This window comes from Anomaloglossus baeobatrachus, chromosome 3 (assembly GCF_048569485.1).
Source record: "Anomaloglossus baeobatrachus isolate aAnoBae1 chromosome 3, aAnoBae1.hap1, whole genome shotgun sequence".
Taxonomy (NCBI): domain Eukaryota; kingdom Metazoa; phylum Chordata; class Amphibia; order Anura; family Aromobatidae; genus Anomaloglossus; species Anomaloglossus baeobatrachus.
Window position 1 is genome coordinate 378,778,075 of NC_134355.1, and position 144,179 is coordinate 378,922,253.

The 144,179-nt window shown below is 46.9% G+C and overlaps 1 protein-coding gene across 1 annotated transcript; it reads right to left on the minus strand.

The window, feature by feature from the left end:
- Window positions 1–20,673: 20,673 nt before the first annotated feature.
- IRAK1BP1 (interleukin 1 receptor associated kinase 1 binding protein 1) lies at window positions 20,674–56,728 on the minus strand. The gene is made up of 4 exons (XM_075338431.1): window positions 56,343–56,728; window positions 48,853–48,918; window positions 33,878–34,008; window positions 20,674–21,029 (listed from the first exon to the last, which is right to left on the minus strand). Exons 1-4 carry the CDS (start codon window positions 56,625–56,627, stop codon window positions 20,780–20,782), a joined length of 732 nt encoding a protein of 243 aa, XP_075194546.1. The 5' UTR covers window positions 56,628–56,728; the 3' UTR covers window positions 20,674–20,779.
- Window positions 56,729–144,179: the final 87,451 nt, after the last annotated feature.

Consider the following 144,179-nt stretch of genomic DNA (forward strand, 5'->3'; position numbering starts at 1 on the left):
ATTCATTTTCTTGGGCATCTGCCTACGGCTTCCCATGATCTCGAGCTTCTCAAGAGGGACCAAGGCAGAGGGTGGCTATGGAGGGGCCCAGGCGAGCATAGTTCACAGAAGTCACTCAATCCACTCGCAGAGGCCCTGTGGCGCTTTCCAGACCGTCCAGTTCTTCCGTGTCGAGCCCTCTCTGCCACCAGGACTTAGAAGCCCTAAGTTTCCCGACCTTAAGAGCGGATCCCGGGTTCTTGCTCGCACAGGCCGGTTGGCAAGAAGGATGCAGACAATGTTGGAGACCGGGGAGCTGGTTCCCTCGAAAATGTATTACCACACGTGTGGAGTTCCTCCGGGGTGTAAAGAGCACATCTTCTTTCCTCTCTCTCTCGCTCCTTTCCTGCACTACTGCCATGCTGACAGTCAGATCTGGATGCGGCTTTCTAGCGCGTCCCTCTAGGGGCCTGGTGTCGACGCGGTCATTTCAGTTCAGAGGCTTATCACTTCTCGTCCCACGACCAAGGTGTTTCACGCAGAGAAGCGTCCATCTGGCTCGGCGGCATCGCCGTCCACTAGTAACGTGGGACCTTAATCTAGCGATGGGTTCACCTCACGGCTCTCGGTTTGAGCTTTTCCGAGGGCTTCTTACTCCCACATGTTTGGATAGGTGGGCTCCTCGTGGCCGTCTCCTTGTCTCAAGGGGCATCAGGGCGGACAGCTCTCTCTTGTTGCCTTTGTTCCCCCCCCTCTTTTCCAGGTCCTCCAGTAGGGCAAGGGGGGTGCTCCGGCCACTACCCTCCCTTCGGTCCAAGGCAGCCCGCCTTCCTTCCAGATAAGGTGTTGGGGTTTCGGGTTCGGTTCTAGTACCTTCTCTCAGCCTGAAAAGAGCCTAGTTCGTTCCTGAACGGGTACGAGCCCTCAGTAGGTTGTGCCCTCAGGACCGCACTTTTCGGTCTACTCCGACAGTCAGTTCATCTTTTCAGGACAGTTCATCTTTTCATCCGGTCCCAGGAGGCGCATGCCGGCGCCCAGGGCTAAGATTTCCATAGGGATCCTTCCGTCATAGGTGAAGCCTATCGCATGGAAAACGGACCTCCGCCGTTTTTTCTACCGTCCAAGGAGAGTCTCTTGGATGATTGGACTACAGACGTTGACGGACCGAGGTCTGCCGGGCCTCCTCCTGGTCTAGTAGGCAGACCTTTACTAGTTCCTATCAGGTCACACCCAAGCTTTGGCAGTGGCCAGTCTTGCCATTATCTTTGCGGGCGGCAGTAGCACACCTGTAACAAGGTAGGTAATTGTAGGTCTGGGTCAAGCCCGACAGGAGGTAGCGGTTTCCTACCGATCTCCGGTGATGGTTCTCTTCCCACCCAGGGACTGCTTTTGGACATCCCATGGTCCTGTGTCCTCCAATGAAACGATGGAGAAAGATAGATTTTTGTGTACTCACCGTAAAATCTCTTTCTCTGAGTCTTCATTGGGGGACACAGCACCCACCCTGCTTGTGTTTTTTGGGTTACATTTTACCGGTCTGTTGCCTCAGTGGCCATATTCCCAGGCCATTGGTCGCACGTCTATTTGGTTATAGTTTTTTCCTTGTCTTATTCAGGATTGTTTGGTTCTCCTCCTACTGCTTGTGCACTAAACTGATTGAGTCCGCCTCTGGCTCAGGGGTTATACTGCTGGGGAGGAGCTAACTTTTTCTGTTTACTTAGTGTCAGCCTCCTAGTGACAGCAGCATAACCCATGGTCCTGTGTCCCCCAATGAAGACTCAGAGAAAGAGATTTTACGGTGAGTACACAAAAATCTATCTATATATATATATATATATATATAAATTAGTGCCTACAAGTAGTATTCAACCCCCTGCAGATTTAGCAGGTTTGATAAGATGCAAATAAGTCAGAACCTGCAAGCTTCAAACAAGAGCAGGATTTATTAACAGATGCATAAATCTTACAAACCAACAAGTTATGTTGCTCAGTTAAATTTTAATAAATTTTCAACATAAAGGTGTGGGTCAATTATTATTCAACCCCTAGGTTTAATATTTTGTGGAATAACCCTTGTTTGCAATTACAGCTAATAATTGTCTTTTATAAGACCTGATCAGGCCGGCACAGGTCTCTGGAGTTATCTTGGCCCACTCCTCCATGCAGCTCTTCTCCAAGTTATTTAGGTTCTTTGGGTGTCTCATGTGGACTTTAATCTTGAGCTCCTTCCACAAGTTTTCAATTGGGTTAAGGTCAGGAGACTGACTAGGCCACTGCAACACCTTGATTATTTCCCTCTTGAACCAGGCCTTGGTTTTCTTGGCTGTGTGCTTTGGGTCGTTGTCTTGTTGGAAGATGAAATGACGACCCATCTTAAGATCCTTGATAGAGGAGCGGAGGTTCTTGGCTAAAATCTCCAGGTAGGCCGTGCTATCCATCTTCCCATGGATGCGGACCAGATAACCAGGCCCCTTGGCTGAGAAACAGCCCCACAGCATGATGCTGCCACCACCATGCTTGACTGTAGGGATGGCATTCTTGGGGTCGTATGCAGTGCCATCCAGTCTCCAAACGTCACGTGTGTGGTTGGCACCAAAGATCTCAATCTTGGTCTCATCAGACCAGAGAACCTTGAACCAGTCTGTCTCAGAGTCCTCCAAGTGATCATGAGCAAACTGTAGACTAGCCTTGACATGACGCTTTGAAAGTAAAGGTACCTTACGGGCTCGTCTGGAACGGAGACCATTGCGGTGGAGTACGTTACTTATGGTATTGACTGAAACCAATGTCCCCACTGCCATGAGATCTTCCCGGAGCTCCTTCCTTGTTGTCCTTGGGTTAGCCTTGATTCTTCGGACAAGCCTGGCCTCGACACGGGTGGAAACTTTCAAAGGCTGTCCAGGCCGTGGAAGGCTAACAGTAGTTCCATAAGCCTTCCACTTCTGGATGATGCTCCCAACAGTGGAGACAGGTAGGCCTAACTCCTTGGAAAGGGTTTTGTACCCCTTGCCAGCCTTGTGACCCTCCACAATCTTGTCTCTGATGGCCTTGGAATGCTCCTTTTGTCTTTCCCATGTTGACCAAGTATGAGTGCTGTTCACAAGTTTGGAGAGGGTCTTAATTAGTCAGAAAAGGCTGGAAAAAGAGATAATTAATCCAAACATGTGAAGCTCATTGTTCTTTGTGCCTGAAATACTTCTTAATACTTTAGGGGAACCAAACAGAATTCTTGTGGTTTGAGGGGTTGAATAATAAATGACCCTCTGAATAAACTTTTCACAATTTAAAAAAAAAAATAAAAAAAAGAAATAACATTTTTTTTTTTGCTGCAGTGCATTTCACACATCCAGGCTGATCTACAGTCCAAATGTCACAATGCCAAGTTAATTCCGAATGTGTAAACCTGCTAAATCTGCAGGGGGTTGAATACTACTTGTAGGCACTAATATATATATATATATATATATATATATATATATATATATATATATATATATATACTGACAAAAAAAAGCACAGGCAGAACATACAATGTCATTGCATATTCTGTCCCTAGTGGGATTTGAACCCAGGACCCCAGCGCTGTAAACAAACAGTGCTAACTACTGAGCCAACATGCCACCTATATAATACATTTTTTGTAATATTTCTTCCTATAGATCAATGACTTCAGTTATGAGTTGCCTCTCCACGACCTCGGCTAACCTGATCAATAGTAAAACTGAGGGATCAGCTCGCGTGTGGCCCATATTGGTCTATGGACTGGTGAGGGGAGATGTGGAGGGAACTACTGGAGTAAGAGAGGGTTAGTTTTTGACTTTGTGGTTTTGCTCCAGCGTTCAGGCACATAAGTTTGCTCCTGGATCCCAACAGATTCACTGCTTACATGTGGCAGCGAATAGTGAGGTGGATGTGCTGTTCAATGGGTTTTCATGACCGCCATGGTTCTGCCATATGCAGAAGCCTATTATGCCCTTACATATTCAAGGTCTCATAGGTTTCCTGCTACTTTAACCCCTTAGTGACCAAGCCACTTTTGACCTTCCTGACTAGACCACATTCTTTTCAAATCTGACCAGTGTCACTATAAGTGGTAATTGTGGAATGCTTCAATGGATCTCAGTGGTTCTGATCATTGCTTTTTTTTTCGTGATAAATTGTACTTTGTTAGTGGTAAAGTTAGGTTGATTTTTTTTTTTTGCTTTGTAAAAATATGGGAATTTTGACAAACATTTTGAAGGTTTCAAAATTTAATTTTCAAACTCAAGTTTTATATCCTTAACCCTTTTAGGACCTAGGACGTATATATATGTCCTAGGTCGCCTTCCTCCCTTTAATGCAGGCTTGTGCGGAGAATCCTCATTATTTCCCGCATATGTCTGCTGATCTGATCAGCAGACATGCAACTAACAGGTGCAGGTGAATCTCTGATCCACCCGTGCCTCTTAATCCCTTAGATTCCGCTGTCAAACTTTAACAGCGCAATCTCACACACTCAGGTGGGAATTGCGCTGTTCCCTGACGCAATTCGTGGCTCCGTGATGCAATCACAGGGCGCCAATGGCTTGTCATGATAGCACAGGGTCAGCTGATGACCCCTGTCGCTGTTATGATTCACTTCCTGTGAATACGCTCGTGAGACGCTCGCAGGAGATCAGCATTTCTACTGTTCAGAGCGATGCATGCCAAGCAAAGCATTTTTTGCCTATACTATTTAGTAATGGTCTTTATCATGCTGATGGTGCTGTAATAATTGGCTGTCTTAACATGTGTAAATAATTTTTAAGAGCCCTTATTGATTGAAATAACTTATTCAAATGCCCATCTTTTTGCATGTCTGCTATTAGATATAGTAATTATCATTATTATAAATGGTTCTATTCTCATTGGCTAATATGCGGTTGGAGCATATGTCAGAGCGAAATGACACCCGCACCAGTCCCAGCCGCCGCTCACATATTATTTAGATGGCGTCTCAGTGTGATGTGCCGGAAGTGACGTCCTGGAATGCACTAAGCAAGCTGTTTGGAATGCACTCGGCACATTTAGAATGACGTGCCAAAAGGAACATTGTGGAACATGTGTGGCACTCTGCCTAAATCACCGGATAGGACGTGCCAGTAATGACGTTCCTTATTTGAGGAGCTTTTAAACCTCTCGGTATGCTGTTTAGGATGCTTTTTCTGATTGCTGTATTATCAATCACCAATTAAGGCAGTTTATAAGAAATTCTTGGGACAGCCTTCACTGAGTGGTGGCTCCACTATAGTTATCTATTAGGGTGCAAACCTCCACAGTTGGTGTCATATCTATTAAGATCTTGATGGGGTCTTCTATTTAACAATTGTTTAGGTCTTATTCTTTTTCCCTATACTGTTTTTATTGGATGTTAATTCTTGTTCCTTTCTTAAGCTCATTTTGTGTGGGTATTGGTGATGAGTAAACGTGCTCGCCCCTGCTTGTTACTTGATTGAGCATCGGGGAGCTGGGCCGAGTATCTTGTGTGCTCCGATATTTCGTCCATGAAACAATGACCCCAACGTACAGGCTTACTTCACTGCATGATGTATGCAGGAACCCGAGTGAGAGGCATTCGCAGTCAGTGAATGGCTCTCCCGGGGAATAAAACGTTCTCTGACAGTGTGACGAGAAATAAAAACCTGCCCCCCTCCCACTGGAAATGCTCTTTTTATGGCTGACTGTATGTGGGTGGAGTCCCAAACGGGCCAATCATTGACTTTCTATAATGCTCATTACTCGCATTGAGCTCATACAAGTGTCTGACCAGCTTGAATAGAGTACTGAGCATTTGAGCATTTTAGTTCTTGCCCAGCAATACTGATCATATTATATCAGCACATACAGTTGAAACCAGACATTTACATACACTATCTAAAGAGACACACCTGCCTGTTTTTCTCACTATGACATGAAATAATAATAAACCTTTCCCGTCTTATGTAAATTAGGAACCAAAATTATTTATGTTATCCAAATGTCAGAATAATGAGAGAGAGAATGTTTTTTAAGCCATTTTTAATATTTTCTGCAAAGTCAACAGTCTACATACATTTCATTATTATTTGGTACCATTGCCCTTAAACTGTATGACATGGGTCAAAAATTTTGGATATCCTTCCAGAAGCTTCTCACAATAGTTGGTAGGAATTTGGGCCCATTCCTTGTGACAGAACTAGTATAACTGAGCCATGTGTAGGTCAACTTGTTCGCACGTGCCTTTTCAGCTTCGCCCATAAATTTTCAATAGGATGGAGGTCAGGGTTTTGTGATGGCCACTCAAAAGTATTGACTTTGTTATCCTTAAGGTACTCTGCAACCAGTTTGGCAGTATGCTTCGGGTTATTGTCCAGTTGGAAGACCAATTTCCACCCAAGCTTTAAGTTCCTGGTTAATATCTTGAGATGTTGCTTTTGTTCTTGGGTTGATATGCACATCTGACCAAAGCATTTTCATCTCTGGTACACAGAACACGTCTCCTTCCTGAGCAGTATGATGGATGGACATTCCTATCTTGTTTGTACTTGTGTATAATTGTTTGTATAGATGAACGAGGCACCTACAGGTATCTGGAAATTGCACCAAAAACATGACATCATATGTGCTGTACCATACTGTTTAAAGGCATAGTACTCTTAGTGTATAAACTTTTGACTTTGCAGAAAGTACTAAAAAAAAAAAAACCCTTACATTCTTTCTCTCATCATTCTGGCATATAAACGGATTTTTGTGTTCTCACCGTAAAATCGTTTTCTCTTAGCCATCATTGGGGGACACAGGACCATGGGTGTTATGCTGCCTATCCATAGGAGGACACTAAGTAGATGCAAAAAGCATTAGCTCCTCCTCTGCAGTATACACCCCCTGGCCGGGCCAGGCAACCGCAGTTTTAGTACACAAGCAGTAGGAGAAAAAAAAACAGTAAAAACTTATCTCAACGTAGGAACCTGAGAAAAAACGTTATAACCAAATAAGGTACTGAGCGAACCAAGGCCCAACAGGGTGGGTGCTGTGTCCCCCAATGATGGCTAAGAGAAAACGATTTTACGGTGAGTACACAAAAATCTGTTTTTCTCTGATGCCTCATTGGGGGACACAGGACCATGGGACGTCCTAAAGCAGTCCATGGGTGGGAAAATTAAAAGAAGACAACACAACCCAAGGACTAAGAACCAGTCCAGATAGCCTGGAGCACCTACTGAGAGAGGTGCTCTACTGCCGTTTGCAGAATTTTCCTACCCAGATTTGCCTCAGCTGAAACCTGGGTATGGACTCTGTAATGCTTTGAAAACGTATGTAGGCTAGACCAGGTTGCATCCTTACACACCTGTTCCACTGAAGCCTGATGCCGAATGGCCCACGAAGCACCAACTGCTCCCGTGGAATGAGCCGGCACCCCACTAGGAAAGGGCTTGAGTTGCAAGCGGTAGACTTCCTGGATCACAGAGCAAATCCAGCGAGCCAGAGTTGCCTTTGAATCTGCCTGTCCCTTCTTAGGCCCCTCAGGAATGACGAACAAAGAGTCCGTTTTCCTAAAGGGAGCTGTCATGGATATGTAATATCTGAGAGCTCTGATGAGGTCTAACGAATGCAGAGACCTTTCCACCCTATGAACTGGGTGTGGACAAAAGGAAGGCAGAACAATGTCCTTGTTCAAATGAAACTGGGTAGGAACCTTTGGAAGAAAATCCGGAAGGGGGCGCAGAACCACCTTGTCCTGGTGAAAGATCAGAAAAATCTTGCGGCAAGAAAATGCTGCCAGTTCCGAAACCTGTCTGGTGGACGTAATTGCCACCAGGAATGTTACCTTCCCGGACAGAAGAGCAAGGGAGGATTCCTGGAGACCGTCCAGAACGAGATTGAGGTCCCATGGGTCCAGCGGCCGTTTGTACGGGGGAACTAGATGGGAAATGCCCTGGAGGAAGGTCTTGACTTGCGGTTTTTGAGCCAGGCGGCATTGGTAGAAGATTGAGAGCGCTGAGACCTGCCCTTTAAGGGAACTGAGAGCCAACCCCGCTTGCAAGCCAGACTGCAGAAAGTTGAGAATTTTGGGGATGGCCAGAGGCATAGGCTGGACGTTAGTTTCCCTGCACCATGAAAGGAAGATTTTCCACGTACAGTGGTAAATGCGGGATGAAGCAGGCTTTCGGGCGCTGATCATGGTGGAGATAACCGCGGGGGATAATCCCGCTCTTGTTAATAACCAGGTCTCAATGGCCATGCCGTCAGCTTCAGGGCTTTGGAGTTCTGATGGGAAATGGGCCCTTGGGTCAGCAAGTCTGGGATGTCTGGAAGGCGCCACGGTACATCTGTGAGCATTTGTACTAATTCGGCGTACCAAGCGCGCCTGGGCCAGTCCGGTGCTATCAGTATCACCGGGACTCCCTCTGCCTTGATCTTGCTGATTATCAGCGGCAGCAGGGGTACAGGTGGAAATATGTAAGGCAGGTGGAAGTGGTGCCAGGAGCAGACTAGAGCATCCGCGCCGATGGACTGCGGGTCGCGTGACCTGGCTATGACCGCGGGTACCTTTGCGTTCAACCTTGAGGCCATTAGATCCACGTCTGGTGTGCCCCAGCGAGTGCACATGTGTAGGAACACTTCTGGGTGGAGAGACCACTCTCCGGCGGCCAGGCCTTGGCGACTTAAAAAGTATGCTGCCCAGTTCTCTACTCCCGGTATGTGTACCGCTGATATCACTGACCCCGTCGATTCGGCCCAGCTGAGGATCTTGTGGGCCTCGAGATAAGCAGCTTTGCTGCGGGTGCCCCCCTGCCGATTGATATAGGCTACAGCTGTCGCATTGTCCGATTGGACTTGACTCTGATGACCCGCTAGCAGAGGGCAGAACGCCCTGAGCGCGAGGAAGGTGGCGCGGATTTCCAGGTTGTTTATGGGTAGGGAAGACTCCTGGGGCGTCCAACGTCCTTGAGCAGTGTGGTGCCGTTACACTGCTCCCCAGCCTAGGAGGCTGGCATCCATGGTCAGGACCAGCCAGTTCACTGGGAGAAAAATCTCCCCTTCGATAGGGATGAGGGCCGAAGCCACCAGCGGAGTGCATACCTGACTGAAGGCGTCAGGTGAAGGTCTGTCCAGGAAGAAGGGGCTCTTGTCCCAGGCAGCTAGAAGGGCTAGCTGCAATGGTCGGAGGTGCAGTTGAGCAAAAGGTACTGCCTCCATAGCCGCCACCATCCTGCCGAGCACCTTCATGCTGAATCGAATGGAGCGAGACTGAGGACATAGAAGGCAGCGTACCGCTTGTCGAAGAGCGATCGCCTTGTCCTGAAGGAGATAGATCAAGCCCCGACGGGTGTCCAGGGACATGCCCAGAAAGATGATGGTTCGTGCTGGGACCGGGGATGATTTGTCTAGATTCAGTAGCCACCCTAAGCGGGATAGGGTGTCCACGGTGATCTGTACGCTGGTTGAGCAGTCGCGGAAGGAGGGGGCCTTGATGAGGAGGTCGTCCAAGAAAGAGAGAATGACTACTCCCCTGGCGTGAAGGACGCTCACGGCGGCCGCCATGACTTTGGTGAAGACCCTTGGTGCGGTGGCAAGGCCGAAGGGTAAGGCCACGAATTGAAAATGGGAGTCCTGATCTGCGAAGCGGAGGAACTTTTGGTGATCTGGAGCGATGGGTATGTGCAGGTACATGTCCTTCATATCTATGGAGGCGAGGAATTCCCCTTCGACCAAGGATGCAATGGACTCCATTCTGAATCTCCGTACGTGCACGTTTGTTCAGGTGTTTGAGGTCCAGGATGGGTCGAACTGACCCATCCTTTTTGGGGACCACAAAGACGTTGGAATAAAAACCCCTGAACTTCTCATCGTCCGGGACGGGTATTATCACTCCTGCTGTTTGGAGCGAGTGGATTGCTGAGAAAAAGGCAACGCGTCGTTTTCGAGTCTTTGGAGGGGTTTGAGAGAAGGAACCGGTTCGGGGGTCGAGTCCAAAATTCTATGTGGTAACCGGAAGACACAAGGTCTTGTACCCATTTGTCGTCTGAGGCGGCAGCCCAGATGTGTTGAAAGAGCCGCAGTCGACCGCCTACAATGAGTGTGTCTTCCGGGCCGCCGAAGGAGTCATGAGGGGGGAAAACGTGGTGGACGAGTCTCCCTAGTCCTGGACTGTTTCGGTCTAGGCTGCCATGACGAAGTGGGTTTCGGGGAGAGCTGAGGTCGGTCCCTGCGTAGTCCGCGGCTAGGGGCGGGGACAGCGCGGGATGTCGACCAACCAAATGAGTTCCGAAAGGAGCGGAACGAGGACTGTGAACGTCTGGTGAAGGTCGTCCTGGGCTTCAGCTGGGGAAGGGAGGTACTTTTTCCTCCCGTGGCGTCAGAAATGAGCTTGTCCAGACATTCGCCAAACAATTGGTCTGGAAAAAAGGGAAGGCCCGTGAGAGACTTCTTGGAGGCAGAGTCTGCTCGCCATTGTCGGAGCCAGAGAGCTCTACGGATGGCTACGGTATTTGAGGCGGCAAAAGCTGCGCAGGTAGCATCAATGGAGGCCTGCATGAGTTACTCTGCCGCAGCGGCAATCTGAGCTGTTACCTCTGTGACGGTATAAGGGAACTGGGATTCCTCAAGCGAAGTGTTAAGGGATTCTGCCCAGACCATGATCGCCTTTGCGACCCACACAGAGGCAAAGGAGGGTGAGCGGGAGGAACCTGCAGCCTCAAAGGCAGAGCAGGCGAGGTGCTCCACCTGTCTGTCGGGTCCTTGATGGAGGAACCATCGGGTAAAGACAGGACCGTTTTTGTGGCAAGGCGGGAGACCGGGGGGGTCGACCGAGGGCGGATCGGCTCAGCCCTTAGGGGCAGGTGAGGCAAAAGGGTACCCGGACTCCATGAGTTTACGGTTACCGAAGGGCCTGTCAGGCTTCTCCCTTTGCTTTGTCAGGATATCCTGAAACTCTGGGTGATCAGCGAAAACCTTTTGGGGTTTCCTTGCCCTCTTAAAGGAGACCACATGGTCAGTGGTAGTGGATGGGGGATCCTCCACATGCAGTTTAGTTGATTGCTGCTATAAGGGAGTCTATTGCAGTTTGATCATCTGGGGAGGGTGAAACCAAGGAATCATCCTGGTACAAACAGCATTCTCCCTCCTCCAGCTCTTCAGAAGCCATGGAGCGTGTGCTCCCGAGGGAGCGCCATGGGGGCCATGAGAGAGTGCTGGAGACACCCAGCCGTGAGCTTTTTTCTGATCCCTGCAACCAGTGAAGCATGGGCCCGGATTATCTCAGAAGAATCCTCCATAGGGGTAACCTCAGGCTGCGTTCCGTCCAGGGGCCCAGAAGGGTGTGGAGGACGACATTGCATAGCCAGCACCAGGTTCTGTGAGTTTTTCCGTGTATTGGGACAGAAACTGTGCCCATTCCGGTGGGCTGGGAGCCCTAGGCTCTGGGCTGACGGTTGCGGCGGTGGTGGCGGGGGGAGTCGTGGGGGGGCTATAGGGGCACAGGACTCAGAGAGAAGAGGTGTGTTTACGTGGTAGCTCAGCGTGGCAGGCAGTGCAGGCTGAATAATAGACTATGTGAGCCTTAGCACTCTTAGTACCCTTAGAGTTCCGCATGTTCCTAATAGGAGTATGCCAGGAGGGGGAGCAATGATATGCAGAGCTACAAGTGAAGCAGTGGAAAGCAAGAATTGTATTTGCTTCGGTGTACCTCACCAGAATCAGTCGATGGCCCTGCGTCCTCAGGAAGGAGTCTCTGTGGAGATCTTCGCACGGTTCCTAGGGGGCGGGGCTTATCGCGGCCCGCGGGGGCGGGGATTAGCGCTAAAAGAGCACCAAGAAGAATTCAGTGTGCCCCCCTGCTGTCGGTAGTAAAAAATGGCGGGAAGGGAGCTTCTGAGTCAGCACACAGCTACCAGTAGATTATCTCTGCAGGAGTCCCTGCAATCAGCAAGGGACTCCTCCTCCTCCAGCCAGCACGCAGCTAGAGGGAATAAACACTGAGTTTATGATCCCTGGGAGCCCTCCCACCGCCACCGTTAGATTATCTCTGCAGGATTCCCTGCAATCAGCAAGGGACTTTCCCCTCCTCCAGCCAGCCAGCACGCAGCTATGGTGGGAATAAAAGACTGTAAATTCAGTAGTCCTGGGAGCCTTCCCTGCCCTGTCTTTCTCCCTTTGTCTGGGAACCCAGTCAGGGGGGATCTCTCCTTAACACTGCCTCAGTCCAGGTAGTGGAAATAGCAGTCAGCCTGCTGTGTCCGGCCACACAGGTGCCTGCAAAGAGTGGCTGAGGAATTGTGCCTCTGCCCTGGGCTCTGGAAAATCTGTGTCTGTGGGACCCATCGTCCAGTAAAAGGCAGCCCAGGATCCAGCGTCGCAGGAGGGGGTACTCCGCGTTCTCGCCCCTTGATGGTATTGGGAGATCGGTCCTTAAAGGAAACAGTCGCCCTCAAAAAATAACAAAACCTTGAAAGGATGTGCCTCCTACAGACACTAAGCTAAAACTGCAGAGGAGAAGCTAATGCTTTTTGCATCTACTTAGTGTCCTCCTATGGATAGGCAGCATAACACCCATGGACCTGTGTCCCCCAATGAGGCATCAGAGAAAAATAATTTTTGTAATCCTAACTGACCAAAAATTGGAAAGGTTTATTCTGATTTCTTGTCAGATACTGAGAAAAACATGCATGTGTCTTTTTTAGATAGTGTGTGTAAACATCTGGTTTCAACAGTATATGCAACTGACTGCAATGTACGAAATATTATACACACAGAGCTGGGTACGATCACTGCCAACCCCACAATAACAAAAGGAACTACTAGCTGTCACCAATAATCGTTTACACAGGCCCATTGGACACCCATTACAGGTAGCATACAGCTTCAGGGGTGCAGTTTATAGAGAAAAAGGAACAAAGCTATTAACTTTTATATTTTTAATCTTAAGGGTAGGCAGTGTTTATAAAAAAAAATCTACAAAATGTTACAAAAAGGGATGCCAGTATAATATATACAATATAAAAAAGGAATAATGAAAGAAAATTACTAAACCTGTGCCACAGAAATGGCTCAGATTTATGGAGGGAGGAACTCCAAGGAAACCTAAAACAACCATACACAGCAATGTATCTTGCTGGTGTTAAACAAGAATCATAATTTGGCATTTGCTTTTAACATAAGTTAAACCCACATGGTGACTCATAACAGGGCTGCTTATGGGAAGTGGCCTATCATGATTTTACTTTTCCATAGAAAGGAAATAATATAGATGTATTATCCTCCATCTGCCCAATATTAATTTGGGACCGATGCTTAGTCCACACAATTATAAATAAATAAAAATGAATCCTCTCGTGATCATCATGCTGTAAATGTACCACCCATATATATCGGATCAATACAACCTCAAATATTCACCACTGACCACCTGTGCCCAAAAATTCCACATGATCAGTGTGGGGGATGGATATGTCCCCTATCCGGAGATGATTTTATTTATTTTAATTTCTCTCTATGACATACTTGCACAAGCTGTTTCATACTTCCTAGTCCAACCTCGCCCCCAGCACTGATTAGCAGCTGTCAACAATGTACACAGGAAGCTGCCAATGAGCGGTGTATGCAAGGTTAAGGCTAGTTTCACACTTGCGTTGTTTTCCTTCAGTCGCAATCCGCCATTTTGGAAACAGCGGAATCCATTAACGGATTCCGTTGCTTCCCATAGACTTACTTGTATGGACGACGGATTGCGACTGATGGACCTGCGTTGCTTCTGAGCGGAAGGAACGCAGCATGTAACTTTTTTGAGCGGCGGAATCCTTTTTTTTTTTTTTCACTGCGCATGCTCATCTTTTTTTTAAAATCACAGAAACTTTGTTTTGTCTCTCGGTGGCTGAGTGCTCAGCTGATCGCCTGGCAGCCGGCTTTTGAGAACGCTTAGCTGATCGCCCGGCAGCCGGCTTTTGAGAACGCTCAGCTGATCGCCCGGCAGCCGGCTTTTGAGAGCGCTAAGCTGATCGCCTGGCAGCCGGCTTTTGAGAACGCTTAGCTGATCGTCCGGCAGCCGGCTTTTGAGAGCGCTAAGCTGATCGCCCGGCAGCCGGCTTTTGAGAGCGCTAAGCTGATCGCCCGGCAGCCGGCTTTTGAGAGCGCTAAGCTGATCGCCCGGCAGCCGGCTTTTGAGAGCGCTAAGATGATCGCCCGGCAGCCGGCTTTCGAGAGGGCTCAGCTGATCACCCGGCAGCCGGCTTTCGAGAGGGTTTAGCTGATCGCCCGGCAGCCGGCTTTTGAGAGCGATCAGCTGATCGCCCGGCAGCCGGGTGATCAGCTGATCGTTCACAATAGTCTGCCGCCGGTAAAACTGTAAAAAAAAAAAAAAACAAACAAAAAAAAAAACAACAGATTTTGTTGTTTTGTACGATCTGTTGTACCACTATATGCAACGCATCCGTAACACAACGCAATGCAACGGATGCCGTTCAACGCAAGTGTGAAACTAGCCTAACAGGGCTCAGCATTGTGAGCTTTTCTACATCTGCAGGAGAGAAATCTGTGATTCTTTCCCAACTGCTGCACCCATTAAACATAGTTTCTTGAATGAGATCTATGTAGAAGTTTTTTTTAACTCGCTTTTGTTATCCGTTTATGCAAAGTATACTGAAACAAAACTTACTATTAAGTGAATTTGTCAACAGGGTTTGGTTATGGTATCCGATAACTGCATGATTTATTACTTAGGATCACGTCACACGTAGCGACAATCCAGCGATCCGACCTGGCAGGGATCGATGGAGCGTCGCTGGTAAGCTGTCAATCAGGCAGATCTCCACAGCGATCAGAGACCAGCCACCAGTGTAACGACGCTGTGCTTGGTAGCCAGGGTACACATCGGGTAACTTTGCAAAGCGCTTTGCATAGTTACCCGATGTGTACCTTGGCTACGTGTGCAGGGAGCCAGCGTCTGGTAGACTGTAACCGGCGGTACGCTGGTAACCATGGTACACATCGGGTAACTAAGCAAAGCGCTTGCATAGTTACCCGGTGGGTAGCATGGTTACCAGCGTACCGCCGGTTACCTGCACATTCAGATCGTTGCTCTGCCGCCGTCAAACACGCCGATGCGTGCTGCACAGCGGGAGACCAACGAGCAAAAAATGGTCCTGATCGTTTTGTAACGATCAGTGACCTCGCAGCAGGGGCCCGCTCGCTGCTGGTTGTCACACACGGCGATCTCGCTGTGTGTGACAGGGGCGTTACTGGATTGCTTGGTGCAGTTTTGATAAAATCTCTGTTGTAGATGTAGCCGTGCTATGAATGCTGAACTGTGTATAATTCTGCCCACACCACCGAGTACACTGTGCATTGTCAGCAACTGGGTTACCCAGATTAGCTAGACTGTTTTGCACACGATATCTTATCCTCTTCTGATTAAACACTGATTGTATTAAAACTACAGCACAATGGTCTAATAAGAGACATATCACTGAAATCAGGGTCATTGCTACTAAATTATGCTGCTTTCAGATTAAATAGCAAATTAAGGTACCGTCACACATAACGAGATCGCTAGCGAGATCGCAGCTGAGTCACGGTTTCCGTGACGCAGTAGCGATCCCGTTAGTGATCTCGTTATGTGTGACACCTACCAGCGATCAGGCCCCTGCTGTGAGATCTCAGTCGTTGCAGAATGGTCCAGGCCATTTTCTTCAAAGGCGATGTCCTGCTGGGCAGCACACATCACTGTGTTTGACACTGTGTGACAGGGTCACAGTGATTGCTGAGATCGTTATACAGGTCGCTACTGCGACCTGTATTGTTCCTGCATCGCTGGTAAGATCTGACTGTGTGACATCTCACCTGCGACCTCCCAGCGACTTACCTGCGATCCCTATCAGGTCACATCGTTTTCGGGATTGCTGGTAAGTCGTTGTGTGTGACTGGGCCTTTACTGTTAGAATCTAATGACTGACACCACTCTATTCCCTTGGAAGTCCCTACATTTATTATTTACCTTTATCTAAACCAGACAAGCCCTTTAACCCCTTAGTGACGGAGCTAATTTTCACCTTAATGACCAGACCAAATTTTGCAATTCTGACCAGTGTCACTTCATGAGGTTATAACTCTGGAACGCTTCAACGGATCCCGGTGATTCTGAGATTGTTTTTTCGTCACATATTGGACTTCATGTTAGTACCAAATTTAGGACAATATTTTTTGCGTTTATTGAAGAAAAAAATTTAATATTGGCAAAAATTTTGAAAATTTAGCAATTTTCAACTTTTGAATTTTTATACCGTTAAACCAGAGATTTCTGTGACACAAAATAGTTAATAAATAACATTTCCCACATGTCTACTTTACATCAGCACAATTTTGGAAACAAAATTTTTTTTTGTTAGGAAGTTAGAGGGGTTCAAAGTTTATCAGCGATTTCTCATTTTTACATCAAAATTTACAAAACCATTTTTTTAGGGACCACATCACATTTGAAGTGACTTCAATAGGCCTAGATGACAGAAAATACCCAAAAGTGACACCATTATAAAAACTGCACCCCCCAAAGTACTCAAAACCACATTCAAGAAGTTTATTAACCCTTCAGGTGCTTCACATGAACAAAAGCAATGTGGAATGAAAAAAAGCAAAAATTAAATTTTACCTAAAAATGTTGCTCTAACCCAAATTTATTCACTTTTAGAAGACCTAACACAACAAAATGGACCCCAAAACTTGTTCCCCACTTTCTTATGAGTGCGCCGATACCCCACATGTGGTCAGAAACCTCTGTTTGGACAAATGGGAGGGCTCGGAACAGAAGGAGCAATATTTGAATTTTGGAAAGCAAATTTGGCTGAAATAGATTGCGGGCACCATGTTGCATTTACAGGTCCGCTAAGGTACCTAAACAGAAGAAACCCCTCACAAGTGACACCATTTTGGAAACTAGACCCCTCAAGGCTTCTATCTAGGGGTATAGTGAGCATTTTAGATCCACAGGTACTTCACAGATTTTGTTAACGTTACGTTGTCATATTGAAAATTTTAATAATTTTCTCAAAAATGTTGCTTTAGCATCAATTTTCTCACTTTTTCAAGAGGTAATTCCAAAAATGTGACCTCAAGGTTTGTTAACCACTTTTTTATGAGCGCGGTGATACCTCACATGTGGTCTGAAACCTTTGTTTGGACAAATGGGAGGGCTTGGAACGAAAGGAGCAATATTTGAATTTTGGAAAGGAAATTTGGCTGAAAAAGATTGCGGGCACCATGTCACATTTGGAGGACCCCTAAGGTACCTAAACAGCAGAAACCCCACACAAGTGACCCCATTTTGGAAACTAGGCCCCTCAAGGAATTTATCTAGATGTTTGGTGAGTACCCTGAACCCCCAGGTGCTTCACAGAATTTTATAACGTTGAGCCATGAAAAAAAAAAAAAAAATTTTTACCACAAAATGGTTATTTCAACCAGGTAGCTTTTTTTTTTTACAAGAGTAAAAGGAAAAAAATCAGCATAACATTTATTGTGCAATTTCTCCTGAGTTTGGCGATACCTTATATGTGGTGGAAATCAACTGTTTGGGCGCATGGCAGGGCTCGGAAGGGAAGGAGTGCCATTTGACTGCAAAATTGGCTGGAATCAATAGCGGACGCCAGGTTGCATTTGGAGAGCCCCTGAGGTGCCTAAACAGTGGCGGTCCCCCACAAGTGACTCCATTCTGGAAACAAGACACCTCAAGGCTTTTATCTAGGTGTATAGTGAGCAGTATGAATCCACGAATACTTCACAGAATTTGATAAGCTTAGGTTGCCATATTGAAAATTTTCATTTTTTTCACAAAAATGTTGCTTCAGCATCAAATTTCTCACTTTTTCAAGAGACAACAACAAACCGTGGACTTAACAGGTTGTTATCCAATGTCTTATGAGCACAGGGATACCCCACATGTGGCCAAAAACCTCTGTTTGGATAAATGGGAGGGCTTGGAATGGAAGCAGCACCATTTGAATTCTGGAAAAGTTGAAATAAATTGCGGGCACCATGTCACATTTGCAGGGCCCCTTGGGTACCTATACATTAGAAACCCCCACAAGTGACCCCATTTTGGAAACTGGATTTTATTCAGGAGTATAATAAGCATTTTGAATCCACAGGTACTTCACAAAAATGTTGCTGTAGCAACCAATGTCTCACTTTTAGGCTATGTGGCCATGAGCCAGTGACACGGCGTCTAGTACACAGTGTCAGCCTCCTGCAGAGATGTGAGTGTTGTCCACGGGAGAACGCAGCTGCCCATGCCCACGATTTGGGTTCAGGCCGCTGTGGAGCTCTATGCTACCTGCAGAGAACACTCATCTCCGCAGCATAAATTGACATGCTGAGGCTCGGGAAGCTGCGCCACAGGTCAGTTTATGTGGCGGAGAAAAGAAGCACATTGGGCAAGCACATTGGGCATGGGATTTCTAAAAATCCTTCCACTGTGCTTCTACTGCACAATGCAGCGTTATGGACACAGGGAAAACACTCTGCGCCCAAAACGCTGCAAATCCCGATTGTGGGCGCACAGCCTAAAATGCTACAATGGATGAATGGATACATGTCAAACATATATAACGTCCCACCCCCTGCATATTCTAAGCTGGCGCCCTTTAGCGCCTTTCATGTGGCACTAAAGGGTGCCTAGCCTTGTATTTAGACCCCCAAAAAAATAATAATTAAAATAAACGACGTGGGGTCCCCCCCATTTTTGATAGCCAGCTAGGGTAAAGCAGACAGCTGTAGCCTGCAAACCACAGCTGACAGCTTCACCTTGGCTGGTGATCAATTTGGAGGGCTCCCCAAGCGTTTTTTTTAAAAAAAAAAAAACGTGGGGTCCCCCCCAAATTAGATCACCAGCCAAGGTGAAGCGGACAGCTGGGGTCTGGTATTCTCAGGGTGGGAAGAGCCATGGTTATTGGACTCTTCCCAGCCTAAAAATAGCAGGCCGCAGCCGCCCCAGAAGTGGCGCATCCATTAGATGCGCCAATCCTGGCGCTTCGCCCCAGCTCATCCCGCGCCCTGGTGCGGTGGCAGACGGGGTAATATATGGGGTTGATACCAGCTGTAATGTCACCTGGCATCAAGCCCTGGGGTTAGTGATGACACGGCATCTAAACAGATACCCGACATCACTAACCCAGTCAAGTAATAGACAAAAAAAAAAAGACAAAAAAAAAATTTATTTGAAAAAAAAACTCCCCGAAACATTCCTCTTTCCCCAATTTATTGAAAATAAAGAAATTACGGTCGCTGTAATCCGCTGTAATCCGTGAGGTCCCACGCCGACTCTGGATCTTCTAGAATATGGGGGGCACGTTCAGGGAACGTATCCCCCATTTTCTGGAAGAGCAAGCTCTCCATGAGCAGTGTGGGTGCAGTAATCTGAGAATACTGCACTCACACTGCCCCGGTCCAACTTAGGGCAGAGTGACCTGCAGTAACCTCATTCCAGAATGAGGGGCACGCTCACAGAACGTACCCCCCATTTTCTGGAACAGCAGTCTCTCCATGTGAGGACCACACTCCTCACATGGAGAGACTGCTGATTACTGCACTCACTCTCCCCCGGTCCACAGTGGAGCAGCCTGTGCATCAGCGACGTCAGCGTCCCTGCAAGACTGACGTCGCTGATGCACAGGCTGCTCCACTGTGGACCGGGGGAGGAATCCAGCTGACAGCCGCTGTCTGCGCATGCGCCGTCAGCATTCAAGAAGGAGGCGGCGTGATCACGGGATGGATCACCAGACAGGTAACGTATGACCGGGGGCTGGGGGGGGGGTGATGGGGGGTGACCTAGTGGGACCTGGGGGGACCTGGGGACACCTTTCTGCCGCATGTGACGCGGGGGAGGGGGGGTGGCTCTGGAGACCCGGAGGGGGCTCCGGTGACCAGAGGACTCCGGTGGACCGGAGGAGGGGTCAGGGGGAGGACATTTCCCTCCGATCTGAAATGTTTGATCATTTCAGATCGGAGGGAAATGAATGCAGAGCCGGCGGCGGCAGTTTTCAGCGCGCGTCGGCGCCATCTTGCACGCTCCGGAGGGGGGCTCTGAAGAACTGGAGGGGGCTCCAGGGACCAAAGAGCTCCGGTGTACCGGAGGAGAGGTCAGGAGGGGGACATTTCCCTCCGATCTGAAATGTTTGATCATTTCAGATCGGAGGGAAATGAATGCAGAGCCGGCGGCGGCGGGAGTTTTCAGCGCGCGTCGGCGCCATCTTGGATTTTCCGGGGGGGGGGGGGGGGGGGGTTGGATGGATTTCTCCGGTACCGGGGGCTTTGGGGGCACTAAGGGCTCACATTTATTTCTCATCTGACATGTTTGATCACGTCAGATGAGAAATAAATAGATTTTACCAGCCATTTTTTTTTTTTTTATGTTGTCGCCGGTATACGGTGTATACCGGCGATCGCATTAACGGGGTGCATAAAAAACACCCCGATTCATAATCTGGGGGGTCTCAGCTACCCCCGGTAGCTGAAACCCCCGAGATTTTTCGTCACTGGGGGGCGCTACAGGGTTTTTCCGGCCTGACGTCTCAAGACGTCGGAACAGAATAAGTACCCTGTTTTTCCGACGTCTTGAGACGTTAGGCCGTCGCTATGTGGTTAAGCAAAAACTGTTTATACAACCTTGAATTTGGACGCTTCGAAAACTTGTCAAGTATGAAAGATAAAAAAAGTTATACATTTTATTATAGAAAATTTGAGAATAAATTAAAAATAGAGTAATGATAGATTTAAATAAGAAAAAGTGTTAGTGTACTCTTATAATGTGAAGTATTCAGCAGCTCTTTTTATTTCGTTCTTTTCCCTTAATTTCAAACGTTGCAGATACTTTTGATGTTGTGTAAACTGTAGCACTTTTCATTTTATGTTGAATGAAAGAAGATGCACAGTCTGCTGGATCCTCCCATTCTTTCATTTCCTCTTCTTTGATAAGGATTGCTTTTCCAAGTGATTGGCCAACAAGTCGACAAACGTCCTGGGCTTTGCGTCGTGCATTACTTACTGCATTGAGACATACTTGCCTCCTGGAATATATAATTTGACAGCTTTAATTGAACTGCTTATTGCATTTTTGCACTAGTAACAATTGACAAGCCATAAGGTGCAGTATAGAAGAGATTAGACCGTTTCACACCGCGGCGTTCTTGTCCCCATTCAATGGTCCTGCTGGGGCTTCCATCTGAACCGAGTTATGCGCCACTGACTATAATGGTGTAGACTGATTTGCAGTGTGCTCTGTTGGCCATTTTCAGAAGTATACGCTTACTAGAGGCGGACACCCAGACATAGTACACTGTGTCTGGGTGTCTGCCTCCAATAGGCGTATACTCTCGAATATGGTGCACGACAGACCACACAGTGACTCCGTTGGCGCATACGTCCTAAACCCATTTTCTTTATCACTTCATTGGGGGACACAGAGACCATGACCATGGGTTGTATGCTGCTGCCACTAGGAGGCGACACTAAGCAAAACAAGGAAAACTCATCCTATGCAGTATACACCCACCAACTGGCAATCATTCCTCAGTTTATAGGAGGTGGACACACTTGGGACTGCTCCCAGCCCCTTAGGTTTGTATTTTTAATTTTTTCTCTTTTTTCGTTCCAGACACAGATCGTCGGGCGACAGGGTGTAACAGCTCACCCTGCTCTCCCCCCTAGAGACCGGTCGCACAGAAGTGGGGTCCGTCCGCCACTTCCGTTGTCCTCCGTGTCTGTCTGGCAGGACCCTACCCCCCCTAACACTCAAGACTGGGGGGCATCCGCACAGAGGGACAGGCGGATGGTCCTTGCCCCCCTCCCCTGCACGCTCGCCCTCCACAGCCGGCCTGATCAGGGAGGGGAGACGAAGGATTACCTGAAGATACCAGTCTCCCTACGTTGTTCCCAGGAGACCAGGATCAAGCAGGATCAAGGAGGACTTTCAGCCGTCGGGACAGGTACCCATCCCTTGTCCCGGGTCATGGGGGGCTCCGTTTAGCTAAATTCAAAAAAAAAAAAAAAAAAAAGGAGGGGAAAAGAGGGAATTAGGATCCACTACATAGCTTACCCCTGGTCGGCACCCCTTCAGACAGGCTCTGCCCCCGCTCTCGTCCCCGGCGCCGTTCTCCGGCTTCCCCTGCGGCCTCATCCCAAAATTTAGCCCCCGGCTTCTCTCCAGGCCTAACTCCCGTCCGGCCACGCCCCCTCCCGGCCGGCCTATCGCGCGGGTCCTTTCTTTCCCAGCAGGCCCGCCCCAGGAACCAATCCCAGCAGGCCTCTGCGCGCCATTTTCTGCCCACTCACGGCCCTCGTTTCATCTAGCCAATGCCTGCTCCCTGCAGCGCGCCGTTTTTTCGCGCTTCTGTCCTGCTCCTCCCCCAGCCTGGACACCCTCAGCAGCGCCATTACAGCCTGCGATTTCCCTGGGCAGCGGCAGCGTTCCGGTGCAGCTTTCACAGAGTAACCTGCAGCTCTCCGGAGCCCCCACCTCTGCTCCTCCAGCCTGCAGCCTCAGACAGGACACTTGGGGCACCAGCGCCAGCACAGAACGCCAGAATCTGGGTAAGCTCTGCCACTGGGAGACAGATCCTTCCCCAGTCCCCATCCACCTGGCACCCTCTGCTCTATTCTCTCTCTCTCTCCCCCTCTCTGCTGTCCCATGTCCAGCACAAGAGCGACCCGCTCTCAGCCGCAGGCCATAGTACTTCACTTCGCCTGCACCGCTTGTCTAAAAAAGTTTCCCTCAGGGCAGTCCTCCCCCATCTGCCTAGCCTGTAGCACCCCTAGCATGACTACTATGGAGCCCCCCACCGCCCGTAACGAGGACTCGGCCCCAATGCCTAGGTGGGCCTCAGCTCTCTCTGTCCGTGGATAACTTAACTAAGAGGTCTCAAACCTTAGCCTCGGCCATAGAGCGTCTGCCTGCCTCCTGCTCTGGAGTCCCCCCGGTGACCCAGAGCGAGTCTGAGCCTGCAGCGTCACCAGCCCGGCAGGGCAGAACACGCAGGAGGTCTAGGAAGCGCCCCTTATCCGGGTCATCCTCCAGCTCCCCTAGCCCCTCTATGGTCTCCAGGGCAATACGCTCTCTATCTCCGCCTCATCTGCGGCAGCCCCAGATTCGGACCAGGACCCTGATTCTGACTCCGATCTGGATTCTGAGCGTATCTCCAAGCTGACCGGTATGATGGACAGTCTGGTCATTGCTGTCAATCAGACCCTAGAGGTGAAGGATGTAGATCCGGCTCCTACCAGTCAATCGGTCCCTTTCAAAAGGGCCAAGAAACTGCCAAGAAGCTTCGGCAACCACAGGGAATTTGAGGACGTTTTTTCCAGACAGTGGGAACATCCTGACAAACGTTTCCAGAAACGCAAGCGGGCACAGGTCCTTTATCCCTTTCCTCCGGAACTCCTTCAGAAGTGGTCAGTGGCCCCTTCAGTGGATCCTCCGATCTCCCGACTTTCGTCCAGCACCACCTTGCCGCTGTCTGATGGCTCCTCCCTTAAGGATCCCTTGGACAGGACCATTGAATCCTTAGCCAGGTCGGCCTTTGAAGCCTCCGGCTCCGCCATCACTCCAGCCTTTGCATCCACCTGGGTCTCCAAGGCTGTCTCCGCCTGGGCAAAGCTCCTTCGGTGTGGCATCCTGGCTGAAGCTCCCACCCTCGAGCTGGAAGATCTGGCAGACCAGATCGCACATGCCGGAAAGTACCTAGTTGCTGCGTCACTCGACTCTGCTGCTTCCGCAGCCCTGGCAGTCGGCAACGTTACTGCAATCCGCAGAGCCTTGTGGCTTAAAGCGTGGAACGCGGACTCAGCATCCAAAAAGTCCCTCACCAGTCTTCCCTTTTTTGGTGCCAGACTCTTCGGAGAAAAGCTGGACAAGATCATCTCTGAGGCTACGGGGGGCAAGAGTACCTTCCTTCCCCAACGGACAATCCCCCGTGCCCCTCCCAAACGACGGGCTTTTCCCTTTCGCCCCTTTCGTCAATTCTCCGCTGGCACCAATACACGTCGAGAGCGGTCCCCTGCACGTCAGGAGAGACGGAAACCCTCTTTTAAGGCAACACCCCACTGGCGTTCCTGGCGTTCCCGGCGTTCCCGTGGCCAGCAGTCCAAGCCCTCCAGCTCCAGATCCAACAGATTCTCCTCCGCATGACTGGGCCCCCGTCCCCGGATCCTCATCCAGGGTCGGCGGTCGTCTCCGCATGTTCAGAAGCGCGTGGCTTTCAGTGATAGACGACGCCTGGGTCCGAGACTTCGTCTCTCACGGCTACAAGATAGAGTTTTCTTCCCTCCCATGCTCGCGCTTCGTCAAGTCCAAACCCCCCAAGGATCCCTCTCTCACCAAGGGATTCTTCGCAGCCATCCAGTCCATGCGAGACTCTGGGGTCATCACCCCCGTCCCCCCTCAAGAGCGATTTCGAGGTTTTTATTCAAACCTATTTGTTGTCCCGAAGAAGAATGGCACATTCCGTCCCATTCTGGACCTGAAACGCCTCAACAGGCGGGTCCGTCTCCGGCGATTCCGCATGGAGTCGCTGCGCTCAGTGATAGCATCCATGGAACCCAGGGAGTTCCTTTGTTCGGTGGACATCCAGGACCCATATCTCCACATCCCGATCTTTCCAGCTCATCAGAGATTCTTACGCTTTGCGGTTCAGGAGCTACACTTTCAATTCACAGCCCTCCCATTCGGGCTCTCGACAGCGCCCAGAGTCTTCACCAAGGTGATGGCAACTGTCCTGGCTATTCTTCGGACCCGGGGAATTCTAGCCATTCCGTACCTGGACGACATTTTGATCAAGGCTCCCTCGGCGTCGGAATGCTGCGACAGTCTCAACATCACTCTGGATACTCTAACCCGTCTCGGCTGGTTGATCAACAGACAAAAGTCATCTCTGATCCCGGCTCAACGCATCTCATTCCTCGGCATGATCTTCGACACCACGCAGGCGAGGGTTCTTCTGCCCAAGGACAATATTTCAGCCATTCTCAGGGGGATCTGGAAGCTCCAACGCGCACCCCGTTGCTCTCTTCGGTACTGCATGAGCATTCTCGGGAAAATGGTGGCGTCAATGGAAGCGGTGCCCTACAGTCAATTCCATACTCGCCCTCTTCAGGGTCTCCTGCTAGCAACATGGGACAGGTCTCTTCTCTCCCTGGATTGGCCAATTGCGCTCCCTCCTCGAGTCAGAGAGTCATTGGAATGGTGGAAACGCTCTCCCCTCACCCTCCAAGGGAGATCTTTTCTTCCCCTTCGATGGAAGGTCATCACGACAGACGCCAGCCTGCTAGGCTGGGGAGCCACGTTCCAGGACCTTACAGTTCAGGGTCGCTGGACCGAGCCGTAGACCAAGCTTCCCATCAACATCTTGGAACTCAGGTCAGTTCGCCTGGCTCTATTTCATTGGAAGTCCCTGCTTCGCGGACACCCAGTTCGGGTACAGTCCGACAATGCGACCACTGTGGCCTACATAAACCATCAGGGCAGAACACGCAGCCGAGCGGCGATGAGGGAGGTATCTCAAATCCTCGACTGGGCCGAACAAAACATCCCAGCAATCTCAGCAGTCCACATTCCGGGAGTGGACAATTGGGCCGCCGACTTCCTCAGCCGAGAAGGACTCGACGCGGGAGAGTGGTCCCTCAATCCCAGAATCTTCCAGCAGATCTGCTCCAGGTGGGGGACCCCCGACGTGGATCTCCTGGCCTCCAGGTGGAATCACAAGGTGCCCCAGTTCGTCTCCAGAGCAAGAGACCCACTGGCGCTCGCAACGGACGCCCTAGTGATTCCCTGGTCGCAGTTCTCCCTGCCGTACCTTTTTCCTCCGCTTCCGCTTATTCGCAAGCTAGTCAAGAAGATCAAGGCGGAAGGAGTACCGGTGATTCTCGTGGCCCCAGATTGGCCCCGTCGCCCGTGGTACGCAGAGCTCGTGCACCTTCTCGCCGACGTTCCGTGGAGACTTCCAGACGTCCCGGACCTTCTCACTCAGGGACCTTTTCTTCACCAGAATTCACAGTCGCTCAATTTAACGGCATGACTGTTGAGGCCGCAGTACTAACTTCCTCTTCCCGCATCTATCACCGTACGTGGAAGGCCTATTTCCGCTGGTGCGAAGCTAACCAGTCACAGCCATGACCTTCTCCTTGCCAGTTCTGTTGTCCTTCCTGCATTCTGGTCTGGATGCAGGGTTAGCACTCACCTCTCTAAAGGGGCAAGTGTCTGCTCTTTCCATTCTCTTTCAAAGGAGGATTGCCTCTCGCTCTCAGGTTCGCACATTCATTCAGGGGGCTGCTCATTCGGTGCCCCCTGTTCAGCCTCCGGTGGAGCCCTGGGACCTCAACCTGGTTCTGTCTGTTCTCCAGCATTTCCCGTTCGAACCTATGCAGGAGGTGTCTCTAACGTTCCTCTCTTGGAAGATCGCCTTCTTAGTTGCCATCACGTCAATCAGGCGGGTATCTGAACTAGCAGCGCTTTCCTGCCGCTCTCCATATCTTGTCTTCCACCAGGATAAGGTAGTCCTCCGTCCGGTACCGTCCTTTCTGCCCAAGGTGGTCTCCTCTTTCCATCTCAACGAGGACATTGTTCTGCCCTCCTTTTGTCCGAAACCTTCGCACCCTCGTGAGGTTCTTCTCCACAAGCTGGACTTGGTCAGAGCTCTCCGCCTGTACATTTCCAGGACGTCTCAATTCAGACAGTCGGATTCCCTCTTTGTCCTTCCGTCCGGCCCGCGCAGAGGCCTACCTGCCTCCAAGTCCTCCATTGCGCGATGGATTCGCTCTGCCGTACTGGAAGCCTACCAGGTAAGAGGGAGAACGTGCCCACTCAGGATTACGGCCCATTCCACCAGGGCGGTGGGAGCCTCGTGGGCGGTCCGTCACCACGCTCCAGCGTCGCAGCTTTGCAAATCGGCCACCTGGTCTTCACTCCACACTTTCACAAAGTTCTACAGGGTCCACACTTTCGCATCCTCCGATGCGAGCCTCGGTAGACTAGTTCTGCAGGCTGCAGTGGACCGAGGTCAGCCCTGAGAGTAACATTAGACCCACCCGTGGGACTGCTTTAGGACATCCCATGGTCTCTGTGTCCCCCAATGAAGCGATAAAGAAAAGTAGATTTTGGGTAGTCACCGTAAAATCTCTTTCTTGGAGCCTTCATTGGGGGACACAGCACCCGCCCTTGTGTTGGACATATGTTACTGTTGAATGTTGAGTTTAATGTTCACTTCTGTAAGATTGTTCGTTCTTTACTGTTGTCTCCTATTGCTTTCTCACTAACTGAGGAATGATTGCCAGTTGGTGGGTGTATACTGCATAGGAGGAGTTTTCCTTGTTTTGCTTAGTGTCGCCTCCTAGTGGCAGCAGCATACAACCCATGGTTATGGTCTATGTGTCCCCCAATGAAGGCTCCAAGAAAGAGATTTTACGGTGAGTACCCAAAATCTACTTTTGCAAGGGGGGTTCGGACTGTACTACTGAATGGGGACAGGAACATAATGCGAATGCAGCCTTAGGGCTGAGGAGTCGGTAACCCAAGGCTCCAACACCTACTTTTCTAAAACCAACACCTTCATAAATGGTAATAATTAGTGATAACAAATAGATAGATCTATCATAGTTAGTCTAACACACACACACACACACACAGTGCCTTGAACAAGTACTTCTACTCCGTGAACTTTTCCACATTTTTTCCACGTTTCACCTGTAAACTTTAATGTATTTTATTGGGATTTTAATTGACATACCAACATAAAGTAGTAAGTATTTGTGAAGGTTAAAGGAAATGTTACTTGGTTTTCAAACTATATTTTAAAAATATAAATCTGAAAATGAATGTGACATGCATTTGTATTTAACCCCATGAGTCAATGAATTCTCATTTGGAATTTAGCGACTGAGATATTCAAACACAAATCTGCTTTGATCTAAACCATCCATTGTAGCCCTGGCAGTATGTTTGGGCCTATTGTCTGGAAGGTAAACATACGCCCCAGTCTCAAGTCTTTCTTCGGCGCTCCATTGGGAGACCCAGACGATTGGGGTGTATAGCACTGCCCTCCGGAGGCCACACAAAGCAATTACACTAAAAAGTGTAAGGCCCCTCCCCTTCTGGCTATACACCCCCAGTGGGATCACTGGCTCACCAGTTTTCAAGCTTTGTGCGAAGGAGGCACACATCCATGCATAAGCTCCACTGTTTAGTCAGCAGTAGCTGCTGACTATATCGGATGGAAGAAAAGAGGGCCCATACTAGGGCCCCCAGCATGCTCCCTTCTCACCCCACTTGCGGTTTGTAAGGTTGAGGTACCTATTGCTGGTACGGAGGCTGGAGCCCACATGCTGTTTTCCTTCCCCATCCCCCTGAGGGGCTCTGAGGAAGGGGGATCTTTCCGGCCACCAAGCCCTGAGGCCGGGCTCCATCCACAGACCCATAGAACCTGCTGGATGTGGAGCGGGAGTGCCGTTCAGGGACAAGGCCCTGCAACTTTCAGGTACTCTGTGTCCCCGTATGGCAGGCCACGCACACTCCAGGCTTGCTGGGTGTGCTAGTGCGCCGGGGACTGTAGCGCTGTGCGCTGGGCTTATAGTCCCTGCAGATTACTGGGGGACTTTACGTGTGGGGACCGCCGCGCCGACCGCCCCTGGAGCGGCGGCGCAGCTGCGACTTGTAGTGCGCCGGGGACGCGCCGACCGCGCTTTTACGGCGGCGGCGCTTCTAACTTTAGTCCCCGGCTTTTGCGGCCTAGCGCCGCTTCGTTCCCGCCCCCACCCTGTCACTCAGGGACAGGGAGAGACGCTGTTCTATAGCAGCGCCGAGGGCTGGAGCCTTATTTGCATTCTCCAGCCCCCTTCACTAGACACAGTGGGCGCCGGGTTCCCGCTCTTGTCTCGGGCACGCCCTCGGCCCGCCCCTCCCCTCTGGACGCCGGCAGCCATTCCGGCACGCAGAGCGGGAAAACGGAGACAAGCGCTGAGCTACCAGCACAGGATTCCGGCGCCACACACCCGCTTTTGTGCGGGCGGTAAGCGGCAACTAAAGTGCTGACCCACTAATGCCGAAGTGTCCTGTTGTACTTTTGTACGGTCGCTATTCAGGATGCAGACCTAGAAACAGCAGCAAAAGATCAGGGGTGCTAAAGCACAGACTCTATATGCTGCTTGTCTTGCATGTGCTGCAGTGTCATGTGTCCTTTATGCTTGTATGCTTTACATTGCACTGTAAGGGCTATTCTTGGCTGTCTACCCGCCTAGATGGCTAGACAGCGGCAGCAAACAGCAATGGTGCTAAGGCACAAGCTTTCAATGCTGCTTGGATTGCATGTACTGCAGAGTTTGTTTTCATGCTTGTACATTCACTGCATGTCGCTATTCTTGGCTAATGCTCCTTGATGACTAGACAACAGCAGCAGAAAAGCAAGGGTGCTAAGGCACAAGCTTTCAATGCTGCTTGGATTGCATGTGCTGCAGTGGTTATTTTCATGCTTGTATGCTATACATTCACTGTATGTCGCTTTTCTTGGCTAATGCTCCTGAATAACTAGACAACGGCAGCAGAAAAGCAAAGGTGCCAAGGCACAGGCTTTCTATGCTCCTTGTACTGCATGTGCTGAAGTGTTTATTGTACTTCATGCTTGTATGCCATACATTGCACTGTACGGTCGCTATTCTTGGCTAATGCTCCTAGATGGCTAGACAGCAACAGCAAAAAAAAAAAAAAAAAAAAACAGCATGGGTGCCAAGGCACAGGCTTTCTATGCTGCTTGTACTGCATGCGATACTGTTCCAGGACCCCCAGTGTGTGCAATTACTCAACGGGGTCTCTGCTACAGGTGGCCAAAAGAACCACCTGTGATCCCTGTCCAGGGACAGGGACGGAGTTGCAGTTTCCGCTGATATATTGTCTGTGACTATGACTAACATCTTACAGACTTTGCAGTCCAGACAGACCTTGGGCAATGTTGATTCAATGCCCCTGGCCACCCTGATTTCGAAACAAATCATGGCTCCAGGAGGGTCCCATGCATCCCAGGGTGCAGGCTCTGACACGGACGACAGTCCCAGACGGCCTAAGCGAGCTCCCTAAGAACGGCCCTCGACTTCATCACAGTACTCTCTGTATGATGATGCAGACGTAGCTGTTCAGGACTCTGATCCTGAGACCGCTCTCAATCCGGATACACCGGATGGTGACGCTATAGTGAATAATCTTATAGCGTCCATCAATGGAAGGTTGGGTATTTCTCCCTCAACTCCTCCAGTGGAGGGGTCAGCTTCACAGCAGAAGAAATCCCTATTTCGGTATCTCAAGCGTATATTGAGTACTTTTCTGGTCACTCTGACTCCAGAGAAGCAGTCCAGGAACACCACGCTTATCCCGATAAGCGTTTTCTCCAACCGTATTGAGGATACGCGTTGTCTCTTCCCCCCTGACGTGCTCAAGCGCTCCAAGGGTGGATCCCCCAATCTCCAGGCTTGCGGCTAGATCTATAGTTGCAGTGGAAGATGGGACTTCACTTAAAGATGCCATTGACAGACAGATAGCCCTCTGGTTGCAATCTGTCTATGAAGCTATCGGCGGGTCGGTTGCCCCGGCATTCGCAGCCATAGAGGCACTCCAAGCTATTTCAGCTAGTATTGCGCAGAGGGACGCGGTCACATGTACATCTGAATTCTACGGCCCTGAACCTACTGTGTGGCCATTGCGTCCTAGATCCTAGTGTCCTCAGGATTATCCCAAGGGGTCGTTGCCACCATGAGACAGGCTATGAAGCCCACGTCTGCTAAGATCTACCACGGAAGTGGAAGATTTTCTTTTACTGGTGCTCTGTACAAGGAGTGTCCCCCTGGCCATTGGCATTGCCTACTTTTCTTTCCTTCCTGCAATCTGGGTTGGAAAAGGGCTTGTCGCTCGGCTCCCTTAAAGGGCAAGTCTCGGCGCTATTGGTGTTTTTTCAGAAGCGTCTAGCACGACGTCCGCAGGTACGCACGTTCCTGCAGGGGGTTTGTCATATCGTCCCCCCGTACGAGCGGCCGTTAGATCCATGGGATCTGAACAGGGTACTAGTTGCTCTCCAGAAGCCGCCTTTCGAGTCTCTGACGGATGTTTCACTCTCTCGACTATCACAGAAAGTGGCCTTTCTGGTAGCGATCACGTCTCTTCGGAGAGTGTCTGAGCTAGCAGCGCTGTCATCCAAGGCTCCCTTCCTGGTGGTCCACCAGGACAAGGTAGTGCTGCGCCCCATTCAGGAGTTTCTCCCTAAGGTAGTATCCTCGTTTCATATTAATCAGGATATCTCCTTACCTTCCTTTTGTCCTCATCCGGTTCACCGGTATGAAAAGGATTTACATTTGTTAGATCCGGTGAGAGCACTCAGAATCTACATTTCCCGCACGGCGCCCCTGCGCCGCTCTGATGCACTCTTTGTCCTTGTCGCTGGTAAGCGCAAAGGGTCACAGGCTTCCAAAGCCACCCTGGCTCGATGGATCAAAGAACCAATTCTTGAAGCCTACCGTTCTGCTGGGCTTCCGGTTCCATCAGGGCTGAAGGCCCATTCTACCAGAGCCGTGGGTGCGTCCTGGGCATTACGACACCAGGCTACGGCTCAACAGGTGTGCCAGGCAGCCACCTGGTCGAGTCTGCACACTTTCACCAAACATTATCAGGTGCATACCTATGCTTCGGCGGACGCCAGCCTAGGTAGAAGAGTCCTGCAGGCGGCAGTTGCCTCCCCGTAGGGGAGGGCTGTCTTTGCAGCTCTAACATGAGGTATTTCTTTACCCACCCAGGGACAGCTTTTGGACGTCCCAATCGTCTGGGTCTCCCAATGGAGCGCCGAAGAAGAAGGGAATTTTGTTACTTACCGTAAATTCCTTTTCTTCTAGCTCCTATTGGGAGACCCAGCACCCGCCCTGTTGTCCTTCGGGATTTTTGGTTGTTTTTCGGGTACACATGTTGTTCATGTTGAATGGTTTTCAGTTCTCCGACGTATCTTCGGAGTGAATTTGTTTAAACCAGTTATTGGCTTTCCTCCTTCTTGCTTTTGCACTAAAACTGGTGAGCCAGTGATCCCACTGGGGGTGTATAGCCAGAAGGGGAGGGGCCTTACACTTTTTAGTGTAATTGCTTTGTGTGGCCTCCGGAGGGCAGTGCTATACACCCCAATCGTCTGGGTCTCCCAATAGGAGCTAGAAGAAAAGGAATTTACGGTAAGTAACAAAATTCCCTTCTTTGCAGCATCTAACATATTCTCCTCCAGGACTGCACTGTAATTAAACTCCATCCATCTTCCCATCAACTCTGACCAGTTTCCGTGTCCCTGCTGAAGAAAAGCATCGCAACAACACAACGTTACTTCCACTATATTTGACGTGGGGATGGAGTTTTCAGGGTGATGTGCAGTGTTAGTTTTCCACTATGCATAGCGTTTTGTAGAGTATACAACTAATAGTTGTTCTGTGGACAAATTCTTACACTTGAGCTGTGGATCTGTGCAGCTCCTCCACAGTAACCATGGGCTTCTTGGCTGCTTTTCTCACTAGTGCTCTCCTTGCTTGGGTTATCAATTTAGGTGAATAGCAATGTCAGGGTAGGTTTACAGTTGTGCCATACTACTTCTAGAAAAATTGAACAGTGCTTCGTAATATGTTCAGAGCTTGGGCTATTTTTTTTAAACCTAACCCTGCTTTACTTTTCTCCACAACTTTTATCCCTCACCTGTTAAGTGTGTTCCTTGGGTTTCTGGATTCTATTTGATTCTTAATGTCCTCAAAGAAACCTCTGAAGCCATCACAGAACAGCTGTAGTTCTACTGTGAACAGATTACACACAGCTCACTCAATTTACTAATTGTGACTTTTGGAGGCAATTGGTAACACAGGATTTTATTTAGAGTTATCAGACTATAGGGGACGGAACAAAATTGCACATCACAATTTTCAGATTTGTATTTTGTAAACCTTTCGAAACACATGTATAATTTCCTTTACACTTCAAATATTTGCCAATTTGTGTTGGTATATCACATAAGATCCCAATAAAATACATTTATTTGTGGGTATAATGTGAAAAAAATTGGAAAAGTACCTTGGATAGATAATACTAACTATACATATGTTTTAAGTTCTGACATTTCTAAACTTGGATAAATTCCTAAGAATGGTAAAAGGTGTTTTCTGGTTTCGAAAAACCCCTGAGGGCTGCCGATTGTTTACTTTTCAGACAAACTGTGCTTTACTTCTCCTCCCCAAGTCCAGAGCTGAGCCTCCACCAGTGGCTTGTGTCATCAACTCGGGCAGTGCCATTGAGATCTGGGATTGGTTGCAGCGCTCTCACAGGAACAAAATTCCAAGTGTGTTGAAATTGCATAGAAAGTGCTATTCCCCAACTGATTTTTGTTGTTCTTTTATTTACCATGTTTACTATATGGTAAAACTATATGGAGAGAAGGTATGCACACCAGTGACTATGTAAGGGGAATATATGAAAAGCAGAAACTGCTGTGTGAATACTGACATGAAAAATTCAATAGTTATATGTAAGAATGAAAGTATGAAAAATGGAATCTGCATTACTGCCATGAACATATGGCAGTAATGCAGATTCCATTTTTCATACTTTCATTCTTACATATAGCTATTGGATTTTTCATGTCAGTATTCACACAGCAGTTTCTGCTTTTCATATATTCCCCTTACATAGTCATGCGAGCCCGCATCAAGGGCAGGGACAGGACTTTTGACATACACTTAAGTCAAAAATCGTGAAGGGGTTAAAAAAAAATTCAATAATAAAACTGTTTTATTTTTTTTAGCTTTTTCTGCGGACTACAACCCTGGAAGACAATTTAGGGTACCTCTATATTCAGTCATTATAGTAATGAAATACCTTAATATTTCCATGTTCTCAGGAGAGTGATAGAAGTGGGGCGGAGAAATGCAAACCGAACTGGACAGCTTTTCTATAAGCAGGTTACAAATGTTCTGCAGCTTTTCAAAATCCTGGAATTCTACACAAACCTAAAAACAAAACAAGTTGATAGCTCCACAACTTTAGTTCTAGTGACTGTATACAAGAATGGAACGATAGAAATATAGTAGATATGCCTGTTTTGGGATTTAGGCTAGCCTAAATAAGTTACGTTCATCTGCTATTTTTTGTCTTTATGAAAAGTAGAAACTGTTACTAAGATCTTTTCCGACTTTGATGACCTAAAGGTAAACAGAATCCCATAATTTACATTATCCTCTGTGGAATGGCAAAATGAGCAATTATGGAGGTCTCACAATATACATCTAAGGCCCTGTGCGCACACTGCGTTTTTACCCGCGGTTTTGCTGCAGAAATTTCTTGAGAAATGTTTGTAACCTTTCTGCAGACATTTTCCAGCAAAACCTATGGGAAAAAAAAAAAATAGCTGTGCGCACACTGCGTTTTTTTCTTAAGAAAATTCTTTCTGCAGAATTTCTTGAGAAAATTTCTTGAGAAAATGTGCATGTCACTTCTTTTCCGCAGGTACCTGCGGTATTTCACTCCATTCACTGTAATGTAATCGCGAAATACCGCAGGTAGCAAATGATGTGCGGTATACCCTCGGTATAGCCACAGTTTACCTGCGGTAATGTTCATCACTACCCTGCATTTTGCAGGGAAGTGATGTCATTATGACAGGAAGAGGAAGCGGAGCAGAGTAAACACACATATCACACTCCCTGGACGCTGCACGGAAGCACTTCCGTGTGACCTCCATCGGGTGCCCGTGCAGTCAGTGTCCTGCTCCAGCCCCGCGGCTGCCTGCACTGCAGGGTCAGTGTCTGCCCGCACTGCAGTATCAGCAGCTTCTCACACTGCAGTGCTGGCAGCCGCGGGGATGATGAGCGCTGCTGTCAGGAGGTTAGATGAGATCATTACCTGCTGTGACGATCTCCTGCTCTCCTGACGTCACCGCTGTCACTGCCTTCTATGCCCGTCTCGCGGGCGGCCCGAGACTGTTACTAGCGGTGACGTCACGGGCTCTCGCGATACTGCTGAGAACGTGGTGGGCATAGAAGTCAGTGACAGTGCCGACGGCAGGAGATCGTCACTGCAGGTAATGATCTCCTCTAACCTCCTGACAGCAGCGCTCGTCATCCCCTGCAGTGACCTGGGCTGACATGATGTTAGCTCAGGTCACTGCACTACTCTCCCAGCCAATGGGGAACATTTTGTTCTTAATTGACTAGGACAGTGACTATGGTATGGATCGTCGTGGGACCCCCTTATTGGATTACGCCGGATCTGGAATTGATTGTTCTTTTCAATAAATTGGTGAAAGAGGGAATGTTTTGGGGAGTGTTTTTTCAAATAAAACTTTTGTCAATTTTTTTTTTTTTTATTACTGACTGGGTTCGTGATGTCAGGTATCTGATAGACGCGTGACATCACTAACCCCAGGGCTTGATGCCAGGTGACATTACATATCTGGTATTAACCCCATATATTACCCAGTTTGCCACCACACCAGGGCAATGGGATGAGTTGGGGCAAAGCGCCAGGATTGGCACGTCTAATGGATGCGCCACTTCTGGGGCAGCTGTGGCCTGCTATTTTTAAGCTGGGGAGTGTCCAATAACTGTGGCCCTCCCTCGTCTGAGAATACCAGACCCCACAGCTGTCAGCTTTACCTTGGCTGGTGATCCAATTTTGGGGACACCCCACGTTTTTTGTTTTAAATTATTATTTAATGTAAAATAACAGCGTGGGGCGCCCTCTGTTTTGGATTACCAGCCAAGGTAAAGCTGCCAGCTGTGGTCTGCAGGCTGCAGCTGTCTGCTTTACCCCAGCTGGCTACAAAAGATAGGGGGGACCCCACGTCATTTTTTTTTAAATGATTTATTTTTTGGCTAAATACAAGGCTAAGCACCCTTTAGTGCCACATGAAAGTCACTAAAGGGTGCCAGCTTAGAATATGCAGGGGGGTGGGACATTATATAGGTCTTTCTCATCTATTAGCTATCTATCTATTCATCTATCCATTATGTCTATTATCTATGTATCTATTTCTCTCTCTATCTATTCATCTATCCATCTTTCCCTCTATCCATTATCTGTCTATCAATTATCTATTATCTATATTATTTATTGCAGCTACAGCATAAAAAAAACGCAGGGACCAACCTGCGGCAAAAACGCATGCGTTTTTCCCGCGGTTTTGGTGCGTTTTTTACCACAGGTCCGGTAATCTTCAACTCCCAGAAGTTTCTCAAGAAATTTTCTTGAGAAAAATCACTTTTCTAGTGGGCACATAGCCTTAGACAGCTGTCTGCGACTCCTATAGACTTAATGGTGCTACAGGATGCTTGCTTCAACCACTGTTACCTTCAAAGTCATTCTCTCTGTCATATGGGAGAAAAGGATGCTTGGGACCCTTATTTTATTCATTAGTGTGACCCAGTTATCCAGCTGATAGGTGGTTGATGTATCCGTTTAAGGTAACACTGTGAGGTCATTGCTCCTAGGGTGAATCTGAGAAGCAGCAGTAAACTTAAAGAGCTTGTCTTAAAGGTCAAGACATTTTAATCCAAATCCCAATCCATTTATTCTCCCAATCTAAATTCATTTCTAATACGGCTGTATTAAAAATTCCATACCCCTCCCTGATTACACTCTCTAACTACTATTGTTTTTTTTTTCCCCCTCACTTCCTGTCTGATAACTGAGTATCCCAGCATGCACTGCGATTCTCAAACGAAGCGTCAGCAGAGGCTGTGGTCACTGATACAGCCTCTTCCCCCTCCCTGACACAAAACGTCATCAGTGACACTGTTTCAGGGGCTGACACTGTACGTTTTGCACAGTAACAACGAGGTCTGTTTTGACAGCTCAAAGCAGTAGAGCCAGCAACACAGAGCAGCGCGCACATGCGGGGGGGGCAGCATGGTCTCTGGACTCCGTTAGGTACTCTGAGCTGTGCACTGACAGTGTATGCTGCTCTGCATTGCTGGCTCTACCGATGTGAGCCAGCAAGATAGACCTCCTTATCACTGTACAAATCGCACAATGACAACGTGCAGGTACTCATCAGGGACCAAACCAGCCCTTGAAACAAGCGTGACTGATCAATTCATTTCCAGTCACTGCAGTCTCTGCCCCATGATGACGCTTTGTTTGAGTATCCCAGCATGTACTGGGATTCTCAAACAAAGCATCATCAGACAGGAAGTAGGGAAGAAAAAAAAAATAAAAAAAATCAATAGTTGTTAGATTGTGTAGTCTGGGAAGGGTAGGGAATTTTTAATACAAGTATACTAGAAATTAGTTTAGATTGGGACAATAAATAGGGATTTAGATTGAAATTTCTTCAGCCTTTGGACCACCTTTTTAACAGGTGAGGACTGTTTTTTTTTTTTTTTTTTCCTGTTTACTGATACTATATTTTATGTTACTCTGAAAAAAGGACATTTTTGTGTACTCACCGTAAAATGTCTTTCTTGGAGCCTTTCATTGGGGGACACAGACAGTGGGTATTATGGTGTCTCCAGGGGAGGTGTGACACTAGGTTTGAAAAAAGTGTTAGCTCCTCCTCCCACAGCATATAACCCCAGCTAGGCGGGAACTAGCTCAGTTTGTTGTAAAAGCAGTAGGAGAAGGACAACCAAAACCACAAGGGCGGGAGCTGTGTCCCCCAATGAAAGGCTTCAAGAAAGACATTTTACGGTGAGTACACAAAAATGTCCTTTCCTTTCTCGCCTTTTCATTGGGAGACACAGACAGTGGGACGTCCCAAAGCAGTCCCTGGGTGGGAACTGAACTATTAACAATGTAGAACATCAGCCTAAGAGCTGACTAACAACTGCAACTGCAGTGAACACATAACAAACACTGTCAAAAAACCGAGCATTGGCCACTTATAAATGGGCCACTGCCGCCTGAAGGACTTGTCTTCCAAGAGCAGCATCTGCGGACGCTTGCATATGCACTCTCTAGAATTTTGTAAACGTGTGGACACTGGAGCAGGTAGCGGCCTTGCAAAGTTGGGCCGCCGAAGCCTGATGGCGGATAGCCCAGGAGGCACCCACTGCTCGTGTAGAGTGGGCCTGCACAGATTGAGGAGGAACAACACCTCGTGTTTTGTAAGTTTCACACATGGCAGTCCTGATCCATCGAGAAATCGTGGATTTGGAAGCCCGGTCGCCCTTTTTGTGTCCTTCTGAGAGGACGAAAAGGGCATCGGACTTGCGCAACGGCGCTGTTCTGGAGATGTAGATCCACAGAGCCTTGACAAGATCGAGAGTGTGAAGGGCTCTCTCAAAGCAGTGGACCGGGGCCGGGCAGAATGACGGCAACACAATGTCCTCGTTCAGGTGGAAAGAGGATACGACCTTCGGAAGGAAGGCGGGGGGAAGGCCGAAGGACCACCTTATCATGATGGAATATCAGGTAAGGTGAGCGACAGGACAGTGCTGCCAGTTCGGACACTCGCCTGATAGAGGTAATAGCGACTAAAAAACTAAAAAAGCAACTTTCCAAGACAGCCGTTGAAGAGCGATTTCTCTCAAGGGTTTGAAAGGAGGAAGCTGAAGTGCTCCGAGAACCAAATTCAGATCCCAGGGATCTAAGGGGTGACGATAAGGAGGGACCAAATGCGCCACCCCTTGAAGAAAGGTACGTACCTGAGGGCGAGAAGCCAGCTGCTTCTGGAAAAAAATTGACAAGGCAGAAACTTGTCCTTTAAGGGTATCGAGAGCAAGACCCGAGTCCATACCGTCTTGCAAAAAGGCAAGAACATTAGGGATTGAAAAGGTCAGGGGCGACCGATTATGACGGTCACACCAGGACAGATAGGTCTTCCAGGTCCTGTGATAAATGATGGCGGAGGAAGGCTTGCGAGCATTAAGCATGGTATGAACTACCCTGGAAGAAGATGAGACTTGGCTAGAATCAAGGATTCAAGGGCCACGCGATCAAAAATGCAGCTGTGCTGTATTCTGGTGGAATATTGGACCTTGCGACAGAAGATCCGGGCGGTCGGGAAGATGCCAGGGAGTGTCGCCGAGAAGGTGGAGGAGCTCTGGAAACCAGGCTCTTCTGGGCCAGTCTGGGGCCACGAGGATCACCGGGATTCCCTCCGCTTTGATTTTCTTGATTACTCTCTGAATGAGAGGGAACGGAAAGAAAACGTATGGCAGGCGAAACTGCGACCACGGGAGGACTAGAGCGTCTGAGCCGAGCGCTAGCGGGTCTCTCAACCGAGATACGAAAGGATGTACTTTTGGCGTTTAGCCGAGACGCCATGAGGTCCACATCTGGGAGCCCCCAACGAAGAGTGATCTGATGGAACACCTAGTTGTGGAGGGACCATTCCCCTGCCGCTAGACCTTGCCTGCTGAGAAAGTCTGCGGCCCAGTTGTCTATCCCCGGAATATGGATAGCTGAAATAATGGGAATGTGCATCTCTGCCCAAAGAAGAATCCTGGAGACTTCTTTCATCGCTGCCCTGCTGCGAGTTCCTCTCTGACGGTTGACGTAAGCCACAGCCGTGGCATTGTCTGACTGGATCTGAACCGGGAGGCCCAGAAGCAAGAGTTGAAAGGTCTGAAGGGCCAGAAATATGGCCCTGATCTCCAAAACGTTGATATGAAGGGATCGCTCGGGGTGAGACCAGCGTCCGTGAGCAATGTGGTGGAGAAACACCGCCCCCCAGCCTAACAGGCTGGCATCTGTCATGACTACGTGTCAGTGGACAGGGCGGAAGGACTTCCCCTGAGATAGGGATGAGACCTGAGTCCACCAGACGAGAGAGCTGAGGGCAGTCCGAGATAAGCGGACTGACCGGTCTAGAGAGGCTGGATTCTTGTCCCAAGAGGACAGAAGATCCAACTGCAGAGGGCGCAAATGGAATTGGGCAAACGACACGGCTTCCATGACTGCTACCATCTTGCCTAACACTCTCATCCCACTCCGGAGGGATGGGTAACGGCGGGAGCGGAGGGATTGGGCGGCCCGGATCAGGGAAGACCTCTTGTCTTCTGGAAGAAAAACCCCGGGCCTGAACCGTGTTTATCAGCATACCTAAAAAGGTGATGCGCTGATGAGGAATGAGGGATGACTTGTTGAAGTTGAGAAGCCACCCTAGCCTTGAGAGCGTGTCGGGGCAAATTTGCACGCTTTCTGAGCAAACTTGAGAAGAGCTCCCCTTGACAAGTAGGTCGTCCAAATAGGGAACGACCAGAACGCCTCTGGGGTGCAAAATGAACATGACAGCCGCCATGACCTTTGTGAAGACCCGAGACGCAGTAGCCAGTCCAAAGGGAAGGGCCCTGAATTGGAAATGATGGTATCCTACGGCAAAACGAAGGAACCGTTGATGCGATACACATATGGGAATGTGTAAATAAGCATCTTGAATGTCCATGGAAGCTAGGAATTCTCCCGGTTCCATAGCAGCTAGTACGGCTCGCAATGATTCCATTCGGAAGGTCCGAATCCGTACGGACCTGTTTAGCCTTTTGAGGTCCAGGATAGGACGGACAGAGCTATCTTTTTTTGGGGACAACAGATGTTTGAATAGAAACCTTTGCCGCGCTGATCCAGGGACACTGGAATGATAACGTTTGCTTTCTGTAAAGAGGCTATGGCCTGAAATAAGGCCTGGCTTTGCGTTGTGGACTTTGGAAGCAGAGAACGCAGAAACCTGTTGGCCAGTAGGGAATGAAAATCGATCTTGTAACCTGAAGTGACGATTTCAAAAAACCCAAGCATCGTGAGTATGGTCTAGCCAGATATCCCGCAAAAGCAGAAGCCGCCCTCCAACAGGAGTCTGCTCTGAGGGGTACCCGGCGTCATGCTGAAGGGGCCTTCGCGGGGCGAGGTCCCTTGGGTTTAGATTGCCTGGAGTGAGAACGCCAAGAGGAGTCCCTTAAGGGACCGGATCCCCGATCTGAGCGTTGCGACGACCCCTGTGATGGTTTTTGGGGGGCGGGCCGAAAGGACTGCCTGCGCCAAGAAGACTTTAAAATTTTTGGATACAGGCCGCTTTGTGGTAGAATGGTACTTTTACCACCCGTCGTCTCAGATATAAGCTTGTCCAGGGATTCTCCAAATAGACGAAGACCCTGGAAGGGGAGTGTGGACAGGGACTTCTCGGAGGCACTGTCCGCGTTCCATATCTTTAGCCACAGGACTCTGCGGGCAAAAACAGCGTTGGCTGCCATTAAAGCTGACAAACTAGCTGCATCTAACGAGCCGTGAAGCAAGTAATTAGAGGCTAGAGAGAACAAATCAAGGATCTCAAGAGCCTCTGAAGGAATATTGCAAGAGCAAAGCAACTTGCGCAAGTTCCTACTCCACACACTCATAGCTCTCGCCACCCATGTCAAGGCAAACAGGGGACGCAGAGAGGAACTGGAAGCCTGGAAAATAGATTTGACCGCAGCATCAATTGCGCGGTCAGACGAGTCCTTGAGAGACGCGGTGTCTGAGACAGACATAACCGTGTGTTTAGCCAGCCTGGATACTGGCGGATCCACAACGGGGGGTACTGACCAGAGCTTAACCAGTTCCAATGGAAAGGGATAAGCGAATGAAGAGGAGGATTTTTTATTAAACCTCCTATCAGGGTGATCCCACCGTTTTAGATATGATTTGATGAAAAATCGGATCCTGGGCAAAGGACTTAGGAGGCTTCTTGGCCCGCTTGATTGCCGACTGAGAAGTCGGGTCCGAAGGCTGATCAGAAATCGACAGAGTGATTGACAGCCAAAATTAATGTGTCTTCCATATGTCTAGACTCAGAAGGGACATCTGAATCAGAGTCAGAGTCTTGGGAATCGTGACTACTAAAGGTCACGGAGCCTGAGTCAGACTGATCATCGTCCGAGTCGGACGAGATTGTAACGGTCGCAATGGCGCCTTTTGGAGACAGCCTTTTTACGTACTGGGAACGAGACACCAGACGAAGGCGGGCTCCCCTGGGGGAGCTGAGCCGGGGGGAGGCTGGGATATCTGAGCGGCCAGGTCATCTAACCTCTTAGACATTAGAAGAGCCCAGGCAGGAATAACGTCATCAGACTGGGGCACTGCCTGGATAGTGGCCGCAGCCAAATCCACAGACTGCACGACCTCCTGGTCCGGTAGCGGAGACTGTTGTGACACGGTAGTAGGGGCATCGCAGCCCCAGCAGAGTGGATAGCTTCGGCCATTACAAAAACGAGCGTCCATAGGTGGTACAAGCATAGTACAGGTCCATAGAGGACGCCTGGAAAGCTTTATCACCCTTGCGGTTACGCATGTCAGCAACAGTTCCACAATAAGTACAGTGAGCCTCTAGCAGTATTATAAATGACTGCTATGCAGAGCCGGTATATACCGAGTAAAGTAGCACACCCTGTCAAACAGTCGGTATATTCCTACAGGCAGTTAGTATATACTGCTAAAAGCTGATATACACCGCCAGCTAGCAGACACACACCGCTAGAAAGACAGCGATATACCACTGAGCAGAGCGGTATATAGTGCTGCAGAATCGCAGAGCCAAGGAGGCGATCTCACCCGTGTCTGCTCCCCACATGTAATGGCATCCAGTGTTCTCTGGCAGCATGGAGGGGAGAGACGGCCCACTAGAGGGAGCGGCTTCCAGAGCAGTGAGAGGGGGCGTTGCTAGAATGCAGGCAGACGCCGGGAGCTAAATTTATGATGCTTTCCCGGGATCACAACCTGCATCGCCCCACCGGCGTCTTTCCAGGCGGCGGTTTGGATGCAGGGGACTGACTCGTCGCCTCCCTACCTGCTCCTGGCTCCGTCTGAAGACGCGTCGGTCCTGGGATGCATCTTCGGCTCAAGGCTGAAGCAGGTGCTCGGCTCTGCTAGCCCTCTGGAGCTACCTCTGTGAGGTGCTTCCAGGGAGCCTGGAGGGGTACGCAGACCCGACCACTTGGGCGCGAGGGAAGACTGACTGTGCACGCCAGGTTTCCTCTGCCCGTACACGGGGGGAACGGGGGTGGCAAGGCACCCTGGTATTGCCCCTATCAAAAATAGAATGAATAAGAAAAGAAAAACAAAATAAAAAGTAAAAATAAGCTGGCCTGAGGCACCTCTGGTGGAGCTCAGTCCAGACATGTCAGCCTCCCTGCTGACACTAGGAAAAAACTGAGCTAGTTCCCGCCTAGCTGGGGTTATATGCTGTGGGAGGAGGAGCTAACACTTTTTTCAAACCTAGTGTCACGCCTCCCCTGGAGACACCATAATACCCACTGTCTGTGTCCCCCAATGAAAAGGCGAGAAAGGAAACGGATTTTTGTGTATTCACCGTAAAATCGTTTTCTCTTAGCCATCATTGGGGGACACAGGACCATGGGTGTTATGCTGCTTATCCATAGGAGGACACTAAGTAGATGCAAAGATATTAGCTCCTCCCCTGCAGTATACACCCCCTGGCCCAGCCAGGCTACTTCAGTTTTAGTACACAAGCAGTAGGAGAAGAAGTAACAAAAAAATGTGAGTGAATACTCATAACAAAAAAGTACTGAGACAGAAAAAAGCTAAGGCCCAACAGGGCAAAAGGGAGGGTGCTGTGTCCCCCAATGATGGCTAAGAGAAAACGATTTTACGGTGAGTACACAAAAATCCGGTTTTCTCTGATGCCTCATTGGGGGACACAGAACCATGGAACGTCCTAAAGCAGTCCATGGGTGGGTAAACAATAAACAACACAACCCAAGGACTAGGAACCAGTCCCAGATAGTGGAGTACCTATCTCAGTAGGCGCTCCTGGCTATCGTTTGCAGAATTTTCCTACCTAGGTACGCCTCAGCCTGGGTATGGACTCGGTAATGCTTTGAAACAATATGTAGGCAAGACCAGGTCGCAGCCTTACACCTCTGTTCCACTGAAGCCTGATGCCTAATGGCCCAAGAGGCGCCAACTGCTCGCGTGGAATGAGTCCGCAGCCCACTAGGAATGGGCTTGAGTTGCAAGCGGTAGACCTCCTGAATCGCAGAACGAATCCAGCGAGCCGTCATTGCCTATGAAGCTGCCTCTCTTTTCTTAGGCCTTTCAGGAATGACGAACAGGGAGTCTATGTTCCTAAAGGGGCTGTCCTGAGTACGTAATATCTGAGAGCCCTCACAAGGTCTAGCAAATATAGAAACCTTCCCACCCTATGGACTGTGTGTGGACAAAAGGAAGGCAGAATAATGTCCTCGTTCATATGAAACGGGGAAGTAACCTTCGGAAGGAAATCCGGAAGGGGGCGTAGAACCACCTTGTCCTGATGAAAGATCAGAAAGGGTTCGCGGCAAGAGAGTGCTGCCAGTTGCGAAACTTGTCTGATGGACGTAATCGTCACTAAGAATGATACCTTCCATGAGAGAAGAGCAAGAGAAGATTCCTTAATTGGTTCAAAAGGGTACCTCTGGATACCGTCCAAAACGAGATTGAGGTCCCATGGGTCAAGCGACCGTTTATACAGGTAAACTAGATGGGAAACACCCTTGAGGAAAGTCTTGACTTGCGGATTGCAAGCTAGGCGGTATTATAGAATATTGAGAGAGATGAAACCTACCCCTTAAGAGAGCTGTGGGCCAACCCCTTTTGACCTGACTGCAAAAAAATAAAGAATTCTGGATATCGCCAGAGGTATAGGTTGGACATTAGATTCCCTACACTGGGAAAGGAAAGTTTTCCACGTACGGTGGTAAATACGGGATGAAGGCCGGCTTTTGGGCACTGTACATGGTGGAGATGACCACGGGAGAGAATCTCGCTCTTGTTAAAGTCCAGGTCTCAATGGCCAGGCCGTCAGCTTCAGGGCTCTGGAGTTCTGATGGGAAACGGGCCCTTGGGTCAGCAGGTCTGGGATGCTTACGAGGCGCCATGAGCAATTGTACTAATTCGGCATACCAGGCGCACCTGGGCTAGTCCGGTGCTATTAGTATCACCGGGACTCCTTCTGCCTTTATCTTCCGGATTACTTGCGGCAGCAGGGGCAGATGCGAAAAACATGTAAGGTAGACGGAAGCGACTTCAGGAGACTAGAGCATCCACGCCAATGGACTGTGGATCACGTGACCTGGCTAAGAACGCGGGTACTTTTGCGTTCAACCTTGAGGCCATTAGATCCACGTCTGGTGAACCCCAGCGAATGCAGATGTGTGGGAACACTTCTGGGTGGAGAAACCACTCTTCGGTGGCCAGGCCTTGGCGACTTAGAAGGTCCGCTGCCCAGTTCTCTACTCCCAGTATGTGTAACGCTGAAAACACAGACCCCCGCCGATTCGGCCCAGGCGAGGATCCTGAGGACCTCGAGATAAGCTGTCTTGCTGCTGGTACCTCCCTACCGATTGACATAGGCCACAGCTGTTGCATTGTCCAATTGGACCCGAATCAAATGACCTGCTAGCAGAAGGGGGGAATGACCTGAGCGCGAGAAAGATCGCGCTCATTTTCAGGATAATTTCTGGGAAGGGAAGACTCCTGGGGCGTCCAACGTCCCCAAGGAATGTGGAGCCAGTATGCTGCTCCCCAGACTAAGAAGCTGGCATCCGTGGTCAGGAGTAGCCAGTCCACTTGGGGGAGAAAAAACTCCCTCTCGATATGGAAGAGGACTGAATACACCAGCAAAGCGCATACCTGACTGAAGGTGTCAGGTGAAAAGTTCGTCCAAGGAAAAAGGAGCTCTTGTCCCAGGCAGCTAGAAGCGAAAGCTGCAGTGGGCGGTGGTGTAGCTAAGCGAGCAGCACTGCCTCTACAGCCGCCGCTATCCTACCTAGCACTCTCATACTGAATCGTATGGAGCGAAAGGAGTATATAGAAGGCAGTGTACCGCTTGTTGTAGAGCGGTCGCCTTGTCTTGAGGGGGAAATATCAAGCCCCGAAGGGTGTCCAGGGACATGCCCAGGGAGGTGACGGATTTTCACGGGACCGGGGATGATTTGACTGAAGTCAGAAGCCACCCTAAGCGGGATAGGGTGCCCACAGAGATATGTACGCTGGTTGAGCCCTTGATGAGGAGGTCATCCAAGCAAGGCATAACAGCCACTCTCATGGCGTGAAGGGCACTCATGGCGGCCGCCATGACCTTTGTTAAGACCCTTGGTGCTGTGGCAGAGCCGAGGGTAGGGCCACAAATGAAAAAAAAAAAGGCAGAAGTCCTGAACAGCGAAGCGGAGGAATTTTTGGTGAGCTGGAGCGATGGGTATGTGCATGTACGCATCCTTGATAGCTAGGTAGGCAAGGAATTCTCCTTCGACCATAAAGGTAATAATGGACCCTAGGAATTCCATTCTTAATCTCCTTACGTGCACATGTTTGCTCAGATGTTAGAGGTCCAGGATGGGTCGAAGTGACCCGTCCTTTTTTGGGGACCACGAGAGGTTGGAATAGAAGGCCTTGAACCTCTCGCCGTCCGGAACAGGTACCATCACCCCCGCCATTTGGAGGGAGTGGATCGCTGAGGAGAAGGCCTCGCGGTGTTTTGGAGCCTTTGGGGGGGTTTGAGTCCGGAATTCAATGTGGTAACCAGAAGACACAAGGTATCGCACCCATTTGTGGTCTGAGGCAGCAGCCCAGATGGAGGAGGACAAGACTCCTCGGTTTTTGTCTAGACTGCCAGGACGAGGTGGACTCTGGGAGGGCTGAGAAGGTCGGGCCCTGCGTTTCTAGTAAAAAACATCCTGGGCTAGAGTTGTGGGAGGGAGGTACTCCTTTCCTCCCGTGGCGTCAGACAAAAAAAAAAAAAAAAAAAAAAGAGCCTGTCCAGACGATCGGCAAACCATCGGTCTGGAAAGGAGTACTGTGAGAGGCTTCTTAGAGACAGAGTTCGCTCTCCATTATCGGAACCAGAGGGCCTTACGGATGGCTATGGTATTTGAGGCGGCAATAACTGCGCAGGTAGCAGCGTCGAGGGAGGCCTGCATGAGGTACTCTGTCGCCGCAGCAATGTGAACTGTTACATCTGTGAGGGTCTGAGGGAAACTGGTAGTCCAGGTGCCTGTGTGACCCACACGGAAGGGAAGAGGGACCCGCAGCCTCAAGGCGGAGCGATCGAGCTGCTCCACTTCTCTGTCTGTCGGGTCCTTGAAGGAGGATCCATCAAGACAGGAGGGTCCTTCAGGCAGGCGGAAGCCGGGTGAGGGTCCACCGAGGCCGGATCGGCCGAGCCCTTAGAGACAGCTAAGCCAAAGGGGTACCGGGACTCCATGAGTTTATGGATACCGAAGCGGTGTCAAAAACTTTTTTTTTTGAGGTTTCTTCACTTTTTTAAAGGAGACCGCAAGGTCAGTAGTAGTGGATGGGAGATCTTCCACATGCAGAGTTTTGGTTGATTACTGCAATAAGGGAGTCCATCGCAGCTTGATCGCTCGGGGAGGTTGAAACCAAGGAATCATCCCGGTACAAACATCATTCCCCTTCCTCCGGCTCCTCAGAGACCACGGAACATGTGGGAGAACCCCATCTGTGTACCCCAGAGGTAGAACCATGGGGGTCATGCCCTTTTTCTGATCTGCAACCGGTGAAGCAGAGGGCTGATTCTTATCAGAAGGACCCTCTATAGAGGTGTCATCAGGTTGCGTTCTGTCCAGGGGCCCCAAGGGGTGTGAGGACGATGTTGCATAGCCAGCACCAGGTTCTGGGAACGGTGCCAATTCTGGGGGACTGGGAGCCGTAGGTTCTGGGCTGGCTGTGGTGGTGGCGGAGGGTGGGGTTGGGGGGGAGGGGGAGGGGGTGTAAGCTATAGGGGCACCGGACTTACAGAAGGAAGAGGTGCTATCATCCCCTAGTAGCTCAGTGTGGCAGGATACATTAAAAGTCTTATAGTTGTTGCTGTAGTTGTGCAGAGCATAAAACGTGACTGCAGCCTCTGGCTGATGAGCCACAAACTCCGACTGTAACGAGGGAGCAATGCTCTGCAGAGCTAATGTGAGAAAACAAGTGAGGATATAACTCACCCAGACCCCTGATGGCCTCTCCTCCCTGCTCCTGTGTCCCAGTTCCTGTGGGAAGGAGGAAGCCAGCTCTGAGAGACGCCCACAGGCTCTGATCACAACAAGAGGGAGCAATGCTCTGCAGATCCTGTGTGAGGAGAGTTATGCGCGCTTTCGTGAGGGGGCGGGGCTTATAGTGTCGGATGGGGCGGGAAAGTATGACAAAATATAATAAACAAGAAAAATGGTGGGAAGGGACTCCCCTTCCCCCTCCAGCCCTGCACAACAATTGTGGACAGAAAAAACTCTAAGTGTACCGCAGCTGCGGCTGCACTGAGTCCTGGGGGCTCTCCCCTCCCCCCGCCACAGGTGAAATGCTGTGCAAGTCTGCAATCAGCCCATGTGCATCCAGTCAGTGTGACCTTTGCTCCAATTTGGAGATTCTGACGCCTGCTGTGCCCGGTCACAGAGCGTGTATCAACTCAGACCCTGCCAGAGGGAGTGAGGAAGTTTGTCATCTGCTCTGGAAAATCGGTTGAGACCCGTCGTCCAGTGAGTAACAGCCCAGTATCCAGCGTCGCAGGAGGTGTTACAGGGAGGCGACACTCCGCGTTCCCGCCTGTTGATGGTTTTGGGAAATCGGTCCCCGAAGGAAACAGTCGCCCTCTAAAAACAAAAAATTCTTGCTGCAGTAGTCTGAAGAGATGTGCCTCCTATAGACACTAAGCTAAAACTGAAGTAGCCTGGCTGGGCCAGGGGGTGTATACTGCAGGGGAGGAGCTAACATCTTTGCATATACTTAGTGTCCTCCTATGGATAAGCAGCATAACACCCATGGTCCTGTGTCCCACAATGACGCGTCAGAGAAACCCTGTTTAACATTTGACTTTTTAAAATAAAGTTGCTTGAAAGGGAAGCACAGATGGTTTGTTCGCACAGGGAGATCATGCTCTATAGTCATACCTCAGCATCCATTTGATATGCATTTGCTTTTCTTCCAATTTCCTTGGAAATCGTAATGTTTTCATCCTGGGCAAAAAAAAAAAAAAGCCAGGCTATACTAAAGCACGTTATGTCTTAAAGAGTGTTTGCTATCCCCAAAATGGAAATTAAGATATCTAAACATTTATATAGGGCTCCTATTTAAATAATACTAGACAAAAATAGCTTAACAATATTTAATATCAAATCAACTTTTATTTCATATGCAAATGAGGGGTGCGCCTTGGTGCACCGTAACTCCCTCCCATTTGTAATATAAAGATGGGACTTCACAGTAATTGAGTTGTTTCGTCTCCTGTCTGGAGGCACTGAAACTGGATGATGATCGCAGTGCAGTGCACAAAATTGCAGCAGGTGACTGATGTCGCTATGAGAGCACCGCCGCCATCATCCAGTTTCAGTGCTGCAGACAGGAGACGCAGCGTTCCCTTTGGGCGTTAGAGACAAGGTAATTAGGCCATGTGTGCTTTTTTTCCTGCGTTCTGGCTGCGTTTTAAACTGCACCGTGTCAATGACAAAATGCATGCATTGTGCTTCCCTAGCAAAGTCTATGAGAAGTCAGAAACTTCTATGCGCACGTTGGCTTTTTTTTAGGCGGCGTTTGTCAAATATTTGTCAAAATCGTTGCCTAAAAAAAAAAAAAAGCAGCATTTCACTTCTTCCTTTCGGTTGCATTTTCCACCCATTGAAATGAATGAGGTATGTTTAAAACGCAACCAAAATGTTTAGATGTGCATTTGCATTTTCGTTGCATTTTGTATGTGTTCTTGTCAACAAAAACGCATGTGTTTCGGTCTCTCTCTCTTACGATGTCGTTCTCTCTCTCTCTGACATTGTTGTTCCTCTCGCTCTGTGTCAGTGTGTCTCTCTCTGTCGGTCTCTCCCTTTCTCCCTCCTTCATACTCACCGATCACCGGCGCTGCCCGGCTGTCACACTGCTCCCGCATCTTCTCATCTCATATTCACTGCTTCCTCTGCCCACCGGCACCTATGATTGGACGAGCCCCCACGCTGAGTGACAGCTGTCTCACTGCTACCAAACACAGCTGCCGGTGGGCGGGTCTGTCGTCTAGTACAATAAATAAAAGACGTGCGCCCCCCCCCGCCCCCAATTGATACCCAGCCTAGATAAAGCCAGACAGCTGAGGGCTGGTATTCTCAGACTGGGGAGGCCTATCGTTTTTAGGCTGCCCTCTTAGCCTAAAAATATCAGCCAGCAGCTGCCCGGAATTGCTGCATCCATTAGAAGCGACAGTACCGGTACCTTACCCGGCTCTTCCCGAATTGCCCTGGTGCTGTGGCAATCTGGGTAATAATGAGTTAATGGCAGCCCATAGCTGCCACTAAGTCCTATGTTAATCATGGCAGGCATCTACGAGACACCCCCATGATTAACCTGTAAGTGAAAGTAAATAAACATACACCCAAAAAAATCCTTTATTTGGAATAAAAGAGAAAAAAAAAAAAAATAACACCCTCTTTCACTACTTTATTAACCCACCAAACACCTCCAGGTCCGACGTAATCCACACGAGGTCCCACAATGCTTTCAGCTCTGCTACATCGGAAGCAGACAGCGAGCGGCCATAGAGCACAACCGCCGGCTGTAAAAAATTGGCGTAGGGTCTCCCCATATTGTGTCATGTGTAATATACCCAATACAGAAAGCATATGGCTACAGGCTGCAGCTCCCAGCCTTGTATCAAAATAAGACGGACCCTATGCAGTTTTGATTCCCAGCCATGATAAAGCAGACAGCTGGGGGCTGCTATTCTCAAGCTGGAGAGATCTATAGTTATTGCTCCTTCCCCCAGCCTAAAAATAGCAGCCTGCAGCAGCCCAGATTTGTTGCATCGATCCCGGCACTTTACCATGCTCATTCCGATTGCCCTGGTGCGGTTGGCAGTGTAATACAAGGGGTTAATGACAGCTAACAGCTGCAACTAAGCCCTAGATTAGTAATGAGACGTGTCTGAGATCCCCCATTACTAATAGTATAAGTGAAAAGAAATAATTACAAACACCGGAAAAAAAACCTTAATTTGAAATAAAAGACAAAAAAAAACCACCCTCTTTCTCCAATATATTAATCTCAAACAGCCAGTTCTAACATAATCCACACGAGGTCCCACAATGATCCCAGATCTGCTATATACTAAAGTCACAGCATTCCGGCACAGAACATGACTGCACTCTGTGGCTTGAGGCAGAGACTAACTGACCCGCAGCTGTGACATCATTCAAGTTTATCTGCTGTCACAGCTGGACGTTTCCACGTTACTCCACCTGTGACTGCAGGTAAACTGACCTCATTGAACTCAGTGACCCCACCTCAGGTGAACAGAGTTCAATGATCTCTTCATCTCCTGTCAGAAAAACGCATTGGGAGGGGGGTGTTAAGAGGAGATGCAGCTATGGTGCTGAAATTAACACCAAATTCCTGCACCAATCCTGCATTTCCTGGAAAAAAAACCCTGTGGTTTTCTGCCAGGAGATGCAGATCTCATTGAAGTCAGTGAGTTCACCTGAGGTCAGTTTACCTGGGGTACTGTGGGAATTTTGAGCTGTGACCGCAAATAAACAGAGTTAAAAAAAGGAAAATACAGAAAAAAGACCATCAGAGGAAGGGAGTAAACGTCAGTCTCTCATTCAGGCCCCTTGGAGACTGGGACTTTAAACGGAAGATCCACTGGCATTCCTTCTGAAGGATCCTCTTATCCCAGTCGCCCCCTCGGGGACTCAGTCTTATCAATTCCACAGCACAAAAGGAGATGGACTTTGGGTCCCCTTGATGATACTCCCAGACATGTCTGGTTATGGGGGTATCCCTCCTATGTCTGATGTCACCGACATATTTTCCTATCCGTCTCCTTAGTTCCCTCATGGTTTTACCCACATAATTGAGTGGGCACTTACACGTAGCCAGATATACCATTCCCTCACTTTTAAAATTTGCTAAGTCCCTATAATAATAATGGTGACCTGTACTAACACTCAAAGAACTTGACAGGTGTTATCCAGTCACAATGTTTACAGTCACCGCATCGAAAAGTACCTAGCGGGTTCCTGTCAAGCCATGTTCCTTTCGGAATTGGTCGACTGTAGTGACAGTGTACCAAAAGGTCTCCAATCGATCCCACCTTTCTAAATGTAATAAGTGGTCGGGGAGGTATCACGTCATCTAACTCAGAGACCGCCCTGAGGATACCCCAGTGTTTACGCAGGATCTGATAGATCCTGTCAGACTGCCCATCAAAGGTTCCAATGACTCTCATAGGTCCTGACTCCACTTTCTTCTTCCTCCCGGTCTGTAGCAGAGAAACGCGATCCTTGGTCAATGCGTGATGGAAGGCCCCATTGAGAACTTGATGGGGATAACCCCTTTCCTGAAACCACTTCCTATGTTCCCTGGATTGAACTAGGAAATCTTGATCCACTGAGCAATTTCTCCGTATCCTGAGGTATTGCCCCTTAGGAATGCCTTTTTTTCTGGGGGGGTAGGATGAAAACTATCCCATCTCAATAAACTATTACTGGCGGTCGGCTTTCTGAAAGTTTTAGTCAATAGGGTCCCCTCATCAGAAGCACAGATAAGGACATCCAAAAAGGATATATGTGATCTATGAATTTCGCTGGTGAATCGTAGATTCAGATAGTATTAATATGCTCCATGAAGCGGTGGAATCCTTGCAGAGAGCCCGAAAACATCGTCGATAAACCTGCTCCAGTACTGAATTAAAAGGGCCCCACCAGGGGGTATCGACACTCAAGATGACAGTTTCCTCCCACCAGCCTAGGAACAAATTAGCATAGGAGTTGTTTGTTTCCTACAGTTAAAATTCCACACTCCTTTCCCCCTCCACCCCCCCCGCCCGCCCCTGGACTATTCAGCCATTAAGAATGTTTTTTTTTTTCATATACATCTAATTAACAAATAATGGGGTCGGATATCAGGTTTTCCTCAGTCATATTCATCTACCGATCCTGTCGAGTCCTATGGAATTGGGCATTATTGTATTATTTATTGGTATGTGTGATGTCTGGTACATTCATGGTATTAGGTGTTCAGATAATCTTGGAGAAGGTGGGCTTGTGCAGCATTAAATATAAATTTAGGAGGGAATTATGCCAGGTCACAGGGTGTTATCCTTTTATGTTGTGGTCATGTGACCCTTTGGACTGGGAGTTTGTTTACATGGTTGTGATAGTGGTTGTATTTACTTACGTCACCGCCACGTGACCTCCTGTGTTTACATAGCAGCAATGGTATCCGCGTTTGCATATTTTAGACCGCAGGATTTACCCTTATATGTTGCAATCATGTGGCCCTCTGGACTGGGAGTTTGTTCACGTGGCGGTGATAGTGATTGAATTTATTTACGTCACCGCCACGTGACCTCCTGTGTTTACATGGCAGTAATGGCAACTGCCTCTGCACATGTTTTTGTTAGGCTTTGTATTTCCCCAGCGCCGTGATACGCCACAGGCATACATACTGGTCCCAGTGCTGTGTCTTTTTGGTGACGTTGAGAAATCTCCGGTATTCAGCCAATGAGGTGTGAGAGGCGTTGTCACAGGCATGCGTAGGACAATAGGGAAATAGAGTGTGGGAGGCTCTAGTGTTCTTTGGAGCAGAGTCATGCGCAGTTTGAATTGGAGGACAGAAGCCCAGCTTAGCTTCTGTTGGAGATTGAACCCTCCTACCGTGGACATAGGTATTTAAGCCAGGGGCTCTATAGCAATGGTAACGACCATTGAGGACACAGACAATTATGGGAAGTGGACCTTTGTAGCAGTATGTATTTATTATCAATATGCACAATTTGCTAAATCCTGCTTTTGTTTTGGGGACCTCAGGATGCGTTGTTCCCCTTTTCTATACCTTTGGTCTCTTCAGTCACATTTAGTCCACAAGGGCTTTGTGTATAGAGTAGTGCACTGGTTTGTTTATTATAACATTGACATTTGTCCTTTTTAGGGCACTCGATTGGAGAGAGCTGAGGGTTTGCAGCCCGCAGTTGTCTGCTTTACTTGCGTTGTTTATCAAGAATAGATTAGTAGCCCACTTTTTTTTTTTACTTTATTGTTCACAGCTGTGAACAGGCAATTTCTGCATGCAATAAAGCTTGATCATTGGCTGAGCAGCAGCGTTTCAAAACTTTATTAACATAAGAACAGTAGCCGAACATCAAAATTGAAAACACTGACTTTTGTTTTCGTTTTAAAAAGTCCATGTTCGGGTCTGAACCCTGGACCCCTGGTGTCTGGTACGAACCCCAAACTTTACAGTACGAGTTCTCTCATCCGTATACATGACATATCTATGATGTCTCCCATGTGAATGTGTGGCGCCCCTGAGGCTTCAGTCGACACAGAGGTACTGCACCTCATCCAGAGGTGTGGTATTCCATCCTGGGTAAGGAGGAGGTTAACATCGGTTCACACAAAAGCACAACACTCTCACTAAGAAACCTCATCAGACATGGCAAGGGCGTGATTATACCCGAAGCCAGGCCGGGGGGTGGAGTCTTGGGAGTGGGAACACAATAGTACAAGTGGGAACACAGTGTGAAGTGTGGAATTAGTCTAGTCTGTAGTTGGAGAGGAGCAGTGAAGAAGCAAAGATCTGCGGCTTGGAGCTGGTCGCAGCTTGGCCCGAGCACAGACAGAAGGGGTCCTAGAAACTATGGGAGCTAACCTCTCGTGACCTTATTCCACATATACTCTACACATGGAAGGACTTGGTCGCAACACGGGGACTGGTCCCTAGGCTAGAGGAGTAGAACCTATGGGCTCCACTAGTAAAACCAGCGGCTGGGGTGACTTCAAGCACCACAGCCACACACAAATTTGCTGGAAGGTGACCCAAAAGGACCAGGGATAGAGCTTCACGCCACTCAACAGGGTCCATGGGCACTGATACAGCGTTCAGTGAGCGAGGGCGCAAAGCAGGAGGGCGAAGCAAGGGCAGAGACGACCAGGGGACACTTAAAAAAGGTGCACCGGACTCGACCTCTGAACTACCCAGGATTGGCTGGAGCCCATCACAGCAAAGCCCCGTCACTCCAAAGGCGGTCACTGGCATGCCATGTTACCCTGGAACCTGCTACAGTGAGGAAATACTTTGAGACTGCATCCCTATGTCGCTCCGTTATTCGCCTGCGCCCGCCATCATAGAGTACTACCACCACCCCCATCCGCCCTGGGGCCCAGCTCTACATGTGGAGAGCTGCACCATCTAAGCTGCGTCACCATTTGTCCCGGGGACCCCCATATCGCTGCGGCGGCACTTAACTTGCCGCACACCACAGGCGGCGTCACGAATAAACTGTTATCTTCCCTTTTTATTAAACACCGCCGGGGTCACGGAACCGGGCCACGGCATCCCAGGAGCGGAACCGCGGCCTGGTAATGAGTAACCCCATGGCCTCGGTGTGGACGTGTCAAATGGAGCCGTGGTCACCATCTATGGGGATGGGCAGTGCTCAGCCACAGCCCCATTGATCCAAGCATCACCATCGTAGCACAGGACACATGATGTGCCCCATAGTAGACAAAGGACCCCTACACATGGCGGGCGCAGGACCTCTATGGATAGTGGGAGCAGGATCCCTACGTCTAATTGGCCGAGGGGTCCTGCGCTCCCTTGCGTCCCCTGCACCGAGGGGCTCCCTTGCGTCCCCTGCAACCGAGGGGCTCCCTTGCGTCCCCTGCAACCGAGGGGCTCCCTTGCGTCCCCTGCAACCGAGGGGCTCCCTTGCGTCCCCTGCACTGACGGGCTCCTGCTCCCCCTGCACCGAGGGACTCCCCTGTGTCCCCTGCACTGACGGGCTCCTGCTCCCCCTGCACCGAGGGGCTCCCCTGTGTCCCCTGCACTGACTGGCTCCTGCTCCCCCTGCACCGAGGGACTCCCCTGTGTCCCCTGCACTGACTGGCTCCTGCTCCCCCTGCACCGAGGGACTCCCCTGTACTGACGGGCTCCTGCTCCCCCTGCACCGAGGGACTCCCCTGTGTCCCCTGCACTGACTGGCTCCTGCTCCCCCTGCACCGAGGGGCTCCCCTGTGTCCCCTGCACTGACTGGCTCCTGCTCCCCCTGCACCGAGGGACTCCCCTGTGTCCCCTGCACTGACTGGCTCCTGCTCCCCCTGCACCGAGGGGCTCCCCTGTGTCCCCTGCACTGACGGGCTCCTGCTCCCCCTGCACCGAGGGACTCCCCTGTGTCCCCTGCACTGACTGGCTCCTGCTCCCCCTGCACCGAGGGGCTCCCCTGTGTCCCCCTGCACCGAGGGGCTCCCCTGTGTCCCCCTGCACCGAGGGGCTCCCCTGTGTCCCCCTGCACCGAGGGGCTCCCCTGTGTCCCCCTGCACCGAGGGGCTCCCGCTCCCCCTGCGCCGAGGGGCTCCCCTGCGTCCCCGCTCTCTACAGCAGGCTGTATAGCATCGCCTCTTACCGTGACCCCTCTCTGGCGCAGGATCTGCTCAATGTACTCCAGCCGTTTGACGACGCTGCTCTTCGCCTCTGCAGCGGCCCCTTTGCTGCTGGACACACGGATACACACCCGGGCCCTGTCCGGAGCTGCGCTCAGCTCAGCACTACCAGTCACTTGCACTTCGCGACCTCCTTTTTGCCCAACCACAATACCCGGCTTGTTCTCTACCTCCTCTGCAGCCATAAGCGTCATATCTCCCGGCTGCAGAGACGCAAAAAGCCGTGAAATCGGTAAGGGAGCAGCCATTGCTTACTTGTAACTATGGAAACAAGGGCACTGCAACTGCATGATCCCGTCTAAGGACGTGAAGCGTAAAAGACGTCATACGTACAGTCACAGTGGCGTAAACCGATAGGAGGCGGGGGAGGCCGGTAAGTCTGTGTCACGTGATGAGTTTATGGAATGAGTTGGTGACGTCATGTCCTATCCTCATGGTGCAAAGCTGAGACGTGGAATAAAATGCTGTTGACACTGAAGTACAGGGAAAGGCTGGTTTATAAATGGCCGCTACACACTGGTCATTGCAGCTTATGTTAGTCCCCTCATAGTCCCCTCATGTCTTTAAGAAGAAGCATGGCAAATGTCAACATCCATAAAGGCTTTAGAGTGCATGCAGAAACTTTGTTCAGGTTATGGGATTGGGATATTTCACATGCACTGAAGTGTATACTGCCCCCAATGCACCGTCATGGACCCCCAGTGTATTGTCATAGCCCCCAATGTACCGTCATGGACCCCCAGTGTATTGTCAAAGCCCCCAATGCACCGTCATGGACCCCCAGTGTATTGTCATAGCCCCCAATGTACCGTCATGGACCCCCAATGTATTGTCATAGCCCCCAATGCACCGTCATGGACCCCCAGTGTATTGTCATAGCCCCTAATGTATCGTCATGGTCCCCCAATGTACTCCTGTGTGCTTGTTCTGCATGCACCCATCAGAGAGGCCGGTGTAAAATTCCACAGCATTGCATGTATCCTGAGATATCCACCGCCCTAGTCTTACTTTGCTGTCCCATAATTAGACCGTTTTAGCTGCTCACAGATGTGTTTCTGATTTTGGGGTACCACCACATACATTATACCACTAGTCACAAGATAGGGGTTCCTGTGTCCCTTATTTGAATGGAGCATCAGTGATGCCTACCCGCTGCTACATAAAACATTAATTCTATTCTATAATAATGCTCTCATCTGCAATTAGTGTAGGGCAACCTGCTGGAGAAGGGATAGTATATTAGAGGTCTGTAGGCAGGGATTTTAGCCTCCCAGACCTTGCTGCTGTTACGTAATCTATTCTATTGTCTAAAAATACAGCTTTTGGCTGCATTTAGTGTACAGCAAGCTGCTGACATAGGAATAGTGTATTAAGGGCTTGTAGGCAGGGATTCTGGCCTTACATACCGTGCTCCTGCTACGTTAAAAAAAAATCTAAAAATCTATTCTCTAACAATAACGCTCTAAGCTACATTTAGTGTAGGGCAAGCTACTGGACTACAGATAGTGTATTAGAGGCTTGTAGGTTGGGATTCTGGTCTTACACACGTTAAAAAATCTATTCCTCTAATCATACCGCTATAAGATGCATTTATTGCATGGCAAGCTGCTGGAGTAGGAAGTGTGTATTAGTGACCTGTAAGCAGGGATTCTAGCCTCACAGACTGTACTGCTGCTGCTACATAAAAAATGGATTATATTTAGAGTTGAGCGCGGTTCGTGGTTCTCCAGTTCGCGGTTCGAGTGATTTTGGGGGGTGTTCTAGATCGAATAGAACTCGAGCTTTTTGCTAAAAGTTCGTTAGCTCGAGTTACGTTCGATAACGGTTCTATCAGCCAAAAGCCAAGCTAATTACTAGCTGGCTTTTCACTGTAATAGTGTAAGTCACTCTGTGACTCACACTATTATGAAATTTCAGCGTATAGTGTGCGGGAACAGCACATTCAGATCACTGCTGCTGGGATAATGGCGATCGCCATTTTTTTTCTTCTCTTCCTTCCCTAAGCGCGCGTGTAGTGGGGCGGGCCAGAATGTCAGCCAATCCCAGACACACACACACACACACACACAGCTAAGTGGACTTTTTGCCAGAGAAGCAAGGGCATGTGTCATAGGCTGTCCATGTCACATGTTCTTGCATTATAAAAACGGACATTTTGTTCCAGCACGGCATTATCTACCTTCTGCGTCTGGGTGTCAGTCACCGCTGACGCAGCTCCTGCCGCCGATCCTGCTGTGTACGCTATACACACAGCGTCTACAGATTAGGGATAGAAGTTTCTTTCAGCCCTTGTAAGGGCTAATTACAGCTAGCTCAGAGCCATAGGTGACAGTCAGGTCCGTGGAAACAGTTTTTAACAGCTACAGATAACAGCGTCTATGTAGCTACAGTAAGCTCAGGGACTTCCTTGCTGCATTTCACCATTAGGAGGGATAGAAAGTGAGGCTTCCTTTCCTCTACACTGAACCACAACCCGGCCACTGTACCCTCCTGCCCTTTTTAGCAAAGCCATTTTAATTGCAGAGTGCTGCCAGTTAGTGGCATCCTAAAAGTGGCTGTTGGACTTCATTAGTGTCCCACTGGTGCCAAGCTATTTCCAGCACCTCTGCATTGCACCCTCAAGCTCATTTTTACTAAGCCATTATAATTGCAAACTGTGCTGCCAGTTTAAGGGCCATAGTTGCATTGTCAGGGATAGTCTGTGTTGTTTCTTCTGCTGCCAATAAAGCTAGACCACCTCTGCAATCTACACCACCTCTCAATTTTTACTACCACATTTTAAGTGGACAATCTTGTCGCAATCAAAATGAGTGGCAAAATGACAGATGCTGGTGGGAAGGGGAACAGTCGTGTTGGAAAAGGAAAAAAAGTTTCTGTCCTTGGGGAAGGTAGCAAAGCTCAATTAACATCTGCTGAAGATAGACCATCTTCCAGCAAAAGTAAGATGTCTACTACTTTCCGTGGACAATCAGATGTGCTCCCTTTTTTATGGAACAAAACAACTGGAACAAAGGTAGATGATGCCCAAAAAAAGAACATGCTTGAATGGATCTCAAGTGCTCCAACAAGTGCCCTCTCCTCCACCTCATCCAAAAAAAACAGTCCTCTGAGTTGTCATCCCAATCACATTTGCTTTCTCACAGCTCTGAAGTCTCCACCCGCCCTGCACAGTATGGTGGAACAGAGATGGCTGAATCTGCAGAGCTGTTCAGTCACACTATAGCCTGGGAATCAGAGGTCTGCTCCCAAGCTACAGTGACTACAGACCAGGAAATGGTCTGCAGTGATGCCCAGAACTTTTGTGACTCAGATTCTGGCCGTGATGACCAAGTTTCTGAGCATAATGTTGACCCTTATTCACAAACTGTAACACCTGTTGGTGGAGACAATGAGGAACATACTAATGACGATGAGACGCAGATACCAGATTGGGATGACAACTTAAATATTCGGTCATGGCAGGAAGAGGCTCGGTCTGAGAGTGAGGGGAGTGCAAACACAACAATTGATGAGGAAGTTCTAGATCCCACCTACTGTCAACCCACAGTCAGGCACTCGAGGAGGTCAACAGAGGCGGTGGAGGAGGATGCAACTGACGACGAAGTTACCTTGCGCCTTCCTGGACAGAGGAGGAGTACTGGTAGCACGTCTACAACTGCATCCTCAGCCACCACTCTGCCTCTGAGCACAAGTCGGGGTGGCTCTGCAGCTTGCATGGCCTCTAAGCCTTGCCTAGCCTGGTCCTTTTTTGACCTTGAAAAGGATCGCCCAAATCATGTGATCTGTAAAATTTGTCGGGAATCTGTTAGTAGAGGAAAAAACCTCAGCAGTTTGACAACTTCTTCCATGAATCGTCACATGAATAAATATCATATGTCCCATTGGGAAGCTCACCGTGCTGCACTGCGGCCTAGTGGAGCGGACCATCCACCGCCTGCCCCTTCCAGTGCATCCGCGCGCTATTCATCTTCTTGGGCTGTGGGGACAGCTGTCACACCTGGTTTTCCACTCACAACTTCCACCACTGTAACCGCAACAGGCAGTTTGTTTGGTAGGTCGTCAGTTGGTTTGGAAGGGGAAACAAGTGCGTGTGTACAGCTCTCTCAGACATCAATAGCACCAACGTTGGATGAAGGCAGCATCATGTCTACGCCTGCACTTTCCTCACAAACCTGCATTTTTCCAGGGACACCCTACTCACCACCGTCTACACACAGCAGCCAGATCTCTGTCCCTCAGATATGGACAAATAAAAGGCCATTTTCTGCGACCCATGACAAAGCTAAGAGGTTGACTTTATCCCTCTGTAAGCTCTTGGCTACCGAAATGCTACCTTTCCGCCTGGTGGACACAGAGGATTTCGAGACCTTATGTCTGTTGCTGTGCCCCAGTACTAGATGCCCAGTCGCCACTACTTCTCTAAGAAAGGTGTGCCTGCGCTACACCAGCATGTCGCACACAACATCACCGCTTCCTTGAGAAACTCTGTGTGTGAACGGGTGCATTTCACCACCGATACTTGGACCAGTAAGCATGGACAGGGAGGTTACATGTCACTGACTGGGCACTGGGTAACTATGGTGATAGATGGTGAAGGGTCTGCTGCACAAGTCTTGCCGTCCCGACAACTTGTGTGTCGATCCTCTGTCTGTCCAAGTTCCTCCACTGCTTCTGCCTCCTCAACCTTGTCTGGCTCCTCCACCTCCGCCCCAAGCCTGCCTGGTCAGGCCACCAGAGTTGTAACTGCGCAGAAGGAATCACACACCCCTCATTACTATGCTGGCAGCAGAGCGCAACGGCATCAGGCGGTCTTTATCTTGAAATGTCTTGGAAATAAGAGTCACACAGCGGCTGAGTTGTGGGCAGCTCTGGAGACTGAGTTTGGTAAATGGTTGTCTCAACTCAACCTGCAGCCTGGTAAGGCCGTGTGCGACAATGCTGCAAACCTGCATGCGGCCCTTCGCCTGGGCAAGGTGACACACGTGCCTTGTATGGCTCACGTGTTGAAGCTTGTTGTCCAGCAATTTTTAACACACTATCCCGGCCTAGATGGCCTTCTGAACAGGGCACGAAAACTGTCTGCTCACTTCCGCCGTTCAACCACCGCAGCTGAGTGACTTGCATCGCTCCAGAAGTCTTTCGGCCTGCCGGTTCATCGCCTGAAATGCGATGTGCCGACACACTGGAATTCGACTCTCCACATGTTACAGCGACTGTGGCAGCACTGCTGAGCCCTGGTGCAATACGTCATGAAGTATAGCCTGGGCCAACGAGATGCAGAGGTGGGGCAGATCACCCTGATGGAGTGGTCTCATATCAAGGACCTATGCACCCTTCTGCACAGTTTCGACATGGCGACGAATATGTTTAGCGCTGACAATGCCATTATCAGCATGACAATTCCAGTCATTTAGATGCTGCAGCACACGCTAAACACTATTCGGAGTCAGGGGGTGGGACAACAGGAAGGAGAGGAACTACAGGAGGATTCATATGCGCAAGGGACAACAACATCACCAAGGTCCAGATGTTCATCATCACCAAGGCGGCAGGCATGGGATCATGGGGGACAGGGATCAACAAGGGCGCATGGTAGCAGGCAGAATGTTGAGGAAGGTGCAGGAGAACATGAAGAAATGGAGGAAGAACTGTCCATGGACATGGAAGTCTCAGCGGATGAGGGAGACCTTGGTCAAATTTCAGTTGAAGGAGGTTGGGGGGAGATGTCAGAGGAAGAAAGAACGGTTAGCACCTCTATGCTACAAACACAGCGTGGACTTGGTCCGCATGGCTGCGCAAGACACATGAGCGCCTTCTTGCTGCACTACCTCCAACATGACCCTGGTATTGTCAAAATTAGAAGTGATGATGAGTACTGGCTTGCCACACTATTAGATCCCCGGTACAAGTCCAAATTTTGTGACATAATTCCAGCCATAGAAAGGGACGCACGTATGCAGGAGTATCAGCAAAAGGTGTTACTCGATCTTAGCTCGGCTTTTCCACCAAACAACCGTGGTGCACGGAGTGAATCTCCCAGTTGTAACTTCACAAACATGGGGCGGTCTCGTAATCTTCAACAGTCTACCCGTACCAGCAGCACCGTATGTGGTGCTGGTAACAGCAATTTTATTGAATCTTTTCATAATTTTTTTAGACCATCCTTTGCAAGGCCACCAGAGACAACAAGTCTGACACATAGTCAACAGCTGGAGAGGATCATACAGGAGTATCTCCAAATGAACATCGATGCCATTACTTTGCAAATGGAGCCTTGCTCATTTTGGGCTTCAAATCTTGAAAAATGGCCAGAGCTCTCCACTTACGCCTTGGAGATCTTGTCGTGTCCAGCTGCCAGCGTTGTCTCTGAACGTGTCTTAAGTGCTGCTGGGTGTGTGCTGACAGATAAGCGCACGCGTCTGTCCAGTGACAATGTGGACAGATTAACGTTCATCAAAATGAACAAGTCATGGATCCACAAGGAATTTACAACCCCAGTGTCATCCTGGGGAGAGTAAATGCTTGTGTATTTTTAATGTGCTTGATGCAAATCTACCTGTGAAGTGTACAACTGGGGCACAAGTGCTGCCACTGAAGGGGTGTCTGTGTGGCCCAATTTTTGGAAAAGAGGGAGACTCCGCTTGGAGTAACCCTTGCTTGCAGTGTTTCTCAAAATGATCCAAGATGAACAGATCTGGGATAAGCAAAGACTTTGCTACCTATCCCAGTGCCATCCTGGGGACGGTTAAGGATGGCGTATTTTTGAATGTGCTTGATGCAAATCTACCTGTGAAGTGTACAACTGGGGTACAAGTGCTGCCACTGAAAGGGTGTCTGTGTAGCCCAATTTTTGGAAAAAAAGGGAGACTCCGCTTGGAGTAACCCTTGCTTGCAGTGTTTCTAAAAATGATCCAAGATGAACAGATCTGGGATCAGCAAAGACTTTGCTACCTACCCCGGTGTCATCCTGGGGACAGTTAAGGATGGCGTATTTTTTAATGTGCTTGATGCCAAATATACCTGTGAAGTGTACAACTGGGGCACAAGTGCTGCCACTGAAGGGGTGTCTGTGTGGCCCAATTTTTGGAAAAGAGGGAGACTCCGCTTGGAGTAACCCTTGCTTGCAGTGTTTCTAAAAATGATCCAAGATGAACAGATCTGGGATCAGCAAAGACTTTGCTACCTATCCCAGTGCCATCCTGGGGACGGTTAAGGATGGCGTATTTTTGAATGTGCTTGATGCAAATCTACCTGTGAAGTGTACAACTGGGGTACAAGTGCTGCCACTGAAAGGGTGTCTGTGTAGCCCAATTTTTGGAAAAAAAGGGAGACTCCGCTTGGAGTAACCCTTGCTTGCAGTGTTTCTAAAAATGATCCAAGATGAACAGATCTGGGATCAGCAAAGACTTTGCTACCTACCCCGGTGTCATCCTGGGGACAGTTAAGGATGGCGTATTTTTTAATGTGCTTGATGCCAAATATACCTGTGAAGTGTACAACTGGGGCACAAGTGCTGCCACTGAAGGGGTGTCTGTGTGGCCCAATTTTTGGAAAAGAGGGAGACTCCGCTTGGAGTCACCTTGCGGTGTTTTACATCATTTTAGAAGGGCATGCCATGCCTATATCCGTGTCTCGTCCTCTTTTTCCTTGTAACGCTGTTTTGTTTTCGCATGAGAATTTGTTTTTGTCACTTTCCCATGTGTTTGTGTTGTGTTGTGAGTTGTTTGTCACCTTTTGGACACCTTTGAGGGTGTTTTCTAGGTGTTTTTATGTGTTTGTGATTGCCTTCCATTGTTTCCTATGGGTTCGAGTGGTTCGCCGAACCGGTTCGCCGAACCGAACTCGAACTAGACCTCCGTTCGACGAACCAAGCTCGAGCTGAACTGCGACCGGTTCGCTCATCTCTAATTATATTCTCTTAATTATACTGCTTTTAGCTGCATTTAGTGTAGGTCAAGCTGCTGGAATAGAGATAGAGGGATAGTGTATTAGAGACTTTTAGGCAGTGATCCTAACCTTAAAGCCCTGGCTGGTGCTAGCTAAAAAAAATATTGTATTCTGTATTAATACCGCTCTCAGCTGCATTTAGTGTAGGGTAAGCTGCTGGTGTAAGTATAGAGTATTAGAGGTCTGTAGGTGCCAGGACCGGACTGGGACTAAACTTCAGCCCTGGCATTTTGGGTTGCACAGGCCCACTTGTCGCATGGTGAATTTGTAATATCTTTGTGCACTTGTAGATTGTGTAACACAACCATATAACATGCAGTCACAGCTGCATCCAGTATTACAGCTCAGTCCAATTTATTGGTCTATTTGGTGCTATTTTCCCTACGGAGCTCGGTCTTGCAGATAATGAAGAGGATGCTGCTTTCCATAGTTCTGCGGCCTCTTCATATTGCTGATGGGCAGGGATACAAAACCAGATTTTTTTCTCACCAATTTTTTCAAAAATAACTTTGCTTTTTTTTTTGGAAAGGGGAATAGAAGAAAGATGTAGTTTTCACTGATGCTAATTTTGGGTGCATACCATTTAGGGAATCTGCAATGACATTTTTGGGGGGGGGGGCAGATCCCACCTTGGAAACTGAAAAATACTCAAATGAATGACAATATGCAGCTATTGCTGTGCACAGGTTCAGCCTTTTGAGCATCTTTTAACCACCTCAGGTTTGTAAAACCACCAATCAGTTAAAATAATCATTCTTCTGGTGTTTGCTACTTGGAAGATGCTCTGTACTTTACTATGCAGATCAATAGGAAGGCTCAAAAGATGCCCAGACGTCTGTTGCTGTGTTTGACCATCACATTTTCTTAGTGCAGTAAAAAATATGTGACGAAAACACTAAAAAAAAAACAAAACAAAGATGGTCAAAAAATGTCTAGGAAACTACTGTAAAACTACACAGGAGATGGGTCAGGAAAATATCACCATGGTTTTCAGCATCTTCTGCTTCAAAAACTTGGCGGTTCTGCTTGAGTTTAAAATACAGTATTTTTCGCTTTATAAGACGCACTTTTGTTCCCCCAAATTTTGGGGGAAAGTAGGGGGTGCGTCTTATAAGCCGAATATACGGGGGGGAGGGGGGTGTATATATATATATATATATATATATATATATATATATACTGCAGGGTCCAGGGGAGGTGGGTGCAGCTCTGGAGCGCAGGTGAACGCTGCAGCGGCAGCGTTTGATCTCCTGCTCCCGCTCATATAATATGCACAGCCGCTGTCCATTTCCGGTGGTGCTGAAATCGCACCGCAGAGATGGGCTGGGGAGCGGTGCATATTATATGTGTCTGCGTTCCCTGTGATGGCACATGCCCCCCCTGTGTTAGATTTGGCCCCCAGGCTGCTGCTCATTCTAAAATAAAAAAGCTTTACTTACCCCTGCAGCGTTTCTCCCCGTGTCCCTGCTTCCACTGTAATCAGGCAGGCAGAAATCTCAGGCTGCTGTGCCGATCACATGACCGCACTGAGAACCAGGAAGTAAGGAACAGAAGCACGGAGGGAGACAGGAGGGAGATAAACGCTGGAGGAGGTAAGGAAAGAGGGTTTTATTTTACTATGGGCAGCAGCAGGGGGGTGATATCTAACACAGGGGGACTTGTGCGATCTATAGGGGCCATGGGCAGCACTATGGGAGCGATATCTAACACAGGGGGACTTGTGCGATCTATATAGGGGCCATGGGCAGCACTATGGGGGCGATATCTAACACAGGGGGACTTGTGCGATCTATATAGGTGCCATGGGCAGCACTATGGGGGCGATCTCTAACACAGGGGGACTTGTGTGATCTATATAGGGGCCATGGGCAGCATTATGGGGGCGATATCTAACACAGGGGGACTTGTGCGATCTATATAGGGGCCATGGGCAGCATTATGGGGGCGATATCTAACACAGGGGGACTTGTGCAATCTATATAGGGGCCATGGGCAGCACTATGGGAGCGATATCTAACACAGGGGGACTTGTGCGATCTATAGGGGCCATGGGCAGCATGGGGGCGCTATCTAACCCAGGGGAACGTGTGCAATTCATAGGGGACCATAGGCAGCACAGGGGAACGTGTGCCATCACAAGGGGGCTATATTCAATATAAGGGGGCCATATCCAGATTAAGGGGGCTAATTTTAGGATGGGGGGCTATGACGGACATATACCCTATATGATTTGTTAGAGGGACACTGGCATTATAAGATGGACCCCATTTAACATTAAAAAAAAATAATTCTCTTTTCCTTCACCAAATTTGGGGGTGCGTCTTATAATCAGGTGCATCTTATAAAGCGAAAAATACGGTACCTTGTGTGCACATATCCTTAAAGTGGTCTTCTGGTTTTGGAAACCCATTCCCTGGATTGTTTGTTTGAAAACAAGCAAACTGCTTTATTCACTCTCCCTAGGTCTGCTATTGTCTGCAACGCTGATGTCACATCACAATGACGGCGTTGCAACTAATCAATTATAGACAGCAGGCACAACAGCAGTTTCTAATTTTTATAACAAAAAGGAAGCATCAGACATCAAGAGGATGTGAGCAGTTAGTATCATGTAAGGGGTAGTTACATGAATACATCACTAGAACCACCATCCACGCATTAATGCATCCCTGGAATAAAGTTTTAAGGATTTAATAAGGATTTGGTGAGATTATGCTCAGTTTCTGATCAAAAAATAAATATGAACATACGCTAATTTACACTGTTTTTTGGATAGGAATCTTGCCAAATTCTCCGCATAATCTCAAAACAAAGTTTTGAGGATTTTTACATTTTAACCTAGCCATGAAACTTGTTTTAGATTGTTAATGTGTACAAGATCAGATCCACTGTCATTACATAAGTGCAGCACCAGAACCAGCATCCGTACATGAATGCAGCACCAGAATCAGCGTCAGTACATGAATGCCAACCGGGGAAAAGAAAGCTCATGCATAGTGGGCGCGCAATCCACAAAGTAAAACCATAGCACTGTGATCATAAATAGAAGAAGAATAATTTTATTGAACAAACCCAATACACACATTATCATTAAAATCACTTAAAAACATGAAATATCAAAAACCCCACATCTCTCATGATGGTAATAGGAGGTACCACCCTGTGCAGCCGTTCAATGTACAATAATGAGCAAACAGGTTATGTCAGGATGTGAACCGTATGCGCTTAAAGTAGTCCCTATAAATACATATAAATCAAATGAATACCTATATCCATAGGCCTGAAGGACCGGGAGCAAAGCCTGTGAGCAATATCCAATGTTCAGCTAGATATAGCACTTTGCGGAGCCCACAATATAATAAAATGAGGACAATCTGCATGTGGCATCAGAGAAAGAATGGAGGGGTGTATAGGCCATACAGTAACCACAACGTATAGTATACCATTCAAATAAAGATGACATGACAATATATAGTATGCAATTCAAGTGGAAATAACCACAGTATATTATATGCCATAGAGGATTGGTGCCCAAAAACCCACCATAGTTCACATGCAGATGCCTAAATGTAAGGCTAATAAGCTCACGACCTGAGAGGGAACTAAGCACACGGTGGAGCCCACTTCGTCAGGGGAGAGTGACACTCTCCCCTGACGAAGCTGCTTGCCAGCGATACGCGTGGGGCTTCTCCCCACATCCCTCCTTCCTCTGGTGGGCACCGCCGTGTGCTTAGTTCCCTCTCAGGTTGTGAGCTTATTAGCCTTGCATTTAGGCATCTGCATGTGAACTATGGTGGGTTTTTGGGCACCAATCCTCTATGGCATATAATATACTGTGGTTATTTCCACTTGAATTGCATACTATATATTGTCATGTCATCTTTATTTGAATGGTATACTATACGTTGTGGTTACTGTATGCCCTATGCACCCCTCCATTCTTTCTCTGATGCCACATGCAGATTGTCCTCATTTTATTATATTGTGGGCTCCGCAAATTGCTATATCTAGCTGAACATTGGATATTGCTCACAGGCTTTGCTCCCGGTCCTTCAGGCCTATGGATATAGGTATTCATTTGATTTATATGTATTTATAGGGACTACTTTAAGCGCATACGGTTCACATCCTGACATAACCTGTTTGCTCATTATTGTACATTGAACGGCTGCACAGGGTGGTTCCTCCTATTACCATCATGAGAGATGTGGGGTTTTTGATATTTAATGTTTTTAAGTGATTTTAATGATATTGTTTGTATTGGGTTTGTTCAATAAAATTATCCTTCTATTTATGATCACAGTGCTATGGTTTTACTTTGTGGATTGCGCGCCCACTATGCATGAGCTTTCTTCTCATGATTATTTATACCAATGGCTGTGCACCCAGAATTTTCATGTTCAGTACATGAATGCAGCTCAAGAACCACCATCAGTACATAAATGCAGCGCAAAAACCATCAGCACATAAATGCAGTGCTAGAACCACCTTCAGCACATGAATGCAAAGCTAGAACCAAGGTCAGCACATGAATGCACCGCCAGAACCACCCTCAGCACATAAATGCATTGCCAGAACAACCGTTAGCACATGAATGCAAAGCCAGAACCAAGGTCAGCACATAAATCCAACACCAGACCCACCATCAGCAAATGAATGCAGAGTCAGAACTACCATCAGTACATGATTAAATAACCAAGCTTAACCCCATATATAATTGTATTGCACACACTTACAACTCCCAGGTTGTCCTGAAGAATGTAAAGAGATGCTGGGAATTGTTATCAGTCATCATCAGACTGTGGACCACACAGGAACCATAGTATAGATGAGACTCATAGGTAGTATAACAAATATTTACATGCGGGTACTTTATAGGTGATGTCCTCTCAGATCGGAGTAGTTCCTGTGCCTTGTGTCTCCATGAAGTAAAGACGCCATGATGAGATGTCATGCAGATTTCGTGTGTCCAGATTTCCCTCTTCTCCACCTTCCGCAGCACTTCCCAATATGGCGCTCTTAAAAATAAAAGTATCATTATACTGCCCCATAAATGTCTCTTAACTGCACCCCTGAAAAAATAATTGCAATGCTTCCTTCACAAAACATCCCCCCCACAAACTGCCCCTCTCCATCATATTTCCCCCATGCTGCCCCTCTCCATCATATTCCCCCTACTCTGTCCCTCTCCATCAGATTCCCCACAGCCTGCCCCTCTCCATCATATTCTCCCACGCTGCCCCTCTCCATCATATTCCCCCTCAGACTGCCCCACTTCATTATATTACCCCCAGGCTGCCTCTCTCTATCATATTCCCCCACAGGTTGCCCATCTCCATCATATTCCCCCACTATTGCCCCCAAGACTGCCCCACTGCCGATCTGTATAAAATACTCCCTCCACTTTCTCTCTCAAAGCTGTGCCCCTTTTCACCCATCTTGTGCCCTAATCCCCTCCCCACTCATCCATGTTGTTAAAACTTTTAATCTTCTGCTCCGTGGAGCATTTACCGATACCTGACGTGTCTCTACGCACTGTGTGATGATGTCAGCAATGTGCTGACATCATGACGCTGCCTCACTTCAGGGCCCAGTCATGGTGATACACTTATCAGGAAGCAGGGCCTGATAGAGGCTCGATCTACAGTCACTGTCTAATCAACAGGACCAGGGGGTGGCACAGAGCGTGCCACCCCCTGCTCCTGATGATTTTAGCTGGATAGAACAGCATAATCATGTTCAAGGCAAACTAATGCTGCCTGTGAATGGTGCAGAAGAGAGAGTGGCCCACTACAGGGTCCGGCCCTTCTGGCATTTGCCAGAATTGCCCTATGGCAAGTCCGGCCCTGGTAGGTGCTACCTATCTATTCTATTTTCTAATAATACTGTTCTTCGCTGCATTTAGTATAGGGCAAGTACAAAGTACGGATAGTGTATTAGCAGTGATTCTAGCCTTCCAGACCTGCTGTTACGTAATCTATTCTATTGTCTAAAAATACAGCTTTTAGCTGAATTTAGTGTAGGGTAAGCTGCTGAAATAGGGATAGTGTATTAGCGGCTTGTAGGCAGGGATTCTAGCCTTACACATCGTGCTCCTGCTAAGTTAAAAATATCTATTCTCTAATAATACCGCTCTAAGCTGCATTTAGTGTAGGTCAAGCTGCTGGAGTATGGATAGTGTATTAGAGGCTTGTAGACAGGGATTCTATCCTTACATGCTGTGCTGCTGTTGCTGCTACGTAAAAATCTATCCTCTAAGAATACCTCCCTTAGCTGCATTTAGTGCAGGGCAAGCTGCTGGAGTAGGGATAGTGTATTAAGGGCCTATAGGCAGGGATTCTAGCCTCACAGACTGTACTGCTACATAAAAAAAATCTATTCTATTCTCTAATAATACTGTTTTTAGCTGCATTTAGTGAAGGGCAGATCTTGCTCCTGCTAGCTAAAAAATATATTATATCAAAGAAATATGGAAGTATATAAATTAAACCCCCAAATAAATAGAGCAAACATTTCTGAATAAAATTATGAAGTTTTATTAGTAAATATTAAAATGAAACTAATAAAAATTGAGAATATTACACCATTAAATAAGAGGACAATGAGGCATAACAACAACTGTGAGCACAATGTAAAATTACCGTGATAATAAATAGGATTATGACTGTAGATTGGTAAGGAAATTCAAATATACAGACTATTTCATCAAAATATATACAACCCCTGGCAAAAATTATGGACTCACCTGGCTCTGAGGATATTTATTCAGTTGTTTACTTTTGTTTAAAAAAAAAAAGCAGATCACAGACATGGCACAAAACTAAAGTAATTTCAAATGGCAACTTTCTGGCTTTAGGAAACACTAAAAAAAAAAAATCATCTATATATATATAATTGCCTTATTCTGTCTGTCTGTCTTGCTCCAAAATGACGTCATTACAGTGACAACCGTCGCCAGAGCGCATGTGCTAAAGAGCCTGCGACCAACGGCTCAGCTAAGGCTCCCTGCACACGTAACCAGGGTACACATCGGGTTACAAAGCAAAGCGCTTTGCTTAGTTACCTGATATTTACCCTGGCTATGTGTGCAGGGAGCCTAACTGAACAGGCCGAACTACAGGCCGACAGGACGATGCCTGACACTTCCCCGCTCGTCTCCGCTCCCTCCTGCACTCCACATGTATACACTGAATGCACCCCCCCACACACACACATTCACCTGTCCCCAGTCATGCAGTCCCCGGCACTGATGTCCTCAGCACCATGGGCCCACTCGGCTCCACCCACCCCGCACTCCACCCCCCGCACACATTAGGCTGCTTTCACACTTGCGTTGTGAGGCATCTGTTACAGTGCGTTGTGTAACGCATGTGACGGATGCGTTGCAAATAGTGAGCTAATAAAGTAACAGATTCCTGTAAAATGAATGTTTTGTGGGTTTTTTTGTTTGTTTTTTTTTTAATGTTTCGCCGGGAAAAGGAGATTTGCGGTCGGGAGGAGAGAGAGAGAGAGAGGTAACCGCAAATCCCCTGAGTGACCGCAGTGAGCCATGCGATCGGCTGTGCCGTCACTCAGGTGACCCGCGGCCACAGCTGCAGTCCTCCACCCGAGAGCTGTGTCTGCGGGTCACCTGAATGAGGGCACAACTGATCGTGCGGCTCACTTCAGTTGCTGCGTGGAGCTGACACAGAGCGGTCGTGTTCTACTGCCGCTCCTGTCAGCTTCATGTAGCAGAGCTGAAAGCGTCGTGGGACCTCTGTGGACCTGGAGGGGTATTTGGGGGTTTAATAAAGTGGTGAAAGAGGGGTGTTTTTGTCTTTTATTCCAAATAAAGGATTTTTTCGGGTGTATGTGTTTATTTTCTTTAACTTACAGGTTAATCATGGAAAGTATCTCAGGGAGACACCTGCCATGATTAACTTAGGCCTTAGTGGCAGCTATGGGTTGCTGCCATTAACTCCTTATTACCTCGATTGCCACTGCACCAGGGCAATTCGGGATGAGCCGGGTAGAATCTAATGGATGCGGCAATTCCGGGTGACTGCTGGCTGATATTGTTAGGCTGGGGGGCTCCCCATAACGTGGTGCTCTCCTTCCTGAGAATCAGTCTTCAGCCGTGTGGCTTTATCTTGGCTGGTATCAAAATTGGGGGGGACCGCACATCGTTTTTTTTTTTTAATTATGTAGTTATTTATTTTACTGCACGATATAGACCTGCCCACCGGTGGCTGTGATTGGTTGCAGTGAGACAGCTGTTACTCAGTGTAGGGGCGGGTCTGACTTAAACCAATCATAGGCGCCGTTGGGCGGGGGAAGCAGGAAATACGAGATGGGATAATGAGCGACCGGCATTTTCAAAAGAGGAAAAGCCGCCTGAGCTTTGTGACAGCCGTGCAGCGCCACGCCCATGAACTGTGAGTATGAGAGGGGGGGGACAACGGAATCTGTCAATGTGCGCTATTTTAACGACCCAAAAAACGCTACATGTATCGTTCTCTCCGCCCGACGCTGCGTTAAAATAACGACTCCCGAGTCGTCCTATGGAGAGTAGCGCAGTGCGTTAATGGACTGCGCTATTCTTCATAGTGGCGGATTGCGCTGAACGCAAGTGTGAAAGCGCCCTTACCCCGCAGGATGGGGGCACATGTCAGGATGGTGGCTGCACCACGATGGGGGCACATACCAGCATTGAACCACATCACAACATCAGCATATTTTTACTTAACTTTACTCTGTTCATGGCCTTCTTTCATTACAAGCCATGGACATCATTAAATATTAGACTCATGTATTAAAACTTCCTTCTGTTGTTTGTAATTTTAAAACCAATAAACAATTATAAGAATACTAAATTAAATACTAAATTAAACCTAACCCATCCAGTACTTATTATTCAATCTGCTAACCAACATACACATTCTAGACTACCCGATACATTAGATCGGGCCATCTTCTAGTGAAAACATAATGTGCTAGCCAGTAACGGTTACTTTTCAAAACCAAACAGGGGGAAAATTATGAGTGATCACACCTTGGAGAGCTGTTGCACCAAGTAGACTGACATGAATCATGGCTCCAACACCAGAGATGTCAATTGAAACAAAGGAGAGATTATCAAACTCTCAAAAGAGGGTAAATCATCACACAATGCTGCAAAAGATGTTGGTTTTTCACAGTCAGCTGTGACTAAAATCTGTAACAAATACAATCAACATGGGAAGGTTGTTAAAGGCAAACATGCTGGTAGACCAAGGAAGACATCAATGGGTCAACAGGAAACTTAAAGCAATATGTCTCCAAAACAGGAAATGCACAACAAAACAAATGATGAACGAATGGGAGGAAACTGGAGTCAATGTCTGTCACCGAACTGTAAGAAACCGCCTAAAGGCAATGGAATTTACATACAGAAGAGCTAAACAAAAGCCATCATTAACATCCAAACAAAAACAAAGTTACAATGGGCTAAGGAAAAACAATCGTGGACTGTGGATGACTGGATGAAAGTCATATTCAGTGATGAATCGCAAATATGCATTGGGCAAGGTGATGATGCTGGAACTTTTGTTTGGTGTCATTCCAATGAGATTTATAAAGATGACTGCCTGAAGAGAACATGTAAATTTCCACAGTCATTGATGATATGGGGCTGCATATCAGGTAAAGGCACTAGGGAGATGGCTGTCATTACATCTTCAATAAATGCCCAAGTTTACATTGAAATTTTGGACACTTTTCTTATCCCATCAATTGAAAGGATGTTTGGGGATGATGAAATAATTTATCAAGATGATAATGCATCCTGCCATAGAGCCAAAAATGTGAAAATGTTCCTTGAAAGAAGACACATAAGGTCAATGGCATGGCCTGCAAGTAGTCCGGATTTCAATCCAATTGAAAATCTTTGGTGGAAGTTGAAGAAAATGGTCCATGGCTCCAACCTGCAAAGCTGATCTGGCAACAGCAATCAGAGAAAGTTGGAGCCAGATTGATGAAGAGTACTGTTTGTCACTCATTAAGTCCATGCCTCAGAGACTGCAACATTTTATGAAAGCCAGAGGTGGTGCAACAAAATACTAGTGATGTTTTGGAGTGTTTTTTTTTTTGTTTTTTTTTTTTTTCATGATTCCATAATTTTTTCCTCATAATTGAGTGATTCCATAATTTTCCCCCCTGTTTGGTCTTGAAAAGTAACCGTTACTAGCTAGCACATTATGTTTTCATGATTTTTTTTATTTTTCTTAAAACCAGAAAGTTGCCATTTGAAATGACTGTAGTTTTGTGCCATGTTTGTGATCTGCTTTTTTTTTTTTAAACAAAAGTAAACAACTGAATGAGCATCCTCAGAGCCAGGTGAATCCATAATTTTTGCCAGGGGTTGTATATGGTAAAGTGCAATGTGCAATAAATAATGTAAGTCTATACCATATTAAATATATATTGGAAAATCTATGATGTAAAGTAAATAGATAAAAAAGTCCTTATATAATGTAATAAATATAATGCATAAATAATTTACAGAATTTCCACCTGATGGTATTCAAATGTCTGATGTGCAATATAAAAGAACCAATATATCTTTACAGCAAAGGCCCTGTGCGCACGCAGCATTTTTACCTGTGGTTTTTTTGTGTTTTTGTTGCAGAAATGTCTTGTGAAAATGGTTGTAACCTTTCTGCAGACATTCCCCAGCAAAACCTATGGAAAAAAAAATAGCTGTGCGCACACTGCGTTTTTTTCTCAAGAACATTCTTTCTGCAGAATTTCTTGAGAAAAAGAATTTGCATGTCACTTCTTTTCTGCAGGTACCTGCGTTTTTTGCCATAGATAATGGTAAAAAACGCAGGGACCAACCTGCGGAAAAAACGCATCATTTTGCTAATCACTCTAATTTCTGTTAATTAACAGACAGGTCGTTATTGCTAATCTCTCTAAAAATATATTGTATTCTGTATTAATACCACTCTTAGTACAGTTTATTAGAGACCTGTACACAGGGATTCCTGCCTTACAGATCGTGCTGCTGCTACCTTCCTATTCTATTCTCTAATAATTTCTGTTCTTTGCTGCATTTAGTATAAGGTAAGCTTCTAGAGTAGGGATAGTGTGAGAGTCTTGTAGGCAAGGTTTCTAGCCGTACAGGCCGTGCTGCTACAACGTAAAAAAAACCCTATTCCCAAATAATACTGCTATTAGCTGCATTTAGTGTAGGGCAAGCTGCTGGAGTAGGGATAATGTATTAGAGAGTTGTAGGCAGGGACTTTTGCCTTACAGACCTTGCTTGCTGCTGTATAATAAATTAAATCTATTTTTTTCTGTAATAATACCGCTCTTAGTTGCGTGCATAATTTAAAATGCTCAAAGCATGCATTAAGGGGACAGGAAGTGGACATCCCACTTATGGTGATGCATGCAGAGGCCTTGGCAATGGGCCAGGGCAGACTGAGCCTGCTGAGGGAGCCCACCAAACACCATCTAGACATAGTTTCCTGTCCCACTTTGCAGGGGGGCACGGAACACCACTGTTGAAGCCAGAACAGTGTGAGCAGGTTGTGGGTTGGATAGCAGATAATGCTTCCAGTCTGTTTCCCAGCACCACCCTGTCTTCCACATGGTATAGTCTCACTAGCCGAGAGTCTGGAGCACATAATCAATATTACTTGCAGTATCCTATCCTGGCAAAGCTTTGTGAGCAGCAGAGGGAAGAAGTTGGATACCAGCTACAACATGCCCATCGGTATTCCAGTCAGTCTCTGCACATGAGAACAGACTAGTGGGCATGAATGTCACACATCTGTGTGGTTCTCCAAAACTTTGAGGAATCAACTAAGATGGTGAGCAGTGATGACACCATAATCAGCGTAACTATCCCACTTCTGTGTGTACTGAAATGCTCGCTGCTCATAATTAAAAAGGAAGCTTTGCATGCAGAACAGATGGAGACCATTACTGTCGTCTCCCTGGTTTTGGAGACTAGTGACAGCCTCTCATCTCTATCGGGTTATCCACATTTAAATGTGGTTTCGTTTCCTTCAGTACTTAAATGGTTAATGTCAGTTTTAGCTGGAAGCTTCTCCAGCAGGCTCTAGCTGAGTGTGTCAGCTGCAGTAGATTTGTAGTCATGCCCTTCAGTTTAAAATAGAGGTGTTACCGAGCAATTCCTGCTGAAGATACAAAGTCATTTGTTCTCTGGCCGCATTTGTGAAAGGACCTGTGAAGGATTGTGGCTGTGTAGCACCCACGGGTCAAGGAGTTAACTTTACTCTTCGCCGGGCTCGGTGATGTCAGGTCTGGGGATGTCACGGGTGGCCCTGCCTGGTTTAGTGGCCCCAAGGTGTACAATAAAGAAATTTTGGGGTGATGATAGTGGAGGATTTGTCTCGTGACGCCACCTGAGGTACGCGGCCAGGGAATAGCCGCTGCTGCTGACGCTGTCCTCCGGGGTGGATGTTTCTGCTCCCCACAGGTGGAGCAGGCCTCGGGGAGGATGATGAGATTTATGGTAATAGCGAACGCTGAAGCGCGGGGCGACGGCAAGGACAGGCGGACATAGTCTCTGCGGGTACAAGGTTTCTTGATTCACAGTCCTGGTTTACCCAGGAGATGCTGGTCACTGCCGTGATGGGCCCCAGCCGATCCCAAGCAATTCGAGGTCACTGCCGGTGTTCTCACTGTGAGTCCTTTCTGGTTGGGGTCCCTCCAATCCCGGTGTAGGGGGAATATGGAACTGGTTGCGGGTGTTTCCTGCTCTCTCCGCAGACCCTGGAATTCCTTATAGCTGTAGAAAACCCGGGCCGAGCAGCTTACTTCAAGCCACGGGTCTTGCAGTGCTCCCAGAAGTGTGAAGGTAGAGAAAATGAAGAGATGCTCCTTCCCTTTTCCCCAAGTGGTGCCCACCCCTAGGTGTTTGTGCTAGTGACTGGGAAAGTCCCATGCTTCGTGATGGCCACCCCCTATCTACCCAAGGCCATCCGCCCAGTGGGAAAGCACATAACTGTGTTTGGTGTGTGAATGGGAGAAACACCAGCGATTAACCTCTCCTTATCCAGGATGAGTACTACATCTTAAGGGAGATGCAGTACCCTGTGGCGACTGAAGCCTCAGGGGCGCCACACCTGCGTTTGGACTTTATTCTTTGTTGTTTTCCCCTGTTCGTATTTCCTTTCCCTATGTATATTAGTGCAGTGGTGGAGCTAGTGTCTGCCATCAGCCAACACACTAGTCTGGGCTACTACAGCGTTTTTCTTAGGGTCTCATGTTCCTGTTCAGCAACAGTTGAGACTGTATAGGACCTGGTTATGAGCATAGGGTCAGCAGCAGGTGAGTGCAGGAGGTATCCATCTACCCCACCCACTAGAGCTAGGGTCCACCGTTGTAATTGTGTCCCCTGTGTTCCCCCCTATCTTTTGTACTGTTGTTTGTATTTTTGTCGTGCATCCAGAGTTCGGTTGGTCTAAATGCACCACGTGTCAAAGAATGCAGAGATGGAGGCGGAAAGTACACCGGGCAATACCTGCCAGCTTCATCTCATCTTCTCAGTGTGGATTGTGTGATAAGATGAGGAGACAGAAGCTGAGGAAGATACTACCCACAACAGCTTCATCCCGTCTGTTCAGCTTGGATGGCTTGAAGAGGAGAAGAAGCAGGAGGCGTAAAGGGAGGAGAAGATGAATAGTCATCTCTCTGGGGGGGGCAGGGAAGGCTTGCCTGTTGGGAGTCTGGCACATATGGCAGATCTTTTTGTTCTGTTGCCTTTCCCATGATCCTCACAATATACAAATTTTGGCCAACTTCAATTATTGGTTCTGCACCCTTTTCGAACCATTATGGCTTAATACATAATTTTTAGAGGCCTACCTCAAATAATCTCTTACAAATATACAGTGATGAACAAATGGATAACAATGTTTTGAATTTTTTACTTTTAGGCTCCATATCTCACCATCCACTACATCTTTGAGCATGAGGCTACCTTCATTTTATACTCAATTTTCTTGGCTGTTTGATGCATGAATTTTATTTGCAAATATTTAGCATGTGATTAGTTTTGCAGGTTCTCGTCATGTCACTGCATTGTTAAGGGTGCTTTACACGCTGCGACATCGCTAGCGATTGCTAGCGATGTCGAGCGCGATAGCACCCGCCCCCGTTGTTTGTGCGATATGTGGTGATCGCTGCCGTAGCGAACATTATCGCTACGGCAGCATCACATGCACATACTTTGTCAGCGACGTCGCTGTGACCGCCGATCAATCCCTCCTTCAAGGGGGAGGTGCGTTCGGCGTCATAGCAACGTCACTGTGCCGTCGCTAAGCGGCCGGCCAATAGAAGCGGAGGGGCGGAGATGAGCGGGTCGTAACATCCCGCCCACCTCCTGCCTTCCGCATTGCCAGAGGAGGCAGGTAAGGAGATGTTCGTCGCTCCTGCGGTGTCACATATAGCGATGTGTGCTGCCGCAGAAACGACGAACAACCTCACTACGTACAGGACAACGATTTTTGTTTTTTGGACGACCTCTCCAAAACCAACGATTTTTGTCTCTTTTTTGCGATTGTTTAAGGTCACTCGTACATGTTACACGCTGCGATGTCGCTAACGGCGCCGTATGTGCGTCACAAACACCGTGACCCCGACGATAAATTGTTATATGTATATATTGTGATATCGCAGCGTGTTAAGCACCCTTTAGTGTTTTGCTCCTGGTGTTTGAAATTTCTTTTCTTCTTGTATATGTAACGTTGCGCCTTGCAACGTGGGGGTTCCACTCACTTGCAGCAGTGTGAGGTAGCTTCAGCAACACACGTACACAGTCTCTTCATAGAAATTCCAGCAGTTTATTTAAAAACACTCAGCATAAACTGCCCTCAAACATAAACAAAAAGTCCATAATGGAAGTTTTAGCAACTTCCCCACTCTCTGGCTCCTGCCAGCGTACAACTCTAGCCAAGGATCCTTCCAGCACGTGGGCCCTCTGCAGACCCCTGTCTGTCTCTACTCCTGGAGAGATTCGGCCCTACAGCCCTGGCCTGGCTTGGCTGCACTCACCTCAGAATCAATATCAGAGCCTTGTGTTCAGCCTCCACACAGGCTGATACACCCAGAGATCCCGGCTCTGCTCTCACTTGTTTCCAGTACACACACACTGGAAGTCTGGAGCCAGTCTCTATCTAGACTGCCCTAGACCCACTCTCAGAGCTCCCTGCTCACACTTGTTTCCAGTCGACACACTGGACATCTGGAGCTATTCTCTATCTAGACTGCCCTAGACACACACTCCACCTAGGTTCAGAGACAGGATTTCTTTAACCCCTGGAGCCACACCCACAGGTGGTAAGGAGTGTGTAATCAGCATCACACACCCTTCCATGGCTCTGCATGTAATGCAATCCTGTGGAACCACAGGTCCCAGCCAACTTCACATTGCAGAGCACCCATGCTTCTGCAAAACATACCGGCCCTTTGTTATACAGCCGGTTGATACGTCACATACCCCCCCCTCTGTTCAAACCCGTAGGGGAGAACACTTGCCAACGACCTGGGGCCGCGAGACAGGGCATCCCCGCCGCCATGCCCCACCAGTCGAGAGGGCCGTCCAAGGTGCCCAAGAGCATAAGTCCCTGAGACATCGCCCGACACTGTCATCAAACCATGTCGTGTCAACCTAGGGTTAAAGGACGTCCCCTTTCCGGACCGTTTTCTCCCTGACCCCCTCCCAGGGTTACCATAGTAGAGAGACACGTCCTCAGTCAAACCTACAGTCTTGTCCGAACCTAGGCTTACTCGTGTACCCCCAGGGCTACTGTCGGGAACTCTAAGCTCATAGCGGCCACCATCTACAGTACATCGCAGGGTACTTCTCTGTCGGCGATTCCTTTTATCGCGTGTCTTAACTACTGGACCGACACTCCATCTTCCTCTTCTTTCCTCTGAACAACGGGGAGAAGACGGCTGCTGTCCCCCACACAGTTGGCGAAGCTGCTCCTCAATTTTCAGGTTTTCTTGCCTCAACCGCTCCATGTCACGTACATGGTGTACCCGATATCCAAGAAGGCTTCGAATGTTTCCAAGACTCTCTACAGTCCCAACACAGACGAATGGAACCATACCAGCTTCCCTGGGTATCTTGCTCTTGTTAGCAGCAGGGATTCTTAATCTCACTAATCCCGACTTATTCACCATGTCTTGCATGACTCGTTCAGTTTTTCCAATGACTCTCCCCACCAGAGCCCAGGGTACTTGGACGATATCTTCCGTCAGCCTCTGCGCTTTCCTTTTATACTTTAGCTGTCTCGTGGCTTCCTCATTTTGCAGTTGGACCTGCCACTTCATACGAACACATCTGAAGTGCATGTCCTTTAGAATAGCCACCCGCTGCCCAATAATTTCACTGGTGGACAATATCACTAACTGTCCAGCCTCTGGGGTATAGTAGACCTCACACGCTTCCACAGCTCTCTTAAAGTCGTCATGCATGCACTCGATGGCACACGCTTCTCTTAAGTCCTCAGGTATATCCACCATGCACTTGACTACAGAAGTCTCATTCATCCCTGCCGCTTCCACATGCTTGTCCAGTTTCGTTTCCAGAGTCAGCTCTCTTTGGGCCTCCCCTGCTTCAACAAGTTTGGTCAGGATCGACACTCGCTGCTCCATCTGTTCCAAGGCTACCTGGGACCTGGACTGGTACTCTGCCAAGTGACTTCGGAGCTCAGCCACTTCTTTCTCCAACTCCCTTACTCGACTCTCAGTAGCCTGGCTAAGAAGTGTTTCGTGTTTCAGATAGCCGTTGCTCATCCTCTTGAATGAGTCTTCACCTGCGGACCTCTCTGGTCTACGACACACTATTTCCGAGGCCTTTTTCACCTCTACACCTCCGGCCTTTCCATGGGGTGCAACTTTGTCATAGTCACCCCTCTCTTGGGTCTCAGCTGCTTCACCTTCAGCCGCCTCACAGATAGGTGGCTCGTCAGCTTGCTCAGAAGCGGGAGAGAATTCAGCTTTCAAGTCTCGGGTCGGCTCCTTCTCCATGGCTTCCTCGCACGGACCACTGTTGTCCCGATTTATCGGTTTCTCTGGCAGCACGTCACCGCTTGCCAGTGTACCCGCCTCAGCTTCAGAACCTTTGGGTTTCTTACTCTTCTTACCCACGACCTTCTCTATATCCTCCATCTTGGTGTTACCAAGCAGGTCAGGCAGGCTCTCAGTCCTGGATGAGACCGCTGGTCCAGACTTCACCTCCTCAGAGGCTCTCTTCACTTCAGCGTCAGCTGTTTCTTGGGTTTTCACTGCATTACCTTCAACTTCCTCTGGGGTCTCTGCCGTGTCACCCTCAGCCTGGGTGTCACACCCTTCAACATGGCGCTCTGTTCCTTTTAGAGATTTGGGGCTGAATTCGCTGTCATCCTCCCCAGCACCAAGTAGTTCATCAGTCTGCTCACCGTGACTGTTGTGGATTATTCCTCCTCCCTCACTCTGTAGGATTCCATTTCCTATACCACTCTCATTTGACAGACAATCAGCTTCACACTTGGAAATCATAGAGACCACCACCCTTACGGCCTTGGTGGTCTCCTTCCCTGCAATTGCAGCCTGCTGATTTCTGACGTCACAATGTGTCAGGTCAGTTTCTGATTTCTCTTTCTCTTGTAGGATATCACCGTCTGACTGTACCGTAGCAGTTGTTACTGGCACCATGTCTTCATTAACCAGGCATGTCACTTTCTCTGCATCCTCAGACGGCATACACTGTGCCCCCTCTCGGCGCTTATTACGTCTTCGGCGTCGAGAGGATGTTTTACCCTTCTCGCTCATCTGTACCTCACTGTACTCGTTTGTCCTCTTTCTAGAATCCGTGTCTTTACTGGAGTCATCATCACTCCCCCTGGTGTCCTGGACTAACATGTCCCCGCTTAACCAGGTGTCAGTCTCCTTCCCTGAAACTACTTGGGTTTTAGTGGTCAGACTGTCACTTTCCTTTGGAGACGTCACATCACTAACTTGGGTCCGTCCATCATTTTCTTTGGTCACCCCTAACTTAGGACAGTCAATTGTAGGAGGTGCTATCTCCTCCTTACCACACATAACTGCACAACAAGGACCCCTTTTATCCTCATACGGTAAACAGGCTGTCTTAGGCGGGGGCCGACTCATTCCGGTGTAATCGGTCCCGGCCTCTGTCTTCCATAAGTCCTTAAACAACTCAAAGTCCTGTCCTATGATAACGGGATAGATCAAATCCCGACCCACACCCACGTCTGGGCGCCCCATACAGTCGGGCGTCTGAATCATCACTCTGGCCAGAGGATATTCTTTAGTGTTCCCATGCACACAGCTTCCTTCTATTGTCCTACCATCCATAAAATGAAGATTGGGCATGGGTCTCACTAAGGTCAGCTGGCTCCCCGGGTCTAACAGACCAGACACAGGTAGCCCATTCAAGTCCACGGAGCACTTCTGTGGCCTCACATCGGATGGATAGCCTATACTGCAGGTAGGACATAGGTAAGGCGAATCCCATTGCCCCTTGCTATAGTCCACCTGTTCGGCTTGTGATGCTCCACCCCCTTTTGGGCCACCACCCCTTTTTGGGACTCCGCCCCCTTTTGGGGTTTCCATGCAATGTCCTTAGCCCCCAGTTCACACCGTTCGCCCTTAACTCCCTGGGCACCTAGTGTCCATACTGGGCCCCGAAGGGAAAGCTCAAACTGGTCCATGGGTGCGACATCGCTACACACTGACAGCTCCTGCTGTCCCCGGACCAGGAACTGGTACAGCTCATCCACAACGTCCGCAGGGACCATTCCCTCTTTTTGGCATTCAGCCCCCCACTGCTGTCACTGGACCTCCTGGCACATGCTGTTGGTGCTGCTGGCTCTGCAGCAGCTGGTTCAGGAGCCCCTCCATGCTGCAACGAGAAGAGGAACAGGAGGGGCGCTCCAATGGGTAATACCCGATGGTCAAAGACAGGGGGGGGTTAGAGAACCACTAACCTTTCCGGGTTGTACCGCCCGTACAACCAGGATCTCCAGCCTGTGGTGTATCACTGCTCACCAAGCAGGGCTTCGCAATTCCGGCTGGCCTGGAACCTCCAGTCACTGGTCTCTCGCCACTGCAGCACAGAACCCTGCAGACCCACTGATTCACCGCCAGGTGCTTGAGAGCGCGGTCACTGTTCGTGGACCCGACGATCCACCGCCAGCTGCCTGAGTGCGCAGACAAAAATTTTCGTGGATCCGCCGATCCATCGCAAACCACTTGTATCCAGAGGAATACGTCCTAGACCATTACTCTCAGCAACCAGGCTGCGTTGCCCCTAGCAACCAGACCGCATGCCCGCTACCTCCACCATATGTAACGTTGCGCCCTGCAACGTGGGGGTTCCACTCGCTTGCAGCGGTGTGAGGTAGCTTCAGCAACACACGTACACAGTCTCTTCATAGAAATTCCAGCAGTTTATTTAAAAACACTCAGCATAAACTGCCCTCAAACATAAACAATAAGTCCATAATGGAAGTTTTAGCAACTTCCCCACTCTCTGGCTCCTGCCAGCGTACAACTCTAGCCAAGGATCCTTCCAGCACCCAGGGCCCTCTGCAGACCCCTGTCTGTCTCTCCTCCTGGAGAGATTCGGCCCTACAGCCCTGACCTGGCTTGGCTGCACTCACCTCAGACTCAATATCAGAGCCTTGTGTTCAGCCTCCACACAGGCTGATACACCCAGAGCTCCCAGCTCTGCTCTCACTTGTTTCCAGTACACACACACTGGAAGTCTGGAGCCAGTCTCTATCTAGACTGCCCTAGACCCACTCTCAGAGCTCCCTGCTCACACTTGTTTCCAGTCCACACACTGGACGTCTGGATCTAGTCTCTATCTAGACTGCCCTAGACACACACTCCACCTAGGTTCAGAGACAGGATTGCATTAACCCCTGGAGCCACACCCACAGGTGGTAAGGAGTGTGTAATCAGCATCACACACCCTTCCATGGCTCTGCATGTAATGCAATCCTGTGGAACCACAGGTCCCAGCCAACTTCACATTGCAGAGCACCCATGCTTCTGCAAAGCATACCGGCCCTTTGTTATACAGCCGGTTTATACGTCACATATACTACAAATTAAAACCTGTTCTCACATTCGTCAATAGTTTAGTGTGTTATTAGGTTGAATACCAAGCGAAAGTTCACTGGTTCAAATCGAGGAGCAGCCATGAAGAAGATTTCCCAAGAAAAGAAAATCCACATCATCCAGCTCATCAATAGTGGTCTGCCAGCCAAGAAAATTGCCAAACTGCAATCCTTTCCCAGTTTGAAAGTCTGAAACCAAAGGCCATTTTACACACAGTGACATCGCTAGCGATCGCACCCGCCCCCGTTGGTTGTGCTTCACGGGCAAATGGCTTCCCATGGCGCACAATATCGTTAGTCCCTGTCACACATACTTACCTGCCTAGCGACGTCGCTGTGGCCGGCGAACCGCCTTCTTTCTAAGGGGGCGGTTCGTGCGGCGTCACAGCGACGTCACACGGTAGCTGTCCAATAGAAGCGGAGTGGCAGAGAGCAGCCGAAAGAAAGACACGCCCACCTCGTTGCTGGAGGACGCAGGTACGGTGTTGTTCCTGGGGTGTCACACATAGCGATGTGTGGTGCCTCAGGAACGACGAACAACCTGCGTCCAGCAACTGCAACGATATTTGGGATTAGAACGACGTGTCAATGATCAACGATTAGGTGAGTAAAGCGGGCTTTACACGCTACAATTTATCTAACGATGTGTCGGCGGGGTCACGACGTAAGTGACGCACATCCAGCATAGTTAGTTACATTGTAGCGTGTGAAACCTCCGTGCGATTGCGATTGAACGTTAAAACGTTGATTGCATGCGCGTTGTTCAATTACTAAAAATTGAACGTCTGGTTGTTCAATGTTCCCGAGGCAGCACACATCACAGTGTGTGACACCCCGGGAACGATGAACTGCAGCTTACCTGCGTCCCACGGCTCCTTGCGGCAATGCGGAAGGAAGGAGGTGGGTGGGATGCTTACGTCCCGCTCATCTCCGCCCCTCCGCTTCTATTGGCCGGCTGCCGCGTGACGCCGAACGTCCCTCCCACTCCAGGAAGTGGATGTTTGTCGTATGGAAGGTAAGTACGTGTGACGGGAAATAATCGTTTGTGCGACACGGTCAACAACTTGAACGTGCTGCACATACGATGGGGGCGGGTCACATCGCATACGATATCGTATGCGAAATTATAAGGTGTAAAGAAGCCTTAATTTTGATCGTTAGTGGTCGTTCGTACGTTTCACACGCAACGTCGTCGCTAACGAGGCCGGATGTGCATCACAAATTCTGAGCCCCCAACGATATCTCGTTAGCGATGTCCTTGCGTGTAAAGCCCCCTTTAAGTCCACCGAGTTCAACCAGTGACCTAACCTAACATGTTGATCCAGAAGAAGACACAAAAACCCCCTGGGGTAGACAGTAAGCGCCACATTAGGTGAAAAAATTCCTTTCTGACTCTACTTACGACAATCAAACTAGTTCCCTGGATCAACGCCCAAGCACAGAATCTAGGGCACATAACCAGTAATATATTTTTCAAGAAAGGCATTCAAAGCTCTACAGTATTAAATTTTAGTAGTGAATCAACCATTACAACATTATGTGGCAGGGAGTTCCATAGTCTCACTGCTCTTACAGTAAGGAATCTACGTCTGTGATTATGATTAAACTTCCTTTCCTCTAACCATAGTGGATGCCTCTTTGTCCATGTTGTAGGCCTAGGTGTAAAAAGATCATTAGAGAGCTCTGTACTGTCCCCTCATATATTTGTACAATGTAATAAGATTGCCCCTATTCCTTAATTTTTCCAAACTGAACCCCGAGTTTGATAACATGTCTTAGTATTGCATTCACCCATTCCTTTAACAACCTTGTTTGCTCTTCTCTGCACTCGCTCTAGTTCAGCTATGTCTTTCTTATACACCGGAGACAAAAATTGTACAGCGTTCTAAGTGTGGTCGCACTACTGACTAGGTTAAAACTATGTTCTTCTCATGAGCATCTATTTCTCTTTTAATGCATCCCATTATATTATTAGCCTTGGCAACAGCTACCCGTCACTGGTCAGGAAAGTTGACTTTGCCATCCACCCATACATGCAAGTCTTTTTCAGTGACAGTTTTACTCAGTATTTTATAATTGAGTACATAGTTATACATGTTATTTCATCTGCCCAAGTGCATGACCTTACATTTATCCACATTAAAATTCAATTGTTATTTCTCAGCCCAAGACTCCAGCCTACACAAATCCCTCTATAATATTAAATTATCCTCCTTTGTATTAATTACCTTGCATAGTTTATCATCTGCAAATATTGAAATTCTACCCTCAATGTACCCTACAAGGCCATTAATAAATATGTTAAAAAGAAGAAGGCCCAATACTGATCCCTGTGGTACCCGACTGTTAACTGTGACCCAGTCTAAGGCGGGCTTTGCACGTTGCGACATCGCAACCCGATGCTGCGATGTCGCACGCGAAAGTCCCCGCCCCCGTCTCAGGTATGATATTGTGTGATAGCTGACGTAGCGAACATGGTCGCTACGCCAGCTTCACATGCACTCACCTGCCCTGCGACCGTCGCTCTGGCCGGCGACCCGCCTCCTTCCTAAGGGGGCAGGTCGTGCGGCGTAATAGCGACCTCACATGGCAGGCGGCCAATAGGAGCGGAGGGGCGGAGATGAGCAGGATGTAAACATCCTGCCCAGCTCCTTCCTTCCGCATATCCTACGGAAGCCGCAGTGACGCCGGTAGGAGATGTTCCTCGCTCCTGAGACTTCACACACAGCGATGTGTGCTGCCGCAGGAACGAGGAACAACATCGGACCGTCGAGTCAGCGTAATTATGGATTACGCCGACGCTGCACCGATGATACGATTACGACGATTTTGCGCTCGGAAATCGTATCATCGAGCCTTTACACACTACGATGTCGCATGCGATGCCGGATGTGCGTCACTTTCAATTTGACCCCACCGACATCGCACCTGCGATGTCGTAGTGTGCAAAGCCGCCCTAAGTGTGTTCCATTAATAACCACCCTTTGTTTCCTATCACTGAGCCAGTGCTTATCCCAGTTACACATATTTTCATGTATTTTGATTAATCTCATTTTTTGTATCAACCTTTTGTGTGGCACAGTATCAAACACCTTTGAAAAATCCATGTAGATAACATCCACTACATTTCCCTGGTCCATTCTGGAACTTACATCCTCATAGAAGCTGATCAAATTAGTTTGATAGGACCGATCCCTCATAAACCCATGTTTATACTGGTTTATGAGGGTATTCTTCTTGAGATACTCTAAGATGGCATCTCTTAGGAATCCTCAAGGATTTTACCCTCAAGGATGTTACCCACAATAGAGGTTAAACTTACCTTCCTATAATTACCAGGCTCAGATGTTGTCCCTATTTGAATATTGGCACCACATTTGCTTATGCCAGTCATGCAGTACAGTTCCTGTTATTATGAAATCTGTGAAGATTAAAAATAAAAGGCATTTATCTACTTTAGTGATTTTGAAGCGGAGCCATACTTCCTGCTGGGTTAATAGGTGACATTTAATGGGGAATTATGGTATCCGTGATCATGTTATGTATCATGAAATTTTCTTGTATGAATACTGTAGAAAAAAGGAGTTTAGCAGATTGGCCTTTCCTTCATCCTTTTCCACCATTTAACCCACTATCATTTTTTATTTTCTTACTGTTTATGTAGTTGAAGAATAATCTTGTATTATTTTTACTTTCTTTAGCATTGAGTCTCTCTTTCTCAGTCTTTGTTGCCTTGAATTGACACAAAATGTAGTCAGAGGCCCTCCTGTCTGTCTCTTGCTGTATGTACAGTTCCTCCATGGAATTCTAGACAGTCCTTCAAATGAGTGCATAGGCTGTACCAGTGTAGGAGTCTGAATCTTTTTAGAATTGACACAAATGTATTCAGTGGCCCTCCTCGATCTCTTGCTGCATGTTCAATCATTCCTTGGAATTCTAGATAGTCCTTGCAATGAATGCATACGCTGTACTATGGTAGGAGTCTGAATATTTTTAGATTTAACTCAAAATATAGTCAGAGGCCCTCCTGTCCATCTCTTGCTGCGTGTACAATCCCTCCTTGGAAGTCATTGCAATGAATGCATAATCTGTACCAGGGTAGGAGTCTAAGGTGGGATTTGCACACTATGACATCGCAGGTGCGATATTGGTGGGGCCAAATCGAAAGTGACGCACATCCGGCATCGCAGTCGATATCGTAGTGTGTAAATCCTTTTTGATACGAATAACGAGCGCAAAAATGTCGTTATCGTATCATCGGTGTAGGGTCCGACATTTCCATAATTTGGCAGCAGCGACAGGTACGATGTTGTTCCTCGTTCCTGCGGCTGCACACATCGCTGTGTGAGAAGCCGCAGGAGCGAGGAACATCTCCTGCCTGCGTCACCGCGTCTCACGCCAGCTCTGCCGAAGGAAGGAGGGGGGCGGGATGTTTACGTCTCGCTCATCTCCGCCCCTCCGCTTCTATTGGCCACTTGCCGTGTGACGTCGCTATGATGCCGCATGACCCGCCCCCTTAATAAGGAGGCGGGTTGCCGGCCAGAGCGACGTCGCAGGGCAGGTAAGTGCGTGTGAAGCTGCCATAGCGATAATGTTCGCTACGGCAGCAATCACAAGATATCGCTGCTGCGACGGGGGCGGAGACTATCGCAGCATCGGCTTGCGATGTTGCAGCGTGCAAAGTACCCCTAAATGTTTTTAGAATTGACAAAAAATGTAGTGAGAAGCTCTCCTGTCTGTCTCTTGCTGTGTGTACAATACCTCCTTGGACTTCTAGAAAGTCCTTGCAATGAGTGCATAGGCTGTACCAGGGTAGGAGTCTGAATATTTTTTGAATTGACACAAAATGTAGTTAGATGCCCTCCTGGTTGTCTCTTGTTGCATCTACAATCCCTGCTTTGAATTCTAGATAGTCCTTGCAATGAGTCCTTAGGCTGTACCTGGGTAGGTCTGAATCTTTTAGTATTGATCCAAAATGTATTCAGAGACCTTCCTCTCAGTCTCTTGCTGCATGTTTTAAAATCCATCCTTGGAATTCTACCTAGGCCTCACACTGATTGCATAGTCTTTGCCAATTTTGGAGTCATACAGTCCTTGACAGAAGTTCATATGAAAAGGTAATATTTTATAAAGTTGTTTTAAATGTCTGAAAAGGGGGCCAGCAACAAGGTGCACCTTCATAGAATGCAGCCCAGGAGCTGCAGAATGTGTTTTTTTTTGTTTAATAGGGAAAAATCTGGTGACAGGTTCCCTTTAATACAGTCCTTGACAGAAGTTCTGTCGCTTATCCATGTTATGTAAATAAAAGCTTATAACCTGACTTTAAATTCATCCATTGGTTTCAAAAATTACTGTTTTGAAAGCTGATGCCCTCCCAAATTTGGTTTAGGTTATGAAAATAAAGTTGCTGCAAAGCTGAAATATTGATTATTTAATGAACACAGAAAGGTCAGATTTTGGCAAGTCAAAAGTTTTGTCGCCTTGTCATATAATGCACCCAATCCTAGTTTACATCCTCACCTGTGCTCACTAAATGATCGGTTAATTAGTGGGTATGTTTATAAAGAAACCCAGCACCCCAGACCTTCAGTTGAACTGCAACTTGACCTCTGATAACATGCCAAAAATCCAACCTGTGACCAAAGCCTTGATTATCAAGAGGCTGAAGAACAGATCCACTGCAGAGGTGACTGGCACCTTTAATGTGTCTCAGCGTCAAGTACAAAGAATTAGAAAAAGATTTGAAGAGACTGGAGATGTTTTTGACAAGCCCAGGTCTGGCAGACCTCGCAAGACAACTGCTCAGGAGGAACGTTTGTAAGTTAGAAAATCCAAAGCCAGCCCCTCTTCCACTGCAGCAGAGCTCCAACAGGCCTGGTCACCTCGAGTCCCTGTGTCAACTAGAACAGTTTGTAGGATCCTGTCTTGAAATGGCCTTCGTGGTCGAATCAGTGCCCAAAAGCCAACAATAAACAAAAGGCAATTAAAAAACTGTGTGGCATTTGTCAAGTCCCACAGCCTGCTAAAGAGAAGGAGGCTGGAAAAGATGCAGAAGGTAGATTTCTCTGATCAATCTACAGTTGAATCACAGCACTGCCGTCGCAAATACTGCAGGAGACCTAGTGGAGCCCGTATGGTTCCAGAAAACAGTAAAGTTTAGTGGTGGAAAGATCATGGTCTGGGGTTGCATTCAGTATGGGGGGGTGCGAAACATTTGCAAGGTGGAAGGCAATATCAATAGCCTAAAATATTAAGAAGTATTAGCTACCTCTTACATTCCCAATTATAAAAGGGGTCAAATTCTGCAGCAGGATGGTGCTCCATCTCATCCATCCATCTCTACAACAAAGTTCCTCCTGGCAAAGAAGATCAAGGTGCTCAAGGACTGGCCAGCCCAGTTACCAGACATGAACATCATTGAGCATGTTTGGGGTAGGATGAAAGAGGAAGATTGGAAGACAAAACCAAATAATCTAGATGAACTCTGGGAGGCATGTAAGACTGCATTCTTTGCTATTCCTGATGACTTCATCAATAAATTGTATGAATCATTGTTGAATCGCATGGATGCAGTCCTTCAAGCTCATGGAAGTCACACAAAATATTAAATATGGCTTTAAACCACAACTTCATTCACCAATGTTATGCAAGATATCTTTGTATTAGAAGTTAATTATTTGTTTGAATTTCACATTACTTTCTGTGGGCGACAAAACTTTTGTCTTGCCAAAATCTGACCTTTCTATGTTCATTAAATGATCAATATTTCAGCTTTGCAGCAACTTTATTTTCATAACCTAAACCAAATTTGGGAGGGCATCAGCTTTCAAAACAGTAATTTTTGAAACCAATGGATGAATTTAAAGTCAGGTTATAAGCTTTTATTTACATAACATGGATAAGCGAGAGAACTTCTGTCAAGGACTGTAGTCTTTATAATATTGTACCAGAACTGAATCCGTGTCTCTCCTCTACATCTCTTGCTGGTTATAATGCAGTTGTTCCTTCAACTTTATGACAGCATTTGTGTAGTACCTGGTCCCGCCAGAGTCCGATGGGGGCGCTCTTCCTCACATCTGCCCAGCCCCAGCATGGCCCCCACCTGCGCCCCCGGGCCCAGCCTCCGGCAGCGACGTTCTTCCTCTTACCGGTCTCATGACTCTGCTCCTGCTCACTCCCGGTCGGACATTATGCTCCTGGGGCTGCTTCAGCCTCTTCCTGTCTGTAGAGCACACACAGTTTTGCAGTGTCTGATTCTAGGCTGCGCGCGAGGCCACGCCCCCTTTCTTAAAGTGGTAGCGCCCAATTACCTGGAAATGACCTCAGAGGTCACCTGTTGCCATATGGTATTTAAGTTCACCTCCCCTGGTAGCAGGCGCCCGAGCAACGCCTCTATTAGTGCATTGCCAGTGTCCAGACCCGTTTGTGCTATTATTTGATATCCGTGCATTTGATACCTGGTTCTAATCCTTTGTCTCACCGTAGTGCCATCTATTCCATTCCGGCTGTGGACGTCACCGCTTATACCTACCGTGGACGTCACCGTGCCATACCTGCCATGGACACTATCTATACATACCCGCAGTGGACGTCACCGGCCATACCCGCAGTGGACGTCACCGGCCATACCCGCAGTGAACGTCTCCGGCGCACCTGCTGTGATCATCTCCGGTGCCACACCCGTGTCCTGCCTGCTGCGGACATTGTACCCGAGCTACGCCTGGCCGTACAGAGACTCCTACCACCGGTTCCTGGCTGCCGTGCATTTAGGCCTTCTGGGGAGGCGCCGCACAGTCCCTGTATAGGGGTTCGCTGCTGGTCGCCTTCTCAGGGGAGTCCGGTGCACGGTCCAGTGGGTCCACCTCCGGACGCTCACCGCTCCTCGGTGAGCGTAACAATTTGCACTTAGTACATGTGCTTTACCACTCTAGAAGTACCAGTCCTTAAAAATGGTTAAAAAATGTCTGAGGCCCTCCTCTACTTGTCTTTCAGTGGGTATTGCAGTTCCACCTTATAATTTTTCGCAGCCCTTGCACTTAGTGCATTGCCTTTATTAATATAGCAGTACCACTACCTAACAATTTTAACAGAATGTGTATGAGGCCCACCTTTATGTATAATGCAGGGTGTATCAGCATCCCACCTCCTAATTTTTGCCAGCTCTTGCATTAACCACATACGTTTTGTGAGTTTCAGAGTCCTTCTATTAAACAGGATGTGTCTTACCAGGTCACACGCCACATGCCCAGGTAAGGTAGTAAAATGTAACAATTACATTTACTGGTGAATACCGGTGGGTGTAGTTTTATTTACTCCTATACTATGTCATCTACTGTAGTGATAGGCGACAGGGAAATATGCTGAGAGATTGTGCAGCGGGTTTTTTGGCAGCATTTTTAATGTTTGATGCATTTTAAAAGCTGAATTTTCTGTCCTAGCAAAAGCGATGAAATTTGATAAAGTTAATGCACACAATTATTTATTTTTCCTGAATGAACTGTAAAACTGCTGCCTTTTTGGAAAAAACTAAGTGTGAATTTAGCCAAAGGGGTGGAGGAGGCCGTTATTTTCTTTATTAATTTCTCTTTTAAACATGTCATTATACAGTAAAGGATGTTTCCTAACAATATGTCCTTTAACATCCATTTTATCTTCAGATTTGTATGTTTTATTGTCAGTCATTAAAAATGGCGTAATACTCTGACAACATTGTTCCCAGCAGAGACTTGTGAGTCAGACATTTGTCCAGGCATCTTCCCAATGCTGTTCCCTTTCCATTTCAGCAGTTTTTCCATCCATTTCAGTGATTTTGCTCATCACTAGTCATTCGTGAGTCACTGTGTAGGGGATCAGTATAGTCATGAAGACGTCATCTGTGAGTCACTGACTAGGGGCTTAGTATAGTTATGTAGACTTCATCTGTGGGTTACTGATTAGGGGCTCTGTACAGTGGAACCTTGGTTTACGAGAATAATCCGTTCTGGGAGTGTGCTTGTAAACCAAGTTACTTGTCTAGCAAAGCAAAATTTCCCATAGGAAATAATGCAAGCTCAGACAATTTATTCCACAACTTGTTCAATGTCCCATCCTGGTTCCCTATTGTGCCATTCCACACATGCACAAACACGCACAAACACACATATTATGCTCACCTTACCTTCTGTTCCCTCGCCGGACTCCTGGTTCTTGTAGTCCGCCGGTACAGGATGTGTATCGGGTAACCATTGTGACCAATGCCGGAGCTTCCTCTGCCAGCGCGCTGACGTCAAAAGCATGAGCCATTTGCCTCTGATTGGTCAACGCGCTGCCTTTGAGAAGCGGCTAACAGCGGAAGTTCCGCCATCGTCGCAATGTGTTTGTGTGTGTTTGTGCAGAATGCAAGAGTGGGTCAGAGCGCGGTGAAAGTACAGAACCGGAAGTGTGTGTGGTGAGTATTTGCTCGTACAGCAAAGCTTGCTCGTAAACTGAGTTACAAATTTACAGCAAGGTTTGCTCATATAGCAAAATACTCGCACACCAAGTTACTCATAAACCGAGGTTCCACTGTATAGTCATGAAGACGTCATCTGTGAGTCTCTGACTAGGGGCTCAGTATAGTTATCAAGATGTCATCTGTAAAGGCCACTTTACACACAGAGATAAAGCTTTGACATATCTGTGGTTGCAGTGAAATTGTGGACAATTAGTGCCAGGTTTCTGGGTGTGTACAAATGGAACAATATGTCCATGATTTCACTGCAACCACAGATCTGCCAAAGATTTATCTCTGTGTGTAAAGTGGCCTTAAGTCACTGAGTAGCTGCTCAATAAAATGAAGAAGTCATCTGTGAGACACTGAGAAAGGGCTCAGTATAGCCATAAAGATGTCATCTGTGTGTCACTTAGTAGGGTACTCAATATAGTCAAGAAGATGTCATCTGTGAGTTACTGAAAAGGAACTCAGTATAGTTATGAAGACGTTATCTGTAAGTTATGGAGTAGGGGCTCAGTATAGGCATGAAGACATCACCTGTGAATCACTGAATAGGGGCACCGTAAAGTTATGAAGATGTCATCTGTGAGTCACTGAGTAGGGCCTCACTATGGACAAAAGAATTGGTGCGCTGTCAGGTAGTCCAGCATATTCATAAGCTCTGTATAACTGCTAGATCTACAGCAGAGAAAACATTGATTTTATAAAAATGATAGCAAACAACTCCAGTAAAGGCCGCTTTACACGCTACGACATCGCTCAAGCGATCTCGTTGGGGTCACGGAATTTGTGACGCACATCCGGCCTCTTTAGCGATGTCGTTGTGTGTGACACCTATGAGCGATTTTGAATCGTCGCAAAAACATTCAAAATTGCTCATCGGTGACATGCCCCCCTATTCCCAATTATCGTTGCTGCTGCAGTAACGATGTTGTTTGTCGTTCCTGCGGTTGCACACATCGCTATGTGTGATGCCGCTGGAACGACAAACATCTCATTACCTGCTCCACCGGAAAAAGAGGAAGGAAGGAGGTGGGCGGCATGTTCCGGCCGCTCATCTCCGCCCCTCCTTTCTATTGGGCAGCGGTTCAGTGACGCTGCTGTGACGTCGCTGTGAAGCTGAACGAACCGCCCCCCTTAGAAAGGAGGCGGTTCACCGGTTACAGCGACGTCGCAGAGCAGGTATGTTCGTGTGACGCTGCCGTAGCGAAAATGTTCGCTACGGCAGCGATCACCACATATCGTGCCACCGACGGGGGCGGGTGCTATCGCACGCGACATCGCTAGCCGATGCTAGCGATGTCGCAGCGTATAGAGCGGCCTTGAGTGACACATCAGTGGAATCAGGGTCTCTGTTTCTACATTATGCTGCTCTCAGATGGGGGAGCAAAAACCTGGTGACAGATTCACTTTAATTCTACAAATCATTTCAGATATCACAGCAAAAACACTAACCATAGTTATTTAGATAGTATACTCCATGGATTCTATGAGACAATTTGGGATTAAAGTTCTCATATTAGGTAACGCTGTTTGACCCCTCTATGTCCCAATAATAATAATAAAATAAATCTTTATTTTTTATATAGCGCTAACATATTCCGCAGCGCTTTACATACATCAGGAACACTGTCCCCATTGGGGCTCACAATCTAAATTCGCTATCTGTATGTCTTTGGAACCACTCAATCCACCAATCCAAACCACCCCACCCAAACCACTCAATCACGATTTAGAGTCATATGCGGCATTGAAATTATTTTCTTGAAAGCGCATACTTTTATTTAGATGTTCTCAATAACAATTTTTCTTGTCACCACTCTGCAGATGGAAATTACTTCGGACAAGTCCAGCGTGGTGTCAGTTCCACAGAGCAGTCTGGCCTCAATCACGCTCTCTTGGGTGTGATTGACATTCTCCATAGATCCATTTTTAAAAGTGATGTGTGTATGGATCAATGAAACCCCATAGGTCTGTGTGCTGTAAGACGAAAAACTAACAGAACATGGACGTGTCACATGGATGTGCGAATGTCGCCTAATTCTGTAACCAAAAAAACTGTTTGAAAATTGTATTAGTGTATTGTATTAGAGTTCATGCTTTTATTTTTATCATACATATGATTTTTTTCTAAATATATATTGTTTGAGTTCTTCACCTGAAGATGGCAGTGTTACATATAGTATGAGCTAGAAAATGGGATCAATACTTCAAGCTTTCAGGGGACAGCAAAAAGACAGATGAAAGGTGTGGTAAAATGGTTGAAATTCTTACTCAATCTGAGATCTTAAATGGTCTTAAAATGATCTATAATGCTTGAAATTCTCTGAGGGCACAGTAGAGAAACAAGGAAGAGCTAACCAGTTTATAGTTGTATCGCATTTTTCATTCTGAACCTCCCATACACTGCAGCATCTTTGTAACGTGAGGGGCAAGCAGTTACTTTTGTGCCATATTTTTGTAAGAAGTGAATAGTTGTTGTAAAGGACGTACAATTTACTTTCAATATGGCTATTTTTTTCCTACAAAAATGTTATGGGATTCAGAGTTTTTTTTACTGAATTTGTTTAATATCTTTCAACTTTTAGTACTAAATGTTCCGTAAAAAAAAAATGTTCTAGAACTTTAGAATAAAAAATCTATAAAGGTAAAGTCATACTGAAGATTTACTTCAAAGACTCTTCATGAATAAAAAGATATGGCCAAAAGTAGAGCATAAAATCAATAGATTCAAAAAAAGTTGTGAAGAGAATTACAAAAAGTACACATAGAAGTACTCAATAGGGAGAAAATGAATAAACTTTAAAGCAGTCCCACTGAGAATTTCTTTTCAGTGTATATGCATTGTTAGGCTACATGCACACATTGAGTATTTGATCAGTATTTTACATCAGTATTTGTACACCAAAACTAGGAGTGGAATAATCAGTGGAAAAGTACCGGATTTTTCGTTTTATAAGACGCACCGGATTATAAGATTCAATCCAAATTTAGAGATAAAAAAACGGGGATCTGCCTTTTATACTGTGGTGGTGTATTACTGGAGGAAGGCGGCAGCGGTGGTACAGTGGGGTCACAGTAGGCAGGGGCGGTGCTGGAGCAGGTCGATGCTGCAAGCGCTGCAGTGGGGGCAGTGCTGGCTACGGGCGCCAGGTCTGGCTGTGTGGAGCAGGGAGTTGCAGCAAGTGTCACAGATGCTCTGTCGGCAGTGCGGGCTTCAAAGACAAGGTGCCCAGAGTCGGTGCATGTGTAGATTGAGCTCTCTGCTCAATGACAAGCCGAGATCTCATCTGCGATCGCGCCACCACCTGGTGCCATTTTCTCTAAGTCCGCTGCTGAGAGATCAATGGACCAGAGGCGGCACGTGCGCCGATGAGATCTTGAGCTGAGATCTCCATCTGCACACTCGCCGACTCCGGGCACCATTATTTGAAGCCCGCACCACCGACAGAGCATCTCACCCGCTGTACCGCCCTGCACCACACAGCCCCCACCGCAGCCATCACAGTCCCCACCGCAGCCAGCACAGCACCCCTTCTCCACACCCCGGTAAGCTACATTCACATTATAAGACACACCCCAAATGTTTGGGAGGAAAAGTGCATCTTATAATCCAAAAAATACGGTATAGAAACACGAGCACCTTTTATGCATTTTTCACCCACTCCTTGTTTTGACTTACAACTACTTATGTAAAATACTGAGCAGATACTGAACATGTGCATTTGGCATTAAAAAGGAGTCTTTAAAGCCCAAACTGACAGTATAAAGTAAGCACAAAGCTATGTTGAGGGCAACTAAGTTAAATAGGTTGCTTAGTGCACTGTTCTATTTACTGGCTTTGCACTTCCACTTGCCTCACATATTATTGACAGTACTCCTGTGCATGGAGCTCAGGCAAGCCAGCGCTGTCAGTCACCAGTGAGGGAGGCAGGATTGCATGTAAAATCACTGGGTGGAGCTCAGGCTATGTTGTTTAGCCACGCCAAGGGTGCACCGAGTACATCCTAATTAGCATACTGTATTTGATTAAAAATCTATTTCTGGTAGCGATTATATTACAAAGGTGCATTTTTTATGGGGGCTATATACCCTACAAGGCTGTGTGCTTAATATACAGTGCCTACAAGTAGTATTCAACCCCCTGCAGATTTAGCAGGTTTACACATTCGGAATTAACTTTGCATTGTGACATTTGGACTGTAGATCAGCCTGGAAGTGTGAAATGCACTGCAGCAAAAAAGAATGTTATTTCTTTTTTTATTTTATTTTTTAAATTGTGAAAAGTTTATTCAGAGGGTCATTTATTATTCAACCCCTCAAACCATAAGAATTCTGTTTGGTTCCCCTAAAGTATTAAGAAGTATTTCAGGCACAAAGAACAATGAGCTTCACATGTTTGGATTAATTATCTCTTTTTCCAGCCTTTTCTGACTAATTAAGACCCTCCCCAAACTTGTGAACAGCACTCATACTTGGTCAACATGGGAAAGACAAAGGAGCATTCCAAGGCCATCAGAGACAAGATCGTGGAGGGTCACAAGGCTGGCAAGGGGTACAAAACCCTTTCCAAGGAGTTGGGCCTACCTGTCTCCACTGTTGGGAGCATCATCCGGAAGTGGAAGGCTTATGGAACTACTGTTAGCCTTCCACGGCCTGGACAGCCTTTGAAAGTTTCCACCCGTGCCGAGGCCATGCTTGTCCGAAGAGTCAAGGCTAACCCAAGGACAACAAGGAAGGAGCTCCGGGAAGATCTCATGGCAGTGGGGACATTGCTTTCAGTCAATACCATAAGTAACGTACTCCACCGCAATGGTCTCCGTTCCAGACGAACCCGTAAGGTACCTTTACTTTCAAAGCGTCATGTCAAGGCTCGTCTACAGTTTGCCCATGATCACTTGGAGGACTCTGAGACAGACTGGTTCAAGGTTCTCTAGTCTGATGAGACCAAGATCGAGATCTTTGGTGCCAACCACACACGTGACGTTTGGAGACTGGATGGCACTGCATACGACCCCAAGAATACCATCCCTACAGTCAAGCATGGTGGTGGCAGCATCATGCTGTGGGGCTGTTTCTCAGCCAAGGGGCCTGGCCATCTGGTCCGCATCCATGGGAAGATGGATAGCACGGCCTATCTGGAGATTTTGGCCAAGAACCTCCGCTCCTCCATCAAGGATCTTAAGATGGGTCGTCATTTCATCTTCCAACAAGACAACGACCCAAAGCACACAGCCAAGAAAATCAAGGCCTGGTTCAAGAGGGAAAAAATCAAGGTGTTGCAGTGGCCTAGTCAGTCTCCTAACCTTAACCCAATTGAAAACTTGTGGAAGGAGGTCAAGATTAAAGTCCACATGAGACACCCAAAGAACCTAGATAACTTGGAGAAGATCTGCATGGAGGAGTGGGCCAAGATAACTCCACAGACCTGTGCCGGCCTGATCAGGTCTTATAAAAGACGATTATTACCTGTAATTGCAAACAAGGGTTATTCCACAAAATATTAAACCTAGGGGTTTAATAATACAGTCATATGAAAAGGTTTGGGCACCCCTATTAATGTTAACCTTTTTTCTTTATAACAATTTGGGTTTTTGCAACAGCTATTTCAGTTTCATATATCTAATAACTGATGGACTGAGTAATATTTCTGGATTGAAATGAGGTTTATTGTACTAACAGAAAATGTACAATCCGCATTTAAACAAAATTTGACCGGTGCAAAAGTATGGGCACCCTTACCAATTTCTTGATTTGAACACTCCTAACTACTTTTTACTGACTTACTAAAGCACTAAATTGGTTTTGTAACCTCATTGAGCTTTGAACTTCATAGGCAGGTGTATCCAATCATGAGAAAAGGTATTTAAGGTGGACACTTGCAAGTTATTCTCCTATTTGAATCTCCTATGAAGAGTGGCATCATGGGCTCCTCAAAACAACTCTCAAATGATCTGAAAACAAAGATTATTCAACATAGTTGTTCAGGGGAAGGATACAAAAAGTTGTCTCAGAGATTTAAACTGTCAGTTTCCACTGTGAGGAACATATAAGGAAATGGAAGAACACAGGTACAGTTCTTGTTAAGCCCATAAGTGTCAGGCCAAGAAAAATATCAGAAAGGCAGAGAAGAAGAATGGTGAGAACAGTCAAGGACAATCCACAGACCACCACCAAAGACCTGCAGCGTCATCTTGCTGCAGATGGTGTCAATGTGCATCGGTCAAAAATACAGCGCACGTTGCACAAGGAGAAGCTGTATGGGAGAGTGATGCGAAAGAAGCCGTTTCTGGAAGCACGCCACAAACAGTCGCCTGAGGTATGCAAAAGCACATTTGGACAAGCCAGTTAAATTTTGGAAGGAGGTCCTGTGGACTGATGAAACAAAGATTGAGTTGTTTGGTCATACAAAAAGGTGTTATGCATGGAGGCAAAAAAACATGGCATTCCAAGAAAAGCTCTTACTACCCACAGAAAAATTTGGTGGAGGTTCCATCCTGCTTTGGGGCTGTGTGGCCAATGCCGGCACTGGGAATCTTGTTAAAGTTGAGGGTCGCATGGATTCAACTCAGTATCAGCAGATTCTTGACAATAATGTGCAAGAATCAGTGACGTTGAAGTTACGCAGGGGATGGATATTTCAGCAAGATAATGATCCAAAACACCGCTCCAAATCTACTCAGGCATTCATGCAGAGAAACAATTACAATGTTCTGGAATTTCCATCCCAGTCCCCAGACCTGAATATCATTGAACATCTGTGGGATGATTTGAAGCGTGCTGTCCATGCTCGACGACCATCAAACTTAACTGAACTGGAATTGTTTTGTAATCAGGAATGGTCAAATATACCTTCATCCAGGATCCAGGAACTCATTAAACGCTACAGGAAGCGACTAGAGGCTGTTATTTTTGCAAAAGGAGGATCTACAAAATATTAATGTCACTTTTATGTTGAGGCGCCCATACTTTTGCACCGGTCAAATTTTGTTTAAATGCGGATTCCACATTTTCTGTTAGTACAATAAACCTCATTTCAATCCAGAAATATTACTCAGTCCATCAGTTATTAGATATATGAAACTGAAATAGCTGTTGCAAAAACCCAAATTGTTATAAAGAAAAAAGGTTAACATTAATAGGGGTGCCCAAACTTTTTCATATGACTGTAATTGACCCACACCTTTATGTTGAAAATTTATTAAAATTTAACTGAGCAACATAACTTGTTGGTTTGTAAGATTTATGCATCTGTTAATAAATCCTGCTCTTGTTTGAAGTTTGCAGGCTCTAACTTATTTGCATCTTATCAAACCTGCTAAATCTGCAGGGGGTTGAAGACTACTTGTAGGCACTGTATGCTGTCAGTTTAACACTACTCATGCTACTGCACTTGTCCGACATTGAATATATGGTTTTGACTTTGAATTGCATCATTGCTATAATTGCCAAACGCATAACCTCATCGGCCCCTGCAAGATCATAATATCTTACACATGGGAAGACGCAGACAGTGGTGGGCTCTTATGTGAGAATTGAATACATCTTTGCTCGCATAGCTCATTTTATAGCACACATTTTTTTCTCTCTAAAAATTCACCAGTAATTGTAAGCTCTGAAGTTTATTTGATTACGCCCAATTATGTGCAATCTAATTGATCATAGCTAACTGCATTTAAGATGACAGGTGAGCCCCAACATATTAGTGTTATTATGTACAGGTTACACCAATAGAATGTCTGCCCTGTCTTTCAGGTGAATCCCTAGAAAGGCACCCCGTTTTCTAACTGCAGCCCAGTTTTCATTCACTTTAATAGGAGCTTAGCCACAGTACCTGAAAACAGCGACTACACACTACAATGTTCTCTCCCGCTGTCCCTGGGACTTTCCATCAGATAAATGTATGGATGATGGGTGTTGGGCTCATATTAATTTGAATTAATTTGTGAAGCCTATATCTGCACACTGTGTGCATTAGGCAAGTCAATATTTTGACCAGATCATGATTTTATGCATATTTTCCAACTACAACCTGTAAAAATATGAATGCTTATTGATAAAGCAGGTCAGGTGATGTGTATTTGTGTAATGAGGGTGAGTGTAATCTAAGGGTAACAACACCCGTTTACAAGGTGTGCTAAATAATTAGGCAGCTTGTTTTCTTTAAGAAAAAGGGGTAAAAAAAAAAGAGATTTAACTGAAAAGTCCCAAATTGTTACAATTCTTACAGAGAGTTGCAGCACTCTTCAGATTGTTAAGATATTGGGGCATAATCACAGAACCATCGAACGTTTTGTTGAAAATAGTCTACATGGTCACAAAAAACATGTTGAGTTAAAGACACACCTTAGCTGCAAAAGATTTGTGAAGAATCAAATGTGAAACGACCAGGAACCTATTATTCTCCATTACTGTTATATTCCAGAACTGCAATGTCTCTCGAGTATCCAGAGGTACTAGGTCTTCGATGCTCAAGCACATGCCTAAGGTAAGGAAAGCTGAAACCAGATCACTACTGAACAAAACACACGAGAAATATCTGCATACCAATTTTTCAAAGGTTGTATGGACTGATGAGATGAAAGTGACATTTGACAAACCAGATAGATGTGCCCATCGCTGGATCAATAACGTTTATAGACCTCCACTTCGACTCAGATGTCAGCAAGGTGGAGGTGGGGAACTGCTATACACTGGTATTATTAGGAGTAAACTAGTTGGACCTTTTCAGGTTGAAGATGGACTAAAAATCAATTCCCAAATCTAGTGCCAAATTAGAAAACACTTTCTTCAAATTGCTGGCCAAGGTGCTCGCCAATAGGATGTCCCGAGTCATCTCATCTATAGTGCAGAGTGATCAGACAGGATTCATTCCATGCAGAGCCACATCTATGAATCTCAGGAAATTATATTTGGGAATTCAACATAGTTCTGAGGTACCGGGGGAAAGGGCAATTTTGTCATTAGACGCCGCTAAGGCGTTCGATAGCCTTGAATGGGAATATATGTGGGCTGTACTTCGGAAAATGGGCTTTGGACATAGATTCATAAATTGGGTAAAACTGCTATATGACTCACCGGTGGCAAAGGTTAGGGTTAATGGCAGGGTCTCCGAGTCTTTTCCTCTTGGAAGAGGTACTAGACAGGGGTGCCCGCTTTCACCCTTGCTATTCGCGACTGCAGTGGAGCCGTTGGCAGTGGCTATACGGAAATCCAGGGAGGTAGAGGGATTTCGGTGTGGAGCCGTGGAACAAAAGATATCATTATACGCAGACGATCTACTCTTATATTTAGACAGGGTACGTTCCTCGATTTTGCCGGCAATGAATATCATTCGGGAATTTGGACAGAGGTCTGGTCTACTAATCAACTGGTCCAAGTCGGCTTTAATGCCGTTGGACCCCCTTCCGGGGGACTTTTCGGACTGACAGATTCCAGTTCCTGTGGTCCGGGAGTTTAAATATCTGGGAGTAATTGTCAGCCCAATCCCGAAGGATTTCCAGGCCCTAGATCTGGAACCCCTGTTACAACGACTAAGAGCAAAAGTGCATACCTGGTGCCGTTTGCCGCTATCAAATGTCGGCAGATCCAATTTAATTAAAATGGTAATGATGCCACAATTACTATACCTTATACATAATTCTCCAGTGTGGATATGTAGGGAATTTTTTGTAAAAATTAATACAATATTCCGGGAACTTATTTGGAAGAAAAAGCAAGCTAGGATTCGACTGGAAGTGCTACAGCGGGGAAAGGAGGAGGGAGGACTGGCGGTACCAAACCCATATATATACTTTATAGCCTCCTAGATGCAACATCTGAGGGGTTGGGGCAAAGAAGGAGGGTATGATACCAGTGGTGATATAGTGAGAGAGGGATCAGTATGGAAGTACCCAGGTTGCCGGTTGGATGTGGGACAAAGACAGATAAATGGGGCACGATATCCCACACTGGCTATGATATTCCGGGTGTGGGACAGGGGTAAGTCTCTTTTGGGGATAAGCGGACCTACAGAGCTCTGGCCACTGTGGCAGAACCCCAACTTGCCAGAAATTAAAAAATTAGTAGGGTTCAGAAGATGGGAGGATAAAGGGATCCATTTAGTGTCACAAGTACTACAAAATAATACTCTTAAAAGCTTTGAACAACTGAGAACGGAGTTTCACCTTCCGCATGTCTTCTTTTATCAGTATTTGCAGCTGAGACACGCACTGGAAAGACAGGGGAGGACAAACCCGGTCACAGTGACACATAATCAAACATTACATAGGCTGCTTACATCTGAGTCCTCTAAGGGTCTTATTTCGGAACTATATAAAAAATTACTACCTGCCCATCTGGAAACACATCCATTGCTTGTTAAAAGCAAATGGGAACGAGACCTCGGTCCCCTGACGGAAGGCCAGTGGTCTGATATATTGGAACAAGTTCCTAAACTGGCGGTATCGGAGTGCCAAAAGCTGTCTCAAATATATCTCATCCACAGGGTATATAAAACTCCCAGTCTACTATTTAAGATGGGACTCAGACCAAACACACAGTGTGTTAGGTGTGGACAGGATGATGCCCATTTGATGCATGTTATGTGGGAGTGTGGACACATTGGTGATTTCTGGAACCAAACCCTGGGACTTATAGGTCAAATATATCATATCACAATACCACCGTCGCCCCGCCTGTGCCTGTTGAGTCTATGGGAAGGAGAAGTGGATCCGGATTCTCCAACAGCCCTGGGAATAGCACGTATCTTGTACCAAGCAAGAAAGCTACTTGCATATCACTGGTTAGACCCTCTACCACCAACATTACCAGAGCTCAAAAACAAATTAAATAACGTCATAAGATTGGAAAGGGGAGTTTATTTAAAAAGAAAAACATTGAAAAAGTTTTACAACATTTGGCGGCCATGGATGGAGTTGCCGGGCCTACCCTCTAGTGCACTGGTTTGGGATGCAATGCTGGACCGGTTACTGTTGTGCCTGCAGTGATGGCATGTGTGAGGAAGGGAATTAAAACTAGTTTTTTCTGTGGCGAAATGGACTTTGAATGAAGAGGTGAGAGAGGACTGGAATGGTTTCATGGATGACTGCACGGAGAGGGAGGGGCGGGAGAGTATAGCAATATGATGTGGAGCGACACGGCTGATGGAGGAGGTGTTCCTGTTAGTCTGAGGCATTATTGCATAATTTAAGTTTTGTTTATTTGTAGAGCCACGAGGTTTGTAGGCTCAAGTTATATAATATAATTATGATTTGAGAACTCTATTATTATATTTACATATATGCAGAGAAAGAACCTGATTTATAAATCATATGTGTTTATCTGTTTATTGTTATCAGTTATATGAAAAGTGAAATACTCTCTGTATTGATCCCTAATGATTTAATAAAAAAAGATCTGATTTAAAAAAGAAAACACTTTCTTCAAGCAGTGGTACAAGAAAACTTCTGCATCTTTGAACAAAACCATAATTTTATGCAGGACAATGCTCCTTCACATGGATCAAAGTACTCCACTCCTTGGCTATGTATTAATGGACTTAAAGATGAAAGAATGACAAGGCCTCTTCTTCACCTGACCTCAACCTTATTGAAAACTTATGGGCCCTTCTTAAACGAGAGATTTTCAGTGAACTTTACGTCAAAATCCCTTGACTAACTTGGACCTGCAGGGCTTTTTTTTAATAAATTGTTGAACCAGGGAAAGAGTCATGGAGTGCTTTTAATTACATTTTTGTGTTTTTTTTTCTCTTTATACTTACTGGGTTATTAATGGGAGTGTCTGATAGACACCTCTCCATTACTAACACCAGGGGTTGATGCCAGCTGACTTTACACAGTTGACATCACCCCCAACTACCATTACCCCAACTGTCACCGCATCAGGGAATCGGGAAGAGGCGAAGCGCCAAAATTGGCATATTTAACCCCTTCACGACCGGCCGATTTTTCGCTTTTCGTTTTAACTTTTTTATTTTTCAGTCAATATGGTCATGTGAGGGCTCATTTTTTGCGGAACGAGCTGTACTTTTAAATGAAACCAACAGTTTTACCACATAGTGTACTAGAAAATGACAAAAAAATTCCAAATACTGAAAAATTGCAAAAAAGTGCGATAGCACTATGGTTTTTGAGATATTTTATTCACTGTGTTCACTATATGGTAAAACTGATGTGTGGGTGTGATGCCTCAGGTCAGTGCGAGTTCGTAGACACCAAACATGTATAGGTTTACTTTTATATAAGGGGTTAAAAAAAAATCGGAAGTTTGTCCGAAAAAAGTGGCGCACGTTTTATGCCATATTCCGTGACCCGTAGCGTTCTTATTTTTCGGGATCTATGGCTCAATGATGGCTTATTTTTTGTGTCTCGAGCTGACGTTTTTAACGGTACCATTTTTGCGCAGATGCTACGTTTTGATCGCCTCTTATCGCATTTTGCGCAAAAGTTGTGGCGACAAAAAAACATCGTTTTGGCGTTTGGAATTTTTTTGCCGCTACGCTGTTTACTGATCAGATTCATTGATTTTATATTTTGATAGATCGGGCGTTTCTGAACGCGGCGATACCAAATGTGTGTATATTTTTTTATTTTTTTAACCCTTTAATTTTCAATGGGGTGAATGGGGGGTGATTTGAACTTTTAGGTTTTTTTGTTTTTTTTTATTTTTTTTATTTTACTAGTTCCCCTAGGGGGCTATTGCGATCAGCATTCCGATCGCTCTGCAGTATCTGCTGATCACAGCTACAAGGCTGTAAACAGCAGATACGCTGTCTTTCTCTTTTGCTGTGCCCCTGGCACAGCGAAAGTGAAACCAAGTCAGGTGTAGTACAGGAGTCATCACATGACCCTGTGCTACCCTGACAACTATCGGGAGTCACGTGATCGTGTCACGTGACTTCCGGTATCGGGCGGTAAGGAAAACATTACCGCAATCGCGCTTATAATGGCGCTGTCATGTATTGACAGCGCCATATAAGGGGTTAATCGGCACGAGCAGATAACGATTCTGCTCGTGCCTAGCAGGCACACATCTCAGCTGTTAAAATCAGCTGAGATGTGTGCCGATCGCGGCATGCTGCCGCCGGAGGACCGCGGGCAGTAACATTATGTAATTTAGGACGTAATTTTACTGCCCGCGGTCGTTAAGGGGTTAATGTGATGCGCCACTTTTGGTGCCGCTGCGGACTGCTATATTTAGGCTGGAAATGGTCTAATAACCATGCACGTTCCAGCCTGATAATATCAGCCTGCAGCTGTCTGCTTTACCTTTGTTTGCAAAAATAGGGGGACCCCATGTCGTTTTGTTTTTATTAATTACCGGTTTATGTTTCGTTTAAACAAGGCTAAACAAAAAAACAAAAAGTTTCTAATATGTAGTGGGTTTGACAAATTATTTATTTTCAGGATATCTATCTATTCTATCTATGTATCTATAGGTTTATATTTTATTGTTTGATTATTTCTGACACCTACCAAGAATTTACATAGAGTAGTCAAGGAAGTAAAAGATGATATTTGAAAATCATGGATGGATGGCATATGTATGTAAGATGCATGTCATTCAGATGCTATGCAAGAAAAACATTGCACACTCGCAAAGCACTTGCATGGCAAAAGGTTAGTGTACCGCCTCTGCAGCAGTCGGACTGCTTGGATACGGGGTTGCTGTGGCTGGAGTGTCCCTCCTAGGGTAGGGGAGGCCCCAGGACTCTGGATGGTGGAGGTGTAGGGGAGCATGGTGCAGGCCAGACAGGCAGACTCAGGGGAGAGCAGCATACTCACTCAGGCCGTGTGGATGTTGGTGCGACCATTAACCCCTTCACGACCGCGGGCCGTAAAATTACGTCCTATTTTAACGTGACTTAACGACCAGGGACGTAATTTTACGGCCTAAACTTCATTTGATTGCCGTGGCCATAGCAACGGCTTTCAAATGATGTCCCCTGCTGTTTCTTACAGCAGGGGACCTTTGCTTGACCCCAGGGGGGGCGGCATCGCCACCCCCTATCGACGATCGATGTGATTGGCTGTTCAAATCTGAACCGCCAACCACATCGATCGCACTAATTTCGGCAAAAATAATGCCCGAATTAGTGCGATCCTGTGAGATCCAGCTATGAGATGCCGCAGCTGCTGCAGCATATCATAGGTGGACCTCAAACATGCCGCCCCCAGCCCCTGCAGCACTGATTGGAGCGATCGTGCTATGACGCGCAATCGCTCCAATCAGTGTGCAGTGGGGCGGTCTGATCTGGAGGTGGCCGCCCTCCCCAGGCCTGTGTTGGTTTGGGAAGCCCTCCCCCAGCATGTTTGTGGCGTGCACTGGCTGGTACTTGTAGTACCACACAACGCTGCTGCCGCCGCCCGATCGCCGCTCCTGCCCCACTTGAGTATTGCGCGCCTGATAGCCCCTGCGCGCTCCTGTGATGGCCCTGCCCCCTGCCGATGTGTCCCCCCGATCTGCTCCCCGCCACGATCTGCCCCTCTGCTGCGATCTGCCCCCCTGCCACAATGTGCCCCCCTGCTGCAATCTGCTTCCTGCTGCGATCTGTCCTCTGCCATGATGTGCCCCACTGCTGCGATCTGCCTCCTGCCGCAATCTGCCCCCTGCTGCCATCTGCCTCCCTGCTGCGATATGCCCCCTGCCGCTGCGAGCCCTCCCCCAACACGTCTGCAGCGTGCAGTGGCTGGTACTTGTGGTACCACGCCACCGCCGCCGCTGCTGCCGCCGCCGCTGCTGCTGCTGCACGTGAGTACTGTGCTCACTTTGCAGCCCGTGCGCGCTCCCGTGGTGCCCCTGCGCGCTGCCGTGATAGCTCCTGCCGTGCCCCCCCCGCGATCTGCTCCCCCCAACCCCCCCCCCCCCCTCTGACTGCCTCCCCCATTATCTCTGTTCTGCTTCTGCAGCTCCCTCTCTGGTCTCCCCCTCTGCTCTACCCCCTCCCCCTCTGCTCCCCCCCCTCTGCTCTCAGCCCCCCCTCTGCTCTCAGCCCCCCCTCTGCTCTCACCCCCCCCTCTGCTCTCCCCCCCCCTGTCCCCCTCTGCTCTCCCCCGACGTCCTCTTACCTGTCTTCACCGGCCTGATCACATCTGCGTCCATCGCTGGGTCCTTCCTGGGCATTCTGCTGATCTGCCTGCTGCTCCTGTAAAGCTGTCCATCTCTCTGCCATCTGTTCCTCTGCAGCTCTTCTGGTCAGTGATCCTCCTGCTAGTCCTGTGGGTACTGTGAGTATAACTTTTTTTTTTTTTTTTCCGTATCCCCTGTCCATTTTTACACCTCATCCGTCCGTGCGTCCCGCCAAGCGCTGATCAGGGATGCAGATAACGGATCGGCATCCCTGCTCAATTTTTGGCGTGACTTTTTTTTCCGTATCCCCGACGCTTTTTGTATCGCATCCGTCCGTGCGTCCCGCCAAGCGCTGATCAGGAATGCAGATAACGGATCGGCATCCCTGCTCAATTTTCGGCGTGACTTTTTTTTCCGTATCCCCGACGCTTTTTGTATCGCATCCGTCCGTGCGTCCCGCCAAGCGCTGATCAGGGATGCAGATAACGGATCGGCATCCATGGTCAATTTTTGGCGTGACTTTTTTCCGTATCCCCGACGCTTTTTGTATCGCATCCGTCCGTGCGTCCCGCCAAGCGCTGATCAAGGATGCACATAACGGATCGGCATCCATGGTCAATTTTTGGCGTGACTTTTTTCCGTATTCACGACGCTTTTTGTATCGCATCCGTCCGTGCGTCCCGCCGAGCGCTGATTAGGGATGCAGATAACGGATCGGCATCCCTGCTCAATTTTTGGCGTGACTTTTTTCCGTATTTGCGACGCTTTTTGTATCACATCCGTCCGTGCATCCCGCCAAGCGCTGATCAGGGATGCACATAACGTATCTGCATCCATGGTCAATTTTTGGCGTGACTTTTTTTTTTTTACGTATCCCCGACGCTTTTTTTATCGCATCCGACCGTGCGTCCTGCAGCGACCGATCAGTGCACTGCGTCTGTGCGTTTGAAAAGTCAAATGGCGCTCCTTCTCTTCTGAGCCCCGCCATGCGCTCAAACAATTACTTTCCACCACATATGAGGTATCTGCGTACTCAGGAGAAATTGCACAATACGTTTTATGGTGCATTTTTTCCTGTTACCCTTGTGAAAAAAAAAAGCTACCTAGTTGAAGCAACCGTTTTGTGGTAAAAAAAAAAAATTTTCTTTTCACGGCTCAACGCTATAAACTTCTGTGAAGCCCCCAGGTGTTCAAAGTGCTCACCAAACATCTCGAAAAATTATTTGAGGGCTCTAGTTTCCAAAATGGTGTCACTTGTGGGGGAGCTCCACTGTTTAGGCACCATAGGGGGTCTCCAAACGTGACATGGCGTCCGCTAATGATTCCAACCAATTTTGCTGTCAAATGGCGCTCCTTCTCTTCTGAACCCCGCCATGCGCCCAAACAATTACTTTCCACCACATATGAGGTATCTGCGTACTCAGGAGAAAATGCACAATACATTTTATGGTGCATTTTTTCCTGTTACCCTTGTGAAAAAAAAAGCTACCTAGTTGAAGCAACCGTTTTGTGGTAAAAAAAAATAATTTTCTTTTCACGGCTCAACGCTATAAACTTCTGTGAAGCCCCCAGGTGTTCAAAGTGCTCACCAAACATCTAGAAAAATTATTTGAGGGCTCTAGTTTCCAAAATGGTGTCACTTGTGGGGGAGCTCCACTGTTTAGGCACCATAGGGGGTCTCCAAACGTGACATGGCGTCCGCTAATGATTCCAACCAATTTTGCTGTCAAATGGCGCTCCTTCTCTTCTGAACCCCGCCATGCGCCCAAACAATTACTTTCCACCACATATGAGGTATCTGCGTACTCAGGAGAAAATGCACAATACATTTTATGGTGCATTTTTTCCTGTTACCCTTGTGAAAAAAAAAGCTACCTAGTTGAAGCAACCGTTTTGTGGTAAAAAAAAAAAAATTTCTTTTCACGGCTCAACGCTATAAACTTCTGTGAAACCCCCAGGTGTTCAAAGTGCTCACCAAACATCTAGAAAAATTATTTGAGGGCTCTAGTTTCCAAAATGGTGTCACTTGTGGGGGAGCTCCACTGTTTAGGCACCATAGGGGGTCTCCAAACGTGACATGGCGTCCGCTAATGATTCCAACCAATTTTGCTGTCAAATGGCGCTCCTTCTCTTCTGAACCCCGCCATGCGCCCAAACAATTACTTTCCACCACATATGAGGTATCTGCGTACTCAGGAGAAAATGCACAATACATTTTATGGTGCATTTTTTCCTGATAGCCTTGTGAAAAAAAAAGCTACCTAGTTGAAGCAACCGTTTTGTGGTAAAAAAAAAAAATTTCTTTTCACGGCTCAACGCTATAAACTTCTGTGAAGCCCCCAGGTGTTCAAAGTGCTCACCAAACATCTAGAAAAATTATTTGAGGGCTCTAGTTTCCAAAATGGGGTGACTTGTGGGGGAGCTCCATTGTTTAGGCACCTCAGGGGGTCTTCATACCCCACATGGCGTCCGCTAATGAGTGCAGCTAATTTTGCACTCAAAAATTCAAATGGCGCTCCTTGCCTTCCGAGCACTGCCGTGTGTCCAAAGATTTGATTTCCACCACATATGAGGTATCTGCGTATTCAGGAGAAAATGCACAATACATTTTATGGTGCATTTTTTCCTGTTACCCTTGTGAAAAAAAAAGCTACCTAGTTGAAGCAACCGTTTTGTTGTAAAAAAATTTTTTTTTCTTTTCACGGCTCAACGCTATAAACTTCTGTGAAGCCCCCAGGTGTTCAAAGTGCTCACCAAACATCTAGAAAAATTATTTGAGGGCTCTAGTTTCCAAAATGGGGTCACTTGTGGGGGAGCTCCATTGTTTAGGCACCTCAGGGGGTCTTTAAACCCGACATGGCGTCCGCTAACAGGTGCAGCTAATTTTGCACTCAAAAATTCAAATGGCGCTCCTTGCCTTCCGAGCACTGCTGTGTGTCCAAACATTTGATTTCCACCACATATGAGGTATCTGCGTACTCAGGAGAAAATGCACAATACATTTTATGGTGCATTTTTTCCTGTTACCCTTGTGAAAAAAAAAGCTACCTAGTTGAAGCAACCGTTTTGTTGTAAAAAAAATTTTTTTTCTTTTCACGGCTCAACGCTATAAACTTCTGTGAAGCCCCCAGGTGTTCAAAGTGCTCACCAAACATCTAGAACAATTATTTGAGGGCTCTAGTTTCCAAAATGGGGTCACTTGTGGGGGAGCTCCATTGTTTAGGCACCTCAGGGGGTCTTCAAACCCGACATGGCGTCCGCTAATGAGTGCAGCTAATTTTGCGTTCAAAAATTCAAATGGCGCTCCTTCCCTTCCGAGCTCTGCCGTGCGCCCAAACAATTGATTTTTACCACATATGGGGTATCAGCGTACTCAGGAGAACATGCACAATAAATTGTATTGTGTACTTTCTCTTTTCTCCCTTGTAAAAATGAAAATTTTATGGCTAAAGTAACATTTTTGTGTTAAAAAGTAAAATTTTCATTTTTTCCTTCCACATTGCTTTGGTTCCTGTGAAGCACCTAAAGGGTTAATAAACTTATTGGATGTGGTTTTGAGCAGTGTGAGGGGTGTAGTTTTTAGAATGGGGTCACTTTTGGGTATTTTCTGTCACCTAGGCCTCTCAAAGTCACCTCAAATGTAATGTGGTCCCTAAAAAAAATTTATTTTGTAAATTTTGTTGGAAAAATGAGAAATTGCTGATGACCTTTGACCCCTTCTAACTTCCTAACGGAAAAAAAATTTGTTTCGAAAATTGCGCTGATGTAAAGTACACAAGTGGGAAATGTTATTTAGTAACTATTTTGTGTGACATATCTCTCAGATTTATGGGCATAAATTTTCAAAGTTTGAAAATTGCGAAATTTTCAAAATTTTCGCCAAATTTCCTAAATTTTCACAAATAAACGCAAAAAATATCAGCCTAAATTTACAACTGACATGAAGTACAATATGTCACGAAAAAACAATCTCAGAATCGCCAGGATCCGTTGAAGCGTTCCAGAGTTATAACCTGTCAAAGTGACACTGGTCAGAATTGCAAAAAATGGCCCGGTCATTAGGGTGTTTTAGTGGCCGGGGGTGAAGGGGTTAAGCACACTCTGACAGACACAGAAGTAAACCAAGTCTCTGGGTGCCGCTGCCACTCAGGGGAGCTCGTCTGGGAATCCTTCCCCATGGGTATTGCTGATGGTTCTGGACCTGCCTCCATGCACTGTGTTTAGATGTTTCTGAGTGACCCCTTGGCCTGAAGCTGTTGGGGTCCCACTCCTTATGATTAAATAGAGGAGCTGTGCTCTCGATGGCTGACACTTGGGATATCAGTGAGCCGCATAAGCTGGAAAGCCCTATCCCCCTCGTTGTGTTGGTGCCTTCGATCTCTGAGCTCTTGGGGACAGTTCATAAAGAGACTATCCTCCACAGGTTAATTATCAGGTTGCGTTAAGCTACTCCCTGATCTAGGGTCCAGTACCCCACCGTGCTCGTTACCGATTCAGTTACTAGGTACTCTGGTGCCGACCATTCTCCAAAACTAAGTCTGGGCACCCTTCTCTAATACCCTGCGATCGGGTCTCCGACACCTCCGGTCCCAGACCACCGTTTGCGATCTAGCCAAAGTCTCCCAGGGAGCTCCAACTCCCTTCAGCTCCTCACTCTCTGAGGGCTACTACTCAACTGACTATGTCCCTCCCACCTGTCTGCCTGACCCCTAGGTGGGTGGCCCTTTTCCAGCTATACCACCCACTGGTGTGCCTGACTGGGTGTGGTGTGAGGTGTGGCTAGGATTTGGATGCTTATGGAAGCAATACCAACAGTTATGATCCGAGAACCATGGGCGGGTAGAGCTCTGCACCAGAAGAGAAAGGAGTGCAGTTCCCTGTGACACCCTGATAGATTCATGGGCGTCACATTAGCCATACAGATTCCACTTGTCCAACTTTTCAGAAGCGGAATGGGGCCAAATATTTTACGCCAGTGTGGGTCTACCTTAACAGACAAAAATAAACAATACAGATGGGAGAATTTAGGTTTTTAATTTAGTTGCATAATAATTCTGCACACATAGATATTCTCCTAAGAATGACAAAACCTCATTTTTACTTTCTAAAATACTCAGCTTTCAGGTTGTAACCTTTTGGTGTGACTGATATCACTGTAGTTGTGCAATAATACACTTAATAATAAAAAAACCATATTGCCCAACAATTGTGCATACAGTATACTTTTGGTTCATTTGGTGAGGAGCTGCTGGTCAATATTGTTTTTTGTAGCATACATTTTGGGATAGTGACTGCCTCTTCATTTTGCCAAGTACTCTCATCGATCTGTCAGTCCTTTATATTTGTAGGCCTTGGGCAGGGGAAGTATGCTTGATAGTGAAGGTTCCCATCTACAACTGGATTATCTTGTTGCTTGCAGATGGGTACACACAAATTTGTTAGCTTGTAGACTAAGTACCGTACCTCTTTTTTATAAGTATAGTCTACATAGCAGTAACGCACTTAGTGTGTTTTTTGATTTTTTTGTTTGTATACTATTGCAGTCACAGCAACTTCCTTTTGTTAGAATGTTCTTGTCAGTTTATTTTATGCATCAATTTGATATTACATAGTTACATTGTTATATAGTTACATAGGTTTAAAAAAGGACCTAGTTGAACCTTTCTCCACCAATTATATATTTTTGTCATTAAATCAATTATAACCAAAAAAAGCTGTTATATTGTCTACCTTTACCACCTGTTGTTGTAGGGCATTCCACAGTCTGACTGCTCTAACTGTAAAGAACCCTTTCCTATTTATTTCAAATCTGTTTTATTATTAAGTTTATAAATCAAGCATACATCTTGAACATTTATAAAGATTATAATACATAAACAGTGATTTCTCAGTTTCGGAATGACAAAAATAACATCACATTGTAGATTTCATTGGAACTCTATAAGCTATCCTTATGCTAACACTCCATGGCAAACCATACACTAGAAATCAGAGTTCCAGCTAAACATGTCTTCCTGATAATTGACAAGACCACTCTCAGCATAAAACAATCCCCTTTTAAGTTATTGAATAAACATTTAAGAAAAAGTAGAAACCTAGAAAAAAAAAAAAAAAAAGAACAGATATAAGCTTAGAAAAGAAGGAATCAAATAGAGTGAAGAAAGTAGGGTAAAGAGGGGGTGGGGGAAAAAAGTGTGTGGGGAGAGGGGAAGACAAGGTATGTCACCATTTCTCATCCCAAATAACCTGCCAGACTCACCGTGAACTCAGGAGACTCCATGAACGTAATCCACGGTCCCCACACTGTGATAAATTTTTCCGTGAGCCCATTAAGTTCAGCTGTGAGTTCCTCCATTCTCTGGAGGTTTGCCATCTCCTCTACCCAGTCAGCTAACGTGGGGCATCTAGTCTGTTTCCAGTATCTGGGAATAATTATACGGGCTGCCGCTAAACAAAATCGCAGCAGGTCCCTCTTTTGTGACTTGAATGAACCTGGGAGGATAGAGAGGAGGGCCACCTGGGGAGATCTCTCCACCTCACCCCCACTCATCTTTTTATACAGAGAAAAAACTGAGTCCCAGAATGGTTGCAATTTAGCACAGCTCCACCATATATGTAACATAGACCCTTTTTCTGTACCACATCTCCAGCACATGTCGGACACTGAGGGAAAGATAGCATGCAATTTGGTCGGGTATTGGTACCACCTTGTGAGAATTTTATAGTTTTTCTCTTGGGCGGCACAAGCCAGAGAAAGTTTGTGGGTCCACAGAAACGCCCTGCTCCATCTGTCCTCCGAAATGTCCTCTCCCAGTTCCTCTCCCCATCTATAGACAAATTTGGGTTTGTCCGACATGTCTCTCTGGTTCAGCATTTTATAAATAAGAGAGATGACATGCCCAGGTGACGAACCCTGCAAGAACAATTTCTCAAATGGAGTAGGGGGGGTCCTCAACTTCCTCTCCCTGTCCTGGTTGGATAGAAACGATTTCAGCTGCATATATTCTATCCAGGAAACCTCTCTCCCTGTGGCCCGTAGAGATGCATAAGGGGGCAGGGTATTTCCCTGGAGCACATGAAAAAAACGAGTTTCCTCCACCCGAGTATATCCCAGAAATTTATTGGAATGAAGCCCCGGAGGGAACTCCTGGTTGCCAAAGAGGGGGGTAAGTGGACCCCTCCCCTGTGAGAGAGAACCCCTCTTAACCTCACCGTCTCACGTCCCCATCACTGTCCAAATAAACTCCATTCCCTTCTCTATCTGTGACCTACTCTCCTTTCCCATCCATGAGAGGAAGTGCAAAGGGACTCCCAATCCGTCCTGTTCGATCGCGACCCATTGTTTCGAGTTCCTATGGAAGTGCCAATCACCCTTTCCTATTTAGCTGCCAGAATCACCTTTCTTCCACCTGCAGTGAGTGCCCCCTTGTCCTTATTATTGTCTTCAGAAGGATTATGTCATTAGCCAGTCCTTTGTATTGACCACACATGTATTTATACATAAAAATGATATCTCCTCAAGGACATCTTTTTTTCCTAAACTAAACAAATCCAACTTTTTCAACCTCTCATCATACGGGAGGCCTTCAATTCCTTGTAACAATCTAGTTGCCCGCCTTTGAACTGTCTCTAACTTCTAAATATCCTTTTTAAAATGTAGAGCCAAAACTGGATCCCATATTCTAGATGTGGCCTTACAAGTGATTTATAGAGGGGTAACCAGGGCTGTGGAGTCGGTAAGCCAAACCTTCGACTCCGACTCCGACTCCTCAAATTCTCTTGCACCGACTCTGACTCCGGCTCCGACTCCGACTCCGGCTCCGACTCCGACTCCTACATATATTGCTTATAGTTAGGTGAAAAATTTATTGTAGTACATGAATATGTGTATGTGAACATCAGACATTTAATAATTTTTATGATACAATAATCAAGATATTTGGATAGAACATAAAATATATTTATTGGAATACAACTTTAGAACACAAAAAACTGTAATAAATTGTAAATATGTAATACACTATGTAATATACAGTAGATTACATATATATCTTGTGTGTGTATATACACTGTATGTATATATATATATATATATATATATATATATATATATATATATATATATATTACATATTTACAATTTATTAGTTTTTTGTGTTCTAAAGTTGTATTCCAATAAATATTTTATGTTCTATCCAAATATCTTGATTATTGTATCATAAAAACAATTAAATGTCTGATGTTCACATTGTACTACAATAAATTTTTCACTTAAATATAAGCATTATACTAAATGTTATTATTTAGTTAAATATTCAGCACATTCTGCATTGCACTCCTGTCCCCAATTTATTATATATTTTAGGAGTCGGAGTCGGTGCATTTTATACCGACTCTGACTCCACCAAAATGAGCTCCGACTCCGACTCCACGACTCTGACTCCGACTCCACAGCCCTGGGGGTAACAATACGTTGGGATCACGGGATTTAATCCCTCTTTTTATACATCGTAAATTATGCTGCCTGACATTGTTTACTGCTACTCAGCTTACATTTAACCAGAATACTCAAATCTTTCTCCTGTTCTATAGTCCCGAGTTTACTCCTATTTAATGTATGTGCAGCAATAGGATTACTTTGTCCTAGGTGCATTACTCTACATTTATCAACATTTAATCTAATTTGCCAAGTGTTTGCCCATTCACACATCTTATCCATATCGTTTTGTAATACTGTACTGTCAATTTTTACTATCCTACATAGTTTGGTGTTGTCAGCAAAGACTGACACTTTTCTCTGACTCCTAACCACAAGGTCATTAATAAAGAGATTAAAAAGAATCAGTCCTAGCACAGATCCCTGCAGTACTCCACTGCTAACTATAGCCCATTTACAGAATGTACCATTTATGACGTCTCTTTGTTTCCTATATTTTAGCCAATTCCTTACCCATCTGCATATAGTTTTCACTATAAGGCTGTTATGTGGTACAGTATCAAATGCCTTTGCAAAGTCCAAATAAATCACATCAGCTGCATTACTAATATCCAAATTTGGAGACTTGCCTCCTCATAGAAACCCAACATGTTGGTTAGACACGACTGTTTGTAAGTTATTATATTATTCTATGCAATATATTTTTGCATGTCAACTCTTAAAATGCCCACACAAACTTTGCACACTTTTGATGTCAGACTTACCGGATGGTAGTTGCATGGATCCACCCTCTTACCTTTCTTAATTATCAGTACCACATCAGCAATCCTCCAATCTTTAGGCACCAACCCTGTTGCAAGAGAGTAAGAAGATGAGCCTGAAAAATTACTGAGCTCAATTCCCTCAATACCTGTAGATCAATGCATCTGGCCCGAGGGATTTGTCAATGTTTAATTTACTCAAATACAGGCATACTTCTTTTTGTGTTAAATTAGTTATATCAGAGAAGGGGGGGGGGAGTGTGCGGGCTTTGACTTGTTGAATGATCCGTGGAACAGTCAGTTCTTTGGTGAACACGGATGAAAAGTGCATGTTTAATATCTCAACCTTTACTTTGTCCTGTTTTAATCTTTTATGGGGCTGATACCAATCTTTGTTTTCCTTTTGGCATTGGTGTATTTATAGCATTTTTAAGGATTTATTTTAATGTTGTTGGTGATTTATGTTTCAGTAGCTACATTTTTTGCTAGCTTTATTTATTTTTTACATTTCCTATTGAGATCTTTATACTCCTGAAATGCTATTTTTGTATTCTCCGCCTTCAAAATTTTGAATGCCATTTGTTTTTGTTTTATTATACTTTGTTACGACTAAAAACAATTCCCATAAAGAATATATTTTATTAGAATACCTTAAAATGTTGTCCAAATGACACAAAAAGAAGGAAACAAACAGAAAGATGCACTACAACTCACAATATTATTTGAAGCAATATATACTCACAAGGTTGGTTGCATCAGGGATAATGATGTCCTAGGGCTTATGGATAACCTCAAATGACACAAAAGAAGGAAACAAACAGAAAGATGCACTACAACTCACAATATTATTTGAAGCAATATACACTCACAAGGTTGGTTGCATCAGGGATAATGATGTCCTAGGGCTTATGGATAACCTCAAATGACCCTACCCCCATATTTCCCTACTTGACAACAGAGTGCGCCCTATAATATAGTGCCTCCGTTCAATGGTGGCTGTCCCTCCCTCACAATCAAATTTCCTGGCATCAGCACCTAATTATAGGAAGCTTCGAAAGGGAACGAGGGAGGGGAGGAAACACACCAAAATTCTAGAACAAGTGCAAAGAGGAGGATTAAAAGGATTAAAGTCCAAATAGACAGAATGGATTCAAAAAATATCCAAAAGTCAATACTTAGATTTCCAAAAGAAAATCCTTCATGATTCCTTATATTCGCAAAAAGCGATGTGAAGGATGGTCACAAAATCCCTTGGAGCCAATTCTGCTATTTCTTGCTATTTCTTGCTATTATGTCCATGGAGAGACCTCTTTGAAAAATGCAGTTGTCCTGGACTCATGAAAGATCTTTCTTTGGCAAGTTAAGAATCGACTTCTGGAGCATTTCTGAATCCATTCTGTCTATTTAAACTTTGATCCTCCTCTTTGCGATTGTTCTAGAATTTTGGTCTGTTCCCCTCTCCCTCCCTTCCCTTTTGCCGCTTCCTACAATTAGGTGCCAATACCAGGGAATTTGATCGTGAGGGAGGGACAGCCACCATTGAATGGGGGCGGCATATTATAGAGCGCACTCCGTTGTCAGGTAGATTAATATTTGGGTGGGCTCATTTGAGGTTATCTGTAGGCCCTGGGACATCATTATAGTATTAGTGTATATTGCTTCAAATCATATTGTGAATTGTAGTGCATCTTACTGTTTTTGTCCTTTTCTTTGTCCTTTGGACAATATTTGGACAATATTTTAATATATTCTAATAAAATATACATTTTTATGGGAATTGTTTTTGGTCGTAACAAATAGTTATTCCCTACATGATCATTTAATATTGCTTGTGTATCATACTGTGTACTGTCTTATGTATCCAAAGTTTCTTTTTATTCCTGGACATTTTTTTACCAAAGGTTATACATTTTCCACAAGATTGTAGCAGTATATCCATAAACTTGCCCTATTTATGTTCAGTATCCCCAGTTAACGTGACATGGTCCCTATCTACCCGGTTAAGCTCTTCCTTAATTTGTTGCCATCAGCTTTCCCAAAATTCCAGGTTTTAGCATTTTCCCTTTCAAATGTTCTATTGAATATTACTTTGAAGCTTGCCCAAGTGCTCCCGGACCTGTAGATCTGAAATTGTATTCGGTCTATTTGACAGGACCAGATCTAGCAAATTATCTCCCCTCGTCGGTTCATCTACCATCTGAGAGAGGTTATTGTCTTGAATTATAGATAAGAACTTACAGCTTTTAGCACAACCAGAAGACTCTATGTCCTATTAAATGTCTGGATAGTAGAAATCCCCCATAATAAGGACCTGATTATTATTTGCTGCCCTTTTATTTTGTTGCAGAATTTCATCCTTTACCTGCTCAGCTATGTTAGGAAGATTATAGCAAACTCCAAGCAGCTTTCCATTAGTGCCATCCCCATGTACATTTACCCATACTGACTCTACATTGTTAAAAACAAAGCGAGTAAGGCCATGTTACAAAATTATACACCGCGGATACACCAATTGGTGCCCCTCGGGAAGGTACAAACTTTAAATAGCATAATGAGGACAATGAGAAAAAGAAGAATATGTACCAATAATTGTTCAAGACTAATTAAATTACATCATTTATTGATATTGTACAAAAAGCATAAAAACAGTAGGATGTATGAGTCACAGAGAGAATGCAATAAATTACTATGAGGTAAAAGCAAGGATAACAGTATACCATGCAAAAAAGGTGACAATTCCTTTCTGGACAAGATAATTCACAAGATAATGTATTAGACAAAAATCAATATCAATTGGGCTTACTATGAATTAATAAAATATATGCAATTAATATAGATTCATAGAAAAAAGACCAATAGTAAAACCATGGTTTTAGATCATAATCAAAGATGGAATGGCCTAAGGCGCAACTGTATGGTGGTCCAGGTGGGACACATCAAGCTTAAAGTGCATAGTGCACAGGGAGGATCTCAATGATGTAAAAAATAGTGTAATAAAAGGGAAAAACTGCAAAAACAGTCTCCTCTAAATGCATGTCCCTTGGTGAAATAGCAGAGTGCAAAATCACTAATGGTAATGTGATCTATATAAAGGCATGTGCAGAAAGAAACACATAGAGGCTCATAAGAAATTAGAGCCAAACCATTAGGGAACCTGCACAATTAAACAAGGGAAGGTACATTTAAATGGTAAAATAGCATGAGGTGCCCCTATGTAAGGTGCAGAGTACGCCTAGTTACCTATAGAATAAGGTGAAGAATATACATGGGTGGTAGGGGGAGGAAAACCCCAAGGACTATGTGACATGTATGTTCTTATAAGGCGAGCACAGATGTGCCTGATTATTATTTGATTGTGGCTGGAGCTGCACATGTACCAGTAGCCAAGGCCGAATGGCGGGAGGGAAGCAGGAGCGCCGTCGTAAGTTGCTCATGCGCAGGATATCGGGACGCGTCACCATGGCTCCCGAGCATGTGCACACGGCCAGACGCCGTCACCTCCCACCGCTCAGCTGTCAGCAGGCCGGAACACGTGCGTGCGCCACTTACGATGGCACTTCCGTTTCCCTCCCGCCGCTCAGCCTCGGCTACTGGCGCATTCACCTTATTCTATAAGTAACTAGGCATACTCTGCACCTTATACAGGAATGCTATTTTGCCATTTAAATGTACCTTTCCTTCCTTGTTTATTTGTGCAGGTTCCCCAATGGTTTGGCTCTAATTAATTTCATATGAGCCTCCATGTGTTTCTTTCTGCACATGCCTTTATATAGATCACATTAACCATTAGTGATTTTGCACTCTGCTATTTCACCAAGGCCTGTGCATTTGGAGGAGACTGTTTTTGCAGATTTTCCCCCTTATTACACCATTTTTGACATTAATGAGGTCCTCCCTGTGCACTATGCACTTTAGACTTGATGTGTCCCACCTTGACCACCGTACAGTTGCGCCTTAGGCCATTCCAACTTTGTTTATGACCTAAAACCATGGTTTTACTATTGGTCTTTTTTCTATGAATCTATATTAAATGCATATATTTTATTAATTCATAGTAAGCCCAATTGATATTGATTTTGTCTAATACATTATCTTGTGAATTATCTTGTCCGGAAGGGGGTTGTCACCTTTTTTGCATGGTATACTGTTATCCCTGTTTTTACCTCATTGTAATTTATTGCATTTTCTCTGTGACTCATACATCCTACTGTTTTTATGCCTTTTGTACACTATCAATAAATGATGTAATTTAATTATTGTCTTGAACAATTATTGGTACATATTCTTCTTTTTCTCCTTGTTCTTATGACTCTACATTGTTGCAGCTCCTGCCAATGTCATCATTGAGCAAGGTCTCAAGTTAGATTTAACAAATATACACACCCCTCCACCTTTTTTGTCTTTCCTGTCTTTTTTGAGTGTAGTATAACCCTCTATGTTTGACACGCAGTCATGAATTTCATCCAGCCAGGTTTCCGTAATGCCAACAGCATGGTAATCCGTGGCTGACATAAGAGTTTCCAATTCATTCATTTTGTTTGCAAGACATCTGACATTTGCCAGCAGACATTTAATACTATTATCACATTTATTACTCCTACTCACCTACCAATTTTCCAGCCATTTCTACAACCTCCTTGACTGATATTGTCTTAAGGCCGCTTTATACGCAATGACATCGCTAACGCGATGTCGTTGGGGTCACGGAGTTCGTGACACACATCCGCTCTCGTTAGTGACGTCGTTGCGTGTGACACGTACGAGCGACCGCTAACGAGCAATAATACTCGCCTTATCGTTGCTCGTTGACACGCTGTCCAGTTCCCAAATATTGTTGCTTTTTCAGGACGCAGGTTGTTCGTCGTTCCTGCTGCAGCACACATCGCTATGTGTGACACCGCAGGAACGAGGAACCTCACCGTACCTGCAGCCGCCGGCAATGAGGAAGGAAGAAGGTGGGTGGGATGTTATGTCCTGCTCATCTCCGCCCCCTCCGCTTCTATTGGGCGGCCGCTTAGTGACGTCACTGTGACGCGGAACGAACCGCCCCCTTAGAAAGGAGGCGGTTCGCCAGTCATAGCGATGTCGCTAGGCAGGTAAGTAGTGTGACGGGTCCGAACGATGTTGTGCGCCACGGGCAGCGATTTGCCCATGACGCAGAACTGATGGGGGCGCGTATGCATGCTAGCGATATTCGTAACGATATTGCAGCGTGTAAAGCGGCCTTTAATTTCTGTGCCTACTCTGTTTATCCCTTTTTTTGCACAACTACCCTCCCTTGCCCGAGATCCTAGTTTAAAAGTTCGTTCATCCATCTGATGGACCGATGGAGGACTTGAAGTTAGGTCAGTAATATATCAGTCCTGTACAACCACACTAAAAGGGGTATATTCAGGATTCATATTTTTTTTTATTAAACTACACTGTCTTGGCCCCTGTAATAAAAAAAATGAAATGAGCGTTTTGTACCCATGGCTCCCCTTGTTCACAGGCTGCATTGATGATGTCACAACCTCAAGTACTTTACAACCTAAATGAATGCATTCATTGTCCTTCTTAAGAGTATATTCTCATTACCTCAGTGCTACAACCTGTCAACAAAGACCAGTGGCTGCAACAGAGAGACAGTGCATAGGGTAAAGCCCATTTTATATATTTTTACAGTCTGCAAGCCAGAAGAATAAAAATAAATTCTGAAAAATCCCTTTTGAGGATAAAAATTTACATATACATTTAAATGGAGTCTGTCAGAAGGCTCAACTTTCCTCAGCTGTATATGGACATGCAGCTCATAGAAAATGTAATAAAATGATACCTTGATATTGGTTATCTGATTGCTTACTCCAGATAAATCCACATTTTTCTTAATATGCAAATGAGTTGTTAAGATCTCTAGGCAGAGCATAGATCTCCTTGATAATCTGCCCCCAGAGCTTATGTTAAATGAAAGGGGATGTTACCAGTGTGAGACATGTAATGTCTGACAGTCTGCTGTTCTAATCTCCTTGAAGGGTTGAGTATAATTATAACTAACATAGTACAGCAGGGCTGAACTTGGTTGTATTACAAACACATCCTCAGTTGTAGCTCTCCTGTTGTACTGCTGCCAGCTCAGCTGTACTGCCCTCCACCCAAACTGACTACCTGTTTGATGGAAGCTGAAAAGTGCCGTTAGCTCCACTGCAGAATAGTGCCTGATTACAAATATAAGAGGAGAGCTACAACTGCAAAGGCGTATGTAATCAGACAAAGTTCAGCTCTACTGTGTAAAATCTGGAGAGTAGACATTCAAGGCATTACATGTTTCACATTGGTAATATTCCCTTTCATTTAAAATAAGCTATGAAGGCAGATTCTGGGGGCAATCTATGCCTGGGCCATAGATTTTAACAGCTCCTTTACATATTAAAGCGGGCTTTACATGCTACGATATCGTTAATGAATTATCGTCGGGGTCACGGTGTTTGTGACGCACATCCGGCGTTATTAACGATATCGCAGTGTGTGACACTTATGAGCAACCTTAAACGATCACAAAAGCGGTCAAAATCGTTTGCCGCGGAGAGGTCGTCCTGAAACAAAAAATCATTTTCTGCTTATTAGCGATGTTGTTCGTCGCTCCTGCGGCACCACACATCGCTGTGTGTGACACCGCAGGAGCGACGAACATCTCCTTACTTGCGTCCACCTGCAATGCGAAAGGAAGGAAGTGGGCGGGATGTTACGTGCCGATCATCTCCGCCCCTCCGCTTCTATTGGACGGCTGCTTTGTGATGCCGCACGAACCGCCCCCTTAGAAAGGAGGTGGTTCGCCGGCCAGAGCGATGTCGCTAGGCAGGTAAGTGCATGTGACGGGGTTAAGTGAGGTTGTGCGGCACGGGCAGCGATTTGCCCGTGTCGCACAACCGACGGGGGCGGGTACTATCGCTTGCGATCTTGCTAGAGAGATCGCAGCGTGTAAAGCCCACTTAAGAAAATCAAGGATTTTCTGCAATAAGACATCAAATTGCATATACCTTGGTCTCATTTTATTCAGCTTTCTGTGACCTGCACGTCCATAAAGATGACTTAAGAGGCTTCATCCTTCTGACAGATTCCCTTTAAAGGGAACCTAACACCAGGTTTTTCCTCTATAAACTGCAGCCACCACCATTAAGCTCTAGCACCAGTAAGCATTGTAGAATGCTGTATCTAAGTGCCCAAGCTGATCTGTATAACATAAAAAAGACCTTATATTATACTCACCTGTGAGGCAGTCCTGTCCAATGGGCATCACTGATCTTGATCTGGCGCCTCTTCTCTTCTTAAGTTCACTCCACATCATCCACTTAGTGCCCTCCACTGCACGGGGAAAGGTCAAAGAACGCCCACGCATGCGTACTACAGTAATTTGATATGACCTCTGTGCTGCAGAGAGAAGAGCGCGTGCACAGGAGTGTAATGCTGGATACTATGTGGATGACGTAGATGAAAAAGAGAAGGCGGACGGCAATCATAAGAAGTGAGGAGATGCTGGGTCTAGATCAGCGACGCCCATTGCACCAGGCCACGCTGCAAGTGAGTACCGTATTTTTCGGACTATAAGGCGCACCGGATTATAAGGCGCATTAGCAATGAGTGCCTGCTAAGGCGCCTAGGTTCATATATAAGGCGCACTGGATTATAAGCCGCAGCGCATTAAGTTCATGACAGCTGCGAAGAGGCCGGGCTGCAATCCGGAGTTCAGTTGAGAGCACCGGAGATCACCCCGGCCTGTCTGCAGCTGTCATGAACTGAACCGCAATCGCCGAGGAATCAATCACTCGGCACTCGCAGTCCAGTCTAGGCTGCACGCCGGAGCACAGGTGAGAGCTCCGGAGTGCAATGGCAGGTAACTGAATCCAGGTCTGGCATCACTGGAGATTCCTCCGGTAGCCAGTTTGACGCTGCTCTTATGTACAGCATTCTAACATGCTGTATATAAGAGCGCAGGCTGTGCTGTATAAAATAAAAAACACTTTACTCACCTAAACCGGTCGCTCCGGTGCTGGTTGGCCAGATGGGCGGCGCTGTTCTCTGAGACCGGCGCCTCCTCTTTCGGCCATCTTGCTCCTCTGTCTTCTAAAGCCTGTGTGCATGATGCGTCCATGTCATACACACTCGCCGGCACTGAGGTCCTGCGCAGGCGCACTTTGATCTGCCCTGCTCAGGGCAGATCAAAGTACGGTATTGTAGTGTGCCTGCGCAGGACCTCAGTGCCGGCAAGTGTGTATGACGTGGACGTGTCATGCACACAGGCTTCAGAAGACAGAGGAGCAAGATGGCCGAAAGAGGAGCAAGATGGCCGAAAGAGCAGGCGCCGGTCCCGGAGAACAGCGCCGCCCATCTGGTCAACCAGCACCGGAGCGATCGGTTTAGGTGAGTAAGCATGTCTCTTATTCATATATAAGGCGCACCGGACTATAAGGCACACTTTCGATTTCTGAGAAAATCATAGGCTTTTATGTGCGCCTTATAGTCCGAAAAATACGGTATAATAAAAGGTGTTTTTTTTACGTTATTCACATCAGCTTGGGCACTTATATACAGCATTCTAGAATAATGTATATAAGGGTTTACTGGTGGTGGCTGCAGTTTATAAGGGAAAATCCAAGTGACGGGTTCCCTGTGAGGCTTTACATAGTCACATTTAACCAATGCTACTCAAGCCTCAAGCCAGGTATGAAGTAGATGTTGTAAATCAACATGAAATAGACAAAAACTAAAAATTAGCCTTTTGACACTTTTGTTCCAGTTTCATGGAGCTCTATGTCTTGTCTTTTCAAATGTACTTGCCTGAATAGCCGCCGTTTTAGACTTTACTTTCTGTTCTTTAATTTGCCACAGCTGAAGCCTGGTTTCGTTTTATAAACAATGATACCTCAGTTGAACTGGCATGAGCTACTTGGCATACAGCATAGGAATGACTGCTGCCAACCACTGGCCAACCACTGTTGTTGGCAGTTGTATTTCCTATACTGCCTGCCAGATGGCTTGTCCCAATGCTGACTAATTATCATTTTGGCTATACCAACACGTTTCGGTTTTTACCTTGCAGAAGAAAATATCCAGAACAACATTATTCCGGCACATAAAAATGATCTAAGGCTAAATTTTTAACTTGTTCCATAGTAGTTTATTCCCAAAATGGCAATATTTTTGTTTACAAAGCACAATTTTTGCATCACTACTGTTAATATAAAGTACAAGCCCGAGATATAGCGTCTTTCTTGTACCATTATGACTTTTTTCACATATTTCTGCCTCTCCTTTCTGATTTTTCTATTCTTATTTGCTAAAATTACATTTCCCATCAGGAAGAGATCAACCAGTAAGGTATCTGGATCTAAGGACGCATTTATCCTGGGTAATGACTGCATTTAAATGACCACCAACTGATCATTTAATGTAGGGCTGAACTGCCTATGATAAGGACATTGTCCAAATAGATGATAATGTGGACCTCTTTCTCCCAAAGATGAGTCGTGACTTCCATAATTTTGTGAAATCCCTTGGTGCTATTGCCAACCCGAATGGAAAGGCTTTGTACTGAAAATGATTGATCCTTCCATTCATGAGCAGGGCTACTCTAAGGAACTTTTGAAACTGCACATGTATGATTACATGGTAGTAAGCATCCTTTAAGTCTAGAACTGCCATGTGACAATTCAGAACAAAGCTTTTACTGCTGATCTCGTAGAATCCATCTTGAAAGTCTATATATCTGTAAATATCTATTCAGGCTTTTTAGATTTATTATTGTACGGAAAGTGTCGGCAGGTTTCTTTAGCAAAAAAGGAAGGGGGGGGAAGTAAAACCCTTCCTCTTTTCCTGTACGGGAACTTCCAAGAGAATCAACTTTTGTATCATAATCCGTTATTCTGCCTCCAAAGCTAACTGTTCCCCTGACAAGGCTCTTGAAGGTATAAGGACAAAACTGTTTGGGGGGTCTTTTGGAACGGTAGCCTCAGACCTGATCTTATGAGGCCAATAATCCATCCATTTGAGGAGATCCTTTCCCAAGCAGGAAGGAAAAAGGACAGTCTTCCTCCTACCTGGAGTCATTGTGTTGACTTCCTATTATCTTGAGAAGGGCCTCTGAACATGAAACCTTTTCCTGCTTTCTTTTGGTTGTTCTAACTGCTCTGGTCTCTAGGGGACGTTTCCAGCTATATCTCTTTTTCCGAAGGGATCTTTTAAATGTGGGAAAGGGTGGGCTCGGAAACCCCTTTTTTCTGTCACCTGCCTTCTCCAAAATGTCATCCAGAACCGGACCAAACAAAAATTCCTCTTGACATGGAATTGAGCAGAGCTTTGATTTTGCTTGCATGTCTCCTGGCAAGCTTTTTATTTAACAAGGCTCCTCTGGTGGTGTTGGATAAGGCCGCTGATCTAGCCGCTAGTCTTTTTGAGTCAGCAGACACATCAGACAGAGAGGCTGCTGCTTCACGCATTAGAGGAATTGAGGACAGGACGTTCTCTCTAGGTACGTTTTCTTTAAGCTGGTCCTTTAACTGATCCAACCAGACTGCAACGGATCTAGCTGTGTAGGTTGCTGCTGTTGCTTGTCTCAAGGCCCCCGCCAAGAATTCCCAGGAATTTTTGAGAAAATGGTTGGCCTTCCTGTCTAGAGGATGTTTAAGAGATCCCATGTCTTCAAAGGCAACAAAAACTTTTTAGACGCCTTTGCTACCACCATGTCTAATTTTGGGGCCTTATCTCAGGAAGAACAAGCAGCTTCTTCAAATGGATATCAGGATTAGAGCCCCTCTTATTGTTTTTTTCCATTCTCTAGAAATCAGGGCTTGCACTTTATGGATAATGGGGAAGGCATGAAGCTTATTTTGCTTCAGGCCCCCAAACATAACATCTTGTATCGAACGCTGAGCTCTTACTTTTGAAATTCCCATGGTGGACATGACTGCTTTTCCAAGCCTATTTGTATTTTCTATATGAAAACACTGTCATCCTCCTGTGTCACTATCCGATGTCAAGAAAGAAAAGGAATCTGAGGATGCACACTACCCTTCTGACTTGTCTGTCTCCTCAGAAACAGGGGAACATATCCTGAATCGTTTAAGACTATCCTTTTCTCGGTGTGACTGGGACTTCAGGGAGCTCCTAAACGCTGCCCTAAATATGGATCTTAGGTCCAAGGCAAACTCGGGGCATTTCTTCACACAGAATCTGCTCTATACATCCTTGGCATAGTCTCTTTGGCCAGCTATTGGCGAGCTCCTGCCTACAGAGCACACACTCAATGTGTTTGGGTTTCTCCTGAATGTACAATGAATCTACAACAATAAGAAGAAACACAAAGACATCTTTACAAAGTAAACTTGCATGAAGATCACTTAGATCACTCAGATGTAAAGAGAGGGTACCGGATCAGGAGGAGGAACAATGTCGCCCGACAATTCTCCCCTGGAGGCTTCTCTTCTGTCAGGTCTGCTGGAACTATGGCTTTGTTGGCTGGATCTGGTGTTACTCCTCCCGAGGGCATTTCCCCCCAGACCCAGTTTCACTGCTGTCCCGATGGTGCTGATGCTGCTTCAGAGTCTTCTGCCGCTTCTGCTGAGATACGTTAAATTTAGTGTAGAGAATAGCATGATTCAAATTTTTAAGAAATAACTCATTGTACAAGAAGGTATTGTTCATGAAAATAAGTAAAAAGACTACGGACAGATCACTGTCGCAAGACTTGAACTAAAGACAAAAAGATGCGATCAAACGTCCAGTATGAAAAAAGTGATATTAGCCCTTGTGCCCACAGGACTTTTTTTGCGTATTCTCTAGCATTTTTCCTTGCTTTTTTTTAATCAATAAAAGCAAAGAAAAATCATCCCAGCAAAGTCTATGGGTATCGTGATTTGCTGTGCCCACATTGCATCTTTTTTCCTTGCTTTTTTTTTAAAAAAGAAGCAACATGTCAATTGTTTTAGCCTTTTTTCCTGCTTTTTCCCCCATTTGACTACAGTGGAGTCAGTGAAAAATGTAGGAAAATACACGTTTAATGACCACATTGCTTTTTTTTGTGCTTTTTTATGTGCTTTTTGACGTCACTGAGGTTACCTGTAATAGAGATGAGCGATTATGATTGGCAAAGATCGGAATAATCATACGATCTTTGGCCAGATTGATCACTTACCGCAAAAGATCTTGTCAATGATTCGTAAATGATCGGATGGCAAAAATCATCCTCTCCCTGTCCATCACAGCCATGTCAAGTATTGGCATGGCTGTGATTGGCCACTGTTAAAAAAAAAAAAAAGAAGCAAAAGGGTTAAATCAGTACTTACTTGCCAAGTCCCTGCAGCTGCAGTGTTAATTCCGGGTCCAAAATTGATCTCTAATGAATGTTCACTGCTTTCCCCACCAACCAGCGTATCTGATTGGCTGCAGTCAGGCCCCGCCCCCAGACAGCGTCTGTTGCTTGGTTGGAATCACAGGCGCTTTCTCTGGGTCTATATTGTGGTATAAAATAAACAAATGAATAAAACAATTGGCGTAGGGTCCCCCCTATATTGATATCAGCACAGATAAAGCCAGCTACAGCTGTGTGTGGTGGTTCTTGAAGCCCTGACTCCAGCAGCAGTCCACTCCTTGTAAATCTCAATATAGCATCATGTGTTATTAAAACATAACCTTTAATTGGGATTATCTAAAATAAAATAACCAATCAAACAATCAGTGATCCAACACCTTTCGCGACAAAAAAGAATATCTTTTCCTGAATAATAGGACACTTCAAACCCAGCCTAACATTGATATTTCCTCCACAGACACTGAGGCATCTGATGCCGAATTAGGAGGAGGGGGATTCGGTTATAGCAGGAGAAATAAGAACAGAGGTAGAGGTCGTGGATAAAGGGGAAGAAGTAGATCACAATTCACAGAGAACCCACATTATTTAGAAAACATTTATCTCCTGAGAAGCCGTATGGGAACCACGAGGAGTCAGGAGTAAGTGTAGGCCCACAGGTTATTAATCTATCACCTCGGGTCCTGAGTAAGATTGAGACGACAGTTCTTGAGAAAGGACTGTCTTTTGTTCTCACGACTGATTTTGACCTTTTTTCCTGTGTTAAGAATTTGAACCTATTTGAGCAGAAGCTTAAATGGAAGAAGTTTTTTAACAATAAAGATAATAATGTGGTGCCCCTGAGTATATCAGGGTGCCACAGGGAACTGCAACCCTTACCAAGGGTGCAGGATCTACCCCCCTGGTTCCAGGTTCTTAAGAAACCGGTGTCACTAACATCTGCACAAATCCCAATCACATCTCACATCATGACCTGTCAGACACACCAGTGGGTTGGATAAGCGGAATAAGGCCACCCACCTAGGGTTCAGGCAGACTGGTGGGAGGGAAGTTCCAGTCAGTTCAGGAGAGCCCTCAAGGAGTGAGGAGCTGGGAGAAGTAGCTCCCGGGGAGCTAGACCAAGGTTGGGACGCAGACGGTGGTCCGGGACAAGAGGAGTCGGGACCGATGGCAGTGACATTGGAAGGGTGTGCGGACATAGTCTAGGAGGACTATCGGCATCAAAAACCCAAAGGAACTGACCGGTACCGAGCACAACGGGGTACAGGACCCTAGGTCAGGAGCAGGTTCATCCGTCCTGATAATTAACGTGGGAGGGAGAGTCTCTTTATGAACTTCCCTTGGAGTTCAGAGATTGAAGGCGACAGCACACCACGTGGGATAGGGCTTTCCAGTAACGCGGCCCACTAAAGTCCTAAGTGCCAGCCATCAAGAGCACAGCTACACTACAAATATAGTGAGCGGGGTCCCAACAGCTTCATGCCGAGGGGTCACACAGAGAACTAACTCGTGCACGGAGGTGGCTCCAGATTACCCAGTGACACCGGTGGGAGCGGACACCTGGATGGGCTCCCCTGTAGAGACTGTGATGCACAGAGTTTTTGGTTTATCTTCAGTGTGAGTGTCTGCTTTTATAATCCTCATCCTGCACCACGACTACCCACAGTGAGTAACCTGGTTCCCCTGCACCCTGCGCTCCCAAACATCCAACCAAAAACCCCAGAGGCAGGGGCCTTCCCTACCTGCGGAGGGACTGACTCCTTAATGCTCCACACCATCCACCCCGGTATTCCTTCCAGCAGCGGCGGTACTCCCATTACCGCAACCCGAAGGTGGCGTCACGAACTTCTCCCCTGTAAATAATCCCCCTTTCAAGGATCAGAGTGAGTGCCGAGCCCAGGTTAGGACCCCTCGAGCCACGATGATCCCGGATCCGAGCACCCCGGTCTGCATGGGGGCGGCACAACAAGATCAGTGAAGAACTAGGTATTCCCCCAGATATGTTACCTGATGTTAGGTTGCTGGAGGGTTTATCTGAAGTGAGTCCAAACCAGTCTGGACAAGGTCCTTCCTTTGCATTTAAAAAGAAAAGTACAAAAATGCCCCCCTGTGCAAAATGATATGTCATCAATTGACATTTTTGTTAATTTGGTATCTAAGGACTTAAAAGATATGCGTGAGTCTCAATCATTCACGCAATATAATTGCATGAGAGAGGAGACAGGCGTTGACAGCCGGCGGCGCCGGGTATCAGCCACGATTGGCTCGGTCGCGCTGACAATGTGGGGGTGGAGCAGCTGGAGCGTGCGGGCGCCATGTATAAATACACATGGCTGCCTCACAGCGTTCCACCTCCCCCTGATGAAATAATCCTACTACAGAGATTGTGAAACGTATACGTCGGGGCTCTCACGGGGGGGGGGGGGGTCCGCTCTGCTGTTATCAGGCCGGCTTTGTGCAATCTATGGGTATGTTTACTCTATCGGCTGGGTTTTAATTCAATGTTTATGTCTCATACCTATATCTAACTGTTTATGTGCATCCATTTAGCACCTCTTGGTGGCTAAACCTGTCCATTTTAACTATTAGCCTTGACTTTTGTTTAACCATTCACTCATTGCAGAGCTTGCTTTCTACCAGCACCTGTAGCTTCCTACTAGTGATGTTTGGGTCTCATTGTATATACTGAATGTATCCCTGCTACCTTAGAGTACATACTTGTACCTTAGTACTTATTTATGCTGGTTTTTATCATCTGTCCATATGTAACAATTGTCAAAAAATTTTATATCATGCCCAATTTGTGCTGGATGCCTTTTTGTATGTATTAACATTGACCCAGCCTGTGACTCATTATTTTTCTATATGTATTCAACATATATTGGTGTTTATGTACAATTATTTTACCTGCCGGCCTGCTTGCCGCTGATCTTTTTTGTGCCAGTTACCATATATTAAACACATTTGCACCGTACTCCTTGTCCTCCAGTTTTTATCTGATGTCTTGAGTGTGCTACGACAGGTGCCATGCTTTGGTGTTTCTGTTTTTTTCTGCATTTTTGGTCTTCATGTATTCTATTCCCCCAGATATGTTACCTGATGTTAGGTTGCTGGAGGGTTTATCTGAAGTGAGTCCAAACCAGTCTGGACAAGGTCCTTCCTTTGCATTTAAAAAGAAAAGTACAAAAATGCCCCCTGTGCAAAATGATATGTCATCAATTGACATTTTTGTTAATTTGGTATCTAAGGACTTAAAAGATATGCGTGAGTCTCAATCATTCACGCAATATAATTGCATGAGAGAGGAGATTATGGCCATCTGGACACTGGAACAGGACCGCAACATTGTCATAAAACCCTCTGACAAGGGTGGCAATGTGGTGGTCCTGGATTCAGCACAATATCGCACGATGTGTCATGAGTCTCATGACCTCTTAAATGACAAGGAAGGTTATACCATTCTGAGAGACAATCCAACTGGCCCTCTGTTGGCCGATTTAAAAAAACTGTTGGACCAAGGTCTTGCAAATAAGGTGATCAATAAAAAGGAACATGAATTTCTATTGCTGCAGCATCCGATTATGGCAACATTCTATAGCCTACCCAAGGTCCATAAAGGAATTAATCTACTCAACGGTAGGCATATTGTTTCCAGCATTTATCAAATTTATCAAAATCTAGGCATGTACGTGGATGTGATTTTGAGACCATTTGTTGAGTCGATCCCTTATATGAAGGAGATCTTTAGTATCCCTTTGACAAGGGATACTAAAGATCTCCTTTTGAAAATCGATGGTATCTCGATAGGGGAAGATAGTATCCTAGCAAGCATTGATGTTGAGGTGCTGTACTCATCAATCCCACATAAATTGGGACTTAAGGCGGTTGAACATTACCTTTCTATGAGAGGTTGCCAATACCATTCCCATAATGAGTTCATACTGCGGACTTTGGATTTTTGTCTGAGGAGTAACATCTTCATCTTTGACGGGAAGTTTTATCACCAGCTCAGGGGCACAGTTATGGGGAGCCCATGTGCTCCCTCGTATGCTGATTTGCTCTTGTGCTGGTGGGAGGAGACCATTGTCTTCTCTGAAGAAGGTGACAACATACAGATGGTGAACCAGATCGACCTGTGGACACGCTATATTGATGATATTTTCATCATATGTCGTGGCACCCGGGTTGATCTGGAGGTCTTTGTCAAGAGGCTAAACGACAACAAGATAGGTTTACGTTTCACCTTTGAGGCAGATTCCACCACTCTGCCCTTTCTTGGCATCCTCATTTCTACAACTGAGAAGGGCACCCACGTACAGAAAGCCTACTTCCACCAACTCCCTCCTGAGATCGGACAGTAACCATCCGGCTCCCCTCAGGAGGGGGATTCCTAAGGGTCAATACTTTAGGATACGCCGTAACTGTTCAGATGACCTTTCTTTTGATGCACAAGCGAGTGATTTAAGAAAGAGGTTCTTGGACCGTGGCTACCCGAATAACATTTTGAGTAAAGCCTTCAATGAGGCAAAATCCAGAAAGAGATCAGATCTTCTTAGGATACCGTCACACTTTAGCGATGCAGCAGCGATCCCACCAGCGATCTGACCTGGTCAGGATCGATGCTGCGTCCCTACATGGTCGCTGGTGAGCTGTCAGACAGGCAGATCTCACCAGCGACCAGTGACCAGCCCAGAGCCAGCAGCGACATGCAAGCGACGCTGCGCTTGCACGTAGCCGGCATCTGGAAGTTGCGGACACTGGTAACTAAGGTAAACATCGGGTATGGTTACCCGATGTTTACCTTAGTTACCAGCGCACACCACTTAGGTTAGCGTGTGCAGGGAGCAGGAGCCGGCACTGGCAGCGTGAGAGCTGCGGAGGCTGGTAACAAAGGTAAATATCGGGTAACCACCTTGGTTACCCGATGTTTACCTTGGTTACAGCTTACCGCAGGCTGTCAGACGCCGGCTCCTGCTCCCTGCACATTCAGGATTGTTGCTCTCTCGCTGTCACACACAGCGATGTGTGCTTATCAGTGGGAGAGCAACAATAAAAAAACGAACCAGGGCTGTGTGTAACGAGCAGCGATCTCACAGCAGGGGCCAGATCGCTGCTCAGTGTCACACACAGCAAGATCGCTAATGAGGTCACTGCTGCGTCACAAAAAACGTGACTCAGCAGCGATCTCAGTAGCGATCTCGCTGTGTGTGAAGTACCCCTTAGACCCGTTAAAAAACAAATGAATGTTCCCTTAACGAGATTTATCACTACCTTCTCTAATGGAGCTAACATGGTTAGGGACATTTTAAGAAGAAACTGGTCGATTCTGTTAATGGACAAGGACCTCGGCACAACAGTGGGCCCCTATCCCCAGATCACCTACCGCAGGGAAAGATCTTTGAGGGATAGTTTGGTCCACAGCCATTTTGTAGCACCCATACAATAAACATGGCTTAGATCTGATGTAAAGGGGTGCTATAGATGTGGGGATTGTGTCTCATGTTTCTCCATTTCACCCAGAAAGACGTTTAAATCTAATGTCACTCAAGAAGCCTTTGTTATTCACGACTTTATAAATTGCCGTACAAAAGGCATTATTTATAAGGCAACATGTGTGTGCGGATTAGAATACGTCGGAAAAACAAGGAGAGAGTTTCGTAGACGTGTAGGTGATCACATAGGGGACATTGAACAGGACAGGGGTACATCACTGGCGTTCCATGTCAGTGTTTCTCATGGTGTAAGGAAAGATGCTATTGTATTTGTCGGCATTGATAAGATCGAGAAACCACTAAGGGGGGGAGACTGGGATTGGTTGATTTTGCAAAAAGAAGCTAGATGGATCTTCCGATTAAATACAGTCTCTCCCTCTGGTTTGAACGAACAATTAAATTATGGCTGTTTCATCTAGGGTTAGGTCTTTTAAGGGCCTCCAGTTTTTAATTTGACACCTATTTTGTAGATTTATATATGGGTGATGTCATCATCCTAATACCTTTTGGGAAACTTTTACTGTTATGTTGTGTAAGAGGCGTCACATTGATTACTTATACACATAGTAACAGTTCTTTGATTCTATATACAGTAAGCTTTATTACTAATTTACATAATCTGATCGGTCTGTCATAAATAATCGATTTATTGTCATTTTATCAATTTTATTAGAGAGCCATGTAACTTGATCACATAACTGCAACTGCAGGAAGTGAATATGCGCTTCATTTAGCCGCTATTGTATAGAAGTTTGTGTTTCATGCTTACTTCCTGATCCAAGTATCAATCCCCACCGATAGATATGACCAAGCGATGACGCTGACCGCAGGGCTGTACAGGGTGCGAGGTGGTTTACTCCCACCGCGGGTCATGTCATTCACTCACGTGAACTCTGAGTTCCCTCCCACCGCGTGTCATATGATTATGTGATGCCCCTGGACTATTCAGGTCGTCACAGGGTACTGCACGCTCTTTCTCTTCAGTGCGGTATTCAAATCCCTCATGGTTCTGGGTCCCCATCTTGCAGTGTTGCCTCCAACAGCAAATCAAATTCTAGATACACCCTGCACCACACCCACCAGGCATACCAGTGGGCAGCTTAAGCGGAATATGGTCGCCCACCTAGGGGTCAGGAAGGGGAGGTGAGGAGTGTAGAGAAGAGAGTAGAGTAGTGGAGAAGTGGAGGAGGAATCTGGGAGTGGTGGCTCCCAGGAGAAGCTGACTAGGTTGCAGACGGTGGTCTGGACCTAGAGGCAAAGCCGCCATCAGGGCATTACTAGTGTGACTCCTGTATCGGGCCCGGTGAAAAGAGGGGGGCCTGGCTGACAGCCCGGGCTCCTCCCCTTTCATTCCTCTGCTCACCGGGCCCCATGGGCAGAGGGCGGGGATGTTGCACTGGCAGACATATCGCGGTGCAGCACCTGCAGTCGCACAGGGGCCCCAAGCGGGAGCGGGCCCCTAGAGCCTGAAAACTTGTTAACCCCTTAGCGACCTATGACGTACTGGGTGCGTCATGACTCCCTGGTACTTAAGGACCCATGACATACCCAGTACGTCATGGCGAGATCGTGGCCCCGGAGCCCCAGTGGATGCGATCACTGCAAATATCTTATATTCGGGGAGGAGGGGCCCTCTGCCTGACCTCAGGAGGGGTGGTGTCTCTTCCCTAGACCTAAGGATGCTGTGATTGGCTGACGAATGCCGCTCAGCCAATCACAGCCACTGTAATGTTTTAACCATTGAAAATGGCTGAAACATTGAAATCCAGCCACCATCAGTGCAGCTGTAGCACCGATCATTGGCTGGAGCTGAGTGACCTCAGTTTCCCCTGCCCCCAGCTCTGATTGGAGAAACCGGCCTTGTGACCGATCTCTCCAATCACTGTAGATCTGGGGCCGGAGACCACTCCCCTCAGCTTCACTCCGTCCGTGGAAGCTAATGGGAAGTTATAGACACTGTCTCTTTTCAGCCACTGGCTGCAGAAGTCACTGCCCCCCATCCACCGCCACTGAACCCATCTGCTGCCTCCCCTCCCCCCATCAGCCGCTGACCCCCTCCCTCACCTGCTGCCCACTCTCCCACCTCTCCCCTTCCTCCACCTGCTGTGAGCCCCCCACCTGCTGTGATCACCCCCCCAGCTGCTGTGATCCCCCCCAGCTGCTGTGATCCCCCCAGCTGCTGTGATCCCTCCCAGCTGCTGTGATCCACCTGCTGCTGTGATCCCCCCAGCTGCTGTGATCCCCCCAGCTGCTGTGATCCCCCAGCTGCTGTTATCCCCCCCACCTGCTGTGATCCCCCCCACCTGATGTGATTGCCCCCCCACCTGCTGTGATCACCCCCCCACCTGATGTGATCACCCCCCACCTGCTGTGATCACCCCCCACCTGCTGTGATCAACCCCCCCAACTGCTGTGATCACCCCCCACCTGCTGTGATCACCCCCCACCTGCTGTGATCACCCCCCCACCTGCTGTGATCACCCCCCACCTGTTGTGATCATTCCCCACCTGCTGTAACCCCCCGCCTGCTGTAACCCCCCTACTTGCTGTGCCCCCCCGCCTGCTGTGACCCCCCCACCTGTTGTGATCCCCCCACTATCTATCTATCTATATATCTATCCATTCTTCTCTCTATCTCTCTATTGCTCTATCTATCTATGATTCTGTCTATTTATCTCCTATCTGTAGCACGCATGGCGCAGGAGTTCAATGTTACTCATCGCCGGGCCAGTGATGTCGGGTCAGGGATGTCACAGGTGGCCCTGCCCGGCTTTGTGGCCCCAAGGCGTACAATAAAAGGGGATTTGGATGATGGTGGGGAATGATGAGGATGATAGTCTTGTGATGCCACCTGTGGTACGTTGCCAGGGATTAGCTGCCGCTGCTGTCGCTGTCCTTTGGGGCGGATGGTGTTGCAGCGAGGATGGTTCTGCTCCCAACAGGTGGAGCGGGGCCCCGGGAAGGATGATTAGAAGAGTAGTGGCCGTTGGCGCTGAAGTGCGTGGCGACGGCCATCATAAGGCTGAATCAGTTGCTGTGGTTCCAGCCGTGATGGGCCCCAGCCAATCCCAGATCTGTTGGAGGTTAGAACCGGTACAGTGGTTGATGGTTCCTTCCTTGTTGTGCCTTTAAAGATGGATCCCCGTGGCCTGAAGCTGCTTGGGGACTCCGGTTTTTGTAGTGTTAGCTCCTGTCCCTTGTGTAGGTGACGCGGGGCTACTGTGGGGCTTGACTGTAATCACGACTCCAGACCCTATGTGGCACTGTGCTCCGGGATCTCGTGGTGGTCAGAGGGACATGCAATCCCCCTGTCCTGCAGATTCTGGTGATACAACGTGAAGTCTGTTCCAATCTAATGTTCTGCACCCTGAACCGCACCGGTCCCGCTCCTGTTCTCTGTTGCTGGAGAACACACTAACTGTTGTGTAAGCTTCTAACTTCCCCTGGTGGCTGCTCCTCCCCCGGTTCCCTGTCACTAGTGGGTGGATGCCCCCCATGTTTGGTGACTACCTTAAGACCCGACCCTAGCCCGGTCCCCAATGGGGAGGGCAACCTGGTTGTGTGTATGAGTTTGTGTTGTGGAACTGGTACCGACCTCCTCTGGATCCAAGATGAGTACTGCACCTTAAGTGAGGTGCAGTACCCTGTGGTGACTGAAGCCACAGGGGTGCCACATATCTATCTATCTATCTATCTAGCCATCTATCTATGATTCTATCTATCTGCTGAAAGAGCCTTAAAGTGAATCTCTCAGCAGGTTTTTGCTCCCCCATCTTAGAGCAGCATAATGTAGAGTCAGATACCCTGATTCCAGCGATGTGTCACTTACTGGGCTGTTTGCTTTCATTATGATAAAATCAATGTTTTCTCTGCTGCAGATCTAGCAATTATACAGAGCTCATGAATATGCTGGACTACCTGCAGCATGACAAGTTGCCCTGTAATGATAATCTCCTCCTGATTAACCAGTGATGTTATCAAAACTACACTAAGCAGCCCAATAAGTGACAATCGCTGGAATCAGGATCTCTTCCCCTATGTTATGCTGCGCTCAGATTAGGTGTTAAAAACCTGGTGACAGATTCCCTTTAAAGGGGTTGTTAGGTCTAAATCCACAAGTCAGCATTATTACAATTTGGTTTCAATTAGTTTAAAAACTGTATGTGACACATTCCCTTAAAGAAAAAAAAAATAGATATAGCAAAAATAAATATATACCAAAGAAGTTAGATTTAAAAAAAAAAAAAAAAAAAGTTATAGTAGAGCAGGGCCCTGCCAAAAGAGTCTACCTTGTCGTGGTGACAGGCTTAAAAAAATCTTTTGGCCAAAACAAAATCTGATGGCTGTGTGTGTGATACGGTGTTCAATGTAAAGGGTTAATGTGTGATTGGTGAGGTTGTAGTGCAGAAGTGAAGTTTTTCCAAGAGTGGCGGTGGGACTGTGGAAGATTTGCAGGCTGGAGGCGGAGCTGGGGCGGAGGCGGAGCTGGGGCAGAGGCGGAGCTGGGGTGGAGCCTCAAGGGGGCCCCGAATTTTTGCCAGTATGGGGCCCTGAAATTCCTAGTGGCAGCCCTGCCTAGAGGAGTCGGACCCCCGGTCGCAGGGGATTGAGGCTAGGTGCCTGGACCCGTCAAAGAGGACAGTCAGCAGCCTAGTCCTATCACTGGTCCGGGTCCGAAGGCATGGTGGGGAACACGGACCCTAGGTCAGGGAGAAGCTTCAGGCAACCCGGCAATTAACCTGCGGAGAACGGAGCCTTTATGGACTGTTCCCACTAGCTCCAGAATCGGGGCACTAGCGCAATATGGGGATTGGGCTTTCCAAACAAGCGGCCCACTGAAATCCCAAGTATGAGCCCTGAGAGCAGGCTCCCACACTTAGCCACAGTGGGGAGCAGGGCCCGGCAAGTTCCAGACTACTGGGCCACTACGGTGAATTTAAACTTTGTGCCAGGAGGCAGGTCACGGATCACCAGGCAGCACTGCAGGGGACGGGACCCGGACGAGCTCCCCTTTGAACGGCAGTGGCACACAGAGACCTGCTTTACCCGGTTGTCAGCATCTGCTTATTGGCTGAGTGAGTAACTGAATGATTTTCCGCTGTTACAGCACCGAGTATCACCATCCAGAGTCCCGGGGCCTACCCCCTACCCCCTACCCGTGGAGGGCAACGACACCTTGCTGCCGCACTCCATCACACCGGGTACTCCCAACGGCAGCGGCGGTACTCCCATTTACCTCACACCATGGGTAGCATCACGAACTATAACTCCACTGTAAATATTCCCCCTTTACTTTAATATGTGGCCCCTAAGCCGCCGAGTCCGGAGACCCTCGAGCCACGAACGGATACTACCACCGGATCCGAGTGGGTCGATCTGCTGCTGGGGCGGCACAATTACTCACATGGCCGGACTAAGAGGAAGCTCTGTGTTCCAACTGATGGCCATTACAGGGTGGCGTGCATGCCATCCTTACTTTCTGGTACTGGTAAGGATGCTGAAACCCACGTGTACCGGACACTTGGAAGATCTGGCAGGTTTTTCGTGTGTGTGCACTCGTTTTGATATGTAGTGTGCAGTGATTGAATTGAACCTTGTTTGATGGGGCAACCCATTCCAGGTTTTCCCTGGGACAACTAATGAATATGGTGATGGTTGGGGGAGGGGGTAATAGGTTGGGAAGAGGGCTTTTGTCCTATTTATACCCCTATCATGGTGAGTTTATTCATGTATACCAGGCGTAATAGGAGTGAGCTCTGTATTGAGCCACTGTTTTTAGCAGAGGTGCTACTTTTTCTCCCCTGATGAGCGATTGAGGCGAAATGCGTAGGGTGGTGCCTCGATTTAACATAAGGGTCAGTCACAACAGGCCCAGTTGTGAACGGCCCTTGTAAGGCCTAAGACACACGGCATGAAATTCAGTGCAAGTGGAGTGCGATAAAACATCGTTTTCCACTCAGACCAATATTAGCCTATGTGTCAGCACACATGAGCGATTATTTTCTCAGCCCTAATCTGACCGAGAAAACAATCGCAGCATGCTACGATTGTAATGCGATCAATGTTTCTGTCGCACCCATTCAAGTCTATGGGGGCGAGAGAAAATTGCACTGCACTTGCGGTACACCGGTTTACCGCAACTGCAATGCAAGAATGGCAATAGCCAGCTATGGAGGAGAGAGGGAGATAAATCCCTCCCTCCCCTCTGCAGCACCGGCTCACTCCTCCTGAGTGCCGGCCTGCCCCCCGCAGGTGAGGTCCGCTCGCACGATTAGACCTCAGTCGCAGGGACACTCATATGACACTCGTCTCAGCAGTACTGCTAGCATGAGCCGAGTCTCCTGTGAGGGGAACGCAGTAATCCCCGTGTGGCCCAAGCCTAAAGGGCGGGAGTCTGTGGGGAATATAAGGGTCAGCTTAGTCTCATACAGGGTCAGTGACGAGACCTCCACCACCGCCTAAGCTATGCCGGTATTTGAACCAAAGACTGCAGGAGAGGCCATATCCACTATCTGAGATATGGAGATTGGGGTAAGATCGTTCCACTCATGAGTGGCTGTTTTGGTGCACATTTGGTCATATATATGACATGTACTGTTTAATAGGCATTGTTATCATCAAAGGTAATTTTTAGATGGGTTACCATGTTCATTCTGAAATTTATCTCACAGACAAGGTACAAATATAACAAGTAACTGATACTTTACAGGGATTATGTGCTGTGATTGTGGTATTCTTATATACCGGTGACAATTATCCCATGTCAGTATGTTATATAGTAAGATACAGCCACCGATGTTTTAAGTACCTATACAGCTAATGAATCCTTGACACTTTATGTAATAAGATACACACATACAGTATATGTATTAGGAAGAATTTGGTACCTATCAGTTTACTGGTTTTTCCTTTTCCCAAGTGAAGTCTTAGATCTATTAAAAAAGTACCGTATATGCCGGCGTATAAGACGACTGGGCGTATAAGACGACCCCCAACTTCTGCCCTAAAAATATAGAATTTGGGATATACTCACTGTATAAGACTACCCCGCTCCCAAATGAAAAAAAGTCTGCTTTGATTGCAACATGTTAATTTTAATTCCGCGAGAGCCGTACAATATGTTTTTAAAGGGCCATTGACAGATCAATCGCTCCAATGTTCACTTAGTACAGCAAGGAATGCTCCTCCCTGCTGTATAAAGCCACAACTGGACTGAAACAATGGTACTACACTCTGCTACAAACAGACACACACAACTCTGCTACAAACAGACAAACACACACAACTCTGCTACAAACAGACAAACACAACTCTGCTACATGCAGACAAACACACACAACTCTGCTACATACAGACAAACACATACAACTCTGCTACATACAGACAAACACATACAACTCTGCTACATACAGACAAACACGTACAACTCTGCTACATACAGACAAACACGTACAACTCTGCTACATACAGACAAACACGTACAACTCTGCTACATACAGACAAACACATACAACTCTGCTACATACAGACAAACACATACAACTCTGCTACATACAGACAAACACATACAACTCTGCTACATACAGACAAACACGTACAACTCTGCTACATACAGACAAACACGTACAACTCTGCTACATACAGACAAACACATACAACTCTGCTACATACAGACAAACACATACAACTCTGCTACATACAGACAAATACACACAACTCTGCTACATACAGACAAACACACACAACTCTGCTACATACAGACAAACACATACAACTCTGCTACATACAGACAAACACATACAACTCTGCTACATACAGACAAACACGTACAACTCTGCTACATACAGACAAACACGTACAACTCTGCTACATACAGACAAACACGTACAACTCTGCTACATACAGACAAACACGTACAACTCTGCTACATACAGACAAACACACACAACTCTGCTACATACAGACAAACACATACAACTCTGCTACATACAGACAAACACATACAACTCTGCTACATACAGACAAACACATACAACTCTGCTACATACAGACAAACACGTACAACTCTGCTACATACAGACAAACACATACAACTCTGCTACATACAGACAAACACATACAACTCTGCTACATACAGACAAACACGTACAACTCTG

Coding starts and splice junctions, on each gene's coding strand:
- IRAK1BP1 (XM_075338431.1), bottom strand. CDS start 56,627: ATGGCTGCTCCCTTACCGATTTCACGGCTTTTTGCGTCTCTGCAGCCG. Junction 34,009..48,852: donor CATATCAAATGGATGCTGAG/GTATGACTATAG, acceptor TTTTGTTTTTAG/GTTTGTGTAGAATTCCAGGA. Junction 21,030..33,877: donor GAGAACATGGAAATATTAAG/GTATTTCATTAC, acceptor TATATATTCCAG/GAGGCAAGTATGTCTCAATG.